At 43.3% G+C, this 144,179-nt stretch overlaps 1 pseudogene; it reads left to right on the top strand.

Moving 5' to 3' along the window:
• Nucleotides 1–37,825: 37,825 nt before the first annotated feature.
• On the top strand, nt 37,826–130,200 carry LOC131483071 (beta-galactosidase-1-like protein 3; annotated as a pseudogene).
• Nucleotides 130,201–144,179: the final 13,979 nt, after the last annotated feature.

Here is a 144,179-nt window from a genome sequence, read left to right as displayed (position 1 = left end):
TTCGGACTTTACCTGTAGGTTAAAGAAAAGCACAGCAGCATAAACACATCTCAGTTAGTGATGGGTGCTTCAAAAAGGAGACTAAGAAATTTAACACTGATTTAATTAGTCCTGAGAGTCAGAAAAAGTTTCTAAGTATTGGCTATCATTTTAAGTGTTTAGAAATTATTTAAATCAAAGTATTTTATGGGTCAGGCATTCTGTCTATCGAATAAGATGCCCTCATCTCACACTGACATGCCTGGTTCTAGCTTCCAATGCCTGTCTCCTGTTAATGCAGACTCTGGGGGAGGGAGCAGGTGATGGCCTTAGCCTTCCATGGGAGACCTAGATTAAGTTCTCAGCTTCCAGCTCCAGTGCAGCCCAATTTTGATGATTACAGGGATTTGGGGAAGGAGCTGGCAGATTACAGTTCTCTCTCTCTCTCTGAAACAATTTAAGTAATATGATGATGGAGGGAAAAGTAAGGGCATGATAATCGTATCTGTTCTTACACACCAATTTCATGACTTTTACATAAAGTATGAGTGAAGATACTTAAATGTAAAGAATAAATAGGGGCCAGCACTGTGTCACAGCAGGTAAAGCCTATGCTGCAGGCATCCCATATGGGCACCAGTTCAAAACTCAGCTGCCCACTTCTGATCCACCTACCTGCTAACACATCTGAACAAGCAGAAGATAGCTCAAGTACGTGGGTGTCTGCACTGACATGGGAGACCCGAGGAAGCTGCGGGATCGTGACTTCAGTGGCCATTTGTAGAATCAGCCAATGGAATGCAACATCTCACTCTGTCTCTAATTATGGCTTTCAAACAAAAACAGAACAAAAAGAACAATGACTTCACAAATGTTCAAGTCAAACACAACACTACTAAGGTCACTTTTGAGAAACAGATGGGAAAGACGACCAAGATACAAATGGCTCAAAGCTGGGACTAAAGCTTCAGCTCTGAAATAGCTCCTGACCCAAAGCACAAAATCTAAGTGGGGATTATACTTTCCCACGTATCAGCCAATTCAGACACTTTGAGAATACATTCTGAAAGAGCTTTTAATCATTTAAAAATTATGCCCCAAAACTCTGAAGCTGAATTTTTGGGAACATCCCATGCCTGAGTGAATCCTGTAGCGCAACGAGCACCACCTCCACTTCCTCAGTCAGGCAAGCTCTGTGTTAGACCCGGAGGGCAGTCGCTGTCCCTGCAATGCCACCCACTCAATCCCACGCCCTGTAATCCCAATACAACCCTGGACACCATCCTCAAGAGAACACCAAGTGTCAACAGAAAAATTCTGTAAAGAAACAAAGTTTCTCAATGCTCTTCCATGGTCAAACCACAAATCTGATTATGTGAGCAGCTATGGCAACAAAAACAAACAGGTACTTAAAATGTGGGCCCAAATGCCTGATTAAAAATTATGCTTTTATCTTCTGATATCAGCTGTTTATTCTGTGAATAAACTGCTTGACTTCTGATCTGGCCTCTCTACCTCCTGTTCTGATAATAGCGCCTATGCAAGGAAAGGGTTAAAAATGACAGAAGGGGTAGAATCCAAATGCCAACCACAGCAGGTTCTTAAGGACACAAATCAATTCTATATTATCTTAGCTCAGACTTCACCGGGAAGTTTAATTTATTCACACACACACACACACACACACACACACCAGAAAAGTTACAACAAACAGCTTAATTACTTTGGAAAGTTACCCAATGCAAATATGACACATGTCCTAAAGGTGAACCACACATGTTCTAAAGCTATCCAGCATTCACAACAAAAAAAGGAAAGTTAACTCTAAAATGATGTGTTAAAACATGCATATATGCGTATATTCAAAATTATATTATTTCAACATTATTAATGATTCTTTTATACTAAGTCATAAAGTACAATACATATTTGAAACTTATAGCAATTTTCAATTTCTAACACCCAAACAAGGGTATTGCAAGAAGTTTGTGGAAACAGAACTGAAAGGTAAGCCTTGGTGCACACAATCTTTGCTAGCTTGAGCAGCCTTAAAAGAACCCCACAGTCTCAGGGCCCATGGGCTGCTATGCTGAATGGCACAGTTCTTGGCCATCACGTATTATATAATACACATCAGAAACCTGAGGACTGCAGATTTTAAACAGGAAGCTATCTACTTACCGAATTCATGCAGCACCCACAACTGGGCCTGCCTGTATGCATTTTCCACAGGACTTAGCGTTGGCTTTTATACATCTATTTTCATCTGTCAAGAAAATGAACAGACCATTTTCCATGAAGTTGCAGAGAGAATACAATGAAATAGGATCATTGAAACAAGTGATGCTGTGTGAGTTAGCATGACAGTTATCAAACTGAAGGCACCGACTGATCCCAGAAGTGGTACTACAAGCCATGGAAGGACAGCTGTCTTCCTTGTTTTCCATATGAAAGCCAAGTACCTTCTGTACATTTATGTCCTTGTGTTCAAAGGCACAAATTTCAAAATTTGTCATTTGGGATGGTCACAAATGTCCTACACTTTCTTACAATCAGGTAAGGGGCCCACAGTTACCCAAAATGACCCCTGGGGTCCTTCCTTTAAGGATATGAAGCCACTGAGGTGCTCACTGATCCGATCCATAACCCAGGGCTGCTCTGGTCTGTTCAGTGTGTCCTTAAATGTCTCTGAACTTGCCTAGGGAGCAGCATGCCTCTCATACACTAAACACAAGAAGGACTGGCTGTCATCTCTTTCCCGATTATTAACTTCACATGTTCTCATCCACAGGAAATTTAAAAAATTCCTAAAACCATAAATACAAAAAAGTCATCTACACCACTACCAGATAACCACTTCACCCCTGCCACCTACTTCATTCCAGCTGTTGTCTTGAGCAGAGACAACAGGAAGCAAGCACACACAGACCATTTAAATGAAGCTGATGACACAATTTGCATAGCATTTAATATGTCACTTTTTAAATATTTTGTTGTGTGATTAAAAATTCTTCAAAAACATACCTTGTAATTATTATACAGCATCTCATTACTTGAATATATCCTATTTAATGTTGGGACAATTCCATGTATGTGTGCGATACACATGCTTGTTCACATGTGCAGACTCCATGCACAGCCACACAATTACTGTACATATACACATATGTCCAGCACACATATAAAACACACTACACTCATCTACACACATACCATTCTCATCCGTATACACATTCTCATCCGTATTTGCAGATGCACACACACACGCATATTGTGAACACGCACATTTATGCATGCACTCTGGAACTGTTTTTGTTTTGTTTTTAAGATTTATTTATTTACAGGAAAGCCCTAGAGAGAGAGAAAAAAATAGAGCTCTTTCATTCGCTGGTTCACTCCCCAAAGGCCAACAGCAGCCAGGACTAGGCCAAGCCTGAGGTCAGAAGCAAGGAATCCAGCAGGGGCCCAATTATGTGCGCCATCACTGGCTCTCTCCCAGATGTATTAGCAGGAAGCTGGACCAGATGTGTAATAGCTGGGACTGAAATAGGCTCTCCAACGTTGGATATGGGTTCTCAAACAACTGCTGAACCTGCTGCACCACAGCACCCATTTCAACCACTTATATCTAAAATACACACTGGACATTCCAAAAAGGGGACATACTAAACATTATATTAATGTTTTCGCACTTCTCAATACATTCTAATTTCTGCTCAAGTAATATACCTATTAATATTCTCACATGCCACGTATTAACACCATTTCACCAAACCTCCAATACCAAGTACTTAATGTCACAAATGTTACTCCTCGATGGACATTGAGTCCAGTGGTTAAAACACGCATGTCCCATACTGGTAGACAGTGGTGATGGTTCAACTACTTGAGTTGAACCCACACTGAGTACCTGGATTGTCCTCTGGGCATCAGCCACAGTCCAGCTCCTGCTGTTGTGGGAGTTTGGGTGGTAGAACAGCACATGTGAGCTCAATTATGCCTGTCTGACTCTATCTCTGCCTCTCAAACAAAATACAATGTAAAAATATATTATAATTTTACTACTAGGCATAAAGAAAGCATCAAACTGTCAAGTTATTTAAGGCTTCAATTATTCATGTTTACTGGTCACTTATTTTTTAAGTTCTGTGTTTGCTTGCAAATCTTTCAACTGTCACATTTATTGTTTTTATTGATTTCTGTTCACATTACTTAAGGTATAAGCCTGTTTAATTTCTAGTATGATTTATCACATTCTGAAACATACTGTTTTTCTTGCTGTCATTGGTAATTTTGTGTAATCCACGTAGACCAACATGTTTCCCTTATGGAGTCTCCCACTGCTTTTACATGTAGCAAGGCACTGCTCCTGGGCTGGACTCCAAACAGGAACAAACAGATCATGATCTACTTGTAGACACGTTACCTGCCAGGACTTCTCTGCACACTCAGCCATTCCTGTCTAATCCATGCTTGTAAGCTCAGCCTTTAGCCAGACAACAGGACTGGAGTGGGGGCAGCTTTGCCACGGAGGCCCCTTGCCCTTCAGTCTGAGGACATGGTGTCACTGTGGGACTTCCAGGGGAGTGGCAACATTGGACTTGAGTTTTCTCCAGTAGCCCTGGTCAAGAGTGAAAACAAGGGGCTGCTATCATGGAATGGCAGGTTGGCCACCATCTGCCACACACTGCCATTCCATGTGAGAAATAAGTCCCGCTGCTCCATTTCTGATCTAGTCTTTGCTAACACACCTGGGAAAGCAGCAGAGAATGGCCAGAGTACCTGAGCCTGTGTGACCTCACAGGAGATCCAGATGAAGCTCCAGGATTCAGCCTGGCACAGCCATGGCTCTGCAGCCACTTGGGGAGTTGAAGAACACCAGTGGATCGAAGAACATTCATTCTCCCACCCTTTTTCGCACTGTGGCTTTCAAATAAATATTTAAAAGCAAAACAAAACAAAACAAAACACCAGTACCAGAATGAAAAGTTGAGAAAACTTTCTTTTACCTGTTTGGCCAAACACACAGTAAATTGAACCGATCAGTCCAATGCAGAACATCAGTTGTAAATGCATCTGAAATTTTAAAAATGTGTATCATTATACCAAAAAAAGTAATAAATGAAAATGCATTTAGTACAAAATGTTCCAGTCCATCTCCTGACTTTATAAACCTTTATAGCCATTGTCAGCCCCTCCCCCACTAGCACAATAATTTCCATGCCACACTCAAGGAAGCATTCTGGCATTTCTCTCAGAGGCATCTTAACCTTTAACAGTGCCAAGTTTCCTCCAACAGCATCAAGGCTCTCCTAGCTCCAGGGGGAGGACCCAAAGGCCTAGTCAGAGCACTAGGCATGGTCACCTTGCTCACCCTCAAGGCTGAGTATCAGTGTGAGCAAATAAATAGTGATCCGGATGGCCCCTCTGCAACTATTCTAGAGTTTTCATCCCTTTGCAGGTCAAAATCAACAAACCTGCAGAAGGTCCCAAATAAATTTTTGTATCTGAGTTCCCATCAATTTTTTTAATTAGATGTGGGTAAAATAATTAAAATATTAATTCTCTACATTTTGCAGGTCTGAAAATTAGGCAAAACAATTCTTTTAAAAAGCCACAGTCTCTGGGCCCAGCACAAGATAGCCTAGCAGCTAAAGACCTCACTTTGCAGGGGCCAGGATCCAATATGGGTGCTAGTTCTAATCCCATCAGCCCTGCTTCCCATCCAGGACACTGACAAGAGGAGACAGGGAAGTACATTAGAGCAGTGGACACTCAGCTGGAAAAAGGACAGGATGCCACCACATTCACAGGACACAGTGGACACACAGACACAAGAGGAAAGCAGAAGTGACAGCATATGAACCACCAAGCAAGACACCTGGAGAAGAGACAACACCACAGAAGACAGCAGGGTGTGTGTGTGTGTGTGTGTGTGTGTGTGTAGACAGCACCATAGAAGACAACACATGCGTGCTCACATGTTCATTTGTCACATTGCTTTTTAATGAAAACAATTAATCTTGTTTCTTGGTAAGATTTGGCCAGTAACAAAGAGCTAACTGAACTCCAAGCCCAATGTTCTCCCTCCTGGGTGTATTCCCATGCCATGGTGCCATACGCATCAGCAAGACCTGTGCCACCCCAGCTCCAGGCTGGCTCCTCCAAGGGAAACACAAGGAAAACCTGCACAGGCATCAATGATGTAAGCCTTGCTTCTGTCATGTCTCGAGATTAGTTTTGCTCACACATTCCTTGTGACTACATCCAAGAAAACAGCAGAAGGGTAGGGTAGCAAGTGGAAAGCATACAGCAGTTCACCTTCTAAGGCCTGCCTGAAATGTGCAGTCCATCAGAACAGAGTAGAAATCTATACAACCCAACTAATGCTGACAATTCCAAGGGCATTAGTTCATGGAGCCATGCAGACACACAATGCCTGATGAAGATGTCTGAGTAGCTTCCACACACAGTGAACATGGAGACTAGCCACTATATAAATGGAGTCACATTTGGGATACTACCCAGGCTACTTTAATGGCCACAGAATTCCAAGAATTGCTACTAGAATAAGTGTACCAGGCAACAGAAAATATGTCCTAATATTATTCTAAGACTATCAGTTTTTTTTTTTTTTTTTTTTTTTTTTTAAGGAACACTGCCTTTTTCCTTCAATAAACCTTGACAATGAGGCCAACATGGGCACAGGAGAGCAGATGAGCCCATGAGAGGTCTGTAACAGTCCCAGCATTCAACACCTCTCTCCTGGGAATGCTGAGGTCCAGGCCAGAAATAGGTGTGCTCACTAGCTGATGACATCTGGAAAAGGCCAGGCTTTCCCTCCAGGCAATGGAAATGGAGGAAAGTAACAGAGATGACAGCAACACAGAATAAAAGAGATGTGGGCATCTAGCCTAGTGATTAAGACATCCACACCCACACTGGAGTATGTGTGTTGGCAACGCCCGCGTCGCCATGTACTCCGAGCCGAGCGGAGGGACTATGGTTACAAAAAAGACAACACGCAGTGGACCATTCTTGTCAGGAGAATGCCGAATGTGAATGATCTTTATTGAAACTCCAGGCTTTCTTTTATGCTCTGCCTAGCTCCTCCCAGTGTCTATCCAGTCCTCAAGTGGCCACCCTAAATCCCTCGAGTTCCTCTCAGTGTCTATCCAATCCTCTAGTGGCCACCCTAAATCCCTTGAGTTCCTCCCAGTGTCTATCCAATCCTCAAGTGGCCACCCTAAATCCCTCGAGTTCCTCCCAGTGTTTATCCAATCCCTTGGCAGATAACTTGACAAATAGGAAGCAGGAACTTGCGGTTAAGCCAGTGGCTAGATGTATCAGGCCAAAATTGCCCATCCTGTTACCCTGTGAGAAACAAGCTAAGCTGTGGAGTTAACCCTTGAGAGACCGGGGCCTGCATATGTGGGCTCTGGCTCCCCACTCAACTTCCTGCTAATGCACTCTGGGAGGCAGCAGTGAAAGCTCAAGTGGTTGGATTCCTGCCACCCACACAGCAAACCATTGTTTCTGGCTCCCAGCTTCAACCCAGCCCAGCCCTGCCCCGCCATGGCAGACACTAGTGAACCAAAGCATGAGGGTTCTTTTGCCTCTTAAAGCAATGAGGGTACAGCAGTCTGATCTGGAAGTTGACCTCAGGAGGAGAGGTACTAAACAGAGTGAATCAATAGAAAGAGGAAAAAGCCAACACATGGGTATTTATCTCAGAGTGGGCACCTGGAGGCTCAACCTTGACATCCAAAGCAATAATGTACCCTCAGAGGAGCATCAGTGCAAAGCATCTCTTCAACTCCAGGCTCCTGCAGGGAAACTGTGGCCTTGCTCAAGGAGCACTTGCTCCTCTACACTTCCAAGCAGTGCCCACCTGAGAAGGTCCCACTTGGTCACCTGGTAGAGACCATGTGACATCACTCAAAGCCACAGCTGGATTTCACAGAGGGCCCCTGCTGCCCACATTGGACATTGTGGGAAAGACCTGTTCCATGACAAGGCCAGACAGGCCATTCCCCAGGAACACAGGAGATGTGTTCTAGAGATTCAAGTACTTGAATGCATGAGTTACTTCACTTAAACTTTCAATACTAGGCTTTTATTCCAACATCTTCAAGTAACAGAAACAATGACAATAATAATAGCATCTATATCTTACAGTCACCCAGTGAGGTTCAGGAGTCATTATTTGGGAAACCAAGCCACAGACAAGGTAAAGAACTAGCACGGGTGGGACTGAAACCAGACCACCTGAGTCCAGATGCGGTCTGAATATGAACGTTATTAGCTCTGAGTTTTTGAAGGCTTGCTTAATCATTATTTTAAAGGAAGCAACATCCTGTTAGAACTGACTCAGGGTGCAGAAATGTAAAGAGCTTGTCATGCTCGATGAGTTGATCCTGTGGCCCCTCAGGCTGACTGGAAGCCAACAAGAGCTATTTTAACTTTGTTACTTCACAATTACAGACACAAGGTTTTTGTCCCATTCCCACCAGAATATTTCACTCTGAGGTCATTTTCTCTCATGTTCAATTTTATCTACGGGGTCACAATTCACCTTCTGAACAATAATCTTAGGCACCTCCCACACACTGATCTCATCTTAATGGTTAATAGCAGCAAATGGGTGCAATGCTGCTACTGTCAGGAAGATTGTGCCCAATTGTCTTAATCCTCACAGTACAAGCATCTTTATTCATGAAGGTTAAAGATGGTTTTATATTCTGCTGAAGCTTTTAAATACACACTCAGTTAACTCACCTGGCATTTTTTTTTTTTTACATTTGCAGACAACTTTAAAACTGCATGTACAGGTTGAAATCCCTTATTTGAAATGCCTAAGACCAGAAAGGTTTGGATTTCAGAGGTTTGGGGATTCTGAAGTGAAGTGTGTATGGGGAGGGGGGTAAAAGCTTGTAGAAAATGGAATTAAATGATAATTCAAATTTTTCATTAACTTTTTAAAACTCCTGCTTGCACAGCAAGATATATCAGATATGGGACTCAAGTCTAAATATAAAATTCATTACACACATCTTTCATATACAGCCGAAGGAGATGATCTGCAGTACTGTTAGCGTACCTTCAGCTTGCGAACCCTGCCCCAGGTCAGGTGCACAATCTTCCACTCAGGGTATCAGTTCACCTTTCAGATCCTCCAACAGTTTATAGTTTGGAATTTCAGATTAAGAGTGCTCATTCTATGCTGTTGTTCTAGAAATTAAACAATTACACTTCACAGAAAAGTCTAACTATTAAAAATCGTGGTAAGTGACATTTACATCAAAGTTTCAGGGTAAGATCTCCAAAAACTAACCCACACAAGAAGAAATCCACAAGATTTCTTCCTACACAACCCCTATGCTTAAAAAATATATTTATTTCTATTTTATTTGCTCACACTTTGAAATGTAGTTCCTACATTTTTATTATGTATTTTTATTTTCATTTGAAAGCTGAGCAAGCCAACTGACAGAGTGAAAAGACATCTTCCATCTAACTGTTTCACTCCTCAAAATGCCCACAAGAGGCAGGGCTAAGCCAGGCTGAAGTCAAGGGCAAGAATTCCACCCAGGTATCCCATCTGGGTGGCAGGGGCCCAAGTATCTGGCTGGTCATCTGTGGCCTCCCGGAGTGCACATTAGCAGGAAGCTGGAATCAGAAGCAGAGCTGAAACCTGAAACTCAAAGACTCAGATATGGGATACAGGCTTCTCAAACCAGATTTTAACTACCACAAATAGTCACCCCACTATTATAACTTCCTGTATTTGCTTTTTTGGGTAGGTAATTTTATGGTGCCCACCTGACCAGGTAAAGAATACTCTGAAACCTGGGCAGCATTATTGTGTCTGTGAGGGTACTTCCACGTAAGCTTAGCATGCAAACTGACTGTGCTGGGTGGGCAGACCTGGCTTCCATATGGGTGGGCATCCTCAATGGCCAGGTATCTGAAGAAAAAGAATGGGACTGCAATTTGGACTGTGAGCACAGAGGCAAGCTGACCCCTGCCTCACATGTCAGCTGTGGGTACAGGTATCTGGACTCCAAGACCAAACCCGGAGCCCCATGGCTGACATTCCAACCTCCCGCGCTCTCGGACACATCTTCAGCACCCCTGGTCCCGAGGCCCTGGACTGACATAGATGTGGAGTGAACATGCCAGGACCTTGTCAGCTGCCACACTCACAGGAGCAAACCCCCTAGTATATTCGCCTTCACGTACTTGATTTCCTACCAATTCTGTACCTCTAGAGATCCTAATCAGACACCTTTTCAAAAAAAAAAATAAAATTTATTTTTCTTGGGAAGGCTGATTTACAGAGAAAGATCTTGCACACACTGCTTTTACTTTCCAAGTGGCCATAACAGCTAAAGCTGAGCTGAGCTGAAGCCAGGAACCAGGAGCTTCTTCCAGGTCTCCTGTGTGGGTGCAGGGTCCCAAGGCTTTGGGCCATCCTCGGCTGCTTTCCCAGGCCACAAGCAGGGAGCTGGATGGGAAGTAGAAAAAACAGGATATGAACTGGTGCCCATAAGGTGAGTATTTTAACCACTGAGCCATTACACTGGGCCTGACTAATACACTTTAAAGCAGGAAAAAAAGAAAAAGGCGAATAATGGATTTTAATATTTAAAAATCAGTGTAGAAGGTAGAAAGATCCTAGTTCCATAGGAGTAATAAGCAATAACTAAAAACATCACAAGATACCAATTTCATTCCTATACTTCTTTGGTATCCTATGTTAACTGCCACATATCAAAGAAAACATATCACGCTTATCTTTTTCTGGCTTTTTTTTAATTTAACTTCATTAATTACATTGTATTATGTGACACAGTTACATAGATACTTGGGTTCTCCCACCCCTCCCCAAACCCTCCCACCATGGTGGATTCCTCCACCTTGTTGCATAACCACAGCTCAAGTTCAGTTGAGATTCCACCATTGCAAGCATATACCAAACATAGAGTCCAGCATCTTATTGCCCAGTCAAGTTCAATGGCTTCTTAGGTATACCCTCTCTGGTCTGAAGACAGAGCCAGCAGAGTATCATCCCAGTCAATTGAAAGCTCCAACATACCATCAGCAAAAATTTACATCATTGTGGAATTAATTGACATATTAATGAGTAACCAATATGTTAAAAGTAAATGCGAGTTCCCAGCCACCTTCTGTGACCACCTCACCTATACTTCAATTTTAGTTTATACACAACATATAACATTCAAAACATAACATGTTATACATAACATCATGTCATCTTAAATTAAGGCAAACATGTGGTATTTAACCTTTTGGGATTGGCTCATTTCCCTTAGCATTATGGTTTCCAGTTTGGCCCATTTGGCCACAAAGAACTGCATTTTGGTTTTTTTAATAGCTGAGTAGTATTCCATGGAGTAGATGAACCATAGCTTTCTTATCCAATCCTCTGTTGATGGGCATTTTGGTTGCTTCCATGTTTTTGCAATTACTGATTGTGCTGCTATGAGCATAGGAGTGCATGTTGGTTTCTCATAAAACAATTGTTCTGGATATATTCCTAGGAGTGCTATTGCTGGATCATACGGTATGTTGAATTTGAGTTGTTTGAATATTCTCCATACTGATTTCCATAGAGGCTGTACCAGCCTGCAGCCCCACCAGCAGTGGAGTAGGGATCCCTTTTCCCCACAACCTCGCCAACAAGTGTTGTTGGTGCTTTTATTCATGTGGGCCAGTCTTACTGGCGTTAGGTGGTACCTCATTGATGTTTTAATTTGGATTTCCCTTATTGCCAGGGAACTTGAGCATTTTTTCATATGTTTATTTGCCATTTGGGTTTGTTCCTTTGTGAAGTGTTTGCCCATTTCCCATGCCCATTTCTTGAGTGGCTTGTTTGTTTTGACATTTTGGTTGTTTTGTAGCTCTTTGTATATTCTGGAGATCAGCCCTCTATCACCTATGTCGTGCGCGAAGATCTTCTCCCATTCTGTGGGTTGCCTTTTTACTTTGTTGATTGTTTCTCTAGCTGTACAGAAGCTTCTTAGTTTGATGAGGTCCCAATTGTTTATTTTGGTCTCGATTTCTACTGCATTTGGAGTCTTGTTTAGGAAGTGAGGGCCTACCCCTAAGTGTTGCAGTGTGTTTCCAACATTTTCTTCCAAAAGTTTGAAGGTTTCTGGATGTAGGTTTAGATCTGTTATCCATTTAGATCTGATCTTAGTGTATGGTGAGAGATGTGGATCTATTTTTTTGTTTCTGCAGGCTATCAACCAGTTGTCCCAACAGCATTTATTGAACAGACCTTCCCATTTGCCTGGATTGTCGTTTGTCTTTTTGTCAAAGATTATTTGGCTGTATCTGTGTGGGTTTCCTTCTGGTGTTTCTATTCTGCTCCATTGATCTTCCTCTCTATCTTTGTGCCAGTACCACGCTGTTTTGATAACCACTGCCCTATAGTATGTCCAGAGGTCCGGAACTGTGATTCCCCCTGCTAACTTCCTGTTCTTCAGGATGGTTCTAGCTATCCGTGGTTTTTTGTGCTTCCAGATGAACCTTTGGATCATTGTTTCCAGTTCCATGAAGAATGTTTTGGGCAATTTGATTGGGATTGCGTTGAATGTATATATTGCTTTTGGCAATATAGACATTTTAATGATATTGATTTTACCTATCCAGGAGCATGGGATGTTACGCCATCTTTTGAGGTCTTCTTCAATTTCTTTTTTAAGTGGTTTGCAGTTTTCTTCGAATAAGTCTCCTACATTTTTGGTTAGATTTATTCCCAGATATTTCATACTTTTCTCTGTTATTTTGAATGGTATCTTGCTGGTTAAGTCTTTTTCCATCTTGGGGCTGTTCGCATACACTATGGCTGTTGATTTTTGTTCATTAATTTTGTACCCTGCCACTCTACCAAACTCTCGTACAAGTTCTAGCAGTCTCTGTATTGAGTCTCTTGGCTCTTCTACATAAAGAATCATATCATCTGCATATAGTGAGAGTTTAACTTCTTCGTTTCCCATTTGGATTCCTCTGATTTCTTTTTCTTGTCTTATGGCCTCAGCGAGTACCTCTAGGACTATGTTGAATAGTAGTGGAGAAAGTGGACATCCCTGTCTTGTTCCAGATCTCAGTGGGAAGGGTTCCAGCTTTTCTCCATTCAGTATGATGCTGGTGTTAGGTTTTTCATATATGGCTTGAATTATGTTGTGGATTTTTCCATCTATGCCTACCTTGGTTAGGGTTTTTAGTAGGAAGTGGTGTTGGATTTTGTCGAAAGCTTTTTCTGCATCTATTGATACTATCATGTGATTCTTGTTTTTCAGTTTTTGGATGTAGTGTATCACATTTATGGATTTGCGAATGTTGAACCATCCCTGCATTCCAGGGATGAATCCTACTTGATCTGGATGAATGATCTGTCTGATGTGTTTTTGAATTCTGTTGGCTAGGATTTTGTTGAGAATCTTAGCATCAATGTTCATCAATGAGATAGGTCTGTAGTTTTCCTTCTCTGTTAGTTCTCTGTCTGGTTTTGGGATTAAGGTAATGTTGGCTTCATAGAATGAGTTTGGAAGGGTTGCCTCTTTTTCTATTGTTTTGAAGAGTTTGTAGAGGATTGGGGTCAGTTCTGTTTTTAATGTTTTGTAGAAATCTGTAGTGAAGCCATCTGGGCCTGGGCTTTTCTTTGTTGGGAGGTCTTTAATCACTGATTCAATCTCTACTTCAGTTATGGGTTTGTTCAGGTCGTTTGTTGCCTCTGGGCTAAGTTTTGGCAGGTGGTAGAAGTCTAAGAACTTGAGTACAGTGCTTTGTAGTAATTTCTAATTATGGCCTTAATGGATGCGGTGTCTGTTGTTATGTTGCCTTTTTCATCTTTGATGCTGTTAATTCTTGCCTTCTCTTGTTTTTTCCTTGTCAGTCGGGCCAGTGGGGTGTGTATCTTGTTTATCTTCTCAAAAAACCAGCTTTTTGATTCATTGATTTTGTGTATGTTTTTTTTTTTATTTCTATCTGGTTGATTTCCTCCCTTGTTTTGATGATTTCTTGTTTCCTATTGTGTGGGGGGCACTTCTGCTCTTGTTTTTCCAATTCCTGGAGGTGTGTGCTTAGTTCTTGTATTTGTCGCCTCTCTTGGGCCTTGACATGAGCTCCAATTGCGATGAGTTTACCCTGTAGCACTGCTTTGGCAGTGTCCCACAAATTTTGGAATGTTGTGTCAGAGTTTTCATTGGTTTCCATAAATTTTTTGATCTCATCTTTAATTTCTTCTCTGATCCATTGTTCGTTTAATAGCATATTGTTCAGCCTCCAAGAGTTTCTGTATTTCCTGGGGCATTTGAATTGCTGATTTCCAGCTTCATTCCGTGGTGGTCTGAGAGGGTACATGGTATGATTCCTATCTTTTTGAAGTTATTTAGGTTTGCTTTGTGTCCTATCATGTGGTCGATCCTGGAGAAGGTGCCATGCACTGCTGAAAAAAATGTATAATCTGTGGCCTTAGGGTAAAAAATTCTATAAATGTCTACCAAGTCCAGTTGTTCTATTGTTTGTATGAGCTCTGTTGTTTCTTTGTTGAGTTTTTGTTTTGTTGATCTGTGTATAGTTGTTAGTGGGGTGTTAAGATCGCCCACTATTATTGTGTGCATATCTATGTCTCCCCTTAAGTCCGTGAGTAATTGCTTTACGTAGCTAGGTGCGTTTGAATTTGGTGCATATATGTTCACAATGGTAATTACTTCCTGATGGATCAGTCCCTTCACCAATATATAATGTCCTTCCCTGTCCTTTTTGATGTGTGTCAGATTGAAGTCCACATCATCTGAAATTAAGACAGCTACCCCGACCTTTTTTTCTCGTCCATTGGCATGAAATATCTGTTTCCAACCTTTCACTTTCAGCTTCTTCGAATCTCTTCTGGTTAGATGTGTCTCTTGTAGGCAACAGATAGTTGGGTGCTGTTTGATAATCCATTCTGTTAATCTATGTCTTTTAATTGGTGAGTTCAGGCCATTTGTGTTAAGAGTTAAAATTGAGAGGTTGTGATTTTGCCCTGCCATACTTGTTTTTGTGGGTGTTGATATCTGTGTAATTGCCCTTCCTTGTGTGGACTTTAGTGGGGAGGCCTTCCTGTTTGCCATCTTTGCTTATGATTCACCTCCTTTTTTTCTGGATTTAGTGCATTTCTAAGGAGATTTTGTAGAGCTAGTTTTGTGCTGGCATATTCTTCTAATTTGTCTTTGCTGTGAAAATATTTGATTTCGTTCTCAAATACGAATGAGATCTTTGCTGGGTACAATATTCTTGGTTGGCAGTTGTTCTGATTCAGGATTTGGAAGATCTTTGTCCATTCTCTTCTTGCTTGTAAAGTCTCTTCAGAGAAGTCAGCAGTGATCCTGATTGGTTTTCCCCGGTATGTGATCTTTTCTCTGCTTCGTACTTGTCTCAGGATTCTTTCTTTGTCTTCATTGGAGTGGAACTTGAGCACCATATGTCTGGGTGAAGATCGCTGGGAGTCCTCTGACCGTCCTGGATTTGGGCTGGGTTCATGTTCCAAGTGTTTTGAAAGTTTTCCTGTATAATTTCGTCGAGCACCATTTGCATTCCTGACTCTTTTTCCGCTCCTTCAGGAAGGCCAATAATCCTAATATTCGATTTTCTGAGGTTGTCTTTCATTTCTTGTATGGTCTTATTGGCTTTGTTCAGACTTGTCTCCAGCTGTTTAATGAACTGGGTATGTTCGTTTTGTGCATCTTCCGTTTCAGAGATCCTCTCTTCTGCTGTATTTGTTCTGTTGGTTAGGCTCTCAATTTTGTGCTCTAAGTCAAGGATTTTACTTTTCATTTGTTGTATTTCTGAGGTTATGTGGTTCTTGAATTCCGTGAAGGTCTCCCAGTTCTTATTGTCTCTGACATATTTTAACATTATTTTTTTGAATTCCTTGTCTGGTAGATCTTCTATGTCTTCATCTCGCATCTCCGAAATAGACATTGGCTTTTGATTCTTTATTGGTAGGGTGTTGGCACTCTCATCTGGATCATGACCTTTTCTGGTATTTCTTCCCATTGTGTTAGCGTTTCTTTTTTGAGAGACCTAGGCACCAGTGTGCTGAGGTGTCTCCAAGCACTATCCTGTAGAGATCGGAGTCTGCAGGCGTGGAGTAGCAGGGTGTGGGAATTTCCAAGGCACTTTTGGTGCGTCTCCAGAACACTGGACCTCAGGGCGCCACTTCCAGGGCCCAGCGGATTCAAAGCGCACTCTCAGCTCGTCCCCTACAGGTATGCTACCACAGGGCGTGGGGGAGTGAAGGCACTCTCTGTGTGCGCCCCCTGTGCGCGGGATCACAAGGCTCGGAGCACGGGACTATCGGACGTGGGGTGTCCCAGGTGCTCTCTTGAGGCGCCTCCTGCGCAGGCCCGCCCACCCCAGCGCTTGCAGAGGACTGACCGCCCCAGCGCTAGCACGGGACTGCCTAGCCCAGAGGCGTGCTTGGGTTCCTGTGGGATAGCACCGCCCAGCTGAGTGCCAGACCGCAAAGGCACAGGGGAGTATTCAGTGTGCCTTTTGCCTTTCTCCCAGACACAGCTTTGGCAGTTTCAAGGCACTCTCCCTGTGTCTCTAGACGCTGGAGTCTCGGGGGGGGAGGGGCGGGGAGACGAGCACCAATTGTGTTCAGGCTCTGTGCATGCCCCTGGGGGGCCAACTCCTGAAGCCTCCAACCCACCACTGTCCCCACCCAACTCACTCAAACCTCAGGTTCTTGCAGTTTGCCTCTTCCTCTGGTGGGAACCCTCGCCGCGGATGCGTCTCTCAGCTACTGCGTCCGTTGCTGGTCTCGGCGGGTGTAGGCGGGTGGAACCTGGAGGCTGCGGCGGTCCCAGCGGGGCTTGGCGACCAGGGTGGGCAGATGCCGGCGGGTCCCGGTGACTCAGGGTGCTGGTGTCCGCAGCGGGGGGAGTCCTGGCGGGTCCTGGTGACCAGGGTGAGCAGATGCCAGCAGGTCCCGATCACCGCCGGTCCTCACGGCCACAGCCTCTGCAGGTCGGTCGGCGGCTTTCAGCTTCTGCGGGTGAGTCGGTCGGCGGCTTTCAGCGTCTGCATTCAAAGGTGATTCAGCAGGTCAGGAGCGGAAAGTCGTCTTCCCTGCCCTTCGTTTTGTTTTACCCTGGTTGCTCTTCCGAGTTGTGTGGATTTTTTTGGTTCCACACTGTCCAGGGAACTTCACGTTCTTCTCCCTGTAGTTCTATGCTGCTCCACTTACGCTTTTGTCGCATTCTAGCCCTCTCTGTCTGTGAGCTCTCTCACAGTCTTCCTCCTATGTCAGCCATCTTGCAAGTCCCTGAGAGCACGCTTATCTTTTTGAGACTGGCATATTTCAGTGATTATAATGGTCTTACTTTTTACTTGAATATTATAGTTACTGGTGAGTTAAGTCTGTGATTATACAGTGAGCTGAAATTATGTCTTTGTAAAAATTAAAGGAAAAAAGGAAGGGGAGATTGAGGAAGGGAATGAAAGAGGAAAGAAAGTATGGTTATCTTCTTAGACCTGCTTCTTTATGTTAATAACGTTTTTAAAAATATCATGATATACTTCAGTAGCAGAATGATGGACTTATGACTGTTGCTGAAGGACTACACTCCTGTAATAACAGAAGGGAAAATGAATGGGGTGGGGGTGGAATGCAGAGGGCAGAAGGGATGAAAACCCTGGGCCTCTTGTACTGTATAATCAAAAATACAACATTTAAAAGAGAATTTTAAAAATCAGTGTAAATCTCAGAGCATACCCCACATCCAAGACCTGGGGTTGGTGGCAAACTGGATGGGGCTTCTCCCTCAGTATCCCCCTTTACCTCAGATACATGAAGGAAAAAATATGGAAATAGTAGTCTTACCCACTTTTCTATAGCCCTTGAACTTTTTACCCTAATTAACTATGTAAAGATTGTCAAAACATAATAAAAAATTTTAAAAAATTAAAAAAATAAAAATCAGTGTGCTCTGGAACAGACTTGATGAGTCTAGAACCACTATATGGTAGTTCCCGCTTATTCCACAAAGAGAGCCAAACGGGAACAGAAGTGAGAAACTGAGACATCTCACCGAGCTTTGTAGCGTTTGAAGGTGAGGCGTGGGGATGACATCACCCTTGGTCAGAGCACCCTTCTCCTTAAAGGAAGAGTAAGTAAAATTTCCCTTCTGTCTGGAGGAGGTATGGTGATGACTAGACATGTTTATGGCCCAAATAACATCAAAGGATTAATGATTAACAAAATGTAACAGGAAGGACAGAAAAGGAACTGCAACGAATGAGTGAGTGAATGAATGAGTAAGAGGAAGACAAGAGGCTATGTAACACAGAAGACAAAAAGCCTAGGTGAGCGACCATTTGAAGCCCATCGCCCACCACTCCACGAACAGCAGTCTGAACTGGAAACCTCCTACAGTTCAATATCCTCACCCTGTTGAAAAAACTCTCTAAGGAGTACCAACACCTCTCCACCCAGAGTTACTGTTGGCCTGAGTTAATGAGCTCCAACAGCCAAAGCCTGAAATCTGAGAGCAGCTTGTAACAGGGCTAGAGACTCAAAAGTCACACAGCAACAGACTGCAAACACCTTCCTCCCTGGTGCCTACCCTAACCACCTTCTCCAGGAAATGGCACACCAGGCAAGGTCAGCCACTACTAACCACTAACCAGTCCACATGCACGAGGAGCACAGTGGGACATGCTGCCAGGTCAGCGACCAAGAGGCCCAAGAGGTAAGCAGAGGCAAAGGCTGGGAACACTGGGGCGCAGTGGACACAGGATGACAACACACCATGTACTGCTTTTCCAGGACAAAAAGTGAGAGTGAGGGAGGAATCTTCTCCGGAAGAAGGAAATCTACATGAACTCATTTTGTTCTTTAAGGAATTGGGAAACTTCAAATACATCGCACCCCAGTGATCAAAACATTAAGACCACAAAAAAGAGGAAAAGTAAGGAAGGAAATGTACATCAGGATCCTCTACAGAACTCAAACATCAACCAGCACAAAAGGAAGATCAGATAAGGAAAATGTACAAAATTCAAGCCAATCAACGTGAACCAAAAAAAGGAACAACTGGTCAACCACCTAACCACCTTCTCCAGCCAACACAGCCTTAAGTACAAGGGGGGAAAATTAAGCATTAAATTCAAAGAAAGGGAATACAAAACACATTCAAAACAGCAGGAGGATAGCCAGCCTAAGGAAAGGCAAAACAAGCAGGCCAAACAAAGCTATCCAAGCCCCCAGGGCTGAGCCAGTGAGTCCCTCCAGCTCCAGGAAGATGAGCACCTAAGCCGAGGAGTGTTAAACTGCTCTTGCGGACATTTTATTTTTTTTATTTTTATTTTTTTTTAATTTTATTTTAAATTCATTAATTACATTGTATTATGTGACACAGTTTCATAGGTACTGGGATTCTCCCCACCCCTCCCCAAACCCTCCCACCATGGTGGATTCCTCCACCTTGTTGCATAATTGCGGACATTTTATAAGAATAGTGTTGGCCTTTCCCCAAGAGAAGAAACAAAGTTAGCAAGTGTTTGAGTTTTGAGTTCAGAAAGCTTACTCTGGAGCAAGCTTACAAAGATGTTAGAGAACGCAGGCAGAAGGGACTTCCTGATTAATGATAATCACAGGCACTTGTATTCCATAGAACTTGTCAGGAATTGTGAGTCATGTCCCCAAACGGCACCATCTCCCCCATGTCCAGGTAGGGCCATTCAAACACCCTATCTTGACCAAACTAATGCTGGTCATGATCTTCTGTCCTATCCAATCAGGAGCAAAAACAGTACTGGCTGTGTCTTCCATATGCAAAACTGAATGATGCACAGGGAAGAAGATGTCATTTAAGTTTGCATTTTGCTCATCAGGACAATAGCACAGGATTATGACTGTGAAAGCTTTGGGTCAAAAAACATCTTTATAGCGATCTTTACTCCTAATCTACTTGCTTGCTCCATCTTCTTCATCAACTCATTCACTTGCCAAGAGCCTCTACAATAAGAACCCGAGTAAACTTGATACATATTACTCAGTCTTTAACTCATACTTCTTTAATTAGCATCGATTTTATTTTCTATAAATTGTAATTTTATTATATTTGCCTAATATGAGGATACTTAGAATGTTGTGGGAAAATAGAATTAAAAGCTAAATTTATTCTGATGCATAAGAATTTTAAATCCTTGTACAGCTTTTATATAGTATGCATTTTCTACAAACTTCTTAAAGCACCCGGGCATAACACTATAATACTAAGTGTAAATGTGTTCACTCAAACTGTAACTTCTTCCCTAACGGTCAGATAGGACTGAACAACTACCTCTTTTACAAGCACTGACATTTTGACACAAAAAAGAACTGGAATATTGGTTTCAGGGGGGAATGACAGTAAATCGCTTTGCCCAATTTCACAAAATCTAAGCTTTCACTAAATGGAATCAATGCAAATGCACTAAAAGGACTTCCACATGTCAAATGGTACATGCCTGATCCTCAACAATAAGAAAGATAATCTCTCCTATACCTTTCTTTTTTTAGCTCTTACTGGTTCTTCATCTCTTTAACAATTAAACAGCAACAAAAACTACTTCTTTCTGAATCCAATGCACATTTCTAACAGTCCCTGGTGACAAACATTCAATGATGCCCAGTAACACAGTGTAGTGTTTTGTTTTGTTTTGCTTTTTAAAAGATTATCATTATGATTATTATTATTGGAAAGGCAGAAATACAAGGAGAAGGAGATACAAAGAGAAAGATCATCCATCAGCTGGTTTACTTCCCAAGTGGCCACAATGGCCGGAGTTCAGCCAACCTGAAGGAAAGACACAGGAGCCTCCTCTGGGTCTCCTATATGCGTGCAGTGTCCCAAGGCTTTGGGCAATCTTAAATTGCTCTCCCAGGCCACAGGCATGAAGCTGGATGGGAAGTGGAGCAGCTGGAACACAACTGATGCCCATATAGGATCCCAGTGAATGTAAGGTGAAGATTTAGCCTCTATGCTATCGCGCCAGGTCCACTGTCTAGGTATTAATCAAGCACTGGCTGTAAGTTATTCTATTCATGTCCATGGCTAAACAGAGCAGAGCTGAACGCTGGAATTTGGACCTTCATGGCATATACCTGCACACACATACAACTTCACAGCAACATGCAGCTGAGTGATCAACTAAACATGGAACATTTAAACTGGCTCCATTAGCTCAGCAGTGCAGCAAGCTTATTCTCCACCCTGTGGTGCCAGCATTGTAGGTGGGCCCCAGTTCATGTCCCGGCTGCTCCGCTTCTCATCTAGTTCTCAGATCACGGCATAGGAAGACAGCAGAGAATGGCTCAAGTCCTTGGGACCCTGTACCCACAGTGGAGACACAGAGGAAGTTCCTGGCTCTCAGCTTCCATCAGCTCAGCTCTAGCCATTGTGCCCATTTGGGGAGTGAAGCAGTGGATCAAAGACATCTCCATCTCTTTCCATCAAATCTGCCTTTCAAATATATATATCCAATTGGGGCTAGTGCTACCAGTATCCCACATGAAGACCAGTTCAAGTCCCAACCTGGCAGCACCACTTCCCATTCAGCTGCATGCTAGAGGCCTGGGAAAGCTGTCGAGGATGGTCCAAGTCCTTGGGCCCCTGCACCCATGTGAGAAAAGCAGAACAATCTCCAGGCCCCTGGCTTCAGACCACCCCAGCTCTGGCCAGTGTGGTGCTTTGAAGAAAGAACCAGTAGATAGAGGAACTATCTCTCCCACTCTCTTCCTAACTCTGCCTTTCAAATAAAAATAAAATAAACCCTTAAAAGAAAAATTCATCCCACAGACAGGTGCCCCCTTCTGTCTGCCCATCACTGTTCCAAGCTCAAATCCAATCTCCAGCAGTCTTCCCTTAGGCCAATGCCATTGGGACAGAGCTGGCTAAGCCACTGACTTAGGAACACTCTCATCCCTGGTCAGAATGCCTAGGTTCTAGTCTGGTTTATTGAATTCCTGCTACTGCTCACCTCAGGAGGCAGCAGGGGATGGCTCAAGTACTTGGGTCCTTGTCACCCACACAGGAGACCCAGATGGAAACAGTAGCTCCTTGGTTTGGCCTGCTCAGCTCTTGAGATTTTATGAGCGAAATAACAGATGGAAGCTCACTCACACTCTCTCTGTCTCTGCCCCTCAACTAATGCTGTAGCAGTTGTTGTTCAGTTTTTAAAGCAGACACAAACTGTTCCAGGTAGACAGACAATACTCAACATCAGGCACCAGGCCAACTTCCTGATGTACACCCACTCAGCAGAGGTTCTTGCAGGTGCCTCAAATGCCACAAATTGATAGACTAGCATGCGACATGCAAAGCAGCTGCATCCTGCAGAGGGCCTACCATGCAAGAGGGGCTGGACAGCTCTGGCATACATTCCTTAGGTGTAACACAGCAGGGCCCATCATGGTGGCCTAGCAGCTAAAGTTCTTACCTTGAACGTGCCTGGATCCCATAGGGATTCCAATTCTAATCCCATCCAGCTCCCTGCTTGTGGCCTGGGAAAGCAGTCGAGGATGGCCCAAAGCCTTGTGACCCTGCACCCACATGGGAGACCTGGAACAAAATTCCTGGCTCCTGACTTTGGATCGGTGCAGCACTGGCCATTGCAGTCACTTGGGGAGTGAATCATTGGGCAGAAGATCTTCCTATCTCTCCTCCTCTCTGTTATCTGACTTTGCAATACAAAAAAAAAGTGTAACACAGCACAGCACACTCCTGCCCTCTTGAGGGTCTATCAGGGGAAAATGATCTGCTGGCAGGAGAAGAAGAGTGGACCCTACACTGTCCTTCAAGACCTGGGATGGCAGACCCAAGAAGATCAAGAGACCATGGTGAAGTGCAAACACACTCACAGTAAAGCCATGGGGGGGGGTCACACTCTTGGACAAAAGTCACAGAGAAACCCAGCATCAGGGCCTGCGCTGACACCTGGTTACTTCCTCCCAAAGTGCTTTTCTCATAACACACCAACAATGCCACTGCAGAGGGACGTGAATGTCACATCTTTTGTTTCTCAAGTACACCGTCACTGGAAAATCCTACAAGAGCCTCACTCACTCAGTGAAATGTCATCCAAAGGAAGTAAAGTCCAGAAAAGAAATGAAGCAAAGAAAAACCTCTCCTACATTTCTCCTCTCCCACCCACCCCGGCCAAGCATTGTTAACGCTCTCTGGCTGCCGGCTCTCCACACACTCTCCTTCCTTCCTCTGCCTCCTGGGGCTGTCAGCATTTACAGCCTAAGAATTCCCAAAGCAGAACCTCCCAACCTGTGCACCTGAATACATCCTAGACTTTCTTGCACATGTCCACCGGCAAGAGAATCCCCCCTTCCCTTCAGCCAGACAGCTCCCTTTGCCAGCAGACTGCTTATCTGGGTGACTGAGCCATTTATTTCCCTGACCTCAGACACCACAAGTCTCGCTCCTTCGACACAGGTCGTGCGCGCCCAATCAAACCATCCACATTCAACAAGAGCTCTCCAAGGCTTTGTGCTCCCACACTTTTGCCCCCCAAACATTTGGGAAGGTATTTATGTACTCAAAATATATGCACAGTTGCAAGTGAAAACACATATGCTTCAATACCAATATAGCTTACAATATTATTCATCATAATAAAATGCTAAGCCTTGAAGTAATGAGATTCAAAGATACTCACAATAGTAGGCCTAAATGTGCCTTATGCACCCCAGTGGATAATCTGATACCTTATCTGAGGGGGTGCTTTGGGAGTATGCAAAATTACAACTCTCCTAATTTGTGTTTGCATACCTTGTGTGTGTCTGAAGCAGCTTCTCTTTTGCACTTACACACCTCATGATGAGGTCATGTGCACTCTCTGAAGTTACTTCTGGTACAATTCACCTTACCTTCTTTTTTTTTTTTTTTAAAGATTTATTCATTTTATTACAGCCAGATATACACAGAGGAGGAGGGACAGAGAGGAAGATCTTCCGTCCCATGTTTCACTCCCCAAGTGAGCCGCAATGGGCCGATGCACGCCAATCCGAAGCCGGGACCAGGAACCTCTTCCAGGTCTCCCACGCGGGTGCAGGGTCCCAAAGCTTTGGGCCGTCCTCAACTGCTTTCCCAGGCCACAAGCAGGGAGCTGGATGGGAAGTGGAGCCGCCGGGATTAGAACCGGTGGCCAAATGGGATCCCGGGGCTTTCAAGGCGAGGACTTTAGCCGCTAGGCCACACCGCCGGGCCCCACCTTACCTTCTAAATCCACAAACCAAAAATAAAGTTTAAAGCTGACCTCTAAAAGGTCACATGGTGCTATTTTATACATAAAAGTTCAGTTGGCGTAAGTCTTATAAATAGCCATTTCCAAAGCAGTGAAAAATACAAAACATTGTTGGGCTCTTTTCACACAAACTTTTTCCAAAAAACCACCTTTTTTCCCACCGATCTGCCAAACCATTCTTGACCGGCAAAGGTTCTGAATTTATATATTTAGTTCATTAGTTATCTTGTAGCATTCCACAGCAACATATCAACTCAGGAGCCCTGGGATCCCGTATCTATATCCTCTCAAGCACAGAGCCCTCAGAACACACTGCTGCCGGGACACAGGTCCCTCCAGGGGCTTAGCCAAGGCGCACTCAAATTCTCTCAGCTCAACACAGATCTAAACCAACTCAAAAGCTGTCACTGCAGCCCTGATGAGCTCAGAGCAAACCAGTCAACTGAGATGAACGGAGAGACATTTTCCTCAACACCACACCACTCTCCCTCTCGCAAGGCACCACTAACTCAGCAAGAAGCCAAATAAGCAAATCACAAATGGCAGGAATTCTTATGACAACTCCCACAACAGTAAACAAGCTGATTCATTTTCATGAGCACCAACTGCGTCTCCTGCAAGTGCGGATTCAGCAACACCAAGGTAGGACTAGCAGTTCCATTCAGTGACGACAGCCGTGATCTAAATCCCACTCCTTATAAAACCAGAGCGAAGCGGTCTGAAGGCTGAAACTGCTCCAGCTAATGATTGCGCATGCACAGAATTTGGAGATAAAAAAAAAAAAAACTTAAAATGGAATTTCACATTCCTAAAAGAAAAACCAACATCATGACTACTTAAAATTGCAGGTCTATGCAATTGACATAGATGAAGTTTGGTTGGGAGTTCATTAGCCGTCTGTTTACATGGCAAGGCATTAACCACATTCCCTATGTTTTAAACCAGCGCTGTATGAACATTTTTCACTTTATACCCAGTTTTCTGCCAAGCAAAATCGCTTTACCCCCAACCCCAAGTGCCCAGAGCAAAACATCAATCTGTTTTATGTGTTTCCTATTTATCACTTACACTCTTCAAGCATTCATTTAGTACTGATCAGTGAAGCAAGATCATCTAAAAATACGAGCATTGTATTTGGAGTCTTACAAAGGTAGGACAGGTAACCTCCTTCCTCAGTCATCTCCGAAGGTGGCCTAACAAACACACACAGCAGAGTCTAAGAAAACTGCCCAAACAATAAAGTAACTGACAACCAGAATTCTGCCCACCCAAGGACCTATGTGGAAGCTTTGCCCAAGGCAGGTCCAGAGAAATCGATGTCCCCAACTACCCCACAGATATAAACATCTGCTTTCAAGCCTTCACAGCAGGGTCCCGATCGCCACTCCCTCAGTCCCTGGGCCCATGGACCATGCATGGGGTATTCATCTGTGAAACCGGGGTGGGGGGGTGAAAACAAGACCCCCTCCCAGGTCACTGCCTGATCCCAAAACTGAGATAATTACAGTCTGTCACTGTCAATATCAGCATGGGCTTCCTTGTGCCTCGCTTACCCAGGAGGAACCAGGAGCTTGGGGGTTGGGAGTGGTCACTAACATTTTTTCCCTCGGGTAGGAAATCAAAAGTCAAAAACAGGCTGGTGTCTGAGTTAGAGTGCTCCCAAGCCCCCCTTGCATCACAAGCAATTACTTGCGAGGAAAATGTGGGATGTAAAGGAGTGCCCCCCCCACACACAGAGCCAGAGATCCCTGCGACCCCCGACACCCCCGCGGACTTGACCACCAGCACCGCCCGTGGCTCCTTCCCCTCTCCTGGGAATCCCAGGCCCGGCCACTCCCGCCGCCTCCTGAGGGCAACATGGGCCAGGTTCCAGCATCTCCTCCCAACTTCCCAGGGTCTAGGGCCTCATGTCACATATATCCTAGGAATGAATGCTACAGACAGACACAACCCACATCCTGGCACTACAATCACACACACACACACACACACACACACACAGACTCACACACTCCCTGGCACCACAACGAAAGTCCCAACCAAACACCCTGGCACCATAATGTCACATACACACAAACACAGCTTGGCACCACATTGCCTGACCCCTCCACACTCCCTAGGACTAAAATATCACACACACACACACATACACACACACACACACACACACACACATCACTGGCACCACAGTACCTGTCCCATCCACACACACCCTGGTACCACAATGCCTGTAACCTCCCCACACACCCTGGCACTGTAATGCCACACAAACACACACACCCTGGCACCATATTACCTGGCACACTCACACACACCCTGGGAACACAATGACTGCTACAGGCACACCCCACACCCTGGCACCACAATTACACATACACACACCTTGGTACCACAATTCCTGCCCCACCCACACACCCTGGCACCATGCCATACATACACACACAAACACACACCATGTAACCACAAGGCCACTCTCAACACACACCATGGCACCACAATGACACACACACACACAAAGTGATGCCACAATTAAACGCACAAACACACCCTAGTACTACAATGCCTGCCCCCCACACTGTCATCCCAATGACACACATAAAAACACACAACCTGGCACCAAAATGCCTCACACACACCCACCCTGGAATCACAAAACCTCACACACACAAACCACACTGGCAACACAAAGTCTGCTAAACACACACACACATACACACACACACTGGCTACACAATAACTTACTCTCATATACATCCTGGGAACACAATGACTGCTACAGACAGACACAACCCACACCCTGGCACCATAATGCCCCCCCTCATACATACACACACACCCTGGCACCACAATGAATGTCCCATGCAAACACTCTGACACCACAATGTAACACATACATACACACCTTGGCACCCCAATGACACACAAACAAACACACACCCTGGCACCAAGGTCACTCACACATACCCACCCTGGCATCAAAATGCCTCACAAACACATACATAAACACACACCCAGGCACCACAATGCCTGCTACACACACACACACACACACACACACACACACTCTAGCACCATAATGCCTCAACACACACACTAGCACCACAATGAATGCCCCCCACACACCCTGGCACCCCAATCTCCCACACCACACACACACACACACACACATACACACTGGCCAAAGATGCCTTGCACTCAAACACCAAAGCATCACAATACCTCACAAACACACACAAACACACACACACCCTGGGACCACAATTGCCTGCTACACACACAAAGAAACCTGGCACCACAATGAATGGCCCACCCACACACCCTGGCAATGCCATGCTCATACACATTCAGAAACACACACACACAGAGACACACAGCTACACACTGGCATGACAATGTAACTACACACAAACACACCTTGGCACCACAATACCTGTCTCCCCACACACACCATGGGAGCACAATGCCACTCACACACACACATATATACCCTGGTACAACAATGTCACACACACACACATACACATGGACCCTGGCACCACAACACCTACCTCCTCCCCACACACTCTGGCACCCACAATGCCTTCCCCATCCCCACACACTGTGGCACCATAATGCCACACACACTCTCTGGCACCACAATTCCTGCTGTACACACTGAGACAAAACCTGGCAACACAATACATGCTAAACACGCACACATACACACACACACACTCTGGTAGTATCTCCAAAGAAGTATGCATAAAGTGTTCTCATTGCATTTTCTTCCTCATTTTCTTCTTTCTCTTTCTTTCCTCCTCTTCACTTCCTCCTTTTCCCCTCATCCTCTCCTTTTCCTATTTACTGTTGGAGAATATTCCACTGTGAAGATACATACTTGTTCATTTAGCTAATCATCTATCTATAGGTCCCTGAATTGCTTCCCATCTTTGGGTCATAATAAAATATGCAATGTAAAACTATATGTGTGGATAATCCTACATGTGCTTGGATGTACCCATGGCATATATGTTTATATTTTATATTAAAAGCAAAACAATACCAATTGATTATCATTGTTTTAATACCTCCTGAAATAGATATCAAATTATGCCTTTCATAAAAAGGAAAGGATTAAATCACAACAAAAGCAGTATAAGTGAAGACTGTTAAGGCCAAGCTTGCAGTTTCCTAGGTTTACACACAGCCATATAAAGGTAAATAAGTCATTTTAAAAATGTGTAGGGAGACAGAGGATGTCAGAATATTCACAAAAACCGAGGGAGGCTATGTGAGAATCTGGGGCTGTGGATCTGGGCTAACACCCAGACCCTGCCCCCAGCCCACAGTCAGACTGGCATGCTGAAGCCAGCAGCCAGGACTGTCTGTGACCACAGCGTGGACTCAGGTTGTATCTGGCTGCCTTGGGGGAATCTGCTCCACAGGCCTCATGGGAAATCATGTAGCTTTCTTGGCCCCCATTCTGCCCAGGGAACATCCCAGGCCTCCCGGGCCAACTCAGAGGAGTTGCTGGCAAGCACTGATGGCAAGGGAAAAAGGTCAGGGATGACTCAGCCTGACCAAAGTGAGACAGACAGACAAACAGAAATACACACACTGCACCTTCACAGAACTGCATGGAGAAAATGCTTTTTATCTTTCTTTTACTGCTCTTTTGCTTGTAGTTTTCTACATCTCCATGCTTATGGCATTATTCATGTTTGCTGTTATTTTTTGTTTCGTCAACAGTGACATTAAAGGAGATAAACATCTGTGAACAGCCCAATTCCTAGAGCGGGCAGAGGATCCCAATGCAGCCAACAGCGGCAGTGGTTGTAGCAGAGCCCTGATCTGGTTCTAGTCCTGCTTTGAGGCAAGTCTGGGGGGGTGGTGTGACTCCAGTGGGTTGGGGTGCAAAACTGTGGTCCCTTCCTGACACTAACATCCTGGACACCACCACCAAAGAACCAGAAATGCGCCGGTCATTGTTGGCAGACAAGTGCGAGTTAGTGGCAAGGCAAAGCACAGGGCTCTAATACAGGGATGAAGCCCAGAGACGAGGTGTTGGTGGGGTGGACAAGCTCCTGTTCTGAGAGGCACCAGCATGGATCTCCAGGGTCACTTCGACTTCTAAACAGGAATCAAAAGGTAATCCTAAGTTGTGAAAATTGTATCAACCATTTATCAGGTAGAATTTTGTAGCATATTAGAAACTAAAGAATGGATAAGTGAACTTGAAGATAGGTTTATACTGTCCCAATGAAGCAAAAAAAAAAAAAAAAACATTGAAATAAAGAAACATAGTATGAGATACTTCTTACGAAACAAGAAGTATACTACATGAGGAGTTGAACTCCCATGAAAAGAGGAATGAGCAGTAGTAAAATATTTGAAGAAATCATTACTTGAAAAACATCAGAGAAAAAAATGACAAATTCAAATGCTGGACTCAAAGCAGAATATATGCAGAGAAAATTCACCTAGACATCTCTCAACTAGCCACTCAATACCAAAGACAAAAGTCTTAAAAATTGCCAGATAAAGCCAGGGAGAAATAATATAACACACCCAAAGCAGCAGGGTTCATTATGATTATACTGCTGTAAGTTTCACACATTAGAAATCAAATAATAATTCAAGATAAATTGTGATGTTAAAGATACACATTAAGTTTCCAGAGCAAACATAAAATGTTATTTTTAAAATAAAAAGGAAATGAACTAAAATTCTAACATGTGGGTTAAAATTAACCAAAAATGTGAAAAGCAACAAAGGGGCAAAGAATTTATATGTGCAATATAAAACAATCAGGAAGATGGTAAATTAACTAGCATATTAGTTAATTAGCATTCTACTTGAACTAAAGAACAAGGAGTTTAATTAAATAAGTAAGCCAAACACCAATCAAAACACAGATTGTTAGGCTAGATAAGCAAGCCAGATGAAAGTATATGCTATTCAAAGACAGACACAGTAAATATATGGTGACAAATACTTTGAAAGATATTAATGCTACAATGAGGAAATCCAGAACCTTTCTACCCAGATCAAGTACACTCTAGCAAAGGGAACTGCCTCAAAGACAACATAACTGATGTTGCACTGCTGGTATGTCAAAATGATGGACTACCCCATTCCTCTAATCATCCCTCCTATAGCTGAAATACCCAAGCCATAAGGTGATTTCCTTCGGTCATTGTGCAAAAAGAAACACAAAGAAAGGGTATTTTTCCCCAACACCCAGGGCTAAAGTTATTTTTAAGCACAGAGAAGAGTTAACTAACAAGTATGAAATGGAGAGAGGTTAATTTTAAACGTTTTGATGGCAAGTTTGGCCATAGTCCAGGATCTGAATATACCTGAAAAGACAGTGAATCAACCTGTAGTCCAAAACTTACAATAAACATAGACATAAAACTCCCTAGGAAAAGCCAAATGACAGTGAAAAGTCTTGCCAAGCATGTATATTGTAAGTGGATATTGAGAAATATGCAAAATCCATGAATAGGTTGAAAGACATGAACAATACAGTTGCCTTAACTATTGCGTTAGTTTACTATACACAGATATGTTATAATCTGATATGTTATAATCTGATCATTACACTTGTTCCTTTTTTTTAATCTATCAAGTGAGAAAAATGCCACAAAAAACATGAAATGGGTAACAGCCTAGCCTATGCCTACACTTGATACTGTTACTCCAAAGTAGGCAAAGATACAAATATTCATTAATACACTTGAAGGAATTTAAAGATAAAAAAGTATAAGCATACCACTTTCAAGTTTCTTAAGAGAATTATTTTCATGGATGGGGAATTTGTTCTCAGAACAGCTATGAGGTCTAAAGGAAAATATAGTTCTTTTCAGCATTGATACCTCTGCATTTCAGTTATGTGTCCTCACAGGTACAGTTACCTCTTCCTGTTCAGGTTCTACAGTTGATTTTCTCCTTCTTGGATGTTTAACACAAATGGTTCTTCCAAACTAGAACAAGCTGAAAAAAAATTAAACACTTTCCATAAATTAAAATTACTTCTATTATTCCTGGACTTTGTTAATATTAAGACATGCACATATTAAGAAATAGTAAGACTTGAGGTGGACCAGAACTTCATAGGGGTGCATATTGGTTTCTTCTGAAAAATGCCCGCTCGTTTCCTTCACCTCTTTCTTCACAGGATGTTTGTTTTGCTACATTTCTGAAGCTGTTTATAAATCCTGGATAACCGTTCCCTATTGGTTGTGTGATACACACATGTTCTCTTATGTTTCTAGATGAATTTTTGTAACACCTTTTCAAGATTTTAGAAGAATATTGTAATCTCACTGCTGTCACCAACCACCCCAAATAGCAGTTGCAAGCACTGAGACCTCACTAATAGACTTGAAACTACAAAACCATGAAGTATATAAACAATTTTTGAAAATAATTTTGTTTATTCATATAAAATGAATAATTTTAACATATTCCACGACACAAGTTTAAAACACTAACAACACCTCCTACCCAATCTCTCCTTCCTTATTTCCTCCCCCCCACCTTAATTTTATAACTCCACTGGCATCTTTTCATTTCACTTTGTGAAATAAGTTTAACATTCCAATAAAAATACCCACACAATGTAAGTAGATGAAAAAATACTAAAGAAAAAGAGAAAGAAAAAAAAAAAACCCTTGCTAATACTCAGGTGGCATTTTACTGGAGTGATGAAAATCTAACGTTTCAAGGTCCAGACCTGCCTATTTGACAGAGTCTATTGAGTCTATTTATCTGTGCTTGATAGAGTTGGAGAAACTTAAAAACAAGCAAAAATGGCAATAAGCAATCTATTGGTTTCCAAAGACAATAATCAGACAACAGCAAAGAGAAAAACAAGTGCCCGTTAATTCAATCTTTTGCTGAGAAGGAACAAATGTTTTTCAGGGAAACTTTTTACTCATTTTTGAAGATTTATTTATTTGAAAGAGAGAGATTTTATTTCCTGGTTATTTCCACCCAGATAGTTACCATGACCCAGGCTGGGCTACATCAAACTCGGAATCCCAGACCTTCACCGGATCTCTCACATGAGTGACAGGAATCCAAGTAGTAGGACCATCTGCTGTTGCTTTCCCATGTGCCTGAGGAGGAAACTGGATCAGAAATGAAGCAGCCAGGACTTGAACCTGTGAGCCTATGGGATGCAAGCTCTGCAAGATAGCTGCCCTAAGAAACTCAATATTGGTTCCACATATTTGTAAACTAACTTCAGATCTCTTATTTACCAATACAATACTGAAATTTATACCTTGGTATCTATTTTCATACAGTATAGAAAAAAACTAAGCATATTTGGATCTATTCAGGTAAAAATTGTGCCATGAAAAAATAAGTTTCTGAGATTTATGGAAAATGTTTATATGAATGTTCAAAAAATTTGTTTGGTATGTTTTCCATAGAAATTAAAATTACTGGCTAAAAATTACACTTACAGTCATTAAAACTGGAGATAATAAGGAAAAACCCAGGGAGGAAAGAAGGTCTCTTCAACAAATGCTTTTGGGATGATTGGATAGCAGCCTACAGAAGCAAGAAATAAGACCCCCACCTTTCACCATACGCAAAATCAAATCTAAATGGATAAAAGATCTAAACCTACACCCAGAAACCATCAAACTATTAGGAGAAAAGGTAGGACATAGTCTATAAGATATAGGCGCAAAGACTTCCTAGAAAAATCATCAAAAGCAGAGACAGTCAAGACCAAAATAAACAATGGGACTACGTCAAATGGAAAAGCTTCTGTGCAAGAAAGGAAATAAACAATAAAGTAAAAAAAAAAAAAAAAAAAACAGAGCAGGAGAAAATCTTTGCATATTATACAATAAACAAAGGGCTAATATCCAGAGCATACAAGGAACTCCAGAAAAACCATAACAGCCAAAGAAACACATAAGAAATAGGTAAAGTAAATGAGCATACGCTTTTCAAAGGAACAAATCCAATGGCTGACAAACATATGAAAAATGCTCAAGCTCCCTAGCAATCAAGGAAATTCAAATAGAAACAACACTGAGGTTCCATTTAACCTCAGCGAGAATGGCCCACATACCAACAACATCTGCTGGCGAGGATGTGGAGAAGAATGAACCCTACTCCATTGCTGGTGGGAATGCATACTGGTGCAGCCACTTTGGAAGTTGGAATGCAGATTACTCAGACAATTGAAAATTCACTTACCGTATGACCCAGCAATCCCACTCCTGGGAGTATATCCAAAGGATATGATACATGAGAAAGCAATATGCAACCCTGTATTCATCGCAGCACAATCAACAATTGCAAAAACATGGAAACAGCCTAGATGCCTATTGAAAGAGGACTGGATAAGGAAACTGTAGCAGGTCTACCCTGTGGAATACTACTCAGCCATTAAAAAGAATAAAATTCTATCATTTGCATCCAAATAGGCCCAACTGGAGAACTTTATGGTAAGTGAAATGAGCCAATCCCAAAGGGCAGATGTCATATGTTTGCTCTAATGTAAGACAACTTCCATCAGAAATCCAAAACAAAAAATAATAAAGGAGAATAAACATACATGTGTAACTCCAAAATGAAGGATGTAATAAAGACCAGAGTAACAGGAATCAAGGTGAATCAACAGAATACATCTCTACTAAGGACTCAAGGTAGACTCCCAATAAATCTTCTAAATGTACCTACACAGCAAAAATTTAGAATCCATACTGTTGCCTATGCCAACAGTGTCATGACCCACGTAAACAGCCATCACTCTTTCATCTCTAATTTTAAGTAGCTGTTCTCTAGAGATGTTCATTGCTAATATGGCTGAGGGTTGATGCTCATCCTCTTAGGGAATGGATAACTCTTGTTTCAAATTCAATTATTTTTTGCTGTGAATTTTACCTTTTTGCACTTCCTATTCATTTGTGTCTTGTCCCATCCTTGCAATTCATTAATAGATCATTCATATGAGCCATTTTGGTTGTTTGTAACACACAATGATGTAAACAATGTCCCTTTCAACACTGTTTTTGCTGCATCTCATGAACATATTCTTTTTTTTTCTGATTTATTTATTTTTTTATTAAACTTATTAATTACATTGTGTTGTAATTTCATAGGAAATGGGATTCTCCCCCCACTTCCCCACACTCTCCCCCCATGGTGGGTTCCACCACCCAGTTGTGTAACCATAGTTCAAGTTCAGTTGAGATTCCCTCCTAGCAAGCATATGCCAAGCATAGAGTCCAGCATCTTATAGTCCAGTCAAGTCCAACTACTTATTGGAGAGACCCTCTCTGGTCTGAGGGCAGAGCCAGCAGAGTATCATCCCGATCAAATAAAAACACTAACATATTATCAGCAACAATTAACATCGGTATGGAATTAATTGACATAGTATTGAGCAGCCAATATGTTAAAAATAAATACGATTTCTTAACCACATTCTGTGACCACCCCATTCATATTTCCATTTTAGTTTATATACTACATATGACATAACATCCATAACATAACAAGTCATGCATAACATCATATCTTCTTAAATTAAGGCGAACATGTGGTATCTAACCCTTTGGGATTGCCTCATTTCCCTTAGCATTATGGTTTCCAGTTTGGCCCATTTGGCCACAAAGAACTGCATTTTGTTTTTTTTTAATAGCTGAGTAGTATTCCATAGAGTAGATGAACCATAGCTTTCTTATCCAATCCTCTGCTGATGGGCATTTTGGTTGCTTCCATGTTTTTGCAATTACTGATTGTGCTGCTATGAACATAGGAGTGCATGTTGGTTTCTCATAAAACAGGTGTTTTGGATATATTCCTAGGAGTGCTATTGCTGGATCATACAGTATGTCAATTTTGAGTTGTTTGAATATTCTCCATACTGATTTTTGTTTTTATTGTAATTTCTTCAGTGCCATATGGATAATGCAGTGGCATCAATTTCTACAAGGCTTTTGATTTTCTTTTTTATCACTTTAGTGACACATTGGTCATTCTGTAGCATGTTGTTTTTATGTTGTTGTAAATTTCCTGTTTTTCTCCCAGGTATAGATTTTGTTTTCTGAATCTGTAATTAAGGAGATGTATAATAGAAGCGTAGCAGAGACTACCATGTCCAGATGTGGAGGCATAGCGCAGTTTGCATCTCTGCATCCAGACCAAAGATGGACTCCCAGTGAAACTGTTGAATATATCCTGATGGTAGGATGCTGGACTCTCTGACAATGTCCATGCCTACAATATCAGGAAACACTTCAACAGCGGAATGATGGACTTATGACTGTTCTTGAAAGATTACCCATTGTAATACTAGAGGAGAAATCAGTAGGGGGATGAAGAAACTTGGGGAGGGGGACAGGAATTTCCAGAGCCTGTGGAACTGTATCATAAAACAATAATAATAATATTGATAATAATAACAAATAATACAAAAATGCTACAAGCATCTGAAAGATAGAAATCAAATTTCCCATGTTTTCAGGACACAAGATTATCTATATAGAAAAAAAAGAAATCTGCCTCCTGAAAATAATAAGAGTTTACCATATTCACAGGGTTTAAGTCAGAACAAGAAATTCTTTACATATTTATAGACCAACAGTAAACATACTAACAAAAATATAATGTCATTTCAAAGGAAATATTTCAAAGGAAAATAAAACTTATGTTTAACAGTATTGTGTCAAATTCCAGTATTCTGCCAGAGACAGGAATTAATGTAAATTTTATATAACAAGGCAGAAGTCCTGGAATAGTTTAAAAAATATTGACAAAAGTTTGTGATGAGATTATAAAGCCAACTCAAAGAGAAAATTAGAATGGTCACAATAATGTGTTGCTTACACGGCAAATGAAGATGATATAAACCATCTACAAACTTCTTGGGGAATTTATGGCTCAGAGAGGAAAACGCGCACATTAAAATGGAAAACAAGAAAAAATGACAACACAAAATCTCTGAGAACTGCATTCTGGGCTTTGATGTTTGTTCTGATTTTGTGTGGTGGAGGAGAAGTAAAGGCATTCAAGGGAAAACATTAAAAGGTTACTTTCATGGGTTTAAATATCTTAAATCCAGCATTTCGAAAGTTGGGCCCATCATGTCTCCTTGATCTCAATCAATGCTGCTATGTAATGTGAAGCAGGGTGGTCTTTGGGCCACTAATCTAACACAGTTTTCAAGAGCTACCACTTTCACTGCACTAGTCTTCCCTGAACCTGTATGCTGCTCTTGTTTCTTATTTCAATCACAGATCATACCACTCCCTTCATTCTGGGGTCACCAGGTCTATGAGATGATTTGTTTCCCATTTAACCTCCATGTTGTATCAAGCAACCTGCAAAAAACAAAATGCCACTTGGTTTCTCTTTGGGATTATTTAATGGCCTCCCTCCATGACATCTGGAAAGATATGGAGCAACACGGTACTGCATCCACAGTCACGGCTATCCTGAATTTCTCTTCTGCCTAGCCCCTGCTACCTTATATACTTCAAGAATTCCGAAGCAGTCCTGACACGTACTGTGCTTTGTAGCCACTTTTAAACTATTCCCAAGGCCATTCTAATTCCTGTCATGACTCAGTTTGGAAACGTGGCACCCTTCAGGGCAGCCTGCAGCCTCCTGCACTTTGTCTATACTTTCTGGAGCTTTAAGGAAGCATTTACTCCGCCCATTGAGAAAGACTCATCCTTTTCTGATCAGAAGCTCTGTTTCTGAACATAATGGGAGCCAGAGCTATCAGGACTTCTTGTTCTGTCAATTACAGGAAAGCAGAGTTCTCTCCCCCGTTTCCTCCCACTCTTCGATGCGTTCCCTGCCTGCTGGCCGTGCATTTCCACAGTGCATGACTGGAACTGATAACACAAGGTTCCCAGGGCTGAAGGGCACCTCCATCCTGACGAGAGCACACACAGTCTGGAGCTCTGTGCTGGGTAGGTCCACAGCTGGAAAGCTCCCACTTGGGACTGCAGGAGGTTCCCTGACCTCAGGCTCTGCACAATGGAGGGTGCTGACAGGCTGCAGCGCTGCTGCCAGCTGGTTTCAAAAACCCGCCCTCAGCTTTTGCTCAAGCATTTCTCTCTACAGAGCACACTGGTGAGCCTGCCCTGCCCCGTGGAATCCCTATCCCACTGCTGAGTTTGAGATTGCTGAACAGGAGTTGGAGCAGCGTGCTGAGTAGGCTTCTTGGTCTCAGCGCCATGAGCACTTGGTCCTGCTTCAGGTAACAGACTCCTCCAGGGGCCCTAGCATGTGCTGCCCTACCTCCTGTCCCACCTGGGTCCTTTTGGTCCCTGTGTGCTCTCCAGGGTGCTTCTTAACTATCCTCTGGTTCTGCGGGTGGGAGTTCATCTTCATTGTGTGAGACATTGGGCACGTTCTGGGGACCCTCAGTCCTGCTGGAGACGGTTCCTCATCTCTGTGAGCCAGCTCTTCTGTAGACTTTGGTCCCCACTGTGCTGAGAGTTCCCCCAGTGCATGGTGGAAGAAATCCAGGCTCCTCCTCAGGACAAAGTGCCCTACTGACCCCGAGGGGATGCACAGGCCCTCTTCTCCTCCTCTGTCAGTTCTGGATCTTCTGCAGGTGTCAAGCTCCATCATGTTCCAGGATATTCGGAAGCACATCCTGGGAATGGGATGCCTTATGGAGTAGGTGGAGTCCAGCCTCCTTTGTTAATGTCTCCTAAGACAGTACTTTTCATCAGAGGGTCAATGTATGACTCCCTTCTCTGCAGAGCAGGATAAGAATTCTATGGAGGAGGCTGATAAGCTCCTTGTTCCTGTGTCTCTATCTGCTGACAGTCTGTGGTTCTCCTGGAGAAGAATCTGGGCCATCATTTTCCTGCCACTTACCTCATCAGGACTTGCTGCCCACCTGAAACTGAGAGGGGATCTTCTGTCCCAAACAACACCGTCATCTCATGTCAGGTTTGCATGAGGAGGGTGGCGAGAGGCAGTATGCTGTCTCTTCCTGGAGAAAATGATGTGCACAGGCAGTGCAAATTGTGCCCTGTTCAGCAGAACCGCATTTCCCTGGGGGTCAGTAGTCTCCGCTCTTTCCCATTCTCAGTCCCTTTCTGATCTCTCCCTTAATCCCCTCTGCAGATATAACTGGCCTCATTTGACCCCCGTGGACCTGAAGAACCTATCTGTGGGCCTTGGCACTGAAATCCCAGGAACAGGTCACGCACACTTCACCCTGAACGGTCACAAGTTCCATATCTTTGGTGGCTCCATCCACTACTTCCGGGTTCCCAGAGTACTGGAGGGATCGCTTGCTGAAGCTGAAGGCCTGTGGCTTCAACACTGTCACCACGTGAGTACAGCCCCAACCCCCTTACCTCGGGACCCTTGGGGAGCTAGCACCTGGAGCTGCAGACTGACTCTGAGCCTTGACTCTGCTTGGGACCCAGCGTGAGGACCTTCCTTCTGCCTAGGCTTCCTGCCTGTGTCTGGCATGCTCAGGCACTCAATGGTCACCTATGTTTCCTCTATGATTAAAGACTTTGGGGAGAGAGAATAGGAGAAAAATAGGGGTAATACAATAGGATTGTGTAAAACTGAAAAAAGATCTATAGTTTTGATGCAAAAAAGATTGGAGTCCATGCACAGTTTTCTTCCATTGTGTGCACTGTCTGATCTTTTGCAGAGTGTAAGTGATTTCCTTAGGAATGTTTCCCTGTAAAATGAGTTCTCAGTTCTCTTAGGTGCATTTAGTTGAATGACATCAGGTGTGTGGAAAATAAAAATCTATTTTGAAAGCAGGATTTACTTTTTTTGTTGGAAAGTCAAGATTTACAGAGAGAAGGAGAGACAGAAAGAAAGATCTTCCTTCCACTAGTTCACTCTCTAGAGCTGAAGTAATCCAAAGCCTAAAGGCAGGAGCTTCTTCCTGGTCTCCCATGAGGGTACAGTGTCCCAAGGCTTTGGGCCATCCTCCACTGCTTTTCCAGGCCTTGAGTAGGGAGCTGGATGGAAAGTGGAGCAGCCAGGACACAACCAGCACCCATATGAGATCCCGGGTTGTTCAAGGTGAGGATTTACCCACTGAGTCATTAAGCTGGGCCCCAAAGTTAACTTTACATTGAAAGAAAAACTTCAAGAAAGCCCTGAATAGGTTTTCAGAATAGCTGTCTTCCATGAACTTTTTGAGTCCCTCTCCCATGTGCATGGGTTTCAACATTCTTTGCACTAAAACAAACTCCTACTTTAACTTTGCTTTCCTCAAGCTTTGTGAAATCGCCTTGTCTTCTCAAGGTTTACCTACAGATGAACACACTGTTACAGATGAGTAAGTTTTGCTGAAACAGTTCTTATTTGTTCAAAGGGCCATATAAGCTATTGACAGCAGTATCAGAAAGAGAACTTTAGAAAGCAGAGGGCAGTGTAGCTTCAGTGGAGCAGCAGGGCCTATAGGGAGTGAGCAGTATGGTAACTGAATGCATGAAGGGTTTGGCAGGCCTGGCCATCTGCCCAGCCTCTGCCTTTCTTACCATCACATCATGTCCCCAGTGTCCCTGACTGTAACAGTTGCTTCATAAGGATTGTCATGGTGGCTAGAGGGGAGTGAAACTTTCTATGATCTCTGTAAAGTTTCTGTCACCACGCCAGGCATTTAAACTAGTATGTCCCTGGCACGCACATGAATGTGTGGCCAAAACAAGGGGGAACCAGAGCCTGTCACCAGGATGGATGTGTTAGTTGACATGGTTTGTGAGACAGAGCTGATGTGCTTTGAAGGAGGGGAAGGCTGGTTTTCAGGCATGTTATAAGCTTATTCACACATCACATTGCTTGCCTAACTGTTCTGTGATATGAGTAGTGCAATTCCCACTTGCAGAAGAAACGGAGTACTTGGGGGTTCATGAGCTCACCTAAGAGAGTGCCAGATATCTGCTTCACAGTGCAGCACAGCTGTGTGGAGTTAGAAACAAAAACCCACATCTGTACAGTGTGGCCCAACTGTGTGAGACTGAAATTAGGAGGGACATGGGTTGCTGCTTGTGCATGGATGAGGAAGCAGATACACACCAGACACAACATAAAAATGTTATGAGCAGTGAAGCTCTGTTACTAACATACTAGCCACCAGAAAAAGTCTTTTTTAAAAAGATTTATTTACTTTTATTAGAAAGGCAGATATACAGAGAGAAAGAAAGAGAAGATCTTCTGTCCGATGGTTCACTCCCCAAGTGACCACAATGACTGAGCTGAACCAATCTGGAGCCAGGAGCCAGGAGCCAGGAGCCTCTTCCAGGTCTTCCATGCAGGTGCAGGGTGCCAAGGCTTTTGGAGTGTCCTTGACTGCTTTCCCAGGCCACAAGCAGGGAGCTGATGGGAATTGGGATGCTGGGATTAGAACTGGCACCCATGTGGGATCCTGGGGCTTTCAAGGCCAAGACTTAAGCCATTAGGCTATTGTGCTGAGCCAGGGGGAAAAAAACATCTCAAGACTAGAATTATTAAACATGGGTTGAAGGCTGAAGCTGCTAAGTCTTGGGAAAGACACCTGTACCATGATGTGTGATTTCCTTCATGGCAATAGTTGTCCGTAAGGGCACAAGATGGCAGGGAAGTCCCCTTCAGTAGATGGGTCCTGCCATTGCCAGAACTCAGATGCTCTTTCCGATGTATTCACCACTGCAAAGTAATAGAAACAATTTTAGTTGTTCAGTGATCACTTACCTACTACTTACACAGAGCCAGGCATGCTCTAGAACTTGGAAAATATTAATTCATGGTCTCCTTTTTGCAAACCCTTGTTGAGGAAGAAACAGTATTTTTCTTTTTTTTTTTTTTTCACAATGAGAAAACTCTGGCCCAGAGAGGACAAGGTGCTCTTCTCAGGTCACAGTGACAAATGCCCAGAGTTAGCAAGAGCGGAAAATTTGCTGTCAGCCAGGGGGGCTCTGGAACAGCTTCCTCATGGCACCACAGCCTCTTTAGGTGGAGACTGAAGATTACTCTCAACACCATGAGACATTTACTTGGGGACATGATCGTTTAGCCCTCATTTTCACTACTGTGGAACTGGAGTCTTTGTACTTGTTCAAAATTAATATTTGTGGCAAATTAAGCCTGTAAATATAGAATGGATTAGAATTGCATTTTAGCAAAACTGGGGAAAGGGTGGGGGGAGGGGAATTGGGCGAGGCCAGGAGAGTAAGGGAAGTGATGTTGTCTTCTTGGGACTATACCTATGGAATACCTAAAATCATTTTTTTTTAATATTATAAACATTTTCTTGAAGCCTTGCTGGCAAGGTTAAGCTTCCATTTTATAATGCAGGATATATGTTTCTGAAGATTTTTGCCACCTACAATTAGAAAAAGCTTCATGTTCAAACCATGGGATTTATTAACAGCAGAAACTCTCAAACTTGTCCCTGGTCCCTATTCAATTTTAAATTGGATTATTTATTCCTTTACTACTTTACTGATATCCTTAGATAGTTTGGATATTAACTCCTTGTTAGATATATAGTTCTTTTTTTTTAAATCTATTTTATTGTATTGTTGTTGACAATCTTTACATAGTTAATTACAGTTAAAGAAAGAAAAAGAAAAAAAAAGGTTCAGGGGGATAGGGACGTGGGTAAAACTATTATGTCCATATTGTTTCCATCATGTATCTGAGGTAAAGGGGGATATTGAGGGAGAAGCCCCACCCGGTCTCCCGCCCACTCCGAGTCCCGGATGTGGGGCATGCTCTGAGATATGTGCTCAAGTGGTGTTAATAGTTCTCCGGTTATGAATCACTGCCAGTTTCGCTCGATGAGGTCGTCCACTGATTGATATTGTCCATCATAAAGTCTCTGTTTGCCCCATATTTCGCTGCCAACATATAGCTGAGATGAATGATTAATCTGCTCTGTCTTCTGTCTTTTCTTGATTAGAGTTCTGAGTCCAGCAGTTCGATTGGGGAGATCTCCAAAGAAACTTTGAGGTATTCCCAGACTAGTTTCTTGTATGTTCTAGCAAGCACAGGGCCCGGCACAGTCCATCACCCCGATCAGCTGGTGGTTTCAATTGCTGTGTTGGTTCTGTTTTCGGTCCCGAGTTGCACTGGAACCAATGGGTGTTGCAATCCAGTCTGGTTCGGCCCTTACATCAACCAGTGGGAGCTGCAGCCTAGTTGGGGTGACCCACAATAACCCCCACCAGGCCCGCCCCCTACCCTGGTTTGCCAGTATGTGTAGCAGAAGACCAGTCTGTCCCCCATCCCACTTGGCTCTTGTACTTGTCAATGGGTACTAAAGCTTAGTTCTAGCTAACCAACTCAACCATCCAGCCATCACGGGTGTTGTTGAGTGCCTCTCTATCTAGCCATCCCAGCTCCCGTCCTAGTTTTCATGCCCTCCCATGGGAATAGTGACCCAGGAAGGGGGAACCCACTTTTTCCCTCTCAGGTCTCTCAGTCCCGGTTTATGCACTCTTCATGTGGTTCTGTGATTTGACTTGACAGAATTAGTCCCCAGTGCCAGCTTCTGCTGCTATGCCCATACATCCCTCACCCACTCTAATTTATGCTTGCACCAGCAGGAATAATCAGCCCAGCCTGGCTTTTCCCTGGTCTAATCCACATGCAGCGCACAGGTGATGTAGCCTTGCTTAGTCTGGTCTGTCTCTATCCCAGCCCATGCTCTCCAGTGGGAGTAGCTGTCCAGCGAGGGGACCAGCCCCTTAATCCCCCTGCCGGTTCTGCCCCTCCCTTCCTGGATCTCACGTGTGCTGGTTGGATGCTGCACTCATATCCAGTACAGGCAACCACGTCCTGGAATTCCATAATGTGTACTTGTTTTGTCGCTACCAAACCCGCCTCATCCCACACTCTGTTCTGGTAATCGGATTTGCCAATGGGTGAAATGAACAGATTCAGCCTGGTCTGCTCCTGACCCATGCTGAATGTGTGCCAATGGGAAACTTTCCATGGCCTATTCTGGGCTGTTTCCTATCATGCTTCTTGCGCTAACCTGCAGGGACTGTGTCCTGCCAGAGGAGTTGCCCAGGCTCCTCCATCAGAACCCCTCCCAATGGCAGGTTTTGCGCATGCCAAGGGGTCCTTGAGCCAACCCTACCCAGTTCACCTCCTGTCCTAGCAGGAACAGTGGCTTTTCCTGGCTGGCTTTCACCCCATTCTGGTTCTTGTTGTTGAATGTTTCAGCCCGGCCATGGCTCAACCATACCCACATACAGCTCACGCATGGCTCAAGAGGGGATTGAGACCCACCTAATCAGTCCCACGCCTACCCTCTGGTTCTGCATGACACCAGATGGTGTTAGGATCTGAACTGGCCTGGTGCATCCAATCCCAGCCCACGCTAGTGCCTCGGGTGACTACAACTGTTTCCTAGATAGAATGCAGCCCCCATTCCAGCACACGCACCCCTTAGTGGGAACCTCAACCCAGTTAAGGTGTCCCCCTGCCTCCCCAACTGGGCCTGTTCCTAGCCGTAGATCATGCGCCTGCCAGTGGTTGCTCTCACTCAGCTTATCTCAGTCCCTCACTTGTCCTGGCCTCTGCTTTAGACACTGTGACTTAGCGTCCTTGACTCAACTAGCTACCTAAGCAGCGATTCAAACAACCAATACCCCAGAGCTCCCTGGCCGGGAGGCCAGCAGGCAGAGCCTGGCACCACATGGTGCACTGGCCGCCCTGGGGGAGGCCGAGGACTCGTTCACTGCCTTGCGGCAATGTCTTTGGTGTGAGCCCCCAGCATTGGGTCTGACCCTGCAGAGGCACCCCCCACAGCCGTCACACTGTGAGGAGCGGCACTTGCCCCCGAATTCCAAGGCCCGAACCTAAAAGCTTTCTACCCACTCTGCAATTCCTCTCTCTTGCTCTTGCTCTCCCCCTCCCCTTTTTTCCCCTGTACAACGGCTTTTATTCTAGGAAATCCTGCTTGTCGATTTTCACTTTTGTTCCCTGTGCTTTTGAAATCTTATCATGGACTCCTTTTCCATTCCAATTTAATGCGTTCTCTACCTTGTAAAGATTTCAAATAACTGCAGTGGTTGAATCTGAGCTGTTCTGGAGCCAGGAGCCAGAAGCCAGGATCCAGTAGCCAGGAACCAGGAGCCAGGATCCAGGAGCCAGGAACCAGGAGCTTCTTCCCAGTCTCCCATGTGGGTACAGGGTACCAAGGCTTCGTGCCAATCTCAACTACTTTCCCAGGCCACAAGCAGGGATCTGAATGGGAATTTGAGCAGCCAGAGCATGAATGGGTGCTCATATGGGATCCTGCACATGTACTGCTAGGATTTAGCCACTGGGCCACTGGGCCAGGCCTGGTAGCATAGACTGTGCTGAAAAAATAAGTTATGGTTTAGTTGAAGTATACTTGGTTTGTTGCTTCTGCTGGGTTTTCAGTGAACCTGGGAATGTAGTTTCTGAATGATTTTTTTTTTTATTCTCATCCTTGTCAACTGTGTCTTTAAGATGCACAATTGTCTACTCTGTTGCAGTTTGGAGGGATGGAAGTATAGCTTTGAGAAGAATAAGTATTTTCTTGCAGGTCTATATTTGGCCCAAATTGTATGTATATTGATCCAAAGAAAGTTTGATGTCAGTCCCTGGCAAATGTGATAGCCTGAGCCTTACTATTGGTGCTGAAGAAAGAAATGTGACTGCTACCTTGTCCTCCTGGGAAGCCTGAGTGATGCTGGCAAGTGTGGCACCAATTACATTAGCTGCAGGACTGTGTGATACAGGTGGATATTTCCCCAGATCCTGTTAATTTCAATGGATGCTGTGGCTTTTAATATCAATAGCTATAATATGAGGGCTAGAGGAGTCTAACAGGGTGATTACAAGGTATACAAGTTGGTTTGCTCTGGACACTTTGAGTCCAGACAGGTAGAATACAGGTAGATTCCATCCTGTGACCACTGAATGGTTTCCAGTGGCACCAAGAAATTTAGAATGAGTTGTTACAGGTCTGGTGCTTCAGGTCATTCCTTGTGGTTGGAATGATGATGTGGATCTTTTAATCGACTGTTTTTTTTTTAAAGATTTATTCATTTTATTACAGCCAGATATACACAGAGGAGAGACAGAGAGGAAGATCTTCCGTCCGATGATTCACTCCCCAAGTGAGCCGCAACGGGCCGATGCGCGCCAATCCAAAGCCGGGAATCTGGAACCTCTTCTGGGTCTCCCACGCGGGTGCAGTGTCCCAATGCATTGGGCTGTCCTCAACTGCTTTCCCAGGCCACAAGCAAGGAGCTGGATGGGAAGTGGAGCTGCCGGGATTAGAACCGGTGCCCATATGGGATCCCAGGGCTTTCAAGGCGAGGACTCTAGCCGCTAGGCCACGCCGCCAGGCCCTAATCAACTGTTTTTAGTGTTTGCTTCCAGAAAATTAAGGTTATTCCCTCTTTTTCATGTTGTGAGTGAAAGTAGCTGTTGGGCTAGTGCCCCAAGCTCTCATAGTTACCTCAGACTTTGCCCTGCTGGTAAGAGTGGAACAGAGCAAGCTTGGAAGGCTTCCATGGCCAAGCTTGGTGCCATATGTGGTTAGAATGAAGGCAGCCCTCTAGCTGCTCAGACTGCTACCAGGTTGAGTCACATCTGGGTCCTATCAGTCATTGATATTCATGGCAGGCCAATTTGCTGCTTGTAGTGGTATGTGCAAAAATGAGCCCGTACCACCAAGCACAAGTCTCTGCTTAACACCATGGCAAGTCTGGAGAGTCATTTTGTAGGCATTGGTCTGGGTTTTGAGGTCTTTGAGCTTGATCCAGTGTGGGAGCTCAGAGCAGCAGTTGGCCAGGCTCTTGATTCCAAGGTAAGGTCCCAGATTCTCTTTTGTCCTCTCTACAGCAGCAGAAGCCTTGTTCTGCTTTCTGGTTGATGGAGGGGTAGTGGAAAAAACTTGGCAATGTGGGCCCAGCAGCGTGGCCTAGCGGCTAAAGTCCTCGCCTTGAACGCCCCGAGGTCCCATCTGGGCACCGGTTCTAATCCCAGCAGTTCCGTTTCCCATCCAGCGCCCTGTTTGTGGCTTGGGAAAGCAGTCGAGGACGGCGCAAAGCTTTGGGACACTGCACCCGCGTGGGAGACCCAGAAGAGGTTCCTGGTTCCCGGCTTTGGATCGGCCCGTTGCAGCCCGTTGCGGCTCACTTGGGGAGTGAAACATCGGATGGAAGCTCTTCCTCTCTGTCTCTCCTCCTCTCTGTATATCTGACTTTGTAATAAAATGAATAAATCTTTAGACGCTATGGCCGTGAGGACCGGCGGTGATTGGGACCCGCTGGCACCTGCTCAACCTGGTCGCCAGGACCTGCCAGGACCTGCGCACACTGCGGACATCAGGACCTGGAGTCATCGGGACCCGCTGGCATCTGCTCACCATGGTCGCCAAGCCCCGCCAGGACCTGCACCCGCCTCAGCCTCCAGGTTCCATTGGAACCCGCCGGGACCTGCACTGGACGGAGTAGCTGGGAGACGCACCCGCGGCGAGGGTTCCCACCAGAGGAAGAGGCAGACTGCAAGAACCTGAGGTTTGAGTCAGTTGGGTGGGGACAGTGGTGGGTTGGAGGCTCCGGGAGTTGGCCCCCGAGGGGCATGCACAGAGCCTGAACACCCTTGGTGCTCATCTCCCCATCCCTCCCCCCCCCCCCGAGACTCCAGCGTCTAGGGACACAGGGCGAGTGCCTTGAAACTGCCAAAACTGTATCTGGGAGGTGATGCACAGTGGTCCTGTGCACTGAAGAGAAAGGCAAAAGGCACACTGAATACTCCCCTGTGCCTTTGCGGTCTGGCACTCAGCTGGGTGGTGCTATCCCACAGAAACCTGAGCACGCCTCTGGGCTGGGCAGTCCCGTGCTAGCGCTGGGGCGGTTGGTCCCCTGCAAGCACTGGGGTGGGCGGGCCTGCGCAGGAGGCGCTTCCAGAGAGCACCTGGAACACAGCATGCCCTATAGTCCCGTGCTTGGGAGACGCACCAGGAGAGCACTGCTGAAACGCGTGCAGGAGGCGTTCCCAGAGAGCACCTGGAACCTCCATGCCCTGCAGTCCCTGGCACTGGGGACACACCGAGAAAGCACCTAGAATCCTCCGTGCCCTTTGATCCTGCGCACAGGGGGTGCGCACAGAGAGTGTCTTCACTCCCCCACACCCTGTGGTAGCATACCTGTAGGGGACGAGCTGAGAGTGCACTTTGAATCCGCTGGGCCCTGGAAGTGGTGCCCTGAGGTCCAGTGTTCTGGAGACGCACCAAAAGTGCCTTGGAAATTCCCACACCCTGCTACTCCACGCCTGCAGACTCCGATCTCAACAGGATAGTGCTTGGAGACACCTCAGCACACTGGTGCCTAGGTCTCTCAAAAAAGAAACACTAACACAATGGGAAGAAATACCAGAAAAGGTAATGATCCAGATGAGAGAGCCAACACCCTACCAATAAAGGATCAAAAGCCAATGTCTATTTCGGAGATGCGAGATGAAGACATAGAAGATCTACCAGACAAGGAATTCAAAAAAATAATGTTAAAATATGTCAGAGACAATGAGAAGAATTGGGAGGACTTCAAGGAATTCAAGAACCACATAGCCTCAGAAATACAACAAATGAAAAGTAAAATCCTTGACTTAGAGCACAAAATTGAGAGCCTAACCAACAGAACAAATACAGCAGAAGAGAGGATCTCTGAAACGGAAGATACACAAAACGAACATACCCAGTTCATTAAAAGCTGGAGACAAGTCTGAACAAAGCCAATAAGACCATACAAGAAATGAAAGACAACCTCAGAAAATCGAATATTAGGATTATTGGCCTTCCTGAAGGAGCGGAAAAAGAGTCAGGAATGCAAAGGGTGCTCGACGAAATTATACAGGAAAACTTTCAAACATTCCAAAATTTGTGGGACACTGCCAAAGCAGAGCTACAGGGTAAACTCATCGCAATTAGAGCTCATGTCAAGGCCCAAGAGAGGCATCAAATACAGGAACTAAACACAAACCTCCAGGAATTGGAAAAACAACAGCAGAAGAGCCCCAAACACAATAGGAAACAAGAAATCATCAAAACAAGGGAGGAAATTAATCAGATAGAAATAAAAAAAAGATACACAAAATCAATGAATCAAAAAGCTGGTTCTTTGAGAAGATAAACAAGATAGACACCCCACTGGCCCGACTGACAAAGAAAAAACATGAGAAGGCAAGAATTAACAGCATCAAAGATGAAAAAGGCAACATAACAACAGACACTGCAACCATTAAGAACATAATTAGAAATTACTACAAAGCACTGTACTTCAACAAATCAGAGGATCACCAAGAAATGGAAAAGTTCTTAGACTTCTACCACCTGCCAAAACTTAGCCCAGAGGCAACAAACGACCTGAACAAACCCATAACTGAAGAAGAGATTGAATCAGTGATTAAAGACCTCCCAACAAAGAAAAGCCCAGGTCCAGACGGCTTCACTACAGAATTCTACAAAACATTCCAAACAGAACTGACCCCAATCCTCTACAAACTCTTCAAAACAATAGAAAAAGAGGCAACCCTTCCAAACTCATTCTATGAAGCCAACATTACCTTAATCCCAAAACCAGACAGAGAACTAACAGAGAAGGAAAACTACAGACCTATCTCTTTGATGAACATCGATGCTAAGATTCTCAACAAAATCCTAGCCAACAGAATTCAAAAACACATCAGACAGATCATTCATCCGGATCAAGTAGGATTCATCCCTGGAATGCAGGGATGGTTCAACATTCGGAAATCCATAAATGTGATACACCACATCCAAAAACTGAAAAACAAGAATGACATGATAGTATCAATAGATGCAGAAAAAGCTTTTGACAAAATCCAACACCACTTCCTACTAAAAACCCTAATCAAGGTAGGCATAGATGGAAAAATCCACAACATAATCAAAGCCATATATGAAAAACCTAACACCAGCATCATACTGAATGGAGAAAAACTGGAACCCTTCCCACTAAGATCTGGAACAAGACAGGGATGTCCACTTTCTCCACTACTATTCAACATAGTCCTAGAGGTACTCGCTGAGGCCATAAGACAAGAAAAAGAAATCAGAGGAATCCAAATGGGAAACGAAGAAGTCAAACTGTCACTATATGCAGATGATATGATTCTTTATGTAGAAGAGCCAAGAGACTCAATACAGAGAGTGCTAGAACTTGTACGAGAGTTTGGTAGAGTGGCAGGGTACAAAATTAATGAACAAAAATCAACAGCCATAGTGTATGCGAACAGCCCCAAGATGGAAAAAGACTTAACCAGCAAGATACCATTCAAAATAACAGAGAAAAGTATGAAATATCTGGGAATAAATCTAACCAAAAGTGTAGGAGACTTATTTGAAGAAAACTACAAACTACTTAAAAAAGAAATTGAAGAAGACCTCAAAAGATGGCGTAACATCCCATGCTCCTGGATAGGTAAAATCAATATCATTAACATCTCAATTTTAGTTTATATACAGGACCGGACCGGCTGCTATATACCCCGAAAAGGCCCCTGGGTACCATTCAGCTGTCTCATGTCTATTTCATTTTAGTATTTAGCCATTTGTTGTGTTGAAGTATAATTTTGTTGATCTTGGCAGATTTTGGGATAATCCAGACTGGCTTTTAACTATAACAAGATATTTGTCGACATTTAAGGTGCAGAACATTTTTTTTTTTTTTTTAGGTTGTGGTTAGGACTTGTTTTTTTGTTATTTTGTTCTTTGTTTTTTTTTTTTTTTTTCTTTAACATACTGGTTACTCAAAACCATGTCAATTCCATAATATTGCAAATTGCTGTTGATGTTATATTGGGACTCTTAATTGACTGTGATGATATTATACCAGCTCTGACTTTGGACCAGAAATGGTCTCCCCAAGAAACTGTTCAACCCATCTGGACAACAAGTAGCTGGACTCCATGCTTAATATATGTTTGCAAGGAAAGAATCTTGATTGAATTTGAACTGTAATGCTGCATCAAGGTGGAGGAATCCACCAGGGGGGAGGGGAGGGGGAGGGGGTGGGGGATTCCCAAAGCCTATGAAACTGTCATATAATGCTAAATATTAATTAAAAAAAATCAATATCATTAAAATGTCTATACTGCCAAAAGCAATATATACATTCAATGCAATTCCAATCAAATTGCCCAAAACATTCTTCATGGAACTGGAAACAATGATCTAAAGGTTCATCTGGAAGCACAAAAAACCACGGATAGCTAGAACCATTCTCAAGAACAGGAAGTTAGCAGGGGGAATCACAGTTCCGGACCTCTGGACATACTATACGGCAGTGGTTATCAAAACAGCCTGGTACTGGCACAAAGATAGAGAGGAAAATCAATGGAGCAGAATAGAAACACCAGATGGGAACCCAAACAGGTATAGCCAAATAATCTTTGCCAAAAAGACAAACAACAATCCAGGCAAATGGGAAGGTCTGTTCAATAAATGCTGTTGGGACAACTGGTTAATAGCCTGCAGAAACAAAAAGATAGATCCACATCTCTCACCATACACTAAGATCAGATCTAAATGGATAACAGATCTAAACCTACATCCAGAAACCTTCAAACTTTTGGAAGAAAATATTGGAAACACACTGCAACACTTAGGGGTAGGTCCTCACTTCCTAAAAAAGACTCCAAATGCAGTAGAAATCAAGACCAAAATAAACAATTGGGACCTCATCAAACTAAGAAGCTTCTGTACAGCTAGAGAAACAATCAACAAAGTAAAAAGGCAACCCACAAAATGGGAGAAGATCTTCGCGCACGACATAGGTGATAGAGGGCTGATCTCCAGAATATACAAAGAGCTACAAAACAGCCAAAATGTCAAAACAAACAAGCCACTCAAGAAATGGGCTCTGGAAATGGGCAAACACTTCTCAAAGGAACAAACCCAAATGGCAAATAAACATATGAAAAAATGCTCAAGTTCCCTGGCAATAAGGGAAATCCAAATTAAAACATCAATGAGGTACCACCTAACGCCAGTAAGACTGGCCCACATGAATAAAAGCACCACCAACACTTGTTGGCGAGGTTGCGGGGAAAAGGGATCCCTACTCCACTGCTGGTGGGGCTGCAGGCTGGTACAGCCTCTATGGAAATCAGTATGGAGAATATTCAAACAACTCAAATTCAACATACCGTATGATCCAGCAATAGCACTCCTAGGAATATATCCAGAACAATTGTTTTATGAGAAACCAACATGCACTCCTATGCTCATAGCAGCACAATCAGTAATTGCAAAAACATGGAAGCAACCAAAATGCCCATCAACAGAGGATTGGATAAGAAAGCTATGGTTCATCTACTCTATGGAATACTACTCAGCTATTAAAAAAAGCAAAATGCAGTTCTTTGTGGCCAAATGGGCCAAACTGGAAACCATAATGCTAAGGGAAATGAGCCAATCCCAAAAGGTTAAATACCACATGTTCGCCTTAATTTAAGATGATATGATGTTATGTATAACATGTTATGTTATGAATGTTATATGTTGTGTATAAACTAAAATTGAAGTGTAGGTGAGGTGGTCACAGAAGGTGGCTGGGAAATCGAATTTACTTTTTTTATTATTCTTTTTTTTATTATTAATTATTTTACATTATGTTACAGTTTCATAGGCTCTGGGAATCCCCCCCCTCGCACCTCCCCCCTGGTGGCTTCCTCCACCTTGATGCAGTATTACAGTTCAAATTCAGTCAAGATTCTTTCCTTGTAAACATATACCAAGTATATTTATACCAGCTATTTATTGTCCAGGTGGGTTGAACAGTCTCTTGGGGAGACCATTTCTGGTCCGTTGTTAGAGCTGGCAGAATATCATGCCATTCAACCAAGAGTCCCGACATAACAACAGCAATTTTCAACATTATGGAATTGACATGGTTGTGAGTAACCAGCGTGTTACAAAGCAAAACAAAACAAAACAAAACAAAACAAAAGAAAACAAAAAACAAGTTCTTAACCACAACCTATGATTAGCCCATTGACATTTCAATTTTAGTTTTATATACAGAACCGACTGCTATATGCCTTAAAATGGTTATAAGGTACCATTCAGCTGTCTCGTGTCTATTTCATTTTAGTATTTAGCCATTTGTTGTGTTGAAGTATAATTTTGCTGATCTTGGCAGATTTTAGGGTAATCTAGATTGACTTTAACTCTAACAAGACATTTGTCGACAATTAAGGTGCTGACCATTTTTTTTTTGTTTGTTTGTTTGTTTTGGGGGGGGTGTGCAGGGAAATCCCCAACACCATGGTGAAGACTGACTAATCTTTGTGTCCCACCCAGCGAGGCATGAGCCAATCCACGCCAGCTCTTTTTTGTCAGATTCCAGGCTCTACTTTTTGTTGTTTGTCTATTTATTTTAGGTTTTTTTAGTTTGTATGATTGTTTGTTTGCTATGAGGGGTTTTTGGAGCGATCCTGAAGATCATCGCGAGAGAGGGTGGGGGTCCAGAGGTGGAGCCAGGTTCAGACCAGAGAAAGCTCTCCTCCCTGGTCCCGAAGGATGTTTATCATTCTTCTGTTTCTGCGGACTGCTCAGGGCTTCTGGTTGTCTTTCCGATGACGTTGGCTTCTGCACGGTAGTTTTTGGACTTCTTCCATTCCCTGTGGAAGCTCCGGTTGAGGGTGGGTGACCTCAGAGTACTCGGCCTCCGAGGGCATCCAATTCCCTGTGGTCTCCTAGGCAGTTGGGATGTAGTCCTTGTTGCTCGTATTAATAGTTTGTGGTGAAGGTCTGGGAGTCTTCAGGGTTGGGATCCAAGCTTCCTCCTTACCACCTGCTCCACCCTGGAGTGCCTTCCTGCTCCACGCACATGACCTCCTGTTAAGAGGTTGTCAGGATCACACCCGATTCCCCCCTCATGCATTGGTATAGTAGTTTTGCTATTGTTTAGTGCCACTTTGAGTCTGTTGTCTATGAATTACCAGATTTGATCTTGATAGGCTATATTGTACTTTTTTCTCACTCTTTTTATGGTCCTGAAAGACTTCCCTGCATTCCCCCCATCACGGATTAACATAGCGTATTGAGGGTAAAGTAGGTGTTACAGTTTTTCAATGTAGATCTTGAGTATTTTGACATTAATTGTTGGTTTATCGTTTACATTGCATTATCTTATTACATTGGATACAGGTGGTTATAGATTGCACTATTATTACAATATACAGGTACTATCTTCCAAGTTGTCATCTTATCATCTCAGATTAAGGCAAACATGTGGTATTTAACCTTTTGGGATTGGTTCATTTCTCTTAGCATGATGGATTCCAGTCGGGCCCATTTGTCCACAAAGAACTGCATTTCGTTTTTTTTAATAGCTGAGTAGTATTCCGTAGAGTAGATGAACCATAGCTTTCTTATCCAGTCTTCTATTGATGGGCATTTTGGTTGCTTCCATGTTTTTGCGATTGTAGATTGTGCTGCTATGAACATAGGTGTGCATGTTGGTCTCTTGTGTAGGAGATACTTTGGATATATCCCTAGGAGTGCTATTGCTGGATCATATGCAATGTTGAGTTTCACTTGTTTTAGTATTCGCCATGTTGGTTACTCATTACTATGTCAATTAATTCCATAGTGATGTAAATTTGTGCTGATGGTATGTTGGAGCTTTCAATTGACTGGGATGATACTCTGCTGGCTCTGTCTTCAGACCAGAGAGGGTATACCTAAGAAGCCGTTGAACTTGACTGGACAATAAGATGCTGGACTCTATGTTTGGTATACGCTTGCAGTGGGGGAATCTCAACTGAACTTGAGCTGGGGTTATGCAACAAGGTGGAGGAATCCACCATGGTGGGAGGGTTTGGGGAGGGGTGGGGAGAACCCAAGTACCTATGTAACTGTGTCAAATAATACAATGTAATTAATGAAGTAAAAATAACAAATAATTTAAAAAAAAAACGAAGAAAAAATAAAATAAAATATATAAATCTTAAAAAAAAAACTTGGCAATGTGAGGTTCAAATGCTCTGCAATGATGGGCCTAGAAGCCAGGTTATGACTCTAAGTGCAGTGATGGTGGTCCTGGCATTGAGCTTCAGTTCCTTCTCTCCTCAGTAGGAAGTGACACTGGAAAGTTGTACAATTTAGATCTGGGTGAAGAGGGGCATAGGTGACTTTCACACCTGCTTCATTCAATGTGATTTGGGAAAGTTATGCTAACGTGAGACACTTTTCTCTCATCTTAATTCTGTTCTGAACATTAATAGGTACACAAATAGCTGTCCAAATTTGGTGTCTCTGAGTGGAGGCAGTCCCTTATGCTTCCTCCTCAGGTGTTTGTGGGTTCCCACATTCTTGTAATGACTTAACAGTTTGGAGAAGAGAACAAAGAATCTTATGCTGCTTCTCTGTTATGTCTTCCAGGTACATTCCTTGGAATCTCCACGAGCCAGAAGAAGGCAAATTTGACTTTTCTGGGAATCTGGACCTAGAGTATGCGATGCTGCTGCTGCTGCTGTGAGCTTGTCTGGGGGTGCAGGGAAGAGGCAGAGAGGTACATGCACAGGGAAAACGAGGGACGTGTGCTATGTCTCCTGTAAAAACCATGAGGTATAGGGCTCGAGCCTCTCCTCAGCACCATGTAAGAGTTTCTACTCCACAGATATGACCCATCTGGGTTGTGTCGGTAGCTGGAAGGCTACTGTCTGCACCACAGTCTGGGGAGAGTAACCTACCACTGCAATGAGACTCAGCAACATGGGATTGCACAAATACTGTTTGTTAGATTCAGGTTCACTGTTGTAAATCTCTTTTAACTGTCTGCCATCCTTCAGGCTCCCAGAGGGTCATAAGATTGGCAGTTGGAGAGATAAGTTCCAGAGTAAGCTGGATAGCTTACAAGTCCTCTGCTCTGTGACTTGGTGTAGGGACACCCTGATCTGCTAGGGGTATAGCTGAGACTTCCCTCATTTTATTGTCTCTGGTGGTGAGAGAGTGGGAAAGAGACAGACCTCTCCTGTAACCCCTCATACTCCCATCCACCCAGCCTTTGCTCTGGACTCAGGCCCAGGGCTGAAGGGTTTTATCTTTCCAGAGCCTTTGTGATGACAGCAGGGGAGATTGGACTGTGGGTGATCCTGCGTCCAGGCCCCTACATCTGTGCTGAGGTTGACCTTGGAGGCTTGCCCAGGTAAGTTGAGTTCTGCCACCAGAGCTGTGGTTTAGTAAACTACTTTAATTTGTCAAAAGTAAAATTTAAACCTAGTTATCATGAGAACAACTCCACTGCCTGAGTGTGTGTGTCTGGCATTGGATCCTGGACTTTACTTGTATTCCTTTTTTCTGCTACCTGAGAGCTGTAGTCATGGGATGGTTCTATAGTTACTCCTATTGTACAGAACAGTAGTGGAAATGGCCTGGTCTTGTTCCTACTGCTGTGGCTTTGTCAGGGAGTAAGGAGAACTGTGAAGAGTAGGAGGGATACTGTCCCCATCCCTTCCCACAGAAAGGAGCCATGACCTTTCTCTCTTCTCAGGTATTAAAAAAAAAAAAGGAAATGGAAAGTTTGGGCCTGCAAAGAAGGTCTCATTTTACTAGTCATTCTCTTATGTTGTTGCCATTTCCTGACACCATGAAACTTGACAAATCCCTTTCATTCTTACTTCCTGCATCTAATTTATTCATTTTAGATGTTGGCTGTCTACACAGAGGTGAGTTTTGGGAGAGAATCAAGAATCTTATTCTCTCATCTCTGCCATCTGACAAGATTCCTGGTTTCTTTCCTGGTGTGTTTCCTGATGAGCACTTGTCTCATATGCATATGGAGGACATTTTTTCCCCATGATCAACTCCTTCTCTGCTTCAGCTTAAGAAAATGAAAAACCTGGGCCTTCAAGAGGTAGGATTTTGGAGAACTGACCATTCCCTTTGCTGATCAGCCGGGGACCTGGCAATACCTTAGTGGCCAGCAGGGGAAGAGTCCGTGGACTTTTAGCTCCCATTTTGCATGTAGGTCTTAGGGGAAATGCGATCCTATCCACAAGGAACAGATACTGTCTTCAGGAAACTGCTCTTAAGGACTCAAAAGAGTGGAGATGAGTTGTCACTTCATTGAAAACAAAAAATTCATAAAACCAAGCAGGCTCAGTCGCTTAGACTGGCCATTTAGATCTGAAAATTCTTCTAGCTTGTAAGGTGCTTTGGGGATGCAGGTGATGTTTGCTTGTAAATCCCATAAGATTCGGAGTGGTCCAAGAACTGGAGCAGATCTTTGCAGAATTCCCCAGCACATCAGGGCTCTGAGTAGGAGTTGGATGTGTAGATGTGAAAGCTGATGAAGGCGGCTTTTAGGAGGGCATAGAAGTTGTGCTCAGTGGCCCCATACTTTATCCTACCTTCCTATCTCTTCACTGAATCTGTGCTTCCTCCCCCCAGCCATTTACTGCGAGATCCCAAGCTCCAATTGAGGACGACTGAAAGAGGCTTTATTGACACAGTTGACAGGTATTTTGATCATCTGGTTCCCCGAATGATTCCTCTTCAGGTAAGATTTTGTGTTTTCCATCTTCCACTCCACGCAACGAACATTTTTTGTTCTGCCTGACATTTCTGGGCCTTCAGAATCCATACCATCAGCTGAGGACTTCTTTCACCTCCATTTCACTGGGGCTGATGGAACTTTACCAGGGATTATCCTGGATCTTGGTGGACACTTAGTATTTAATAATGTGTTGGTGTACATCTAACCTGTCTCTGCTATTATGTTAGCTCTGCTGTGATACAGTTAATGCAGATTTTGCAAATATTCTTGCAAGACAGCAAAGAGTGGCTGGTAAAAGTCAAGGCTCCCTTCTTATCTGAACCAAAGGCATGTAGCTGTCTGGAGGAGACAGCCAACTTGCTTAGGAAATTGTAGAGGAAATTACTTGTAAACAGAGAGTCAAGTTACAGACCTGTGGCAGTGGACACTGCATTAAGGACATAGTGGTTTGAATGGATCAGACTAGGGCTTCTACTGGTAGGCAGGGCATGGAACAGAGTTTTGGGCTGGTAGGGAATTCCATGATATGTTCTCCATGGAGACCTGGAGGCTGAGCAGGCCATTAGCTAAGCAAATGCGTTGGTCCTGAGTATCAGTAACAGAGAAGTAATAGATGGGAAGAAATGAAACAAGGGGCATAGGGACAGGAAGCCCGGCATGCCTGGGCAGTGAAGAAGAAAAAGAAGTCAAATGTGACTTGTAAAAGAGAATTCCAAAACATTCTCATTTTCTTCTACACTCCTTCAGAGCTCTATCCTCTTGCCTGAAATAGCACAGCCCCTCTGTGGTTAGCATCTTTGTTATGGACAATGAGATTCTCTGGGTTGTAGCGAATAAAGAGATCAGGTTTTTGTTCTTGACAGTATACTTTACCGTCAGTGTCTTTAGACTCCAAAAAGGAGGAGATATGCTCACAGCACAAGGACTCTAAATGGATAAATCCAATGAACTGGAATTGTGCTTTAGCACAAGCCTTCAATGTTAATGAGACTGGATGGAGGTTTTACTAACACAGCTTGCGGAGCAACCAGAATGTGAGAAAGCATAACATGAATGTAGTGATCTTGTGGCTTTCTTAGGAAGACAGAGTGAGAAAACCATGGGACACATCCTAGACAGCTTGACCCTATTGCTATGTGATGTGAAGATCCTGGATGAATGTCCTTTATGGTGGAGGTCACTGAAACTGAAGGAGAGGTCAAAGGTGCATGAGGGAGAGAAACTGTGCCAAGAACCTAAGCAGGTGGAAGCAGTGGGACCAGGCATAAAATCGTAACATCATCCAAAGAGAAAGCAGGAATTTAGGAAGTCTCTTTTGGTTTCCATATATTGTCCGCTTCCAGCTTCTTTGGTTACATTACAATCCAGGAAGCTGAAACAGAGACTGAATTTGGATTGAGTTTTGATTGCCTTTGCTTTTACTCTTCTGCATAGAGTCTTTCAAAGCATGAAACCACTGTTTCACTCTTGAACCTTTTTTTAAAAGCTTTATTTGTTTTTCTTGGAGGGACAGATTTACAGAAAGGGGGAAAGACAGAGAGCAAGTTCTTCCATCTGCTGGTTCATTCCCCCAATGACCACAATGGCCAGAGCTGAGCCTGTTTGAACGTAGGAGCTTCTTCTGGGTTTCCCACATGGATGCAAAGCCCCAAGGTTTTGGGCCTTCTTCTACTGCTCTCCCAGGCCAGAAACAGAGCTGAATGGGAGTAGTCACAACACAAACTGGCACTAATATGTGATCTTGTTGCTTACAAGGGGAGAATGAGCCAGTTGAGTCGTTGCTTCAGGCCCTCCCTATTTTATCTTAAATAAAAGAATAAACAGTTTGAGATAGTTGATAGACAATGGTAGTTTATTTGGTTCTCAGTTATGAAGAAATCCCAAAGTATGGTTCTATCTTCTGCTCAGATCATTAGGGATGATTGCCTCCTTAACTTCAAGTAATCTTAGTTCATTCCTAAACCTCCATCTTTAAATTGCACTACCAGAGGACTGGTAGACTGTTTGCAACACAGGAAAATCTGGTTTCTAATGAGATTGCTACAGGTGGGAGTGTGGGCAGAATGGGTAAGAAGCAGGTGACTGTGGGTCTGAGATTTCATAGTCAAGTGTCATAGTCAAGTTAGAAACAGGGAGCCTGTGCTAACTCTTATATTGAGCACTTTAGGGACAGCAGGCCTCCTACGTTTATCTTATTATCTGGATGGAAAGAGATACCAGACTCTAAAGGACTTGAGCTCCAACCCTCCAGACAAGCTGTGCTATTTTCTCCAATGACTCTCGACACTTGAGCATCTGTTCCTGGTAGCCTCATTCTTCAACCCTCATGTGCTTGTCTTTCAGTATCTCTCTGGAGGCCCTGTCATTGCATTTCAAGTAGAGAATGAATATGGCTCATTCGATAAGGATAAGCGTTATATGCCTTACCTTTACCAGGTAAGAACACTTGCTGTTTATCCACACTTACAGGCAGACTCCCTCAATCTGTCTTTGTCCAGCACTGTTTTCTGATTTCCTACATAGAGATCACCATGTGAGGCATTGTGCATTACCAAGATATTTAAGATCAAATTGAATTTCTTAATGAATTGATAACTAAGGACCTTCTCTGTATATTCCTACCTTTTGTTTGCTGTCTATATCCACATCTCTGTGACCCATAATTTTAAAATTAAATTTAGATATTAGTGAATGTACATTGATAGTTAATAGTGTTTTAATGGCATGATGGTGATGTCTAGGATAGTAGTTTGAGGTTTCACGGTATTATGACTATTTCATCTTCAGGTATGTTTGTTCCTCCTTTGAAGGACTTCTCAGCTCAAGAATTAACTGCAGTACTCCTTGTTGTCTTATCTGATGGTGCAGGTCCCTCCCTGTCCCTGAATGACCACATCAGGGGCTGATTAGGTTCTATTCTACACTTGGGGTATTGATCAGGATGAGGGGACTCCACAATCTGGCCTGACATACTAGACTGCTGTTCTGATTAGCTCTTTGCATAAGGTGAAAGATCTGGGGGAATCATCAAATGGGCACAAAGAGGTGGGCAAGCACACTGTGGGACTCCATAGATTTGGTTCCTGACCAACAGTTGTGGAACTGGATAAGGTCTGTGAAGAATTTCTCTCTCACACTTGTCCCAGGGGCTGCTAAATATCTTAGTCAAATCAATTTGACTATTATTATTTTTTGCTATTTTAAAATTTCCACACGACTACATTCCCAGGCACAATTAGGCACAGCTAGAAGAACAGATGAGATACATTAAGAAGACAAGTTGGACCCCTCACCATCTATATCCCATACTCTCAGTAAAGCTGATTTGTAACTCCTCCTTGCACAGTTGTAATATTCATTTCACAGGGTTCAGTCAGGAGCCAATGTTTGTAACACTGATCAGTATTTCTTCTTAAAACCCATAGCTTCAGTCTATGTCTTCAAGCACAAAATAGCTCCCATATTTTATTCCTTTATTTCTTTCAGTTATATCCCCCTTTTGTTTTCTGACAAATTCTTTTTTCCCCTTGAGGGTTTGATTGTGCGGTGTCAGAGCCCATGCTCAGGTGCTAGGTTGGACAGATGTGGTAATTCCTCCAGTGTCTTAGCTTGCAGGTAGTTATTATATCAGTCAGGTTCAGTACTGTAATGAAACATCCAAGGCAACCTACTTCTGGTGTAAGGAGGTTTATGTTAACCCATGGTTTTGGAGGGCACAGTCCAAGATCAGGCATGTCCATTTGTTTAGTTGCCTAAGGAGACCAGTAAATTGCAATAGTGGAACATGAGCAGAGGAAGAGCTCATGAGAACCATGAAGTGAAAAGTGACCCAGTACGTCTCAGGAGATTATAATCTACCTTCTCACAACTGCTTTCTCCAGTCACCTACACACCTCCTACTAGTCCCATTTACCGGACATCAAACTTGGATTAAGTGTCTAAGCTTTTAGCACCATGAATTTATGAATTGATTTAATGGTACGAGCACAAGATACATAATTTACCTAAGTCTTATTGTTTTACCTCTAGCTCCCCCAAACTCTGTGTTCTTACACACAGCATACAATCATTTCCTCCCTAGTAATTTCATAATCTCAAACTCATCCCAGCATTGATTTAGACTGAAACTCAAGTCCAAAAGTCGAAATTACAAGATACAGTGATGGGGTGGGCACAAGGCATACATTCTATTCCAAATGTTGATAGCAGGGAAATAGAGAGGGTTAACTGGATCAAAACAAGACTAAAACCCCTGAGGACAAGCATTAAATGTTAAAGTTCCATATGCGTCCAGGGGACATTGTGGTAGAAGAGGGCTCAATGGCTTTGAAAACTGCCCTTAATACCTTTCTTGGTTAAACCCTGTACTTTAGTTATTACCCTTTGAAGTCTTGTGATTGAAAGTCCACAATCTGCTTTGCTAGTAGAAATCTCATTTATGGTTGGCAATGTCCTGGTGGGGTTTCTTGGTAGTGGTTCTGTCATTGTGACAAGTCTCTGTCCGACCTCTTGAGTGGTCTGAGACATTTCTTAAAACAATAGTGGAGGATTCTATGCCTCTGTCGCTTTGTTGCTCTTTGGCATGGTCACCTTCTGAAGATGAAAGCTGATGCATACAACTTTTCTGAGTGGGCATATGCTGCTAGTTGGCTTACCTTCCTGAGGTGCTCACATTAGGCTCACTACCAAAGTTTCATTAGATATTTCTCCATCAGAGACTCCTTGCAGAAGCTCCAATCCAGTAGCATGATTCTGCCTGGTTTTCCAGTATTTCCTTTTGGATCTCGGCAGAAGTATCATGACCTTGTTCCCTTGCATTCTGCATGCCTGCAAAAGCAGGATTGTGCAAGTGATGTGAAAGTCTTCCTGCCCAAGCTATGTCTGTATCCACTGGAAGCAGGACTGCCACAGACACAGAGCACTTTGCTGGCAAAGGAGAATCTGGAGCTTGCCCTGGGAGAGCAGAATGCATTAGGACTCTTTCCTGAAAGGATCTCTCCAAGAAAGATCTTGGAAACAAATTTGTACTTCTTGGCTTCTAGTGACACCGTGACGGGAAGGGCTGGTTCCAGGATCTCCTAAATGCCTTTGTACCCTTTTTCTCAATTATTTATTAGGATATTGTTCCCTGTTAATTTCTCTATCAAATCATTTCCTATGATCCTTCTCTACTTGCACAGTAAAATTTAAGTATATCCATTCCATTCATTATTGCTTCTAATTCTCAGTTCAGATTTTACTGAGAGCAAAACATAAAGCGAATGGTGCAGTCCTAGTACAATGCTACTTGAATTCTCTTTCTCCCAGTACACTAGTACGTCATTTGTAAGTTCAGCCTCCCACAAGGTATCAGAAGTGAGAGCAGATAGCTTCTGTGCTAGAGTAGGGGACATTTTGTTTTATTGTTGCTGGGGTTTTTTTGTTTGTTTGTTTGTTTTTTGTTTGTCTTTTTTTTTTTTTAGTTCAGTTCCTAATGTAACTCTGATCACCATCTGAAACCTCACGAGGGCTTTCTTTCAGCATTCTGGTCATGACAGCTTAGCCAATCTTTGAGAAAGGCAGACTCCATTCCAGTTTCCTTGTCCTTGAAGCCTTCACCAGCATCCCTCAAAATATTCTGACAATAATATTCCAGAGTTTTCCTAGTTTTAGGGTTCAATAATTTCCTGATGTCTGCCAGTTCACTTACTCCAAAGCTGTCTTTTTAGTTCAAGTTTTAGTTATATTAATGATCCTTTAATATCCTTGAATATCAATTTTCTTTCTGTATTAGTCAGTTTTTTAGTACTGCAATGAAATACCTGAGATAAGCTACTTATGAAATAGGGAGTTTTCTTTTGTCACATGGTGTTAGAATCTCATAGCTCAAGATTGGGAGGCCTTTTTGGTGCAATCATTTGGAGAAAACTCAAAGTGGCAATAGCAGAGAACATGTAGAGGAAGGATCACATGGCATGCTGAGAAGCAGCATGGCTGGTGTAACTCCTGCCACTACATGAAACAGCTCCAGAGAACTATCTTCCAAGAGCATACCACCAATTGTCTTAGGGTCTATCACTAGGCCCGCCACATGGACACCATCATTGTTTTAAAGTTTCATCCTCTTAGTACCACAAAATTGTGTCTTGGGTTTTAACTAACTGCATGAGTTCAGCAAGTCACAGTAGCCGCACCCTGAATTCTCTAGTTCGCATCGGCCCACCTGAATACAGATGTGTCATTTCTCAATTGATTTGTATTTTTCTCCTGTGGAAACAAGGGACAGGAGCTAATTTTGTTCAATTTTCTCAACAGGCTCTAGTGAAAAGAGGGATTGTGGAGCTGCTCTTGACCTCTGACAATGAGAATGAAGTGCTGAAAGGCACCACTGAAGAAGGTACATGTTATAGTGTTATGTGAAGGGAGAAATGAGGCTCTTATCCAGCTGACATGAGACTTGAACAATCCATGTGGCTCTCCAATGCCTCTCTTTCACATGCCAATTGAAATGGGTGCCAGAGGTTATGATACCTGAAGATCCAGGATGTAGTTGAGAGCTCATTGCTGCCCCGGTGCTATGGCTTTTCACTGCTGTCATCATTTTTAACAGAGCACAACAGAATTCTTTATGATTAGTCTGGTTTTTTCCATGTTACATTTTTTTTTCTGATAAGCTCTGGGCATGCTTATCATCCTGACCATCCCCACTAAGACCGTAGAGAGACAAAAATAGGTGTATAAGGAACACTGCCTGGCAGAGCCCATGCCTTGGGGTCCTATAGCTTGAGAATGAGTAAAATGGTATTGAGTACATCCTAGAAAATGAAGTAAGAGGACAATTCAGCACATTATTGGAAGGTGACAAAAGTGACAAAAGTGATCAATCTAAGTAGACAGGTGAGTCAGGAGCATCTATCAGGGAACCTTTATCAAAGACCAGCTGTTGCAACCAGCGGCTGTTTGCCTTTTAGTGGTTCCTCCCCTCAATGACATAGCACATTAGAATGTGTGCTGAATCTGACAAAAAGAGACCTGCATATAATTCTGAGATATATTCAAGTCAATGGCATTATCCTGGCCTGTTTCTCTGTACTTAGTGTGCTTGTATTTGACTGTCCTTTTCAGCAAGACGAATGACCCCTGCTGGTGGTCAAGGGAAAAAAAATGTTTACAAAGGCTTTAAAGTGAATTGAAAGTAGTATCTCATATTTCTTACTCAGCATGCCTCCAAATTCTCCTGTGTGTAGGCTGTCCGCCACCCATTCCTGGATGACACTTTCAACAATGACTCAACAGATCTTTTTATTCTTTCTACAGCATTAGCCACTGTCAATCTGAGAGAAATTCATGACAAGTCCTTTGATCAGCTTCAACTTGTGCAGGTAAAATATTTCAAAGCAGAGTTGTATACTTTTGCTGTCATAAGCCATGACCCCTGCCCTGCTTAGCATGTGCAGTGAAAACAAGATGTTTGGCAGGACTATTGCAGCTCTCCACCCTGTGTGTCTAATGTTCTCTACCATGTTGGGAGTGTGTTTTCCTCTTGGGTAATGAAGAAATTCCACTTCTGGATTGATCAGTTTACAAAGGATGGTAGGAAGGAAATGGGCTTATTTGTGGTAAAGCCTAATTGTGGAATGATATAGATGCAATATGTAAGTACTGGTTATACTTGCTTCTGTATTTTTTCCTCATTCTAGCACACAACATTCCCACTTTGTTTGACCATGCCCACACACATAAGCTACTATTTACCCAGTCTAACTTGCTACTTACAAGTCCTATGACAAGAGAATTAATCCATTAAGTTAAGGAAGTAGCATTGGTGATGGACCATCTTGCCTCTTGTCTTCATGCCTGCATATGAGGTTGGGTTTTTTTTGACTTTTTTTATTAATTATTATGCATTATGTGACAGTTTCATAGGCTCTGGGAATCCCCCCGCCCCTCCCCATGCCCCTCCCCCCTGGTGGATTCTTCCACCTTGGTGCAGTATTACAGTTCAAGTTCAATCAAGATTCTTTCCTTGCAAACATATACCAAACATAGAGTCCAGCTACTTATTGTCCAGATGGGTTGAACAGTCTCTTGGGGAGACCATTTCTGGTCTGAAGTTAGAGCTGGTAGAATATCATCCCAGTCAATTAAGAGTCCCAATATAACATTAACAGCAATTTGTAACATTATGGAATTGACATGGTTTTGCGTAACCAGTATGTTAAAAAAAAACAAAAAAAAAGCAAGTTCTTAACCACAACCTATGATTTGCTCATTGACATTTCAATTTTAGTTTGTATACAGGACCGGCTGCTATCTACCTTAAAATGGCTATAAGGTACCATTCAGCTGTCTCGTGTCTATTTCATTTTAGTATTTAGCCATTTGTTGTGTTGAAGTATAATTTTGCTGATCTTGGCAGATTTTAGGATAATCTAGACTGCCTTGTATCTCTAACAAGACATTTGTCAACAATTAAGGTGCAGAACATTCTTTTTTGGGGGGGTGTGCAGGAAAGTCCCCAACACCACAGTGAAGACTGACTAATCTTCGTGTCCCACCCAGCGAGGCATGAGCAAATCCATGCCAGCTCATTCCTGTCAGATTCCAAGCTCTACTTTTTGTTGTTTGTCTATTTATTTTAGGTTTTTTTAGTTTGTATGATTGTTTGTTTGCTATGAGGGGTTTTTGGAGCGATCCCGATGGTCATTGCGAGAGAGGGTGGGGGTCCAGAGGTGGAGCCAGGCTAGGACCAGAGAAAGCTCTCCTCCGTGGTCCAGAAGGACGTTTATTGTTCTTCTGTTTCTGCGGACCGCTCAGGGCTTCTGGTTGCCTTTCCGATGACGTTGGCTTCTCCACGGTAGTTTTTGAACTTCTTCCATCCCCTGTGGAAGCTCCGGTTGAGGGTGGGTGACCTCAGAGTACTCGGCCTCCAAGGGCATCCAATTCCCTGTGGTCTCCTAGGCAGTTGGGATATAGTCCTTGTTGCTCCTATTAATAGTTTGTGGTGAAGGTCTGGGAGTTTTCATGGTAGGGATCCAGGCTTTCTCCTTGCCACCTGCTCCACCCTGGAGTGCCCCCATGCTCCACGCACATGACCTCCTGCTAAGAGGTTGTCAGGATCACACCCGATTCCCCCCTCATGCATTGGTAAAGTTGTTTTACTATTGATTAGTGCCGCTTTGAATCTGTTGTCTATGAATTACCAGATTTGATCTGGATAGGCTATATTGTACTTTTTTCTCACTCTTTTTGTGGTCCTGAAAGGCTTCCCTGCATTCCCCCCCATTACGGATTAACATAGCGTATTGAGGGTATAGCAGTTTTTACAGTTTTTCGATGTAGATCTTAAGTATTTTGACATTAATTGTTGGTTTATAGATTATATCGCATTATCTTATTGTATTGGATACAGGTTGTTAGAGATTGCTATAATATTACAAAATACAGTTAGTATCTTTCAGGTTGTCATCTTTTCATCTCAAATTAAGGCAAACATGTGGTATTTAACCTTTTGGGATTGGTTCATTTCTCTTAGCATGATGGATTCCAGTCGGGCCCATTAGTCCACAAAGAACTGCATTTCATTTTTTTTTAATAGCCGAGTAGTATTCCATAGAGTAGATGAACCATAGCTTCCTTATCCAGTCTTCTATTGATGGGCATTTTGGTTGCTTCCAGGTTTTTGCGATTGTAGATTGTGCTGCTATGAACATAGGCGTGCATGTTGGTTTCTTGAGTAGGAGATGTTTTGGATATATCCCTAGGAGTGCTATTGCTGGATCATATGGAATGTTGATTTTCAGTTGTTTGAGTATTCGCCAAACTGATTCCCATAGAGGCTGTACAAGTGTGCAGTCCCACCAGCAGTGGAGAAGGGTTCCCTTTTCCCCACATCCTCGCCAACAAGTGTTGGTGGTATTATGTATGTGTGCCATCCTTACTGGAGTTAGGTGGTACCTCAAGGTTGTCTTCATTTGGATTTCCCTTATTGCCAGGGAACTTGAGCATTTTTTCATATACTTGTTTGCCATTTGGGTTTGTTCCTTTGTGAAATGTCTGCCCATTTCCCGTGCCCATTTCTTGAGTGGCTTGTTTGTTTTGACATTTTGGTTGTTTTGTAGTTCTTTGTATATTCTGGAAATTAGCCCTCTATCACCTATGTCGTGCGCGAAGATCTTCTCCCATTCTGTGGGTTGCTTTTTTACTTTGTTGATTGTTTCTCTAGCTGTACAGAAGCTTCTTAGTTTGATGAGGTCCCAATTGTTTATTTTGGTCTTGATTTCTACTGCTTTTGGAGTCTTTTTTAGGAAGTGAGGGCCTACCCCTAAGTGTTGCAGTGTGTTTCCAACGTTTTCTTTCAAAAGTTTGAAGGTTTCTGGATGTAGGTTTAGGTCTTTTATCCATTTAGATCTGATCTTGGTGTATGGTGAGAGATGTGGGTCTATCTTTTTGTTTCTGCAGGCTATCAACCAGTTGTCCCAGCAGCATTTATTGAACAGACCTTCCCATATGCTTGGATTGTTGTCTGTCTTTTTGTCAAAGATTAATTGACTGTATCTATGTGGGTTCCTGTCTGGTGTTTCTATTCTGCTCCATTGATCTTCCTCTCTATCTTTGTGCCAGTACCACGCTGTTTTGATAACCACTGCCCTATAGTATGTCCAGAGGTCCGGAACTGTGATTCCCCCTGCTAACTTCCTGTTCTTCAGGATGGTTCTGGATATTCATGATTTTTTCTGTTTCCAGATGAACCTTTGGATCATTGTTTCCAGTTCCATGAAGAATGTTTTTGGCAATTTGATTGGAATTGCGTTGAATGTATATATTGCATTTGGCAATATAGACATTTTAATGATATTGATTTTACCTATCCAGGAGCATGGGATGTTACTCCATCTTTTGAGGTCTTCTTCAATTTCTTTTTTAAGTAGTTTGCAGTTTTCCTCAAATAGGTCTCCTACAGTTTTGGTTAGGTTAATTCCCAGATACTTCATACTTTTCTCTGTTATTTTGAATGGTATCTTGCTGGTTAAGTCTTTTTCCATCTTGGGGCTATTTGCATACACTATGGCTGTTGATTTTTGTTCATTAATTTTGTACCTTGCCACTCTACCGAACTCTCGTATAAGTTCTAGGAGTCTCTGTGTTGAGCCTCTTGGCTCTTCTATACAAAGAATCATGTCATCTGCGTATAGTGAAAGTTTGAATTCTTCATTTCCAATTTGGATTCCTCTGATTTCTTTTTCTTGTCTTATGGCCTCAGCAAGTACCTCTAGGACTATGTTGAATAGCAGTGGAGAAAGTGGACATCCCTGTCTTGTTCCAGATCTTAGTGGGAAGGGTTTCAGTTTTTCTCCATTCAGTATGATGCTGGCGTTGGGTTTTTCATATATTGCTTTGATTATGTTGTGGATTTTTCCATCTATGCCTACCTTGGTTAGGGGTTTTAGTAGGAAGTGGTGTTGGATTTTGTCAAAAGCTTTTTCTGCGTCTATTGATAATATCATGTGATTCTTGTTTTTCAGTTTTTGGATGTTGTGTATCACATTTATGGATTTCCGAATGTTGAACCACCCCTGCATTCCAGGGATGAATCCTACTTGATCCGGATGAATGATCTGTCGGATGATTTTTTTGAATTCTGTTGGCTAGGATTTTGTTGAGTATCTTAGCATCAATGTTCATCAGAGAGATAGGTCTGTAGTTTTCTTTCTCTGTAGGATCTCTGTCCGGTTTTGGGATTAAGGTAATGTTGGCTTCATAGAATGAGTTTGGAAGGGTCGCTTCCTTTTCTATTGTTTTGAAGAGTTTGTAGAGGATTGGAGTTAGTTCTGTTTGGAATGTTTTGTAGAATTCTGTAGTGAAGCCGTCTGGACCTGGGCTTTTCTTTGTTGGGAGGTCTTTAATCACTGATTCAATCTCTTCTTCAGTTATGGGCTTGTTCAGGTCGTTTGTTGCCTCTGGGCTAAGTTTTGGCAGGTTGTGTGAGTCTAAGAACTTTTCCATTTCTTGGTGATCCTCTGATTTGTTGGAGTATAGTGCTTTGTAGTAATTTCTAATTATGTTCTTAATGGTTGCAGTGTCTGTTGTTATGTTGCCTTTTTCATCTTTGATGCTGTCAATTCTTGCTTTCCCTTGTTTTTTCTTTGTCATTCGGGCCAGTGGGGTGTCTATTTTGTTTATTTTTTCAAAAAACCAACTTTTTGATTCATTGATTTTGTGTATAGTTTTTTTTTGTTTCTATCTGATTAATTTCCTCCCTTGTTTTGATGATTTCTTGCTTCCTGTTGTATGTGGGGCTCTTCTGCTGCCGGTTTTCCAATTCCTGGAGGTTTGTGCTTAGTTCCTGTATTTGACGCCTCTCTTGGGCCTTGACATGAGCTCTAATTGCGATGAGTTTACCCCGTAGCACTGCTTTGGCAGTGTCCCATAAGATTTGGAATGTTGTGTCAGAGTTTTCATTGGTTTCCAAAAATTTTTTGATCTCATCTTTAATTTCTTCCCTGACCCATTGTTCGTTTAATAGCATATTGTTTAGCCTCCAAGAATTTCTGTATTTCCTGGGGCATTTTGAATTGCTGATTTCCAATTTCATTCCATGGTGGTCTGAGAGGGTACATGGTATGATTCCTATCTTTTTGAAGTTACTTAGGTTTGCTTTGTGTCTTAACATGTGGTCGATCCTGGAGAAGGTGCCATGTACTGCTGAAAAAAATGTATAATCTGTGGCCTTAGGGTAAAATGTTCTATAAATGTCTACCAAGTCCAGTTGTTCTAATGTTTGTATGAGTTCTGTTGTTTCTTTGTTGAGTTTTTGTTTTGTTGATCTGTCTGTTGTTGTTAGTGGGGTGTTAAGATCACCCACTATTATTGTGTGTGCACATCAATGTCTCCTCTTAAGTCTATAAGTAATTGCTTGACGTAGCTAGGCGCGTTGGAATTTGGTGCATATATATTCACAATGGTAATTTCTTCCTGATGTATCAGTCCCCTCACCAATAAATAGCGACCTTCCCTGTCTTTTTTGATGTCTGTCAGCTTGAAGTCTATATCATCTGAAATTAGAATAGCTACCCGAGCCTTTTTTTCTCGTCCATTGGCATGAAATATCTGTTTCCATCCCTTTACTTTCAGTTTCTTAGAGGCTTTTCTGATTAGATGTGTCTCTTGTAGGCAACAGATTGATGGGTTCTGTTTCAGGATACAGTCTGTTAATCGGTGTCTTTTGATTGGTGAGTTTAGGCCATGTGTGTTTAGAGATAATATTGAGAGAAATTGATTTTGAGCTGCCATGAGTGTGTGTAAGTGTGCAAGTGTGTATTTGCGACTTTTAGAGTCTCTGCCTGGTTGACTGTCCTCTTATGAATATTAGTGGGTAGGTCTTCCCATTTGCCATCTTTGATTTTGGTTTTCATTTTTTTCTCTCTGGGTTTAGCACCTTCCTGAGGAGGTTGTCTAGGGCCAGTTTCGTGCTAGTGTATTCTTCTAGTTTCTCTTTGCTGTTGAAATATTTAATTTCATTCTCAAATACAAAGGAGAGTTTTGCCGGGTACATTATTCTCGGTTGGCAGTTGTTTTGTTTCAGGATTTGAAAGGTTTTACCCCACTCTCTTCTTGCCTGGAGTGTTTCTTCTGAGAGATCTGCTGTGATTCTGATATGCCTTCCTCTGAAAGTAATCTTGTCCTTTTTTCTTACTTGTCTTAGAAATGTTTCTTTGTATTCGCTTGAAGGCAGTTTGAGGACCACAGGTCTGGGTGAGGATCGCTTTGGGTCGACTCTATTGGGGGTTCTCTGACCTTCCTGGATTTGTGCTGGATTTATATTTCCGGTGTTCTGGAAGTTCTCCTGTATTATCTCATTGAACACCCGTTACAAGCCTATCTCCTTTTCCACTCCCTCTGGAAGGCCTCTTATTCTAATATTTGATTTTTTGAGGTTGTCTTTCATTTCCTGTATGGACCTATTGGCTTTCTCCAGATTTGTCCCCAACTGTTTGATGAACTGCTGCCTTTCATTCTGAATATCTTCCAATTCTGATATTCTGTCCTCTGCTGTGTTCATTCTGTTAGTTAGGCTTTCAATTTTGTGTTCTATATCGAGGATTCCCTTTTTGACTTGATTTATTTCTGCAATGATATGGTTTTTGAATACCTTGGACTCTTCCCAGCGCTTCTCGCTGTCTCTGATGAATCTCATCACTAGTTTCTTAAATTCCTTCTCTGGTAATTCCTCTATGTCATCATCTTGCATCTCATGTATTAAGATTAGTTTTTGGTTGTTTTGGGGGGAAATGCTTGATCTTTCTTCTGGGTCATTACCTTTTCTGATATTTCTCCTCATTGTGTTGTTGTTTCTTGCCATTTTGGGATTTTAGCCTCTGACTTGCTTGTCCGGAGCCGTTGCCCCGGTGCTGTAGCTTATAGGAAGTGTGACCCAGCAACTGCTATATGGAGTGTTGGCCTAAGTATAGCTAAGCACAGCAGGGGGTTCCAGCTGCTTGTTGTTCGGAGTTTGCGGACCACAGCCACGAGCTGGGTCAGGAGACTCTATGTCCCAGCCCTAGTGCCAGGCCTTCCCCCTGCAGCTCCCACTCAAAGTCGTTGCCTCACTGGAAGCCACACTGCTCCACGCCTCCGTCTGAGTTCGTTGACTCTGCTGAGCTGTGTTTTGCCTCTTGGGCTCAGAGCCTCTGGGCCACCTCAGGACACAGGTCTACAGAGTCGGTCCCACCTCTTGGGCTTGAGGCGAGAGCCGTGTGTAGCTGGGGCCTCTGCGCCCCCTCAGGCCACAGGTCCACAGAGTCTCTTCTTGCCTCTTGGGCTCAAGGTGGATGCTGGGGCCTTGGCCACGTGTAGTAGGGGCCTCTGCGCCACCTCAGGCCACAGGTCTAGAGAGCCGGTCCCGCCTCTTGGGCTCGGGGTGGGAGCCGTGTGTGGCTAGGGCCTCTGCTCCACCTCAGGCTACAGGTCCGCTGGGAGAACTTGCCCAGCAGTCCTGCAGAACCGGCTTTGCTTCGGGGTCTCCTGCTGAGCTGAGCACAGCAGGGGATCTATTCAAGTTCACAGTCCTGACCTGCCCCCTTTACAAGGCTGTTCTTTCTCTCTCTCTCTTTTTTTTTTTTTTTTTTGCACTTTCTCAAAGGTGTTCTGCCTTTGGGAGCAGAGCCGTGGGAGTCATGCAGCTGTGCTCCCACCAGCCTGCACCTCTGTCCAGGGAGGCTATGCCGAGTGTTGCCCCGCTCCTAATGCTCAGGCTGAGCTCAGCAGCAGTTTCCACTGGAGACTTTTGCAGTTAGTCAACCTTTCGGAGCCGAGTTGGGGATTACTGTAACCCAGACCCAGAGCGCAGCTCCAGTCTCCTCTGCACTCTCTCAAAGTTGCTGACCTACTGGGAGGCAGGTTTCTGGGCAACCCCCCCTGCTTATCTTCGTGGGATGATTCCCCCTTTGTTCAATCCAGTAGCCTCCTTTAGGGTCTCCTGCACTCCAGTGGTCTGTGCCCCTGTGGGTGTGGACGCCTGTCCTTCCAACCGCCTTTGTCCTCCCAGGAACGGCTGAGATTCCGCTGCCTTCCCCCTGGCTGGAATTGCTACTCACCAAAATTCTCACGGCGTGCTGTTCCCTCTTTTTCCTTTTTATCGTTGTCTCTCCATGCTGTGTAGAGCTTCTTACTTCAGCGAACTCCAGTGACCTTCCTACACCTATCCCCTCATTTCTTTATCTCCTGGTTTGTTTCTCTGCTGGATCAGTTCCCCTCTGTCCCCACACTGCCCTACACCAGCTCCCTATGGTCGGCCATCTTCCTCACTCTGCATATGAGGTTGTAGTTGAGTATTCTTATTCTGTGTCCTATTTGACAGAGATTATGGAAAAAATTGTCTTGCATGGTCCAGATGTCTGGTATACCACCCAAAGGGATTGGCTGGAAGCCTTGTCTCATTACCTGTAGCTGAATGCCCTGTTCTCTGTTACAGACAAGCATGTGTATTCAAAATACATATTCCAAAGGGAAAATAAGAATGTGAAAGATATGGTATTAATGAGAAATGACAAACACGATTTCCATGACCCAATATTTTAGACCAGACAGTCCTACTCTGTTCAGTCTGGTCCTGGATTTGCCTGGTCTCATCTAAGAAGCAGTGAATTTTTTTTTATGCCTAGACAGTTTAACTCTAAACCAACATTCTGCATGAGGTCTGCTGTTTCCCTTCCCTCCCCCACCTTTTGGACAGTAGTTAGCATGCCTACAGTATGCTTTTTTGAAAGACCAGGTTTAGAAATCCCATTGTGCTTGTGCTATTGATGATAGCCTTCCACTTGGTGAAAGTTGTGCTTTGCTTTGTTTTTCCAATTGAAGAGTCCCTGTTTGTTAAAGAAATGCATGAAAACTCACGAGGTTGTTGGTTCAGGTATTTTCTGTAGCTAATCTCTGTTCCCCCAAAGTGAAGATGATTCCTAAATAGTTAACTTTCTGCTACCTCATTGAACCTTTTCCTTATATATCATGAGGCCACATTCTGTTAGAAAGTTGAGGGCGCTTGTCAAAAGACCAAAATTCACTCTTAGTGGGTTATCAGGCTAGATCTTCACTTTGCTCCTCTCCTCCTAAGACTTTATGTCTTTGGCTAGGTCCTGTCCAAATGGGGGGGGGGAGTGGGGTGGTATATAGAAATCTTAGCAGCAGCCTTGTCCAGGTTAGCTGTTGCTTGGGACAGTTCCATATCCAGTGACCTAGTTTTTAGCACAGTTGATAGAGTCTTTCAGAAACAGCTACAATCATGGCTGCTGTGTTGTCACTGCCTGGGCCTTCCACATCTGAGTCAGAATGGCCTCGTAGGACACTTCTGAGAGCAGATCACCATGGAATGCAGCTACCAACTGCTCCTGCTACCTATCCTTATGATGTTCCTTTTGACTTGTTCACTTTGGTTTTTTTTCCCCCCATTTATCTATTAAACTGGGCCAAGGTGACTAACAGCCCAGCAAGGAGGGGGCTTGTGGCTTGTACCTGGGACTAGAACTGTGCTGTGTGGGCTGGCTGGGTTCCCTCAAAGGGGCCCAAGGTTGGAAACACACAGACCAAGATAATTGCCTGGCCTGGTGTGGCAGGGTTCTGTGGTTGGACCTGTGTCATGTGGGACTAGGCACAAATTAGATGGATCCATTAGCTGAGATTTCCAAATCTACTACTTGCAAGACCTATACCTATAATCACCTGAAGAAGAGATGAAACCACAGTCTTTCACAGTTATAAAGAATGATTACATACGTTCTCTTTGATATAAGGCAATCTTCATGTGAAATACAAGATCAATAAATATATAGGTAAACATGTATGTACATATAGTCATCTAGAGGAACTATATAATATAAACTATCACACCTAAATGTGAAGATACAATGCAGTGTGCATCTCTACTCCCAATTCAAAAATGAACTCACAGTGAAACTGTTCAATATATCTTGACAACAGCATGCTGGACCCTATTGCATTGTCCATACGTATTATGCCAGTATTCATTTAAATACCAGAATGATGGACTTCTGACTATTTATCAAGGACTTATACTACTGTAATAATACAAGGGAACTCAGTGAGGGGCAGAGATCTGAAGAAGAGAGGAGAAATCCCAGAGCCTAAGGAAGTATACCAAAAAATAAATAAATTATAAAAAAAGAGAAAACCCAATTTTGTATAACACATAAAAAAGAATAATGCTCCGAAATCTCTGAGGGGGAGTTAAATAGGTCAGTCAAGTAGCAAGATCAGTCAGGAAACAGCAGCCCTTCTTCTGGCCTATGTAACAGCCCTTTACCCTGCTGCATCCCCTTCAACTGTGTGTGGTATGTAACCACTGCCCTTCCCAGATTACAAGAAGTCAGGCAACCAAGAGGGACACCCTCTGTCTCCCCATGGACACAATGTGTCTCCCAACTTTCCCCTCACTGCCTACTCTAGCCCTGAATGTGTGTCCCTGACGTCCTTTTAAATAGACTTTATGGAACAGGAGAGTATTGTGACCTGCTTTGTGATGCATACAAATTAATAGACAAGTAGAAAATTAGGTAGCCTTTCTCATTTGGTCTTCCCATTTAGTATGTTACTACAGCTATGTGGTAAGTCTTATTTTCAGTGTTACACCAGTATTATATTCTCCAGATGAATCTTATTCAATCATCATATATTCTATTTGAACACATTCTTGAAATCGGTTTTTATTTTTGGTGATTTTGGCTTCCACGTACATGGTGAGTATTGGTCTTTGCTTTTCTCTTAAAAAGAGAAAAATATTTAAACTTGGAATTAAGAAAATCCTGACCTCATAAAATCAGTGTGAAACTATTCTTTAAATTTTCTGATGGAGATTTATAGAATTGTTAATATTTTACTAATATGTAGCATAGTAATACTTTACATAATGACAAATATAATGATATTAAAAATTGTTAGTATTAGGAGAATCATATGGAATTGTCACTTTTAATTTTTTTCATTTATTTATTTTCATTTTTAAGTTTCATAGGCTCTGGGATTCCCCCAACCCCTCCCTGTATCACCCCATGGTGGATTCCTCTACCTTGTTGCAGTATTACAGTTCAAATCTAGTCATAATTCCTTCATTTCAAGCATGTACCATGCATAGAGTCCAGCATCTTATTGTTCAGATCAATTCAACAGTTTCTTGGGGAGACCATATCTGGTCTGAAAGTAGAGCTGGCAGAATATCATCCCGACCAATTAAAAGCCACAACATAACGTCAACAGCAGTTCACAACAGTATGAAGTTAACTGACATGGTATTGAGTGACCAATATGTTAGAAAATGCAAGCTCTTAGCCACATCCTATGTCTACTCATTGACACTTCAATTTTAGTTTATACACAGAACCGGCTGCTGTACACCTTAAAATGGCTATAGGGTACTATTCAGCTGTCTCGTGTGTATTTTCAATTTTATATTTAACAGTTTCTAGTGTTGAAGCATAATTTTTACTGAACTTGGCAAATATTGGGATAGTCAAAACCGGCATATAACTCTAACAAGGTATATGTCAACAGTTGAGGTACAGAACAGTTTTAGGAGGGGTGTGCAGAGAAATCTTCAATACCTTAGTGAAGAGTAACTAATCTTTGTGTCCCACCTAGTAAGGTATATGTGAGTCCAAATTGATCATTTCTTGTCTAGTTCTAAGCTTTCCTTATTGGTCTCTATCTATCTACTCTTGAGGGTTTTTTTTGGGGGGGTAAGGGGGTGGCTCCAGAGTGACCCTGATGGTCATTGCAAGAGAGGGTGGGGATCCAAAGTTAGAACTAAGTAAGGACCAGAGAAAGCTACCCTCAGACATTTCACAATGGGTACAATCTTTTTTTTTTTTTTTTGATTCTGTGTTGACTTCTATCATGGCTTAGTCTCTCATTTCAATAAATAGACTAATTATGTATTTGATAAGCAAAATGACAAAAAGGAAGAGAGAGATTTCCGTCCTCTGGTTTACTCCCTAAATGCTCAGCCATTACAATGGCTGAGGCTGGATCACCTAAGACAGCTAAGACCACAAAAATATTATTCAGGGCTCCAAGCTGGATTACAGAAAATTAAGCCTCCTATGTGCAAAGCAGGGAGCTGGTTCTACACAGAACAGTACGTGAGACTGAATCCAAGTCAGCCAACATGTGATGAGGGTGACCCAAGTAGCAGATAGCCCTTTCTGCCACAATGCCTGATTCTCAATACTTGCTTCAAGTATCAATAGTCCTATTAATTAAAATAATTTTTTTCAAATTGAGAACTTAGAAATGCAATATGTAAAACACATACTATCAAAAAAACACATCCTAAATACAGATAACTTATACAGGTGAGTAAAGATGGATGTACTATTAATATACCCAGTAAACAAAACCTGGAGTTATCATCTATACATTATAATACCAATGGTTTAGACAGAAGTATATGTATATCTGAAAAAATGTATACTTTACTGAAAGTGGCTTAGAATAAATGCAAAATGGTGGAAAGAAAAAGATCGTGCCCAACCCCTAGTATTGGCTAAAATAAGTCCTGCACTCCCAACTCTCCAAGCTTGGAATATGATCATTTGGATCACAGCCAGATATGATTGAGGCTAAATTCTCTGAATGCCTGTGGATGCCTCAAGAGAAATTTAACTAAAATATTCCTTGTTAACGCTCTCCACACAATAAGTGTTATTCCTGTTTTGGGGGTGGGAGAAACACTTACCCATAAAAAGAGCATATGGCTTAAGCAGTGTTTAGAGTGTTTTGGTAGCTAAGGTATGGATGACTGGCTGAGAAAATGTGTTATATATATAATGCAAAATAACTCTTGGCTACAAAACTAATTAAATCTTGTCTTTTTCAATGAAATAGATGCATTTCTAGAAACCAATATGCTTAATGAAATAATCCAGTCCCTGAAAGATAAACAAATGCTTGTCCTGACTTCTTGTAATTAACACACAGAGCATAAAAATGCAATCTATCTGAGAGATTTTATTCTTATTTTCAGCCTTTGTTTATACTCTTGAGGAATTGTAGGTTTTCCTCTACTTGCTATGTGGTGAAATCTTTATCTACTAGAGTAATAAATCTGTGATTGTGAAGTGATATGAAAATATTTCATGGTGAAAATTTTTAAAAAGGAAGAGTCGGGAAGGTGGAGAGTTGGCAGGGAAAGTGGGCAGGAGGAAAGACTGAGAAGGAAGTACCACTTTGCTCCCAGAACTGTATAGTAAAATACAGGAAATTTGTTTATTAAATAAAATAATTTCTAAAATATTTAGAAATGGAATGCAGGTATCATCATGAAAGCCTGTGGCCACTGACAGTTTAGGAAATCAAAGATGGATTTTTAAAGAAATGCCTAAAGTTTAACTAAGAATTATCCCAGGAGTGTTGAGAAATGTACTGCTTTCACACACACTGCCTGGATCATAAGATGCATACAAGTAAGAGGCAGCATGGTGTCAGAATTAGGAGTATACATTCTAAAAATAGGCAAGTAAGTTCAAATCCTACTTCCTAACTGAGGTGCAGACAGATTACTTCAACTCAACTTCTTCCTTGGTAAAATGTGCAAGATAGTATCTCTGTCTGGCATTGTTACAGCAACAAAGTCCAATATTCTAGTGCAACCAGTCCTAGCACACAGCTAAAGCTGAACAATGAGGATTCACCTTTAGGGCTTTAGATTTTTTAAATACATAGAATTTGCATTTCTTAAATCCCTGAGACATTTCACAAATTTTAATATGCCAGTTTTTCTTTTAAAATAAATGTTAAATAAGCAAGAGTAAATAGATAGAATATGGTCTTAAAAATTTAACACAGATGATGAGGTTGAATACAATCGGATAAAGATATAAATAAAGTTAACAATGTGATGAACAAACATATATCTGCAATTTAACAGGCTGAAACTGGGGATTGGGTGCTAACTTTGTTCTGAGACACATGAGACCTTTGATCCTCAGGCTCCACAGAAGAATCCTAATCAGGTTCCTGTGTATTCAGATTCTTTCAATGCTGGAATCACTGCTCTCCATATACAGAATGGAGGCACATGACGCTGGAAGGAATTAGGAGACATGGCGGAAAGGAGGACCCAAAGCAATGACTGTTGATGAAGACATGACAGGGGAAGGATGGATCAAAAGGGAAAGCTGGAAAGGGGGAGAAGCTCATGAAGCATGACCTCATGAATGTCTGATCTTTTACACTGGGGCTCATGGTGTTTCTCATCCATTTCCTCAGGCCTTAGTGTTTGATTTTACTTGTTTCTAGAAAAATAAACCCATTCTGATTATGGAATACTGGGTCGGCTGGTACAAGAAATGGGGAGATAAGCAGTCTCTTCCAAGGAAGAAAGGTAAGAGTTTGCTGATGCTCTACTCCATGTAGAGATGCCTCCGAGTCACAGATTATGCACACACACAAGTCTCCACTAAATAATTCACTCATTCAATCAGAAATCATTATTGATCTCCTGTTAATTGCAAGCACCCAGTCCCTAAAGATATGCCTGGTGAATATACAGTATATCACACCTGTCCTGCACTTAGCTTATAACTTAGTGGGGCTAGCAGATCATTAAAATGCAAAACAATCAATAATATATGGTTTCACATTATGCAGCTTTTTGAATTACTAATCCAGTGTAGTTATGGCAAAGTTAAAAAAGAAATCTGCACAAAGCAAAATGGAAGTTTGTCTTAGACAGTCACATCTCCAAAGAAGATGATGGAATAGCACGCACTTAAACCAAAGACAAATGTGAGGAATATCCCAGTAAAATAACAACAGATGACTAAATCAATAAACAACCCATTGCTAAAAATGACAGAACAAAATCACCACCTGTTTGTTTTAACCCTAAATGTATATGGCTTAAATTCATCAATCAAACAGAAAGAGTAGTAGACTGAACTAAAAAAGCAAAATCCATCTATTTTTTTTTACCTATAGGAGACACATTTCAACAACAAAAATCCGCAGAAACTATCTCATGAATTTGTTTGTTTTGTTTGTTTCATATCTTCAAAACACTTTCTTCTGATTAAATTCTTCACTGACTCATAGATCATACAGCAGCATCATTTTCTTCAAGAGGGTTCTTAATTTTCATTTCTTCAGCGACACATTAGTCATTCAGTAGCATGTTATTTAACTTCGTGGTGTTGTTAATTTCTTTTCTTTTTCTTTCTGATTTTGTTTTGTGTTTTTCATTTAGGGGATATATATAGTAATTGTGTAATGGAGACGGTCATATCCAAATGTGAGGATAAAATGCACGATGTGTATCTAATTCCAGATAAAAAAAATGGACTCCCAATGAAACCGTTTACTATATCTAGACAATAGGATGCTGGACTCTGCCATTGTCTATGCCTACAAAGATGGGCATATGACAATGTATGAAGAATTATACTTTAGTAATAATATAGGGGAATATAGATCCCCAAGGGATCTTGGGAAGGGGATAAGGGAAATCCTAGTGTCTATGGAATGGTATCATAAAATGATAATAATAATAATAATAGAATTAGATGGGAAAAAAAGACAGGACTCTTCCTTCATGATTTAGATTGGGATAACCAGAGAAATCAGTCTGAAATAGTGATTATTCCTGAGTTGTTAAACATTTGTACCATATTTGCTTCTTATAGCTATTTAAAAATGAATTTATTTCCAGGAAATACTTTTTCTCTCATAGTAATCATGTGCTAACATACACAAGCATGTATGTATGTGTGTGTAATTTTTACTGATATAAAATATATGTATCATACAACTTAAACAATACTAAAATATAAAAATATTCTTTATTAAAGAAAGACACCTTCCACTAATTTCCAGTTTGCTCTGTATTCTTGCCTTCTGCCTCCACAGAGGTTGAGAGAACTGTCAGAATTCCTCAAGCTTGAGTTGTCCTTCAATGCATACATGTTCCATGGTGGGACCAACTTTGGCTTCATGAATGGAGCTGCATATGTTGATGATAAGCACAGGGGTGTCATTACTAGCTATGGCAAGTGTTTGCTGGTGTTGTTGCCTCCACACACTGATGGGGTGGAATTTCTTAAAGAATGTCCTACTAATGTTCTAGGGTCTTGTAGCTTTAGCCTATGATCTATTGAGAATTTTCAAGTCTGCCTTCCTGGTTTTTGTGATGGTTAACTATGTCCCCCCAGTCTGTCATTGTAGTGCAAAAGGCTGCTCTGGATTTATAGCTCTGCCTTACTCATCTTACTCACAACTTACCTTTGTTCTCTTAAAAAGTTATGAAAGATGAGAGAGGATGGGAAAATGGGTTGGAGGGATGGTATGATGGGAGTATCGTTGTGCTCCCTAATCTGTAATTTTGATATACATGAACTTGCTTTTCTAATGTAAATAGAATAACTTAAAAAAGAAAAGAGAAGGCACAAATAATGGTGGTTATTAGGTGTAGATATCAGAGTCAGGAATTTCAGATTCAAGGATCAAAAGAATAAGAAGGTAAATTGGAGGGGCGGTCCCAATGTCATGACATGGTCAGTTCCCCAGGAAGGTGGGAGTGTTTGTAGGCTGTCATTAGGTGCCTAGCTTCAGCCTGTTATGGAACATTCTGCAGATAGGAGTATATGCCTCTCCTTTTGTCCCTTCTCGTGGTTTGAGACATGTTGTGTAGAGGTTACATGGCATATGACAGAACCCTGGGTGTCTTACAGACTATGATGCTGTGCTGACAGAGGCTGGAGACTTCACAGAGAAATATTTCATCCTTCAAGAACTCCTTGGATCTGTCTCAGGTACCTCAGCAACCACCACTTGGAGGTTGATTTTCCTCATGTGGCATTTTGTGGAACGGAGAAAGGGAAGAGTTTAATGATGCTCTAGAGAACTAGGCAACCTAGTTAAGTTGACCATGGTTTCCCACATCATAACTGCAGTTTTTGCAGGAGCAAGTCCTAGTCCTCGCATCTTATTTGTTTCAATGAAACATGGAAATAAAAACTTGTCTTGTGGGTGAAGATTACACAAGCTTTCCTTTGTAAAGCTCTCAGTGCCATGTGTGACAGGGTAAACCCTTTACAGTACAAAACACACTCTACTTAATTTTAATTATTTAAATATATTTAACCATGTAGTAGCAGCTAGAAACTAAGTAAGGTAAGTATGACATTGATTAAAAAAAAAAACAAAAACACGTGAGCCAGACTTCTTCCTCCCAGAGATCACTCACTCTAACAGGTTAATGTTTTGTCACAGAGGACTTTATAATCTGCCTGATGTGTGTAGGTTATAAACAGCTGGACAGTTGTCAGTTATTGTCTGTAGACCATCATTGTTGGAGGACCGCATACACATTTCAGGATATTGTTCATGTCATTTGTTGTCTTTGGGATATAACAGGTCACAGATGGGTGGGAAGTCTTGGAGAAGATGTGTTTGTTTCAGACACCTCTCATCCTGCGACCCATTTTCATTGCAGAAACTCCACTGGCCCCACTACCTAAGAATAAGCCTAAGACTGTGTATCCTTCTGTGACAGTATTGTACTGCTTACCCCTGTGGGAAACCCTCCCATTCTTAAATGCTGTGAGTAAATGTTTCACCATTGGAGAGAAGGGAAAGAAGGATTTACTACATTGATTGGGGATTCAATCAGGAAACTTTGTTTTAAAAACATGAAAACTGATCCTCTGCAGTTTGTCCAAGATTGGAAATGTGCACAGGAGCCACCAGCTCCTTCCATGTGGATGGTGAAGCGGTTTGAGCTTGAAGCACAAATGTGTGGGAAGAGGGATATCTGGGGAGTGGAAAATCTTGTTTTTTATCTCAGGTGAATCTGTTTAGTGCATTCTGTTTTTTGCACTGCATAATCCATGTAAGAAAAGCCCTGTGTTTCCCATTTCTGAATCCATGATACTGAGCCGTTGTCTTCACTGACAGCCTCTCAGGCCAAGTCAGTGAACTGTGGATTTCTGCTCTCCTTTTCAAATTAGACTACATGTTTCCCCTGAAAAAATGAGAGCTTTTTGAAAAAAAAAAATCTCTTGTGTTTAGATGGTGTTCAGCTCCACCGACACTATCTTGCTGAAAATGTGCTGATTGTTATAGTTAAGATGCTAAATGAGTATTTGTTTTTTGATAGTAATTACTTTAGAATGCAATTATCTTACTATTTTGATCAATTCTGATAATTATTTGTGATTGTTCCCTGTTCACTGAGCACCCACCATCTGCTGACTCACCTTATCAGAGAGAATATGAAACACAAGTGCATTATCACATAGCATCAGTTCTATTATTTTTTATTCAGAGCACCCTTGGGGACAAGTATATGGTAAAACAAGACAAAACAAAATGACAGAAGTCTTTGGATGAAGACTTCAGGCTTCTCATCATTCTGGCTCTTGCCGTGTCTCCTGCACAGCCGGTCAAATCAAAGATCCCAGTCAGTATGGAGAATCTTCCTATAAACAATGGAAGCAGACAGTCCTATGGATTCATCCTCTACGAGACTCCCGTCTGCACTGTAGGCCATCTGTATGTTCATGTTGAAGATACAGCACAGGTGGGTATTTCTGAGTTGCTCTGGTTGGTCAGGCTAAGGTTTGGCACACCTCTATCAGTGCAGGAAGGTATTTAGTTACTGGTCCACTTTACCACCATCTGATGATATTGACAGCATCTGACATGCAGGGGACATTGGGAATACACAGAGAAATCCTTTTTTTTCCTGAACAAACTAAATTCTGTTGCAACCCAATAACATTCAGGCATCTGTGATCTCCCTCATAAAAACCTCCTTTTGTCTAAATAATAACCATTCTCCTCCCTTTCTGCACGTGAACCTGTAAGTATGACACTGACATTTGTTTTTCAGGTGTTTCTGAATTATACATTAATAGGATTTCTAGATAAGAATAACCAGCAGGTGAACATTTCTCAGTCCACGGTATGTAATTACAGAGCCAGGAAATGCTCTCCTCAAATGCCAATGTGCCTGGGTACTCACACAGATTTTCACATCTGTTTTGACTACCCTTGGTGTCTCTCCTGCCTTGGGACCTTAACTGGAAGAGTGAAGGGCTACAAGCCTAAGGCATCTACCAGGCCCTGGTTCATGAGGACCTATGTAGGTGTTTAAACACAAATCACATTTCTCTGTTATGCCCTGAGTCAGTCATCAATCCCTGTTTGGATCTCTGATCAAAGGCAAGTCTTAGCCTGTCTTTCCTAATGTGAGCAGCAGAGCAGAAAGGAAAGACTGAGCAGCGAGGAACACAATGGTGGCCTTATGAGAAAGGGTATACTTTGGGGTTCTGTGAACTTTTCTTTCATTTGCTTATCCTTTTATCTATGACTTGGGGAAAAGTATGATTCATAAAGCTTTGCTTGGTGGTGTAGTCTCAATAAACTTTTTTTTCTGAGCAGGACTGTCAGATTTTGAGGATTCTGGTGGAGAATGAAGATCGAATCAATTTCTCATGGAAAATGCAGGAAGAAAATAAAGGTGGGCTCTGGTCTTGAGAAGCAGGCTTTAGCTTCTCTTCAATTGCTTCAACGCAGTATTGGGCTACATTAAATTTGAGAAGAAGAATTTGACTCCACAGAAAGGAGATACCGACACCTTAGAATGCAGGTGTCTTCTCGTTGCCCTGGATTGCGTACTTCTTCAGGGCAGGCGAGTGAAGCTGCTATTAAGTGCTGGCTTGTCCTAAGTCCCAATCTCTTTTTGGGATTCATAGGCAATGTCTCATACTAAATTGTGAGCTTTAACTCCTTTAGCCATAGAATTTCAGACGAATGTTTTCCTTCTCGGATGCTTCCTGATCCTGATGGCATCTACATGCTTACATTTCTTTGCTCCACTCTAGAAAATGTCCATGCTTCTCTCACATTCCCTCTCCTGCCTTCAGGAATAGTTGGATATGTTCGCCTCAACGATATTTTCCTGAATGATTTCACTATTTATTCTCTTGAGATGTGCCGGAGTCCAGCTCTGGCCTGGGGTTCAGAACTCGTGAAGTGTGCATGGAGTCGGCGCAGAGAAAGAAAGAGACGGACCACTAGGATTCCATAATGATAGTGGACGACGCAGTAAAACTGTCAGCTTTATTTATACAGAACCAGTCAAACTCTGGGTCAGACTTTCCACTTCATGGTCAAGTGGGTGTTTCTAAGGACAACCCTGCCATCTGCTTTATTCAAAACAATAGAAATTCCTGCCACAATTCTTATCCTACAACCTAATCTTGTATCACAAAGAAAAGGAGAACCTAAAGATTAAGGAAAGAATGAAACCCTAAATACAGGTCCCTTGATTAGCATAAGGTCAATGGGGACAGCCAAAACAGTAGGAATAATAGAAGGCCCTTTTGTAAGACATTATCATTGACATTAACCTCCAAGTTCACATTGTGTAAAAAGCCAATCTCACAATAGCAAAAATGCCTGGGAAGATTAGAATTCTTTCGCAGGGTGGTCTGGTATCCATGCAAAGGAAGGTGGAGCTGCATCCAGGTGGCTGTAGATATCCGCAGGGCCCTGTCTCAGCGGGAGGTTCCTTGCGGCCCTGCCAGCAATGGAACAATGTCTTCACACCCTCGTGTCCCCCACATCCACTGCATGGACCCCAACAGAGATGAAAATGGACTTCTTCAATAGGTATGCTCCTTCTTATTTCCAATGGGTACTTTTAATGTTGGTTGTCTTACTTCATGTTATTTTATTATAATGAAATTTTGGAAGCTAGGCTGTTTGTAAAGAAAATAATCCTGAAGATTATGGGTCTAGCCTAGGACTGACTATAGTGAGGTACTCACGGTGCACAGCAGCATGTGTAGAAGAGACACATAGAGAGCTGAATACCCAAGCTCACTGAAATAATCCACCTTGTAGAACAAACATCAATTTCTTTTGAAGATAATGATACCGTCGTGTAATAATCTCTCACCAGGACCCAGCTTTTAAAGATTGTACCACTTTAAAGTTACACATTAGAGAATAAGATTCTAACACATGGAAATTGGGAAAGAATGGCATTCTTTTTCTGACCTTCAAAGTTCATTATCCTTGCCAAAATGTGAAGAAATTCATACCCTTTTAATAGTTCCACAAATCTTAACTTGTTCCAGTATCAGTCAAAAGGGCAAAATGAAAGATCCATCTGTGACTCATCTGAAGGCAAACGCTTTCCATCTGTGAATTAAAAAGTACTTCTTGGGCATAATCATGAGATGGTATGAAGATCAGGGCTCTTACTCCCAAGGAGAGAAATCAGAAGTAGAAAGGAGTTCCAGGCTCCTAGCAAGACCAAAGTGCAACAACGCATTCACTGAAAATTAAGTCAAGTGTTCTATGCACACTGTGCTGGAAGGTGTGGCCTCAAGACGTGCTGCTGTCAGCCCAAGTGGCTGAAATCTCCTGCTGGCTTGTGTGCCAGTGCTTGTAGCTTTCCCAGAGCTGTGTTGCATGCTGCTGTTGGCTTTGATGTTCTAGGATCTCAATGCTGGCTTTCGTCTACTTGACTCCATTAAACATTCTGACAGAAATTTTCATGCAGTGGCTCCCCTTTGTGTTTTGAACCCAACACTTCTCAGGCTTTTCTTGGGAAGCTTAGTGAAAGTATGTTCTCTAATACCCTTGCTTTGTGCAACTTCAGAATTAACATCACATGAATGCTGTCACAATTTTATGCTTCCTTCCTGCAGAGTGGCACCAGGAGCCATGTATGGCCATAGAGTGCTTTGATGGACAGCTGGGAACCGATTCTTAAGACGGCCCTAGGCTGAGCATGAGTAGTGGCCTAGGCCTACTTCCTGGAACTGTGCGTCCCTTGCAGGCCTTTAGGCCTGAGATGGACATATGTCGGGATATTTCTGACATGCCACCTGGGCTTTTGTTCCATTGTTTTGAAGTGAAGTACCAGACTTCTTTGTATCTCCTTTCCTTAGCAAAAAGCCTCTGGGTGCTATTTATACATTTTTCCTCCACTTTTGTTAGCCAACCTGAAAATGTTCTAATTTTGACTGTTTTGTATTTGATTACGAAGTTTGTCTTTAGTTTGCATTTTTCTTCCAATATGTAGACTTCATTGGTTAATGGAAACCAAACAGCAGCTTGCACACTTTGTTGTACTCAAATGTTCTCACCCAGTATTTCATTAAGTTCAGACTTCCAGAAAATCCGTGGGCACAGGTCAACCAAATTCCTGCTGCTTTGAGACAAGGGTGCTCTTGTATTCTGACTTACATTGATATTGCTAATTTCTACCGGGGGCTTGTCAGCATAATCTTTACTAGTTTTTTCTGTTCTTATCACTACCCGCACCATGGTGAAAATCAGCTAACCAACCTTGAAGGTGTGATCCTTCTTCCCTGATCTTTTTGTCTTCTGGGTCCATGTCAGCTCTCTCTGTGACTCCTTTAACAACACCTACCCTTTCTAGCCTATTTCAACAAAGTGTTCCAAGACTACACATAGACAATTTCAATGCCACTTCTGCATGTTCTGATCTCTTTATAGTAACAACCCTACGGCTGTGTACTGATTTCCTAGCTTAATCTGTTTTACTCTGCTGGGACAAAATACCCAAAGCTGATTTTAAAGAAAGAACTATTTGGGTTTCAGATATGGATACCCAGGAACATATGATCAGGTCTGGTGAGGTATGAGACACTCATCATGGGAGGTGTTAGGGCTCATATCCCCAAAGCTCCACTGCCTGGTGGGGGCAAACTCACAGTGTGGCTGCACAGCACTTCCTTTGCAAGTGAGGAGCCCGAGATCCAAAGGGAAGACATAGACTCCAGTGATGATGTTTCAGAATGTGGAATTATACAATAAGCACCCTGGTTGCACTCGGAATACTCCCCATCTCATTGAGAAAGAATCCTAGCCCTGTATGGCAATCTAAGGGCAATATTGAGATGAGAGCCAGAATGCGTTTTCCTTCCTCTCCTGTCTTGGACGTTCCCAGGCTCCGCTCTGCAACTTGGAAACCTGCTGCAAGTAATCCTCTGGGGCCTGCTTTCTACAAGGGGATCTTGAAGGCTGGTTCTTCTCCCAAGGACACATCCCTGAGCCTCCCGGTAAGCAGGTCCACCACTTCTCTTCAAGCACTGGAACACATTGTGTGTGTGTATGTGTGTGTGTGTGTGTGTGTGTGTGCTTTAAATTAACTCAAAGCAAAACCATAGGGTGGGTGCCGGAGTCCAGCTCCAGCTGAGTTCAGAGCTTGAGAAGGGTGCGTGGAGTTGGTGATAAAGAAAGACACAGACACTGACACTTGGTGCACTCTTGCTACAGCTCAAGAAGAAGGTGTCCTTTTTATTTACTCAGACACAACACAAGCCTCTGCACAGTCATTTGATTGTTCTATTTTAACCTCATGACTAAGTGGGTATGCACAGATGTTTGATTATTTTATTTTTTATTTCATGGTCAACCAGGTGCTCTTAAAGATAATGCTGTAAGTTACTATAATCAGTTTCTTTAAAGCAAGCCGTTATTCATTCTTCAGAAGTAGCCATTAGATGACAGTCAGAACTCCAAGGCCGAGGCACAGATGGTTGCCTACTAATCAGTAAAACATTCCTACTACAATTTATTTTCACAATTTATCTATCACTTAGTCGGAGAAATACAACAAAAGGGGAAAAAAAACCATAAGGATCCAAGACAAAAAGTTTCAAACATTAAATCCCCCAACAACTCTAGGCTCTACAACCTCATAAACAAACAATAAACCAAAGTATATCTCTATGATGTTAATAAATTTGCCCTATATTTCCTCTAGTTAAACAATTATGAAACCAGCTAAAACAACTACATTTTCTATGCTCTAAATAGTTGCAAGGCTAACCTTTAAGGTCACAGCAACAATATTTTTTTGCCACAGCAGTTTCTGCTCATACTCCCATCATTTCCATTAGTTTGTAAAATTCTTATCAAGCCACTTCCCAGAAGGCATGCTATATGTCTGGGCCAGATTTCAGGGCAATGGGTAGGCACACAATAAGGTGTCCAGAAACGGCATGGGTTTAATTGTACTGCTGTGCGCTGTTAAAGGCTCACTCACCAAGACATTATCAATAACATTAACTGTCAAGCTCACGTTGTTTGCAAAAGCCATCTCACAGGGGCAAATAATGCCTCAATAGATTTCAGAATTCTTAGTGGAGTGGTTGAGTGTCCATGCAAACAATGGGATGAGATTGCATCAAGGTGGTCTGTTGTGGGCTGAGGAGTTGATTTACATTCCTTAAGCTGAGCATTCAGGAACCGGGCCTACGGCAGTAGCACCTGGCCTTTGCAGACTCATTGGCGTCCTATTGTCCTGTTGATGGGCTTGGGGGAAGAGGATATAATATGGTAATAAAGAGGCTTGGAGAGAGACGGCTGGGGAGACGGCTCCCAGCACTTCTAACACCATCATGGTCTCCGTGTGTCAGTGCTTTTCACTCGGACATTCGCTGTGCCTAATATGCCGGCTCAGCTAGCCACGACAAATGGTGCCCCACGTGGGGCACAGCGCAAAGGACGTCTGAGGGACCCCTGGAACTATGAAGGTAAGGAATTAAGGAATTAGGAATTAAGGAATTTTGAATTAAGAATTTGGAATTTGGAAATTTTGCAGGGGCATAACTGATTTAATCCCCAGGCCCTCTCCCTGTGCTAGGGCACGAGGGACAATCTGAGGGACCCCTGGAACTCTGGAGGGGCAAATTAATCTCATCCCCAGACCTTCTCCCCATTCAGGGGCATGAGGGACAATCTGAGGGACCCTGGAAATCCAGAGGCAGGTTTAGGATTTAACTCTAGAGGGGAATAATTAATTTCATCCCCAGACCTTCTCCCGGTCTTGGGGCACAAGGGACAATCTGAGGGACCCTGGAAATCTAGAGGCAGGTTTTAAAATTTTTGCAGGGGCATAAGTAAAATTTATCATGGGGCAAGAACTCTCTAAAATGCAGGTAATTAAGGGAATCCGAGATCTGCTCCGGTCACTAGGCACCGACACTACGCTTAAGGCCTCGCAGAGTTTTTTTGAAACTGTCTGCGACATATTCCCATGGTTTGCTTTCAATGTAGTCATCCTTTTTCTCTGGCGCTTGCTAAATATTGCTTGGTCATCCCGTCAAGCAGTGGTGGAAGCCCGCCGTAAGAAATTGTCCGTTAAAAGTAGGAGAGAGCTGCAAACCAGGGTAAATAAGGAGAAGGAACTCCAGACAAGACAAAGTCTGGAGAAAGTGCGCGAAGGAGATTCGTGGTCCTCTTCTGAGGAGGCTGAGGAGGAAAAGGATGGAAGTGAGTTTGCTGAGGATCCTCCACCTGTAGAGCGTGTGCCAAACAAACGTCCCTCCTGGACAGGCATGGAGCTCTCTGCGCCGCCTGAGCCATTGGCACCATCATATCTGAGCACAGTTGTAAAAGGTTTACAAGAGCAACTTCAGCGCCTCTCCCTTCAGTTGAGGCAGGAACAGAGTGGATGCACTTTTGGGGCTTGTGCTGGACCCCCACTTTCAACTTCTTTCTCAGCTGTGGAATGTGCAGTAAAGCAATCACAGGAGCAGGGAGACCCTGAGGCAGCTACCCTTGCTAGGTGCTTTACCTTCCCGGTAGTTGAGATAGAGAATCAACAGGGGCAGAGAATTAGACAGCACCTGGCACTGTCCTGTAAGGACATAAAGAGTCTGAAGGACGCTGTTGCCACATATGGCCCATCAGCCCCCTTTACTGTTTCCATGATTGAAGACTTAGCACCTAACAATTTGACTCCGGCATATTGGAAACAGCTCTGTAAGGCTACTCTGGATGGGGGCGATTTTCTAATGTGGAAATCTGAGTTTTTGAGCTTTGCCTTGACACAGCACGGCAAAATACTCAGGCAGGCTTTCCTGAGAGAAATCATGATATGTTGACAGGAGAGGGGAATTTTGCTAATGTACAGGATCAGATTAATTATGACCCAGGAGTTTATGCACAGACCGCTGCTGCTGCAGTAAGGGCCTGGAAGTCTTTATCATCTAAGGGCTCACGACATTTACATCTCTCTAAAATTGTCCAAGGCCCGGACGAGCCTTACCAGGCATTTGTAGATCGCCTACTGGTAACTGCAGATAGGGTATCTGGTGATGCAGATCAAGCCATGCCTTTTGTAAAGCAACTAGCATATGATAATGACAACAAATGGTGCCAGGAAGCAATTAGACCTTGGAAGCATGAGCCCCTTAACACATATCTTAAACTTTGTAAGGACATCAGGAAAGGACAGATAATGGGTGCAGCCATTGCAGAGGCATTGCGTGGTGGCACAACCGTGGGCTCGGGAGCTCACCCAAAACAAGAATGTTTTAAATGTGGCCAGCTAGGGCATATCCTCTGGAACTGCCCACTCCAAGGTTGTGCACAGGCTGCTAATATGGACAGGCAGTCCCCAGGAGTTTGCCCTCGATGCCAATGTGGGAAACATTGGGCAAATGAATGCAGGTCCAAGATAGACTTCTCCAGGCAGCCATCTGTGCCGGGAAATGGGAGCAGGGGCCAGCTCTGGGCCCCGCAAGCACCAATGTACGGGGCAGCGATTCAGTTTGTTCCTCAGGGACAAAGGCCATTCATGACCTTGCCCGAGGGAGCCCAGGCAGTGGAGGATGGGACCTCTATACTACCTCCTACATCGTATTGACACCCCAAATGGGGGTACAGGCTATTCCTACAGGAGTTTATGGGCCACTACCCCCTGACACTGTATGGCTTCTGCTGGGATGTAGCAGCACGGCCTTGAAAGGAGTTCATATTACCCCAGGAGTGATTGATGCAGACTATACAGGAGAAATTAAAGTTTTAGCCAGTATTCATGCTGGAGTTGCAGTTTTGCCCCAAGGGGCACAAATAGCACAGTTAGTGCTGCTCCCCGCAGTGAAGTCAGATAATGCTTGCAGGCCTGGACAGAAGAAAGCAGGGTTTGGTTCCAGTGGCGAAGCCTCTGTTTATTGGGTTGCTGATATGGCAGGCCGCCCTACTTGGAGTTGAGTATAGAAGGAAAGAAATTTACTGAGCTTCTAGACACTGGTGCTGACACCACTCTTATTTCACAGAAATATTGGCCCCCAGGTTGGCCTGTTACACCCACCATGACCACTCTGCAAGGATTGGGGATTACCCAAAGCCCCCTTGCTAGCTCCAGGCCTCTAGCCTGGAGGGATAAGGAAGGAAATGGTGGCCATGTTACCCCCTATGTAGTACGTCTGCCAGTTAATTTGTGGGGGAGAGATGTTTTGCAACAAATGGGGGCAGTATTAGTATCTGGTCAGGAATTAGCTATGCAGCAGATGGAGAGGTACGGCTACATTCCTGGAAAAGGTATAGGAAGAAAGCTGCAAGGAATTACTCAACCAATCTCCGTGGAACATAAGAAGGATAAGAAAGGGCTAGGGCATTTTTCCTAGGGGCCATTGTGATGGCAGCTGAGGTTACTCCACAGAAGATTACATGGAAAAGTTCCCTACCCGTTTAGATTGACCAATGGCCCCTTTCTACAGAAAAACTAGCTGCCGTTAAGGAAATAGTTCAAGAACAGCTGGCTGCTGAACATATTGTCCCTTCCACTTCGCCATGGAATACACCTATTTTTGTGATTAAAAAGAAATCAGGGAAGTGGAGACTCTTACAGGATCTCAGAGCAGTGAATGCTACCATGGAGATAATGGGATCACAGCAGCCAGGATTACCGCTGCCTTCTGCCATTCCAAAAGATTTTAATATTGTTGTGATCGATTTAAAGGATTGTTTTTTTCCATTCCTCTTCATACAGACGATTCACCTCATTTTGCTTTCAGTGTGCCTTCTGTTAATTTGCAGGAACCATTTGAACGGTACCAATGGAAATTTTTACCCCAAGAAATGGCTAATAGTCCTACTATGTGTCAGATTTATGTGGCTGCCACCTTAAAACCAGTGCACGCCAGCTTTCCCTCTGTTATGATTGTTCATTATATGGATGATATTTTGCTGGCAGCTCTATCTACTCAAGTGTTGCAATCCTGTTTGTGTAAGTTACAGCAAGAGTTAGAAAAAGCAGGATTAGCTATAGCCCCAGATAAAATACAACTTGTTTCTCCATTTAATTATTTGGGATTTCAACTTTTTCAGAATTGTGTTAAACCCCAAAAAATTTCCATAGCCACAGAAAAGTTGCGAACTCTTAATGATTTTCAGAAATTGTTAGGGGATATAAATTGGATGAGACCCAGTTTGAAACTTACTAATGCAGATTTGAAACCTTTGTTTGATATCTTAAAAGGTGACTCCTCTCCAACATCCCGTAGGGTGCTGACTATGGAGGGATGTCAGGCCCTACGCAAGGTTGAGATAGCTATTGAACAATCCCATTTGACCAGGATTGATTACAGTACCCCACTTTTATTTATTGTTATAGCATCCTCATATACTCCTACAGGGGTATTTTATCAGCAGGGACCTATTTTGTGGGAACATTTGCATGTCTCTCCTGCTAAGACAATTGTGCCTTACTATTTGGCCATAGCAGAATTGATACAAAAGGCCACTAAGAGCAGCCTAAGACATTTTGGGAAGGTCCCAGATACCATTATCGGTCCATACACTCAGAAGCAGCTTTTGTGGTTGCAGAATATGGAAGAGACCTGGTCTATACTTTTGAGCACTTTAAATGTTAATTTTGACAACCACTATCCCAAGGACCCCATTGTACAGTTTTTTATTTTGCATCCTGTTGTTTTTCCACTTGTAACCTCTCTTCAACCATTGCCAGAAGCTTTAACTGTTTTCACTGATGGGTCGTCAAATGGTCAGGCAGCTTTTGTAGTAGATGGCCAGGTTACCACCATCCCCACATCTTTTGTCTCTGCACAGGTTGTAGAATTGGTGGCCGTTCTTGCCGTCTTTCAAACATTTTCCATGCAGCCCTTTAATTTGTATTCTGATAGTGGATATGTTGCCCATTCCCTTCCTGTGCTGGAGACTGTTGGCCAAATTTCTTCCCACTCTACAGCAGCATCTCTATTTGCTAAAATTCAGGCCTGTATTTGGGTCCGCAAAGATAAATTCTTTGTGACTCATATTCGAGCCCATACAGGTTTACCTGGGCCCTTGTCATCAGGAAACGCGGCTGCAGATTCAGCCACCAAATTGGTGGCCTCAGCTTTTGAAGAAGCTCAAAAGGCACATGCTAGATTTCACTTGAATTCTAACACGCTTTGTTTGTGCTTTAGTCTGACTAAGGAACAAGCCAGAACCATCGTGAAGCAATGCTCAGTGTGTTAAGACCGAGGCCAAATTCCTCGTCCTGGACTCCTGACCTTCTGAACGGGACATGAGGTTGCTCAGTGAAGCAGCACACACCAGCCGAAGGATGCAACAGCAAAAGGTTTATTTCATTCGCGAATGGGCAGCAACGCCCCAGTACTCCTGGTAGCTGCTGCTGCCCCGAACAACATTTCTCCAGGGTTTTTATTGTCCCAAAACCACATACCATAAACTTACACAAACAACTTGACCTTTTTCTGCTATTGGCTAGTTTTACTCTAACGGCCTATTTCAAAACTACAACTAATAGTTTCCTTATTCTTATACTACTCACTTCATTTCGGGGAAACAGAAACTTATATCTAACATGGCGGCTATTCTTAAAATGGTTGCACTTATGTTAAGCCTTATTCTATTAGCAAGCAGAGTACAGAAGCAAACCAGCATCATTAAAATCATAAACACTTATAAAATGACTTTAAGACTCTTCATTTTGTTGTGGTAGATGTTTAGCAAACTGACTTCATCTGTATATCCATTGCAACTTTTCGGAGCTTGGAATTCAAAGAAGATACTAGGCTTTTGTAAATCTTGAGGGTTTTTGGGGGGGACATTTAATAAAAATGTGAAATTTTATCGTAAATAATTTGGTATAAAATTGAACTCGAACACTATTTGATTATTTCAAGGTATAAGTTAATGTGATATTCATTGTCTACAAAGTGTTTGCATGTATTAATTGCATGTATTAATGTAATTCTTGTGTTTTGGCTGGTTATCAAATCTCTCACTGCCTTTAATGTGTCAAGGTTTTGTATTTGAAAGATATTTGAGTGATGATCTCGCATCAATAACCAATTGTAATCTATCATGTGTTATGCTAATGTCAACAACAAATCTTGTGTCAGATATTTTTAGCTATCCTTAAAAAGGCATTTAAGAATTCAAAGATTTCAAACCCTAGGGATTCCCTTGGTATTCTTACGAGGCCTCAAGAATTCCAACGGATCTATCTCCCGTTTTGTGGAGACAGTTGACCAGGCTATTGGATTATACTAAAATTATTGCCAAATAGCAAATGGAGTAAAATTTTATTTTGTCAAAACGTTGTATACATCCATGGAGTTGTGAAGGTTTAATTTTAGTTTGCGTTGCTAATTATGTATTCTTAGCATGGCTGTATTGCTGGGAAGACTGAAATTTGCAATTTTAGATTGATGGAGGGATTTCGTAGCATGATCAATATTTTTGTCTGAGTTTCTCAGTTCAAAACTATTGATTTAATGGCGTTTCACTTACTGGTTTTTGGTGAACACTACTACTAAGCTTGGTTGAGAATAATATTTTCAAGTCTCCAAAAGTGTGTGTATGTGTCTGTGTGTGTGCGCGCATACATGTGTGTCTTAACATTTTGTCCTTTGTAAAAAGTTGTTTCAAATTGTTATCATGTGTTGCTGTTTGTTTATCAAGAGCAGGTTGCCTTGGGGCTGTGGCAAACTGCAGCCATGCCCAGAGCTTTCTGATAGGATTGTAAAATCACAAAGATGTTAAAGTTATGCTTTAAAAGCAGAGGGGGGAATATGCTACCCCTGTAAATGCATTAATTTGGACTTACTCACCTTAAATGTTGTTCAGATTTTGTCTCCTGGTGAGCACCAGCTCTGTGTCACTAGAGGCTGCTTGCAGACCCAACACAGATGCCTTTGGTTTGATGGAGGGACCCAGCCACTCACAAGTGGAGAGGTCCTGACCCCTTGCTAACTGTGGGAAGAGGGTTTGTTTGTGTTTTTCCAGAAACTGAGCTGCAGCCTGTGTGGGTGCCAGCTGGTAATGTAAAGCCCTGGACTCCATTCACTGGAGGAACCGCCTGCAGTAAGACAACTTCGCGACTTCATTCTGAAAGATCCATCGCCATCAAGGAGACATTGGAAGAGGAGGAGGAGGCCAGACCCCTCCCAACACCGGGTGACATGAGGGATGCTAAGAGATTGGTGCATCAAGCGCAACTGTCCTTGACATTATGATGCATTTGATAAACACTAATAAACTGTGGGAAAGGTTATGCTCTTGTCCCTAGAATTTGCTGATGGATCCTCAAAACTGGCTCATCTGACCTCGAAAGTGCTGCAACTCCCTTGAACTCGACACTGCCCCTGGAGAAGATGGAACCCCCAGTGGAGCTGCCTCTAAGAACTGAAAAGCTAAATCTGTTTAATATTCCTCTGGTTCCACTACAGGTCAGGAGTGCAGAGAAATTCTCCACCTTCCTAGTATGTCTGAGGAAGACTTCAAGTGTAACTTGTTATTTATAGATTTTTTTTTTTTTTTACAGTTTTGAGATTGGCTTTATTTTTTTATTTTTTTTATTTTTTTTATTTTTTATTATTTAACTTCATTAATTACATTGTATTACGTGACACAGTTACATAGATACTTGGGTTCTCCCCACCCCTCCCCAAACCCTCCCACCATGGTGGATTCCTTCACCTTGTTGCATAACCACAGCTCAAGTTCAGTTGAGATTCCCCCATTGCAAGCATATACCAAACATAGAGTCCAGCATCTTATTGTCCAGTCAAGTTCAACGGCTTCTTAGGTATACCCTCTCTGGTCTGAAGACCGAGCTAGCAGAGTATTATCCCAGTCAATTGAAAGCTCCATCATACCATCAGCAAAAATTTACATCATTATGGAATTAATTGACATAGTAATGAGTAACCAATATGTTAAAAGTAAATGCGAGTTCCCAGCCACCTTCTGTGACCACCTCACCTATACTTCAATTTAGTTTATACACAACATATAACATTCAAAACATAACATGTTATACATAACATCATATCATCTTAAATTAAGGCAAACATGTGGTATTTAGCCTTTTGTGATTGGCTCATTTCCCTTAGCATTATGGTTTCCAGTTTGGCCCATTTGGCCACAAAGAACTGCATTTTGTTTTTTTTAATAGCTGAGTAGTATTCCATGGAGTAGATGAACCATAGCTTTCTTATCCAATCCTCTGTTGATGGGCATTTTGGCTGCTTCCATGTTTTTGCAATTACTGATTGTGCTGCTATGAGCATAGGAGTGCATGTTGGTTTCTCATAAAACAATTGTTCTGGATATATTCCTAGGAGTGCTATTGCTGGATCATACCGTATGTTGAATTTGAGTTGTTTGAATATTCTCCATACTTAATCCAAATTAAAACATCAATGAGGTACCACCTAACGCCAGTAAGACTGGCCCACATGAATAAAAGCACCAACAACACTTGTTGGCGAGGTTGCAGGGAAAAGGGATCCCTACTCCACTGCTGGTGGGGCTGCAGGCTGGTACAGCCTCTATGGAAATCAGTATGGAGAATATTTATAGATTTTAATGACCTTAGACATTAGAAAAGCCATAGAAATTTGTGGTGGTATCCAAGGATAATTCTGACACCCTCTTAAAGGAGGTTGTGTGTATAGAGCAAGGGGGATCTCAGGGTGGAGCAGGAGGATAAGAGGAGCCCTCTATCCTAGTCCCGGAGACCCCCGGAGGCCTCCCATGTGCTTTCGCTGCAGAAGCAGTGGATACCTGCCTCATCAAGGACATCGAGAACCGTAGCCTGACTGCCAAGGAGATCACAAGGAAGATGAGTGCCCTTGGAGGCTGAGAACTCTGAGGTCAGGCCTTTCCTATTGGATTTCTCACAAGGGATTGAAGCAGCCCAGTACCCTGCTCATAGGGTCTGGTGACCTGGGAACTTAAGCCAGGAGCCCCGGGAGGTACTCAGAGACAAAAGGATTGTAGGAGGAGCTTCCTCTAGTTCTTAACTAGTTCCAGCCTTGGCCCCCAGCCCTCTCTTACACCAACCATCAGGGTTGCTTGTGAGCCCCATGTAGAGTTAAATTCTTCCTCACTCACTAAGTTGTTGGGGATTTCCCTGCTCACCTGCCTAAGACTTTTCTATTCTTCAATTGTTAAATGCAAAGTTCTGTAAAAGCAGTGCTTAATCACTATAAACTGCAAAGTTTAAATTGGGTTAAGAATCTCCCTGAAAAGCTTTTATCAATTTAAAACTGTTAATGCTAAACAAGATCTGGCTGTAAAGAACTTTGATGTTATGTTTGAACTCAGCTGCTGCGTATGTCAATGTTGGTCTTTCCACTGTTCCTGTGCCACTCTGATTTCGGTTAAATAATATTGTTTCTTCCCATTTTTTCTGCTCTCCCAAGAGCATGTTCCCCCTACATATATCATTCAGGCCTAATTTTACAAAACACAGAAGCGGGATTTGTAGGAGGACATTGTGACCCTAAAAGGTCAGTGAGAACAGGATTACAGTTGGTTGGATAATATTTGGAGGAGAATAACCAAATGGCTACCTTTTGTATACCTTATTGGATATCATCTGCATATGTATATGAGAACACCTGGTGTAATATACAAGACAAAAGGAGTTCCAAACAAGCATTAATGGTTTTGTTGATAAGCTCAGCACTTCCTCCCTTATCCTGTGTGGCCCTCAGTGTATAAAGTCTGATGCTACTAATAAACTACGGCTTTTGACCATCAGTCAGGGTCCACGTGTGTGATTATCGGCTCCGTGCACCAAGTCCATCGCTGCGGGACAGCGACAGCTTCCCACATAGAAGTAGTTCATATCCTGAGTTTTCTACATTCAACCCAGTTTCTTGCTTTGGCCCTGAGAAGCATGAAAGGATGGCTCAAGTCCCTGCACACCTGTACACATGTGAGATGCAAAACAGGCTCCTAACTTTGGATTGGCATAACTCTTGCCATTGCACCCAAGTGGGGAGTTAGGATACAAATGGAATATCTCTTTCTCACTGTCCCAACTTTTCTCTGCAATTTCACATTTCAAACAAAAACCAAACACAATGCAACATGGGTTCAGCCCTGTGCCTTAGCAAATAAAGACACTGGTATCACATATGGACATTGGTTCATAGCCTTCATGCTCCACTTTGAATCCAACTCCCTGATAACAGGCCATGAATGGAAGTGGAGGATGGCTCAAAAACTTGGGTACCTGTAATCAAGTTGGAGACCTGGACAAGACATCTGGCTCATGGCTTCAAACTTGCTCACCTCTGGTCATTCTGGTTATTTGAGGGACAAACCATCAGATGGGAGATGTCTCTCCACCTCTCTCTTTCTTAGTAGCTCTGCTTTTCAAATTAATAAATCTTAGGACAAAAAAGAAAGAAAAGAAAAGAAAAAACCCTGCAATAGGAAATGGCATTGTGGCAGAGCAGGCTAAGCTACCATCTGTCTCACTTCCAATCCAGCTCTAAGTCAATGTGAGTTGCAAACAGTGAAAGATGGTTCAAGCACTTGAGTGGGAGGCTGATGGACCTCCTGGATCTTCTCTGACATGACCCAGCACTGACTGTTGTGACCACTGGGAGAATCAATTAGTGGATAGCAGACATGTCTGTCTTGGTCTCTTGCCTTCTATTTCTGAAACTCAAACTTTCAAATAAATAAATAGTGTTAGTTTAAACCTTTAATAAAAATCATGCAGCATAGTTTGTTCTGCACACATTCCTGTAGTGGCTCAGAAATGTAGTACCCTCCAAATGCTATTAGGCATCACACAATTTCAGCAATTGCAGTAATGCAAAACTGGAAAGTGAATACATTTTTTTCCTATATTTGGAAACTTGTACAACTCCACAATGTTGAGTGTTTATTTTTATTTCTGTATTAAATAATTTTCATTTTGTCATGTACAACATCAATAAACACCATTTCAAACTTGATACCCTACAATCATTAACAAAGTCTTCAATTCAATTTGAATCATGTGAAAGTTACTCTGGCTTGTTATGGCATCATAAAACCTGGAAGGAAAGTTTTCAACCAGGTTTAACAGCTCCAATATCTGAGTTATGACAATTTTACATTCTTTCTCTCATACTTGTTTTTTTCACTACGGTTTAGAAACCATCATAAAGCTTCTCAAATACAATGTAAAGCAAGCTGAGAAGTAAACAAACAACTTACTGAAGGTGTGTTGGTGTTCTCCAGCCTAGGAAGCATGTAGCAGGCTGCAGGGCTACACTTGCAAGAGAAGGCGGAGACAGGGAGCTATGCATTGGTCTTGATTGTCCTTAGGCACCTTTGTGGTTCCTATTGTGCTAAGCAATGTCAACTTAGAGCAGACACAATGGATGGAGACACAATAGCCATCAGCTTCTCTGGACAAGAACAGTGCTTTACAAGTGCCAGGAGAGCTTCTGTTGAACAGTATCAACAATGTCATTAATTGGCAGTGGCTAAATTCAAGTTATCATTTGGTTAATGCAAACAACTACTACTGATTTTAAAATAGTGTTACTGGGAATGGCAATTGTAGCCTAGTGTCTAAATTTCTCACCTTGTATTGCTGGGACCCCATATAGTCACAGATTCATGTTCTGGCTTATAGGTCTGTTCCAGTACCCTGTTTAGGCCTGGGAAAGCAGTCCAGATAGGGCTTTGCCTTAGATCCCTGCATCCACATGGCACTTGCAAGAAACTTCTGGATGCTGGCATCAGATTGGCTACACAGCTTTCTAGTAATTGCTCCAAAGGGAAGATCTTTTTTTTTTTTTTTTTTTCTGGGTCCTTCATGTATATTTTTATTGTCTTTGGAGCATTCATCACATTTAGATTCTCCCTTCCTCCCTCCATTCCTGTCTCTAAACTCTTAGGGTTGTAGACTCCACAAAGGTAGGGAGCACCTTGACCAGCGTTCTCACATGCTTATTCAGCACCTATACAGAGTTGGCACTCAGTGACATCTGTGCATCCAGTGAAAGTGTACCATGAGCAAACGCTCATCTGGAAGCACTGGGTGGGGCTTTCCTAGGACACAAGTTATTTCCTCAAAGGGAAGACACATTTTCATGCCCAAACTAGGACTCCTTGGGTTGTTTCACTTGGCTCTGGCTTCCAGGGCTGGAACATGTTAGCCATCCTCTGTACCTGTCTTGAGGAGTGTCTTAGTGGAAGGAAGAACTCTCAGGAAGCTTTAGTAAACACAAAGGGAAGTTCTTAAGACTTCAATGATACTTCCAAGCTCCTAAACCCTCAATGACACTTGAATTTGCCATATTGCTTGCCTTAGCACAGAGGACATTCAAACATATGACAGTAACATAGTTTGAAAAGTGTTTTCATTTCACCTTATGAAATAGCTTCATTATGGCAACAGCCAGAGAAAACCATCAGACTTGGAGGAATGAATTTCATGATACAGGAGGTTATGCTGCTGCTTGGGATAGATCACATCTGATCCCCAAATGCCTTGTTTATGCCTACTGGCTATGTAACACTTCCAATGCAGTATCCTGCTATTGTGCTTGAAGCAGAGTGGGTGGGCACAAGAACCCCCTGAGAAGCCTAGATGGGCTTCTGTTGCTGAGCTAAACATGGTAGAGCCCTGACATCTTGGGAGTGAATCAACCAGCTGATGGAACATTTCCCTCCTTTCTGCTATCTACCTTTCAAACAAATATTGTATTTATAAAAATGATTACAAAAATACACTGTATCTAAAACTACATATTTTAACTTGATTTGTGTGTATTCTTGGTGAGCAATACAGAATTACATTTCAAATTCAATTAAGAATATTTTATGAAAACACTTCTACAACTCATATTTTTATAGGTATGTAGGCACCTTACTTTTTCCTTCCCCTTCAAGTTTATTTGTAATTTTATGATAAAATTCCAGGGCTCTAGAATTTCCCTTACCGCCTGGCACTGATATGCAGTATGCCAACAGAAGTCTTGCACACTATACCACAATGCAAGCCCCAAAGGTTAGTTTTCTTGACTCATTACTACTAAAAATATTCTTGTATACCTTTGGTCAGTCTGATCATAAATTAGTAAAAACTGAATTCATATTATAATCCCATTCTTTTCTTTTTAAAGATTTATTCATTTTATTACAGCCAGATATACACAGAGGAGGAGAGACAGAGAGGAAGATCTTCCGTCCAATGATTCACTCCCCAAGTGAGATGCAATGGGCCGATGCGCGCCAATCCAAAGCCAGAAACCAGGAACCTCTTCCGGGTCTCCCACGTGGGTGCAGTGTCCCAATGCATTGGGCCGTCCTCAACTGCTTTCCCAGGCCACAAGCAGGGAGCTGGATGGGAAGTGGAGCTGCCGGGATTAGAACTGGCGCCCATATGGGATCCCGGGGCTTTCAAGGTGAGGACTTTAGCCGCTAGGCCACGCTGCCGGGCCCAATCCCATTCTTAAAAAAGAAAAGCACATTATACCACCTTCCCCTAAAATCTCTTATACCTGAAACAATCATTGTAATTCATGTAATTTATGTGTGGCCATCATTTATTGTTACATTTATACTCATGCCAATATATAAATACATATCATAGCATATACAACAAAGTCAAATTTGGTGTGGAGTGGAGCTTGACATATTAAATACACTTGAAATTTTTGAAATAATTCATTGTATCATTTTACAATGCCAAAATATCATGTAAGAACTCACCAGAAAATGTATAAATTAAGCTCATTGTTTTTCCATTATGATCATCACCACCATCAATTTTCAATTATTTTTATCTTCTTTTCTAAATATATTTTTATTTTGAATTTTGAATTGCAATACAATTCAGAGATGCAGTCCCTGCTGTTGAGTGCAATAACTGAGACTAGGAACAGTACAGACCAGGCCAGGTTACAGTATACAGTACAATTTTGCATGGGCTGAGATTTCCCCCCAAACTCCCACCTCCCGTCAGATTTTTCCCACTTTTGTTACAATAGTGTAGTCCTTCATAAGCAATCATAATTCCTCAGTCTCTTATTTAAGTGTACCCCGAGATTGTTGGTTCAGACAATGTCAGACAGTCCAACATCCCATTATCTACACACATCCAACAGTTTCACTGGGAATCCATCTTTCATCTGGATGCTTACCCCCATGTCTGTATATGATAGACCCCAGTACTCCATCACCATACATTACCGTAAGTGAGAAGCCATGTAACAAGGACAACAACTGGTATGAGTTAGGACAGCCACAAAATCAACAACAAAAACAACATCATCAACAACAATTTACAACAGCATGGGGAAAAAAAACTCGCCACTGAATAACCAATACATGAGTGACAATAAAGAAACACAGAAGTCTCTTGGGAAAAATGATGCCAACATATAGTTCATGAGCCCATGATGAATTCCACTAGATAAAAGAAATTATTTGGAATGAATCAAACTGAAATTAAAAAAAAAAAACATCAAAACACATGGGATACAGCCACAAAAGCAAACAATAAAAAAACAGTATGGATTGGACTGTTGGAGTTTCATGTATTTTTAACATTTATTTCATTTTTATGATATTTACATAATTGAGGGGAATGCATGTTCATGGGAACCATCAGTTTAGGATGGGAAGGGTCAAGGTATAGGGAAAGTGTGTGAGATAACTGCTTCCAATCTCCCTTTAGTTCTTCCTGTTTCTGGGGGAAAGGAGAGAGAGGAAAAGGCCATCTCCAGCAGCATAAGCACACTTATACCTGAGAATCTGGGACAATCACTCAATGTCATCCAAGGGCCCCCATTGTCAAGCATGTTCTGAGGGCTCTCCTTAAGTGGTTTGATAGTGCTGAAATGCTGTTGATTTCATTGCTCCAAGGATGAGGAAATCCTTGCAAATTCTACTGGCTGCATAGTCCACCTCAGAGTCTCAGCTTTCCCTGATATATATTATCAAAGCTCAGCTAGCAGTTTTGCCCATTTTATTTGCCCTCCATGGTACCAGACATCCTCTGCAGGCCTCAATGAGCTAGCACGTCCCCTGTGTGCTTCTTGGCATCTGCGTGCACAAGCATCTGCAACTGGGCAGGCCCAATTCTGACACATACACTCAAGGATCAGACCAGAAAGTCTGATTTTCCCATTTGGGGCACTGAGTTCAGCAGTTCAGTTTGGGAGTCCCCTAAGAAACCTGATCTGAGATGAACCCAGACCTGACTCCTGTGTGTTCCAGCCAGTGTGGGATCTGGTTCAGTCCATCTCCTACATCAGCCTACACTCACACAGGGCTAGGCTGTTGCAACCAACAGTAAGAGCCAGAGAGGTGTAGGCTAGTTAGTAAGGCAACTGTACATGCCAGGCCAGGAGTTGGGCCAAGAACCCATCCATATGCATGAGATCTGCGATCTTGATAGAGGCTCTGGGGAACTCCTCCCTTGGGATGCAGTCCCTGCTGTTGAGTTCAATAACTGAGACTAGCAACAGTCCAGATCAGGCCAGGTTAGAATATATGCCAGTGTGCATGCATATGGGTCATGTCTGGGTGAAGAACAGGATGGGACAGTTCATAGTACCCACTGGCAGATCTGAGAACAAAGGACAGGGTTTAGGTCAGGCTGAGTTGGACGTTAACACTAGCCTATTCACATTAGGGCTGGGACTGTGTACTGCCTGGGCTGGACTAGGTTGCAGCACTGACTATGCTGCAGCTCCCACTGCATCATGAGTTGTAACTGGGGGCAGATGGGTCCCAGCAAGACTGCAGCACCTGCAGGCAAATGCTGAGGTGAGGAGGGGCATGCCAGATTGGCTTGAATCACTTGTCAGCATGAGTAAGACCCTGGAGTGGGGATAATTCCAGTAATGAGGCTTTCAGGGCTTTCAGGGCTCCCCTGCTGGGCTATTATCCTGCTGGTGGATATTACAGCTGGGACTTGGGGTGAAGTGGGTGGGAGTGCTACAAAACCCCTTGGCCTGCCTGTGAATTGGGTTAGGGAAAGAACGGTGCTGGGCTAAGCAACCATATTCACTGATGTATACATGAGCCAGAGTTAAGTGCAAGCTAATCGAGTTCTGCTATAGATCAGCTGGCAAGGGCCAGATTCTGGAGAAGTCCTGTGGGCACTCCATGGATGGGCTATAGCTCCCACTGGTGAGTGTAAGAACCACATTTTTGTTTGTTCCTGGCTGTATATGTCGTAGCACCCACTGGCATAAGTGTGGGCTGGATAGTGAGGTGGGTCAGGCTGAGCCAGACTGCAGCACCCATTGGTGTGTACAGAAGCTGAATGACATGTGGAATGAAATGAGCCAGTAAGCTGCAGATACCAGCATGTGTAGGAACTGGGGCTGGCAGCGGGCCTGATGGGGTCATTGGGTTTCACTGACTAGGTTGCAGCTCCCACTGGTGTGTATGAGGGCCAAATGTATGTTGGGCAGGGTTGGAGTGGACCACAGCATCCATTGGTTTGTGTAATAGATGGAGCTGGGGACAGAACTGACTGGATGACTATTCTTGTCTTCTAAAAATTGTTGTAGTTGACCATAGTGGTAAAGCTTCTGCTTGGGATCAACACAACCCAGAGTGCCTGGTTTGAATGCAAGTACTATGCCTGATTCCATTACAGCTGCCTGAATCCTGAACTGTCATTCTTTTGTTTTTAAGATTTATTTATTTTGTTGGAAAGTTAGATATACAGAGAGGAGGAACGACAGAGAGGAAGATCTTCCATCCATTGGTTCACTCCCCAAGTGGCATCAATGGCCAGAGCAGCACCGATCCTGTTGTGGGGGTCTCACACTGGATTCAAGTGTAGGATGTTAGAAAGAGTCTCTAGTTTCCAAGCTTGGTGACAGAAGCTCCCGCTACACTCCAGCAGCTACTGCACTGAGTGGCGAATGTCAGGAAAGTTCTCATCCACCAATCAGACTGAGAGCCACATGGTACAAAGTTTCAAGCAGGAAGGGAGTTACCAAGCCAGTTAGTAAACTTACATAGCACGACAGAAGGCAGGAGGGGTAGGTATGAGGAATGTCGGGGGATTTCCGAGCTGTCAGTTGTTATGAATGATGTGGAAGGAGAGGCGGGTTACATTTTTTTTTTGCACCTTCAATTAATTTGAATGGGGCTGTCCATGGTCAATTAACCTGACAAACAGGTGCCAGCCTCAATGGTGGCAGCACATTACAATCTGAAGCCAGGAGACAAGAGCTTCTTCTGGGTCTGCCATGCAGGTTCAGGATCCTAAGGCTTTGAGCTGTCCTCCACTGTCTTCCAGACCAGAAGCAGGGAACTAGATTGGAAGCAGGGACATCGGGATCAGAACCAGCAACCATAGGGGATCCAGACGAGTGCAAGATGAGGACATTAGCCCTCTTGAAAGATAATACAGGTATACAAATCACTTGCTAAATGGGTTCTGCTGCCCTATCTGCCTCATTTGATCCCAGTTATAACACAATCTAATGTGCATCAATAATTTGGGTAGTGAACCAGCTTCTGAGATTACTCTCTTGATGCTCTGTCCTTGCCTCTAAACCAAGAACATATAAAGAGATGGCACCAGCATCCTGTGGCTAAGTATCCACCTTCAGTGCTGGCATCCCATATGGGTGCTGCTTCAAATTCAGCTGTTCCGCTTACAACCCAGCTCCCTGCTAATGGCTAGGAAATCAGCGGAGGATGGTCTAAGTACTTGGGCACCTGCACTCATGTCAGAGACTAAGAGAAACTCCAAGTTCCTAACCAAGACCAGCCCACCTTCAGCTAATGAGGACATTAGAGAGTGAACCACCACATCACTCTCTGTCTCTGCTTCTTTCTCTGTAATGCTGCCTTTCAAATAAAAATGCATTTTAAAATATATATTAAAAAAAAAAGAAAAGAAGCCCAGTCCTGTATGGACTTCTCCCTAATACCTTTAATAGTTACAATCCAAAGTCACTCCAAATGTGCTGCTTCTGTAGAAATTCATCCACGGGGACACTGCATATGGTGAAGATGGAATCTAGGTGTTCTCAGGATCAATCAAGAGCCTCATCACCCTTGCAGGCTCTGGGCCCATACCTCTCAGCACCACTCAGCCTTAGCATGTTTCTGGCAACAGGCAGCAGAGCACAGAAAAAGCAGAAATGTCTTCTGCTGGCTATCATCAGGAGGTGGAGGTCTGTGTTCTCAGTTGCAATTGCCTGGAGTGCGGTTTGCACTTCTCTTGGTTATGACGGGGGAGGGAAAAGCAAGTTCTAGGTTCAAATAACACTGAGTCTCCCTATCTTGATCAAATCTTGAATTTTCTTCAAATATGTCTCCATTTGCTGCCTCTTTGACACCACTTCAAGAAGCTTCATAAGAATTTTCCTTTAAAACATTTTTTTCAGGGGGCCTGGTGGCGTGGCCTAGTGGCTAAAGTCCTCGCCTTGAGTGCCCTGGGATCCCATACGGGCGCCAGTTCTAATCCCAGTGGCTCCACTTCCCATCCAGCTCCCTGCTTGTGGCCTGGGAAAGCAGTCGAGGACGGCCAGATGCATTGGGACCCTGCACCCGCGTGGAGACCCAGAAGAGGTTCCTGGTTCCCGGCTTCGGATCGGTGTGCACGGGCCGTTGCAGCTCACTTGGGGAGTGAATCATTGGACAGAAGATATTCCTCTCTGTCTCTCCTCCTCTCTGTATATCTGACTTTGTGATAAAATAAATAAATCTTTAAAAAAATAAAAAATAAATAAATACATTTTTTTCAGGGTTGTCATGGAGACATAACAGGTTAACCCCCCAAGTTGTGATTCTGGGATCCTGTTTCAGAACCAGTTTCCGTACCAGCCATTCTACTTCTCATTAACTTTCCAATCATACACCAGAAATGGCAGGAAATGATGTCAGGGATCAGGCCCCTGATACTACATGGCAGACCCAAATGAGATTCTTTGCTCCTGGATCAGACCTGGCCAAGCCTGGGATTGGAGACCATGGCATCCTGGTGGGAGTGAACTGAGGAATGGAGGGTCTTTTTGTTCTTTCCACTCTCTCATGAGTGCTTGCACACTGAGAATTGACATGTCTCTAATTGGCACACAAGTAGGGCACACACGCTAGAAGATTAAATTCAAAGATATGTCTTCCATAAATGATCCACATTATTTGTGTTTTGGAGGCTCTGAATATATTAAAAACATAATCTCTGCAAACCTCATAAATAGAATATAAAATCTTTTTAATCTTATCAATGTCACCCCTAGTTCACTAAGCTGGTAATGTCAATATACATGTTAACAAATAAACCTATGACAAATTTGAAATTTTGACTAGTACAGCTGCTTACAAAACATCATAAAACCAGCTTTGATTTATTATTGGGTTAGTTTAGTAGATAATGTAAGAAAACAGGCATATTAGCAAAAATTGTGCTACAGTGGTTTCACGTTCATGCTTTTGGAAATGCATCAGTCCATGTTTCATTTAGTCCCAAGTATTGCTTTCCAATATCAGTGATTTAAAGTGTCAACAAACCTAGCAAAACATTTGTCATGCTGACTGCTCATTAGGACAGTAATGTATGGGTTTTGCAATCCTTACGTTCTCAAATTTCAAGAACGTTTACCTTAGAAACTCTAAACATTGGATGGCACACATGTTCATTTAGATCATTCTTTCCACTTCATGTTTTGTGGATGACCATATAATTACCTGCATACAATCATCAATTATTTCAAAATGGTGTTCTGTTCTTGCGTGTATGGGTATGCAGAGATAATATTTAAAATGAAACTAACAGGTCCTGGTATGGTAGCCTAGTGGCTAAAGACCTCATTTTGCATGTGCTAAGATACCAGTGGGCACTGGTTCATGTCCTGGCTGCTCTACTTCCCTGCCAGCTCCTTGCTTGTGGCTGGCGAAAGCAGTAGAGAACAGCTTAAAGCCTTGGGAACCACATGAGAGGCCTGGAAGAATTTCCAGACTCCTGGATCCTGGATTTGGACTAGCTGAGCTCCAGCCATTGTTGCCACTTGGGGAGTGAACCAGGAGATGAAATATGTTTCTCTTTGTCTCTCATTCTCTCTGTAAGTGTGCCTTTATAATAAAAAAATACATCTTAAAAATGAACAAATATGCAAAAATAAAGAAATGAAACCAAGGGCAATCATAACATTAATTTAAAACCAGATCCCCCTCAGAGATGGTGGTTGTCTTCAGAACATCCAACTGCAATGGACAGAAATTTGTCTCCCAATATTTTGTATCATGAGGGGTAGACCACCAGTGTGACTCTACTGTAAGGAAACACTTTTAAGAAGTGAATTAGCTGGGTCTGGTGTGGTAGCCTAGTCACTAAAGTCCTTGTCTTTTGGGGCTGAGATCCCATGTGGGTGCCAGACATTGTTGCGGTTTTTCTACTTCCCCTCCAGCTCCCATCTGGTGGCCTGGGAAAGCAGTAGAGGATGGCCCAATGTCTTGGGACCCTGCACCTGTAAGGGAGACCTGGAAGCAGCTCTGGGTTCATGACTTTGGATTGGCTCAAGTCTGGCCATTGCGACCCCTTGGGGAGTGAAGCAGCAGCTAAAAGATCTTTCACTCTGCTCTCCTCTCTGAAAATCTGTCTTGCCAATAAAAACAATTTCTATAAAAAAAAGAAGTCAATTAGCAGCAAATAATACTCTAACTGTGAAATCCTGTTGCAAACTGACTTGGTTTCCTTTAGAAAAGAATGCACAGGAACAAAGACAACACAATGTGAGGGCATAGAAAGATGGAGGCTATGAGTTGGCCAGGGAGAGACACCTCAGAAGAAACCAAGTCTATCATCACATTGATCTTAAATCTTCAATCATCAAACTATAAGATGGGTACCTGGCATCCTCCACCTTTGAATTGACATCAAGGCAGTGGGTTTGTGGGGACTGAGCAAGCAGGCTTGTAGAGTGACAGGGGATGGCAATGGTGGGGGCATTCAAGGCTACAGGGGATTATGCCCATGCAGGCAAAACAATCCTGGGGATTTTCTCATGTGCTTGGCCCCAGGAGCTGTGGAGGAGGGGAGGAGAGAGCCCTAGCTTAGCATGCTGGTATGGTCTGCTGGTAGACTGGGTATGAACAACTTTGAGTGGGCTTGGATCTTGGTTTGGTGGAGGGGCAAGGTCTCATAACAGCACACAGGACAAGATCTTGGAAGCCAACTGGGTGAGCAGTGCTCCAGGCCAGCACACCACCCCACCTTTAGACTGGACTTCAGAAGATTAGACTGTGGAACCCATGTACACCCAGGTGTAGGGACTGTGGATTGTTCAGGGAAGGGAGTAACAGGATATGTGGGAGACAGGATGGCTGAAGAAGTATATTGCAGGTGGGGAATGACTTCTGAGGGACTTCAACTGACAAAACAACTATACTTGCAGGAAAATGGGGGGGTTAACATCTAGTGGTTTGGAGGGGGCCAATGGAGGATCTTTCTGGGTCAGAATAATGCACCCACCAATATGGGAGACCTGAGCTCGGCTGGTTAACATAGACTACCACCATCCACCATCCATTGGTGCACAGTAAGGGTAGGGCTTGGGGTCTGTCGGGCATGGAAAGATTACACTACTGCCAATGAGTTTTATAAAAAGGGCAGATAATATTAGGCTGGGCCATGATACCCAGCAAGCATGCAAAAGAACCAAGTCTGGGGACAGATCCTGTGGGGAATATGTGGTAGCAACTGCAACTTCCACTACTTTGCTCAAGAGCTGTGAGTTGTAAAGGGCTGAGCTACACATGACCATGGAACCCTCTAACACTCATGGATACTGGGAATGGGACACATTTGTCCATGCTGCAGAACAGAGCAGTCTACTGCACACCACACACACAGGAACCATTGTGGGGGGCAGGCCTAGTATGGGTTATAGGGTGTCACTTTGATTGGGATGCAGTTTCCAACAGGTGTATGTTTGGGCCGAGTGTGGGGTGAGCATGGTTGGGCTCCGCAACAGCACTGACTGGTTTGCATAAGAGAATGGAATGGAGACAAAACTAATCCAGCAACTGCAACCACGTGTGTGTGCGTAGGTTGATGTGGGTGACAGATTGAGCTGGAACCTGGACTGGCAAGTACACATAACAGTCAAGTCTGGGATCACCTCAGATAAAATTACATTAGCTCTCATTCATCTGATTCTATATTCTACTTTCCATGTAGATGCCACCTTAAGTCCCGCTGCTGTATTTCTTCCTTTTCTTAAATAAAGATGTGTTTACTTTTAATGGATGTCGGATATACAGAAAGCAGGATACACAGACATGAGCTTCCATCTGCTGATTTACTCCCCAAGTGGACACAATGGATGGAGCTGAGCAGATTTGAGCCCAGAGCTTCTCTCAGGTCTCCCGCACAGGTGCAGAGTACCATGGCTTTGGGCCATCCTCCATTGCTTCCCCATGCCACAAGCTGTGAGCTAGATGGGATGTGGGGCTGCTTGGGTTAGAACTGGCATCCATATGAAATCCTGGCATATGCATAGCTAGGACTTTACCCACTAGGCTGCTGCACCAACCTGACTGGTTTCTATCTGATCCAGCTCCCAATTGGTGCACATGGGAAGGCAGAGGATGTCACAAGTGCTTGAGTCCCTGTACTGATGTGGGAGAACTGAAGAAGCTACTGACCATGGCTTCAACCTGGTCCTGCTTTAGACATTGTGCTCACTTGGACAGAGATAAAGCAGATGGAGATCTCACTTTATAACTCTCCCTCTTGCTCTATAACTTTGCCTTCCATACTGATAAAATTGATCTTTACTGAAAAAAATAAAGAAATACAATGGATCACAAGGGATTATCAAGAGTAATTATAAACAAGCAAGTTGTTCATAACTCCAGATACTTCATATTAACCTACCAAAATGAGTCAGAAACACACTAAAAAACCCGACAAAGCCAAAAGTAAATAGCAATGAATCAGGGACAAAATCGCTACATACCAACTGTCAACACTAGGTGTCTTCACTACTAAGTTATACCAAATTAACACCAAATTTTCTAGAATTATTGTAAAAATTGAAAGGGGAAAAAACAGTTACAAACTGGGACATCTTCTGCTATCTCTGAAGCACATTAGTAGGGAAGTAGATCAGATGGTGAACATCAGGGACTTAACTAGTCTTTATATGGAATGCTGATATTGCATGCAGCAGTGAAACATGTTATATCAGAACATGTCACAAGGATTGTTTAAATATTCCTATCCAGTAATCAAAAGTCAGAGATTGGGCACAAAGTGGTGGCCGAGTGGCTATAGTCCTTACCTTGAACATGGCAGGATTTGATATGGGCACTGGTTCTACTCCCAGCAACCCAGCTCCCATCCAACTCTCTGCTTGTGGACTGGGAAAACAGTGGAGAATGGGCCAAAGTCTTGAGACCGTGCACCCGCATGGGAGACCTGGAGGAAGTCCCTGACTCCTGGATTCAGATCTGCACAGCACCGGCCATTTTGGATACTTAGGGAGTGAATCATTGGACGGAGGAACTTCCTTTCTGTCTCTCTTCTCTGTGTATCTGACTTTGCAATAAAAATAAATAAATCTTCTAAAAAAATCAAGTATAATTTTTTCACTGAACCTCCTCATCATCCCCTATATGATTTACAATGATGTACCTTGCATCTTGCATGAAGTTATCTGGTGTCTTGTAAATACCACTGCTGAAAAACTAATCTTGAACCTAGACAGATAGTTACACTGCCTTAGTAACAATGTCTCTTTTCACTTGGAAGGATGAAAGGCAAAAATACAGATGTTTCATTCTCTGGTTTATTTCTGAATGCTTTCACCAGCTGTGGCTGGACAGACTGACTTCAGGTCCCTCTCTTGCATCTCACGTGTAGGTGGGAGATATGCAAGTACTTATGCCACCACCAGATACTTCTCAGATGCTTCTCAGATGCATTAGTAGGAGGCTGGATTGAAAGGGCAGAGTAGCCAGGACTCGAATTAGGTGCACTAATATGAGATACATTTATTCCAGCATACCCATAATCCCTGACACTGCTTGATTCACTTTTATACTGCTGTCAAGTTATAGGCAAGTTATTCATAATTGGATCAATGTATCTCAGTTAACAATGGTGACCAAAAAAAAAAAAAAAAACACCCATGATGAGTGCTTAGCCTAGCACTTAAGAAACGTCTAGCTTCCACTGAGAACCTGAGTTCCACTCCTAGTTCTTTTTTTTTTTTTTAACATATATTTATATTGCATTTCCTTTTTCTTAACACTAATTATATTGCATTATGTGATACATTTTTTTATGCAGTGGGATTCCCCCCGCCCCTCCCAAAACCCTCCCCCCACGGTGGATTGCTCCACCTTGTTGCATTTCCATAGTTCAAATTCAGTTGACATTCTTTCATTGGAGGTATTTACCAAGCATAAAGTCCAGCATCTTATTGTCCTGGTAAGTTCAATGGTTTCTTGGTGAGACCATCTCTGGTCTAAAGGTAGAGCCGGCAAAATATCATTCCAATCAATTAAAAGTCCCAACATAATATTTCCAACCATTTACAACATTATGGCATTAATTGACATGGTATTGGTTAACCAATGTTAATAGGAAAATGCAGGTTTTCTCAACCATAACCTGTGATTTCTTCATAGACATTTCAATTTTGGTCTACATTCAACTGTATTCTATACACCTTAAAATGGCTTAGATTGCTATTTAGCTGTCTCATGCCTGTTTTAATTTTAGTCTTTAGCAGTTTATAGCATTGAAGCATGATTTCCCTGAACCTGGCTGTTTTTCGGGTGGTCTAACTCTATAATTCTAACAGGATATATGTCAACAGTTTAGGTGAGCATGTTTAGGAGGGGTATGCAGAGAAATCTTCCATACCCCAGTTAGGAGTAACTAATCTTTGTGTCCCACCCAGTGAGGTATAAGTGCATCCCCGCTGACCATTTCCTGTCTGGTTCTAAGCTTTCCTTGTTGATTTCTATCTATTCTACTTTTGTTTGTTTGTTTGTTTGTTTTGAGGGGTTTCTGGAGCGCTCCTGATGGTTATTATGAGAGGGGGGTGGGGACCCAAAGTTGGAAGCAGGCAAGGACCAGAGAAAGCTCCTCTCCCTAGTCCCAAAGGAAGTTTACTGTTCTTCTGTTTCTGCGGACCGCTCAGGGATCCTGGTTGTTGTTCCGATGACCTTGGAACCTGCTAGGCAGGATTTGGGCTTCTTCCATCCCATGTGGTAGATCCAAATGGGGGTGGTTGACCTCAGAGTTCTTGGTCTCCGAAGGCACTCCATTTCCCTGTGGTCTTCTTGGCAGTATGGATGTAGTCCTTGGTGCTCCTTGGTGAGGATCTGGGAGTCTTCAGGATTGGAATAAAAGCCTCCTCCTGTCTGCCTGCTCCACTCTGGGGTCTCCCCCTGCTCTATGCGTATGACCTCCTGCTAAGAGGTTATTACACTCCTAGTTCTTACCTTGATTCCAGCTTCCTGTTAATGCACACCTTGGGATGCAGTGGTGATGGCTTAAGGCACTGGGGTTCTGCTACAAACAGGGAAACCTGCACTGAGTTCTCAGCTCCCAGCCTATGCCCTGAGACACTTGCAAGTTGTGGACATTTGGGAGGTGAACCAGTGCATTGGGATTCTGATTTTCTCTCACATTCTCTTAAACAAAATAAGAAAGAAATCAATGGACAGAAAGTACAATGTGATTTTGGATGTCAGATCATTGAAAGACAAGTGTGTGACATGGGCCCATGTTATAGTATAGTTGTTAAGGTCCTCGCCTTGTATCCGCCCTGGGATCCCATATGGGTGCTGGTTCTAATCCCGGTGGCCCTGCTTCCCATCCAGCTCCCTGCTTGTGGCCTGGGAATGCAGTCAAGGATGGCCCAAAGCCTTGGGACCCAGCACCTGTGTGGGAGACCCAGAAGAGCTTCTGGCTCCTTGCTTTGGATTGTCTCGGCTCCAGCCATCACGCTTACTTTATCAGTGAACCACTGGATGGAGAATCTTCCTCTCTGTCTCTCCTCCTCTCTGTACATATTTCCAATAAAAATAATAAATTAATCTTCAAAAAAAGTATGTGAAAGCACATGAGAGTACAAACCTTCACTTTTTTGTTCTAATATAATTTAATACATAAGTGACTTTCAAAATGATACTAACATCAATGAACAAAACTGATACAAGTTACCATGAATAAAAGGAATGACAGATACCTGAACTTCTTAAGAATACTGGAGTATTGTTTAAAATTGAGTTTAGGGACAGGAGCAGTAGCCTAATGGCTGAGGTCCTCACCTTGCACACTCTGGGATCACACTATAGCTACCAGTTCATATCTCAGCTGCTCCACTTCCCAGTCACCTAGCTGCTTCCAGCCTGGGAAAAGTAATAGAGGATGGCCCCAAACCTTGGGACTTTGTACCCATGTGGTAGAACTAGCACAAGCTCCTAGCTCCTGGCTCCAGATGGCTTCATCTCCGGACATTGAGCTAATTTGGCGAGTGAATCAGTGAAAGGAAGATCTTTCTGCCTATACTTCTCACTGTAAATCTGATTTTCCTACAAAAATTAATACATCATTAAAATTTGTTTTGAATTATTTGCAAATGTGCATTGAAGAATGAGGGAAACTACTGAAACAAAAGCTTAGGAGACACATTCTTGGTATCTTAATAAAGGAGAGAAAATTGAGCCCAGCGGCATGGCCTAGCAGCTTAAGTCCTCACCTTGAATGTGCCAGGATCACATATGGGCACTGATTCTAATCCTGCCAGTCCCACTTCCCATCCAGCTCCCAGCTAGTTGCCTGGGAAAGCCTTGGGACCCTGTTCCTGTGTGGGAGACCTGGTGGAAATTCCTGGGTCCTGGTTTTGGATCAACACAACACCGGCCATTGTGGTCACTTGGGGAGTGAATCATTGGGCAGAAGATCTTCCCTTCTGTCTCTCCTCCTCTCTGTATATCTGACTTTGCAAAAAAAATAATAAATCTTTTTTAAAAATTAATAAGTGAAGGTCAGAAAATGCAATCCTATAAGATATTCTGTTAAAATGAGTAGTGGAGCATTTAGAGTATGGATAAGAAACTGCTTAGGAGATGCTCAGCACACACTGGACTTTCTGTGTTTGTGTTACCACTCCACAACGAATTCCTTCTTGCTGCTAACACACTCCCTGGAAGCAGGCTGTGAATTTCTCACATACGTGAGTCATTGCACCTGCTAAAATGGACACAGATTTAGTTTCTTGCTCCTGTTCTTGGCTTGACCTTATCACAATCTTGCAGGACTTTAAGGAGATAAGCAGCAGAAATTACATCAGTCTGTTTCTGCGACTTGCATAAATGAAATAATAAAAAGTATATTTAAAAATGATAAGGGAAAAAGAAAAAAATAAAAACAAGAATCAGCATGGATGTTTGGTGCAGATATTCACACACAATTTTGAGGATCACATGCTTCTTCCCAGTGATTCTAAATAGAGCAGCACATTATTTCACGGAAAATCTCATAGAACAGCAAGGGAAGGTACACACCCACTGGCAGTAATCAGGACAAGTTAATGCTTCAGTATCAGTGCCCAGCCAGTGGGAACTGCTACTTAGCAATGTGATCAGAGATCTCAGTTAACACTAGATGAAGAAAATAAAGTCAAACTAAGTACGAGAGAAACAAAATATGTGTACACTGAGGAAATGTTAGACTGCACTCTAACATACAAATACTGTCATGATATCAAAGCCAATGATGTTTGTCTCTTACTTTTTAACTCATTTGAAAATAAATAAAACAAGGAAAAAAGTATTTTTTTAAAAGAGATAAAAACATTTTTAAGGTTTATTTATTCATTAGAAGGCAGGAAGAAAAAGACCCACATTCTAATTCACTCCATATATGGCAGCACTTTCTGGGCCAAACTAAAGCAAGGAAATCAGAGCTTCTTCTGAGTATCTCACAGGGGGACAGGAGCCCAAGCATTTGGGACATGTTAGGCTGCTTTCCCAGATTTTGTAGGGAGAGGCAGAACTGCAAAGGAAGCAGCCACATCTTGAAGCCATATGCAGATAGCAGCTTGGTTTACTATGATACCACATTAGTGAAAAATACAGTTTAAGCCATCACAAACATCAATCATCAGATAGTACTAAGATTTAGTCACCTCTGGGGATGGAAGATCAAAGAGATCAAGGCCTAAACTGACAAAAGCTTTTATCTTAATAGGTATGAAATGTATATTGCTTACAATCTCACTGAAAATCACAGAAATAAAGTTGTTAACAATTTACTTTTCTTTCTCTGGACTATTGTATGAATTCAGATTCCACGCAAGAGAGTAAAGATGTATCACCCAATCAAGACACAGCATTCCTGCTTAAGTGAGCAAACTGGAAATCAAAGCACCAGGACATGACAGAGAATGAGCTCTGGGAAGCAGCCTGCTTACACTTCACAGGGAGACCCACACTCAGCAGCTTCCCCACATTCCCAGGCCTTGGGGATCACTCTCATTGAGGACACAGTGCCCAGGGGGGGTCACTGCACTGATGGAGGGAATCCTAAGCAGCCAGAAATGTTCCAGTGTGGACCTGGGAACTCTTCACAGCCTGCAGTGTCTCCTCCAGCATCTTAGCTCTCTGCTGCAACCACACATTTAAGACCAAGTGAAGGCTGTGGCTTCTCTGATTTTCATTTTTTATCACCAGATGCATTATGTTTGCTTAATACCAATTTACTAGCAACAACTAATCACAGCACAATTCAATTATTTCATAACCAGCAGTTAGTGTAGGCCTCAGGATCAAGGTTCAATCTCCATATACAGGTGGAGGTTAATGTTAGTGGATAGCAGGTGTCAGCACTTCCTGGTCTTTTGTCCCCTTTAAGAAGTTACCTAGGGGGCCCCAGCCCAGTATCCTAGTGGTTGAGCTCCTTTCTTTGCATGAGCCAGGATCCCAAGTAAGCTCCAGCTCTAGTCCCAGTGACCGCACTTCCCATTCAACTCCCTGCCTGTGGCGTGGGAAGGCAGTTGAGAACAGCTCAAAACCTTGGGACCCTGCACCCACGTGGAAGACCTAGAAGAGACTCGGATCCTTGCATCACATTGTACAGCTCAGGCCTTTGGGGACTGAATCAATGAACACAAGATCTGCCTCTTTGTATATCTGCTTTCCAATCAAAATTAAATGAAATTTAAAAAATCCTTGTCCCCGATATTGAGAACAAATGATAATTTTTATTAAACCAGTCAAATACACTCACAACTTTTATTGCCCTTTTTACCCATAGATTTGGAACACTGCAAATATTTCCTGAAATAATTCATGAAACTAATCACAAATACACTCACAAATTGAGATGTGCTCTAAGCCACCAAAATTTCACCTTCACAGATTGTACAAATTATCCTCTGACTAAATCAACATCTGGACACAAAATGAAACTGCTGTGTATCCCAATCACAACCTAGCATTTACCTGGGCCTTTGCCAAGCTTTACTCCCTAGGTAGCCAAGGCTGAGAGAAGCCAGAGTGCATCGATCATTTCTTTAGATGATATTAATATGTCACCAAGGAATGGAGCTCTGGATGGGTAGGGAAAATATTAATGCTTAGGGGTTAGATAGATAAATGATACAAAACACAAAAGATGCCCTCCAGTTTTAGGGCCTCAGAGGCCACTCTGAATGGCAACTTCGAATCAACTGTTATCCTTCATGCGGAATGAGTGAGCCAGAGGATAATAGTCATATTTGTTAGTTACAAAGTGTTTTGAAACCCAGAAAAGCAAAAAGTTTTCTGAGGACCATGTAAATGTTTTCATGGGGCATCACAAGTTGTTGATGTTCTAGTAAAATTCATGCACTTAAGTTAGTTAAAAGTAGATGTTCTAAGACTTTTGAAGCTTCATTTAGTTTTTTAGAACTGTACAAACTTTTTCATCCGCGCTCTCACTTCCCACATGCCTGCAACAGCCACAAGGCAAAAAATTAGTCAGGACTTTCACACTGGTACCCAAGCCACTGTCTGCTGCCTCCCAGCCTGGGCAGCGGCTGCACACTGCATTTGCGCAGAACTGAAACCCAGGCATTCTGATGCAGACACAGGAGAACCAATGTCATCTTAACCACTGTCACACACACCACACAGGGCAGTGATGCCTTCCTGTGCTGTGTCACAAGGGCATTCACTGCTTTTCTCCCATGCTTATTGTTCACATCCAACAGTTCATTTAAAGAGCTAATAATTCATTTGTGGGGGAAAAATAAGGAGGTTACTAAAGTTGAATGAATTGTACCTTGGAAGGAAATAGCGCATAGTGTCGTAGTTTTTCAGGCCACAAGCAGGCCTGCATTTAGGGTGGAGATCTGGACATTTAGAGGCTTATTCCCTGCCTTAATGCATTCTGCCTCACCCTACTCTAAAATTCAGGGGGACATGTATCCCCAATTATTGGAACATAAGAAGAGCGAACAGGTGGCACCATATCAGAGGCCATCAGGTTAAATCAATTCAGGGAACTGGCACCTTAATCATGTATTGCTTGGGCATATTCTAGAGAAGCCCCTTTGTGTGCCAGGCCTCTGCCAAGCACAACGCCAGCACCACATGCTGCCCCTTAACCTTGCAGCAAAACTCGGAGGAAAACATGGCTGTTTGTTCTAACTGCTGGAGTCTGTGCTGCTCTGGTGTCAGCAACAAGAAAACTGCCCCCAGACCCTTAGGAGGAGCTTCACTGAGGACTGAGCTGGGGGCTGGAAACACTGTTGCACAACTCAGGAAAATCAGACCAATTGAAAGAGAAACTGCGATAAAGTAAAAAAATAAAAAGAAGAAAAGAAAAAGAAATAAATCGTGCCAAACATGAAGGTTGAACTGTCCCTGGCCACTTCCCCCGCCTCACTGCATCATGGGTTCAACTGGGAGTCCTAGTGTTCAAGGTCAGTGCTGCAGAGTGAGGACCCCAAGGTTCCCGTCCTGGCCCCCGCCCGGGGGCCCTGGGGCCTCAGGAGATGCTCTCACACACTCACCCTTCCCAGCTGCTGACGAGTCGGAGGTCCTGCAGAGGCTCCTGTGGGGAGGGAGCTCATAGGGCAGCACTGGTTCAGCCACCTGTGCCTCTCCACCAGCACAACCAGCAACGCGGCTATGGCGGGGCCCCACAACAACCTCCCGCCTGCTGCCACAGGGCTTCCTGGGTGCATGTGATTTCTCAGCTCCCACAGACCTTGACTACGCATGACGTCATAGAATGCGCAGCCAATCAGCATCACAATGGTCTGAAGGGCAGTCAGGTAGGATTCTGGAGGGAGGGGGGTTAGGGGCGGGGCTTCGCCTCAGGCTGGAAGTGGCCTCCTCTCTTGCAGCTTGAGCCTTCCAACAGCAGGGGCCACTGTCGCCTCTCACAGCAGTCCACCTTCTGGCCTCTCGTTCTCTCTGCTTCATGTTAAAGTCTGAAAACCCAGAAATGCAGGACAAGAGTCTGTAGATACACCTCACTGAATGTTCAATACGTTCTGAAACTTTTCTCCTTCATATTGCAGGGACTTTTTTTTCCATTATTTCATTTCACTTTTAAGATGCAGATTACACATCTTTTTTAAAACATCTTTTTAAGGGATAGTTTAAATTTTTTTTGTGGGAAAGTCAGACATACAGAGAGGAGGAGAGACATAGAAGAAGTTCTTTCATATGCTGATTCACTCCCCAATTAGCTGCAATGGGCAGTGCTGTGTCAATCTGCAGCCAGAAGCCCAGAGCCTCTTTCAGTTCTCCCACGTGGATACAGGGTTTCAAGGGTGGGGGCTGTCCTAAACTGTTTTTCCTGGCCAAAACAGGAGCACCTGATGGGAAATAGTGCTGCTGGGATTAGAACTGGTGCCCAAACGCAATCCTGGCACATACAAGGCAAGGACTTAGGCCACTAGGCTTCTGTGCTGGGCCCTGTTTTAAAATAACTTTCAAGTGCTTCAGAAAATCTTTTCATAGTATTGTGATCTGTTACAAGTTTTATGAAGGATGATATTTATATGCCAGAAATGAATTATTTGCAAGGCATTTCTTTCTTAATGATTTTTACTATTTTCATGTTAATTAATTAATATTAATTGAAAGACACATTTACATAGAGAAGGAGAGACAGATAAATCTTGCCTCTGCTGGCTCCCTTCACAAGTGGACAAAACAGCCAGAATTGTGTTGATCTGAAGTCAAGAGTTTCATTCAGGCATTTAATGTGTGTGCAAGGTCCCAAGGCTTTGGGCCGTCCTCGACTGCTTTCCCAGGCCACAAGCAGGGAGCTCGATGGGAAGTGGAGAAGCTATATGTGAATGGTGCACATATGGGATCCCAGCACTTGCAAGCTAATGCTTTAGTCACTGAGCCATTGTACCAGACTCCTAATTTTTGCTAATTTTGTTAATAGATTGTCACAATAGCTAGTTTTCAGTTTATACAAAATTTGAGGCTGTAAATGTATCCTCACCTAATGTGAGTAGCCTAGGAAATTTTACTGGTGCTAGAAACCGAGAAGAAGTTCCTGGCTCCTGGGTTAGGATCAGCTCATCTCTGGCTGTTGCAGCCATCTGGATATTCCTTGTGCCTACAGCATAAGCCAGCTGCCTGTAAAGCATTATTATACAATCTGATCAATAATCAATATTTCCCTCCACCCTCTCCCATCTCTAACTCACACTGTGCTCCACCTACTTCTCACATCTCACTCCTTCCTTCACCCTCCTCTGTCTGAAGTTCCCCAGCTAGCATTCCTCACTGAGAATTTGACCAGCCGCAACCACTTCTCCCCCCTCCTACTCCCTCTTTCTCTGCTTGAAACTGCAGTTTTTTCAAGTTTCAAGCTTTTCTTTCTCTTTTGTATACTTCATGAACCCCTACTTTTAATCCAGACAGATGGGGTACAGGATAAGATAAATAATATTTACTTAGAAAACAAAACAAAACAAAATGTTACTTGCCAACTTTGTTCAGTAACTTACTAGAACAGAGCCCTCCAAAAGTAATAAGCATTCAACAAGATTTCTACACCTTAAAGTTTGATTTAGGGCCCAGCATGGAGGCCTAGCAGCTAAAGTCCTCAACTTGAAAATGCCAGGATCCCATATGGGTACCAGTTTTAATCCCAGGAGTCCTGCTTCCTATACTGCTGCCTGCTTGTGGCCTGAGAAAACAGTGGAGGATGATGACCCAAAGCCTTGGGTCCCTGCACCCACATGGGAAACCTGGAGGAAGTTCCTGGATCCTGGCTTTGGCTTGGCGCAGCACTGGTCATTGTGGTCAGTTGGAGAGTGAACCATCGGATGAAAGATTTGCTCTCTGTCTCTCCTCTTCTCTGTATAACTGATTTATTAGTTGATTAGGATACAAAGGGTCAAGGACTACAGGGTGAAAGTGGGTAATACCATTGTTTCCACATTAATATTATCATTTTTCACTGTATCTGGGGTCAGGGGAGAAACCAAGGGAAAAGCTCTCCCCAAACTCCTACCCATCCCAGATCCCCATCCGGAGGCATGCTCTGAGGGTCCTGTTCAAACAGTTTTGATAGTTCATCAGTTCTGGGTTGCTGCCAATCTCGCTGTTCCAACTGCAATGAAACATGTTCAGAGTCCACTGGCTGACAGTCTCTTCATGGTTGGGGTTCTAAGATCATCAGTTCAGTTGGAGGGATCTCCAAAGAGACTTCATCTGAGATGATCCCAGGCCGGATTCTGCGCGAGTTTGCTAGTATACAGTCCAACACCATCTATCACACCAATCAGCTCATGCACATGATGGTCGTTGTGATTGCTGGGTCTGTTCTGTTTCCAGCCCTGTTTTCCTCGTGAACCAATGGGTGTTGTAGTCCAGCTCGATCCTACCCACTTCATTCTCGGTCCTCATGCAAACCGGTTGGAACTGCAGCCTGGTTGGGGCGACTCCCCCAACCCCCACCAGTTCTGTCCCCTACCCTGGTTCCCATGCTTGCCAGTATGCACCACAGGCTTGTCCAGTCTGTCCCACATCCCATTTAGCTCTCGTATGGGTCAATGGGCAGTGAAGCCCAGCTTAACCTAACCAACCCTACGATTCAGCCCACACATCTACTGGCAGGTGCCCTTCTGTCCAGCTCCTGTCCTGGTGTTGGTGCAGTCCAGTCAGAGTGTAGCCCCAAGGGAGGTGCCCACTATTTCCCTTCTAAGCCACACCCACTCCCAGATTGCGGACTCCCCAGGAAGTTCTGGCATTTGACTTGACAGAATTAGCGCCCAGTGCCAGCCTCTGCCAACTAGTGCTGCGGCAAGCCCAGCCAACCCTCACCCACTCTAGTTTTTGCTTGCACCAGTCAGAACAGTCAGCCCACCGTGGCCCTTCCCTTATCTAGCTCACATGAGGCCCACAGGTGTTATAGCCCTGCCTAGTCCAATCTGCCCCCATCCCGACTAACGCTATCCAATGGAAGTAGTTGTCCAGCAGGGGAGCCCACATTCCCCTGTCAGCTTTTCCTCCTCCCTCTGATTGTTACATGTGCTGTTTGGGCTTTGCAACCACATCTGGTACGTCTCATCTCCCTTTGACATTCCTTAATGTGTACTGGTATGTGTCAAGACCAAACCTGGCTTGACCCACACTTTGTTTTGGCACTCGGACTCACCAGTGGTTGATATGAACAGGTTCAGCCTGGCCTGCCCCCAATCCATGCCATGTGTGTGCCAATGGGATGATTTTCATATCCTGTTCTGGGCTGTTTCCTATTGTGCTTCTTGCACTTTCCTGCAGGGACTGAGTCCTGCCAGAGGAGTTGTCCAGGCTCCTCCATCAGAAACTCTTCCAGTATCAGATTTCGCGCATAACAGTGGGTCCATGAGCCAGCCCTGCTCAGTTCCTGACTGGCCTTCAACCCAATCTGGTTCTTGCTGTTGGGTGTTTCAACCCAGCCATGGCTCTTCCATACCCACATACAGCTCACACATGGTTCAGTAAGGGTTGAGACCTAGCCTAGCCTGTCACACATTTCCCCTGGTCCTCCAGGACACCAGACAGTGTTGAAGTCTAGCCTGGCTTGGTGTGTCCAGTCCCAGTCCACACTTGCGCCAAGTGAGATTATGATCATATCCTGATCAGAATGCAGCCCCAATTCCAGCCCATGTGCTCATTGGTGGGAAATCCAACCCAGCTAGAGTATCCCCTTAGCTGCCCAACTGGGCCTATTCCCAGCCTTAGATAACATGAAGACCAGTGGTTGCTCTGATTCAACTTGGCAGAGCCCCTCACTTGTCCTGACCCCTTAGATGCTGTGGCTTAGCGTCCATGTCTCATGTAGATCAGTAGGTATAAGGACCTATTTGGCATGGCCTGTGCTCTAACCTGATTTCTGTTGTTTCTTGTGAGTTAAGGTTTGTTCAGCCCTACCCATTCTGTCCCCTTCCAGTGGCAGCCCGGCCCACCCCACATCCTGTTTTAGGATGCACATTCAGGTGCTGCTGCCTTGACCTGCCCTGACTGTTATGGGTTCCTACATCCATGAGTGATGGCAGGTGGCATGGTCACACCTAGCTTAGTCCATCCCATTCCCAGCTTGCGAGCTAATCAGGGGGATTTGTATTTCCACAGGGTTGGGCCCACACAACCCCACAAAGTCTACCCCCTGACCAAGTTCTCTTGTGTGCTGGATAGAGTTGTGACCCTGCCAAATGTGTCCACTCCACCACTCTGCCACACCGTTGGGTAATGGTACCCAACAGTGCCAAAGAGGCCCCCATCCATAGCTTTGTGTGGGCTGGTGTGTGGTGATCAGTGATGTTCTATGCTAACAGCCCATCTCTGTTTTCCTCAATGGGCTGGTGAATCTGTCTAACCCAAACTGTCTTCTCGGTAGTTCCCTCCAAACCACCAGGTATCAGTCCCAACACATGCCTAAAACTTCCATGACAGTGGCACTGGGGATCACCCAAAATTCAATTCTCACCTACACTAAAAATGGTCATAGTATTGGGTGTCTCCAGGCAGCAAATATATCTTAAAAAACCCCAGAGTTTGCCGCCAAGCAGCCAGCAGGCAAACCCTGGCACCACATGGTACACTGGCCGCCCTGGGGGGCTGGGGGGCTGAGGACTCGTTCACTGCCTTGCGGCAGTGTCTTTGGTGTGAGCCCCCAGCATTGGGTCTGACCCGGCAGGGGCACCCCCCACAGTCGCCACACTACAGGAAGCGTCACTTGCCCTGGTCTCCAAGGCCCGCACCCCTCCCAAACTCGCCCAGCTGCACAAGCTTAGTGGCACGGTGGAGCTAGGAGATTCCACCCAGTTCCCAAGTTCCCTCCTGGCAGGCTTACCCAGAGGGAAGAGCTCTCTTGGGTCCTGGGGGGGGGGGCGAGGACTCATTCACTGCCCTGAGGCAGTGTCTTTGGCATGAGCCCGCAGCATTGGGTCCGACTCGGCAGGGGCACCCCCCGACAGTCACCACACTGCAGGAAGCATCACTTGCCCCGTCTCCAAGTGAGATAAATCTTTTCTTTTGGGCCCAGCAGCATGGTCTAGTGGCTAAAGTCCTGGTCCTGAACAACCCAGGATCCCATATGGGCGCTGGTTCTAATCCCGGCAGCTCCATTTCCCATTCAGCTCCCTGCTTCTGGCCTGGGAAAGAAGTGGAGGACGGCCCAAAGCTTTGGGATCCTGCACCCGTGTGGGAGACCTGGAAGAGGTTCCTGGTTCCCGGCTTTGGATTCGTGCAGCACTGGCCATTGCGGCTCACATGGGGAGTGAAACATCAGATGGAAGATCTTCCTCTCTGTCTCTTCTCCTCTGTGTATATCTGACTTTGTAATAAAAATAAATAAATCTTTGAATAAAAATAAAATAAATCTTTTTAAAAATATTTTCTTGTTAATTATTGTTTCATTTTATGACACAGTTTCATAGGCTCTAGGATTGCCCCAAGCCCTTCCCCCCAATTGAATTCCTCCATATTGTTACAGTAGTACAGTTCATCTCCAGTCATGATTCCATCATTGTGCACAAGGTCTATGCAGAGAGTCCAACTTTCCGTTGTCCAGATAAATTCAACTGTTTCATTGGATGACTCTCCTTGGTCCAAAAGTGGGGCTGACAGAGTATCATACCCTCCATTGAGAAGCCACTACACAACTTCAACAACAGGAAGAAACATGGAAATTCACAACATCATAAAGTTAATTAACATGGTATTGAGTTACCAATATGGTAGAAGGTGCAAGTTCTTAACCTCATCCTGCAACTACTTCATTGACATCTCAATTTTAATATACACACAATCAGTTGCCATAAGCTTTAAAATGGCTATAGGGTATGATTCAGCTGTCTCATGTCTATTTTCATTTTTACATTTAGCATTTTCTATTTAGCAGCTTATAGTATTCGAGTGTGATTTTTACTGATTTTACTGAATTTCACAAATTTTAGGATAGTCCAAACAGGCTTATAACTCTCATAAGCCATATGTTAACTATTGAGAAGCAGTATAATTTTAGGTGAGTTGTGCAGAGAAATCTTCAGTACCTTAGTGGGGGGTAACTGATCTTTGTGTTCTACCTAATAAGGTATATAGAAGTTCAAGTTGGCTTTTTCCTAACTGTTTTAAGCTTTCCTTATTGGGCTCTTTCTGTCTACCTGATCTTATTTTTGGGGGGATTGGGGGGATTGGGGAGCGACCCTGATGGTCATTGCAAGAGAAGGTGGGAACCCAAAGTTGGAACTAAGTAAGAACCTCTCCCGAGTCCCAATGGAAGTTTACTGTTATTCTGTTTCTGAGGACTGCTCAGGGGTCCTGGCTACTGTTCTGAAGAGGTTAAATCCTGTGAGAAAGTATCTGGGCTTCTTCCATCCAGGAAATCCAACAGAGAATAGTTGACCTCAAAGTTCTTGGCCTATGAGGGCACCCCAATTCTCTGTGATCTCCTTGGCAGTTGAGATATAGTCCATGCTGCCCACACTGATATATCTTGGTGATGTACTGGGAGTCTCTGTGGTTAGGATGCAAGCCTCATCCTGTCCTCATGTTTCACTCTGAGGTCCCCTCCTGCTCTTTGTATAGGCTGTCAGTATCGTTCTTGGATCCCACTGTATGTCTTTATACTTTTTGCTAATGTCAAATGCAGATTTGAGTCTGGAGTCTGTAAATTACCTGTTACAATCTTGATAGATTATACTTAACTTCTTCCTCACACATTCAAAAAGGTGGAAGATTTCTCTGCTCTCCTGAGCCATTGCAGATTAACATAGGGTATTAAAAGCATATCAAGTGTTTCAGTTCTTTATTTTCTAATATACATATTATATATATATTATATGATATATAAATAATATATATAAATAAATAATAAATATATATAAATACATATATAAATAAATATATATAATATATATAATTTTGAATATTTGAATCATGCGTTACAATTTCATACAGACTGGGATTTTCCCCCAAAGTCCCACCCCCGACAGATTTCCCCCATTTTACTACAGTGGTATAATCCTTCATGAGAAATTATAATTCTATCAGTCTCTTATTTAAGTGTGCCCAAACATTGCTGGAACAGGAAAAGTCAAACAGTACAGCATTCCATTGTCTACACTTGTCCAACAGTTTCATTGGGAATCCATCTTTCATCTGGATTCAGGGATACATATTGCATTATATCCCCACATCTGGATATGGTAGACCCCGGTACCCTGTCACTATACATTTCCATAATTGAGAAACCATGAAACAAGGTCAAAAACTGGTATGAGCTAGAACAACAGCCTCAACAACAACAAAATACAGCTCCATGAAAAAACACACCACTGAGTAACCAACACATGGGTGACAAGAAGGAGATACAAAAGTCTATTGCGAAAAATGATGCCACCATATAGTCCATGAGCCAGCAATGAATTCAACAAGAGAAAAGAGTGTATTTTTTCCGGGATCCCATATGGGCACCAGTTCTAATCCCAGCAGCTCCAATTCCCATCCAGCTCCCTGCTTGTGGCCTGGGAAAGTAGTCAGGACAGCCCAAAGCCTTGGGACCCTGCACCTATGGGGTATACCAGGAAGAAGTTCCTGGCTCCTGGCTCCAGATTTGCACAGCACTGGCCATTGTGCTCACTTGGGGAGTGAATTGTCAGAAGGAAGATCTTCCTGTCTCTCCTACTCTCTGTATATCTCACTTTGCAATAAAGATAAATACATCTTAAAAGAGAGAGAGAGAGAGAGAGAGAGAGAGAATTTGGAATAAGTGAAATTGAAATTAAAAACTTCAAAATACATGGGATGCAGCCAAAATAAAACAAAATGAAAACAGTATAGATTTGGATTATTGAAGTTACACATTCCACACTGGTTTCTTTATATAAGAGAGAACATATGATATTTGTTCTTTTGTGACTGACTCATTTCACTGAGCATAATGGTCTCTAGTTGGGACCATCTAGTTGTTAATAGTATAATTTCATTGTTCTTAATAGCTGAATAATATTCCATGGATTAGATGTACCACAGTTTCTTTAACCACTCTTCTTTGAATGTGCATCTAGATTGTTTTCATGTCTTCGCTATTGTAGCTTGTGCTACTGTAAATAGGATTACAGATCCCCTTCTCACATGCAGATTTCATTTCCATTGGGTATATTCCTAGCAGCAGGACAGCTGGGTCATTAGGCATATTTATTTGCAATTCTCCAAACACTCTCCATAAGGATTTCCACAGTGGTTGCGTTAGCCTACACTCCCACCAGCAGTGAAGGAGGGTGCCTTTCTCCCCACATCCAAAGTATTTGACACGATTGGCCAGTCCCAGGGTGTCTTCTCCTCCCGAGCTCCCCATGTTAACCCAAGCTCACACCTGGCTGCTGCAAGGGCTGATCTGTGGCTGCCTCTGGATCCCAGTTGTCCTTTGAGTCCAGATCACAGCTCACCAGTGGCTGCTGGGTTTTCTGTTCCCTAAACACTGCTCAGCCATCGTCGCCTCTTCCCTGTGTCCAGGGGTTCTGCAAGTATCTCCCTGTTGACTTCCTGGCCCCTAACTTTTTCTGTAATCTGCTCTCTGTTCTTTACCCTATCTAATAATTTTCTGTCATCTCAAACATGTCTACACCCTTTGCCCACAAGTGAAATTTTCTAAATGTAAACTTAAGAATTCCTATCCTCTTGTGCCCTAAGAACAATGTTTGTGCCTGATTAAATACAACTCTTTTTAAGAATTTATTTCATTTTTATTGCAAAGTAAGGTATACAGAAAGGAGGAGAGACAGAGAGGAAGCTCTTCCATCCGATGATTCATTCCCCAAGTGAGCGCAAAGGCTAGTGCTTGCCAATCCAGAGCCAGGAGCCAGGAACTTCTTCCAGGTCTCCCACAGGGCTGCAGGGTCCCAAGGCTTTCCCAGGCCACAAGCAGTGAGATGGATGGGAAGCAGGGCTCCAAGGATTAGAACCAGCGCTCCGATGCTTGCCTATTAACTTGTTCAAAAAGGTATCGGGAGTTGTAAAGGCAAAGAGAGTGTTTGCAAAAGGGGGAAAGTAGTTTGCTGCCTCTTTAAGGACTGGGTAAGCAAGAAGCGGAGCGAAAGAAAGACAGAGAGAAGTTTGAATCCGGGGCTTAAGCCTTTCCAAAAAGAAAAAAATCACAACAACAACAACAATAATAATAATCGCAGTTGGCAGCGTCGGCATCAACACGAGGTGGAGGGAAGCACTGAATTTGATCCCGATTCCAGTTCGCTTCTCTCTCTCTCTGCCACCTCTGTACCCTTCCTTCTCCCCTCCCCAAATTGATCTCCTCCAGCTTGTCTCCTCTTGGAACCTCATGATCCCCAATCACCCCCGCCCACCTCCCCTCAACCTCCTCCTGCGCCCCTCCCTGCTGCCCCCACCACCAGAATTCCCGTGAGCGCCAAGGGTCTCCGGCCTCCAGCGGGCCGGGACAACGCTCACAGCACACGCGTGTACAACATGATGGAGACAGAACTCAAGCCGCTGGGCCCACAGCCGAATTCGGAAGGGGAGAGGGGGCGAACGCCTTCATGGTGTGGTCCTGTGGGCAAAGTTGCAAGATGGTTCAGGTGAACCCCAAGATACACAACTCTGATATCAGCAAGCGCCTGGGCCCCCAGTGGAAACTTAGTCGGAGATGGCGAAGCAGCCATTCATCTCCGAGGCCAACCGGTTGTGGGCACTGCACAGGAAGGGGCACCCAGGTTATAAATTTCAGCCGTGGTGGAAAACCAAGACCCTCATGAAGAAGGATAGGTACACGCAGCCCAGAGAGCTGCTGGTCCCCAGCGGCAACAGCATGGTCAGCAGGGTCGGGGTGGGCGCAGGCCTGGGTGCGGGCACGAACCAGCGTCTGGACAGCTACGCGTAGGTGAAGGGCTGGAGCAAAGGAGCTACAGCATGATGCAGGACCAGCTGGGCTGCCCACAGCACCTGGGCCTCAAGGCACATGGCTCAGCTCAGATGCAGCCCATGCACCTCTACGACGTGAGCACGCTGCAGTACAACTCCATGACCAGCTCGCAGACCTGCATGAATGGCTCTCCCACCTACAGCATGTCCTACTCGCAGCAGGGCACCCCCATCATGGCATTCAGTTCCATCGGCTTGGTGGTCAAGTTCAAGACCAGCTCCAGCCCTCTCCGCCCCCACTCCTGGTTACCTCTTTCTCCTACTCCAGGGCACCTGCCAGGCCGGGGACCTCCAGAACAAGATCATTGTGTACCTCCCTGGCGCAAAGGTGCCAGAGCCTGCCAGCCCTAACAGACTGCACATGTTGCAGCATTACCAGAGTGGCCTGGTGCCCGGCAAGGCCATTAATGGCACACTGCCCCTCTCGCACATGTGAGGGGGCCCTCTGGACAGTGGACTGGAGAAGGACGGGGGCAGGAGGGGAGGTTGAGGGGTGATAGTGGAGTGAAGAGTAGGGGGAAAGACATTTTCAGAGGAAAAGCAAACAAACAAAAACCCGGAAAATGGGAGGGGTGCAAAAGTAGAGGGAGAAGGAAGCGTGACGAAAAAAACAAGCGCATGCAACAAAAATCCTGGTATGCTGACCAAGAAGAACATTTCATTACTCACAGCATATGACGGCTTCAGAGACTACCAATCCCTTCTACACTCAACGCAAAACTTGAGCCTCCGATGAGAGAACTTATAAAAGATATAGAGATGCTGGACTTCTTTTTGGCGGGGATTATTTTTGTACATAAAAAAAAAGCGGGACATGGGTGGGCTGGGGAGGGCCAGGGGAATGGACCTGTATAGACCCAACGGAAAAGAAAACTACACACAACTTTTTTTTTTTTAATTGAAAGGAGGATATATGGAAAGGAGGAGAGACAGAGAGGAAGATCTTCCATTAGATGATTCACTCCCCAAGTGAATACAATGGCTGGAGCTGAGCCAATCCGAAGCCGGAAGCCAGGAGCTCCTCTGGGTATCCCAGGAGGTTGCAGGATCCCCAGGCTGGGCTGATGACCCCTGCACCTCTAGGCTTCTCGCTGCTCCAGTCCCAGGCCCACTCTGTCCAAGAAACCAACACACCAAGCACACTGCTCCACTTGCTGCTGTAGAACAACGTGGGCACTATCAACCACTCGCCACCCCCAACAGGCTGCTCATAGACCAAACAGCATGCAGGCCTTGCCCTGCCAAGAAGCTCATAGACCACTGCTACAAAGGCTGGCCAGTTTAGCTGGCAACCCTTGTGCCTCCAGGCCCCCCTAGATGTCCACTCTGCCAACAATCCTGCCCCCCTTGGCTCTGCCCCATGTTCCCAGCTTGTCTATAAGCCACTCAAGGGTCATGTAGGCTCAACTGTTGCTCCCCGTGCCTCTAACCCAACTTCACTATTGCCCCCTACCACTGATCTAAGGCCATGCCTATTCAGACAGCATTCATGGCCATGAGCATGCACTCCATCTGCTCCAGGGCCACATCATTTCAGCTGCCTAGACCAGGGCACCCCTCAGCCCTAGCTTGAAGGCCGTCCAGCCCCACATGCTGCTTGGTCAGTATCCCCATGTGCCCCCAGTACCCACACCATGTGCTTCAGAGCCAATGGGTCATGGCAGTAATATCTGGGCCTAAGGAACCCACTGGCCACTATTCCAGGGTCAAGCCTGACAAGCCAGTGCACTGTTTGCCCCCTTTCTGCCTGCCATCTACTTCACAGCTAAGTTATTCTGGCCAGTGTCCCTGCTCCTATAGCCTGTAGTCCTCCATTTCAGGGCAAGGCTGAATTGCATGGGAGGGAGGGAGGTAGCTAGGGGCTTATTTAACATAACACCTTCCGTTGCCCCACTTGCTCATCCAGGGCCAGGCTCGGTTAGACAGCCTGGGCTCTATCCTAGTAGCACTGCCACACTGTCTACTGTCCACTGCACGAGAGCGAGTCAGGCTTAGCCAACGAGCTCACTGCCTCAGCAGGCAGTGTGCTTGCCAGCCTCTCCAGGGCTTGGCCCCTTCTACCAGGGACCCTGCAGCCCCAGCCTGCACACCTTGGGTCCCCTGCTACACAACATGCCCATTCTGCCTCCTTACCTGACCCTCCAGTGTCATCTCTCACACCCCTCCCTGTTGGAAGCTCCTCCAGGGCCAGGAGGGCTCGGCCCCACAGTACTCATTTCTACCTGCCCACACCCATAGCCATTCCACTGCTGCATGGCAAAGTGGGTTCTTGTGGTAGGAAAATCAACAGAAACACTGCAACAACCTATTTCCTGTTTCATGAAAAAATGTTCATGTAGACAAGTCTAGTTTGCAAAGCAGGGTTTAGTTAAAAAGTGGAAGAAAGGTGGCATGCCATAGCAGCAGGAGGGACTCCAAGGGAGGCTAGAAGGGAGGCAAGACCCATGAAAAAGGAGTCCATTAGGCATCATCTCAGGGAGGGGTTGACATGAGTCACCCTAAGGGCAGAAAGAAACTTTTTCGCAATGGGCAGTGATGTCTGCTGCATCGACCAGAAATAAAAAGGCTGAAACTTGTGTCTTCCTTCTCCCAATGTTGTGGGCTAGGCAGACAGTTCAGGGTCACCAGTTTGGAAGCCACACCCCATCCCACCAAACCTGGATGTTTCCTCCTGCCCACCTGAGGTCCTCACCTATCTGGAACTTGAGAGGGGCCAGTATTGCATTGTTATGTAACCACTCCCCTCACAAGCCCATACAGTGGCCTCTGATAGCGGGATGGGGACTTGCTCTCTTGGCCACGTGCTTCCATTGCTCTGGTACTCCGACTCTTGGTCTCCCCGGTACATGGTTGGTCTTGGGTCTCCAGGTAGTCCCTGAACAAGGGCCCTGCATGTGTGTTTTCCTCACACAATGTTCATAGTTTGGGTGGGACAGGAAATATGTTAATTCTAAGATGTTTTGTATTTCTAATCTATGTGCTTTCCAGAGTTCCAGGAGAGGTAAGGCCTAGCAGTAATGGAATGGGGACAGAGAAGCCAAGGAAAGGTGGATGTCTGCAGTCTGAGCCTCTCTGTTTTTGTGTTTGTTTTTAATAATCTTACTTAGTTGATTTAGGTACAAAGGGTCAAGTGGTATAGGAAAGTGGGTAATACCATTGTTTCCACACTAATATAATTTTTTCCCCTGTATCTGGGGTTTGGAAGAAACAAAGGGAAAGCCCCACCCACCCTCCCACCCCTCCCAGGTCCCCGATGTGAGGCACGCTCTGAACATCCTTCTCATACAGTTTTGATAGTTGAACAGTTCTGAATTGCTGCCAATCTCGCATTCCAAGCGCAATGAAATCTCTTCAGAATGTACTGGCTGACGTATGTCTTCAAGGTTGGGCTTCTGAAATCAGCAGTTCAATTGGAGGGATCTCCAAAGAAACTTCATCTGAGGTGATCCCAGACCTGATTCTTGTTTGAATTTGCCAGTACAGGGTCTGGCACAGTCTGTTGCCCCAATCAGCTTATGCACATGCTGGTGGTGATAATTGCTGGGTCAGTTCTGTTTCCATCCCTGTCTTCCACGTGAACCAATGGATGTTGTAGTCCAGCTCAATCATCGCCAGTTCATACTTGGCCCTCATGCAAACAAGTGGGAGCTGCAGCCTAGCTGGGTTAACTCCCCTACCCTGGTTCCCATGCATGCCAATATGTACCGCAGACTTGCTCAGTCTGTCCCACATCCCATTTAGCTTTTGTACATGTCAATTGCTTTCCCAGGTCACATGCAGGGAGCTGGATGGAGTGCGGGGCTGCCAGGATTAGAACCAGTGCTCATATGGGATCCTGGCATGTTTGAGGCAAGGACATTAGCTGCTAGGCCACCTCACTGGGCCCCAGGACTCTTTTGAAGAAGTGCAGCCCAGGGACCCTTCTACCCACAATCCTGGGACCCCAGCCTGTTTGCTAAACAGCAAAGTTTATGAAGGAGGCAGATAAAGAGACCATCCAGCCTGAGTCTGCTCTCCTTTCCTTCAGAGAATGACCTTGACATGAGAGTTAGATGGGTTTTTATGGGAAGAGTGAGTTACATAGCTGTAGGAACCAGGTGAGTTGGACAGTCACAGGAGGCTTCCATGTTTACAGTGGGTGGACAATGGGTGAGCTCTAGCACTGCAGGAGTCGGTCAGCTCTAGGCTGGTTCTGCCAGGGACCTTGCCACCCCTGTCCTTCATCTTGCTCATAACGGCTAGCCTCACTCTCCCTGAACTGACAGCACATCTAGCATACCCTCCTTGGCTGCAGCACCAAACACAGGATTTCAGAACTGGCAAAGCCTGTGCTTCTAGCCTGCCTGTCACACTTCCCTCAGGCTTCTCTAGGCTCTCTGCTTGCAGCTCACTCTAGGAACAGACCAGATTTCCCAGAGTACCATGCCAAACAACACGCCCACCCCACCAACCAGCCTTGGCTCTGCCAGGTCTGATGGGCCCAGGAGGCGTTTCCTGTGCCCCTACCCTGCTTGTCAGATGCTCCAGGGTTCAGAATGCTTGGCCACCAATCCATCAAACCCACACATGCTTGTCCTGCTGACCCATCTGAAACTTGAGGGCCAGGCTGGCTTAGCAAGCAACCAGGTCACTCTGAGAGCCACTGACCCACAAGCTACTTTCAAACCTGGAAGGCTTTACTACTGCACTCTTCGCAACCTGTGATTCTAGGTATCATCCCTGCCACCAGGCCCACCGCTCCAGCACCAGGATAGGTTGGTTCATCCAGCATGCAAGCACTCCATCCCACAGGTAACATGCTCTGCCTGCAGCTCTAGGGCGAGTCCTGATTACCCTGTCTCCACCCTGTCTTTATTACTCCTGTCAGTGCCTCTATGAAACCTGAATGAGGCCACTCCAGGGCCAGCCCATCTCCCCAGCACCGCCCTCCTGGCTGACATCCGCCACCTGCCCCAGAGCCATGCTGGCTCTTCCAGAATCCCCACATACCTAGCACAACTAGCCACTGAATGGAAAGCAGAACTCTCCAGAAATATTTGATTTTCAAAAAATAATTTCTTTTGCTTTTAATCATGAGTTACAGAGAGAGAGAAAGAGAGGGAGAGAGTCTTCCATCTAATGGTTCACTCCCCATTTAAATTAACACAATGGCTAGAGTTGGGCTGGTCCTAAGCCAGGAGCACATAGCTTCTTCCAGGTCCCCTGCATGGGTGCAGGGACCCAAGTCCTTGGGCCATGGAGTGCTGCTTTCCCAAGTACCTTAGCAGGGAGCTGAATCATAAGTGGAGCATCCTATAGAACGCTGGTGCTGCAAATGGTGCCTTACACATTATGTCATGGTGCTGGCCACTCTGTATTCTTACTGAAATGATATGTTGGAGGATGAATAATGTATATAGATATTTGTTCAGAGTTTAGGGGCAGAAAATACCAACAGTATGGTGCCAGCTTTTCCCAGAGTTCCTTTGGCTGCATAACCTCAATGCAATGACAGCATAGTGGTAATGTGTGTATGTGTGTGTGTGTGTGTGTGTGTGTGTTTACTGTCCAAATAAAGAAACTAAGACACAAACCAGCTGACATTTTGGGTCACACACCATGATGGTAAATGATAACATTTCTTGTATCTGGACTTTGTGCAAACTCATTTCAAGGTGCATTTAAAGATTTGCATTTCTCATAAAAGTGTAAGTGCTTTGTAGTGAGCATTTTTTTCAGGTTTTTAAATTTTTTCTTGGAAAGTCAGATTAAATGAAAGGAAGAGAGACGGAGATAAAAGTCTTCCATCTGTTAGTTCACTCTCCAAGTAGCTGCAAGGGCCAGAGTTGAGCTGGTCCATAGCCAGATGCCTTTTTTGGGTCCCCCATACAAGTGCAGGATCCCAAGGCTTAGGGCCTTCCACAAATGCTTTCCCAGGTCATAAGCATGGAGCTAGGTGGGAAGTGGGGCAGCCAGGACATGAACCATCACCCATGTGGAAAACTGGTACATGCAGGACAAATGCTTAAGCCACTAGGCTACCATGCTGGACCCAGTAGTGAGAATTTTAATAAATTAGTCTTCCAACATTTGCATGTTTATGAAGTACTGATGTATGCCCAACATTCTGAAATTCAGATATAGGGTGGCTAGATAAAAGCTGGCTATACCTGAGGTTTTCATTTTGTGCATTTGGTAACACTTAGTTTTTGGCATGTAGAGGTGATGCCATTTCTGTATGTGGAATGGAGAAATAAACTCTTTTCATTCTAGAGTCAGTTAATTGGAAACAAGCAAATAAAAAGAAAACAGGAAATGAAGGAAGAATATTGGGATTTCAAAAGCCTGTCTTCCTAAGTGGCCGCAGGCCACATGCTAGAGCCCAGTTGGGTAAGTTCTTAAATAGTAGAAGTAATCCCTAAGACTTTGGACCTTGGAATATATCTACTTTCCTTGGCTTGTGGGCAACAAAATAATATAGATTAATATTTCAACAATGTTTATGAAGAAGATAATGATGAGTTCATTTTGCATTTTAAATGCATGCATATGAGGCAGTGTTTGGAAACTTATGCAAAGGGATATTAAAATGCATAAATTTGCATTTTAAAAGAGGCCTTTGTTTAAAGTTTGAGTTTTTAAAAAAGATTTATTCATATTTATTGCAAAGTCAGATACACAGAGAGGAGAGACAGAGGGGAAATCTTCAATTCAATGATTCATTCCCCATGAGACTACAACTGCCAGCGCTGAGCCAATCTGAACCAATAGGCAGAGCTTTTTCTGTGTCTCCTATATGGGTGCAAGATCCCAAGGCTTTGAACCACTGCCACCAAGATTAGAACCAGCACTCATATGGGTTTCCGGCATGTTCAAGGTGACGACTTCAGCTTCTAGCCACTGTGTTTGTTTGTGTGTCTTACAGACATTTGGATGTTGAATGGTTGTATTATGAATGAAAAAGCAGATGAAATGGCATTGCCCATCTCTAATATTCTCACCAACCTGGCAAATTGCAACACTGTAACAGCGTAGCTAGCAGGGTCTGTGGACTGATTGTGGAGTGCATGTGTCAGAACTTGACCTCCTTGGCAGCTAATATGGAGCACTGGGCAGCATACCCAGATGCACATGGAGGACACGGCAGTCCATTGTAACCTGCAGAAGACATCTGGTACCACAGCAGAGGATGGAGGAAAAAACAAATTTACCAACTACCCCAGCCAAGAATTGACAGCAAATATCCAAGATGGAAGATGGATCATGTCAGCCAATGGAACTTGAAGGGAGTTTCTCCTCCATACAGTGGCAAGCTCAACAACATTTCAGAACTATTAAAACCTCTGGAGCAGCAATGTCAGAGCCTGCTCCACATCAGGTAGTCTGGAATGACATTGGGCAGCCAATTCCCATTCCTGGGTACTGATGCTGTGATGTTTGGTGCGGTTTTCTGCCTTCTCTCCACCCTTCCCACAGATAAAGGAGTAAGAAAAAGAAAATTTGGAAATAGTGGTCTTATCTACTGTCCCCTAATCCTTGACCCTTCCCACCCTAAAGGCTGGTCCACATGAACATTCATTCTTTTCAACTGCGTATACATCATCAAAAGTAAAATTTTATTTAAAAATCCCTATGTGTAATTTTCTGTGTGTCTCCCCTCTACCTATATTCCAACTAAAGCATCTCTTTACATCTCTTCTCATGCATCATGTTTTTGCAAAAAAATGCACTGATCTTTAAAAATTACTTAATTAAGATGTAACATAAAGCCATAAAATTAATCCACTTGTATATTACAATTCTTTCTCTTTTTTTTAGATTTTGTTTATGATATTTACACAGTTGATTAGGGTGAGAATGGTAGAGGACTAGTCAATGCAGCTGAGACCATTATTTTCACACCCTCTTTAGCTTCTTCTACTTCTGGGTGGAAGGAATCAAGGGGAGAAGTCACAACCAGCCTCCCAACCACCCCAGAACCCAGGAATGGGAAATGGCTACCCAACGTCACCCCAGGGTCCCCGATTTGGAGCATGTTGTGAGGGTTCTGCTCTAATGGTGTTGATAGTTCTGACATGTGGCTGATCTGACCAATCCAAGGATGAAGAACTCCTTCCAAGGTCCATTGGTAGACACAGTCCATCCTAAACTTTCCATTTGCCTGGCCATTTGCTGTCATGCTTTTCTACATAGTTGACCAATTTATTCTTCCATCCTCCCTCTGTTATGGCACCTGATGTCTTCCACAGGCTGAAATGAACTGTCTAATCCTCTATGTGCATTTGGGTATGCTGTCCACTCCACCATCTTCAGTAACTGTAGTGGCCCCATTCAGAAACATGCAGTCTAGTGTCAGATCACAGATCCTGCCACTCTCCCAGTGTTTGGCGCTCTAAGTCCAGTGGTTTAGTTCAGGGACCCTCAAAACAATGGTTTTAATGAGATGTACAATTAAAACCATCAACTGGCTTTGAAACATGTTATTATTCTTCAGATCTATTTTACCCATTTGTAGTTGTTCTTCATTCATTACAGACCTCAGTGAACCACCCATCTGTTTTCTATCTCTATACATTCATCTATTCTGGGTATTTCACATGAACAGACTTATACAATATATAGTCTTTTATATCTCACTTATTTTACTTAGCATTACATGAAAATTCATGCTACAGTTTGCATCAGTGATCTATTTTTTATTACCAAATACTATTGTTTTATAGATACATCAAGTATTTGATTTATTCAGCAGCATATGAACATTTGACTCATTTCTTTTTTTTTACTATCTTGAATATCACTTTTTTGCATTTTTATCAATGATTTGATGCAGCAGTTGAGTTACTTTACTTTGATTTTTTTAAAATTTTTATTTTTAATGATGATTACATGGTTGACCATGGTGGGAAAGACTGAGGGTTAGGGAAAAGTGGGTGAAATTATTTTTTCCAAATTCTTTATTTCTTTTTGTCTCTGGGGAAGGGAAGAGTTAAAGGAGGAAGCTACACCAAGCCCCCAAATGTCCCAATACCCATGGGTGGGGAACCACACCCCAATATCACCCCAGGGTCCTGATATAGAGCATGTTCTGAGGGTTCTGCTCAAGTGGCTTAGGAAGTTCTAGGATGCTGCACATTTTTCTGATGCAGGGGAGAGGCAACCCTCCCAATATCCATCGACTGAAGTAGTCAACCTCAAGTCTCCCTTCATCCAGATTTATGCTATCCTTGTTTGCTGGGATAGTTGTCCATTTTGCTCTGTTCCCCCTTTTCTGCTACAGAGTCAAATGAGCTACCATGTTCTACATGTGCATCAGGGTCTCTGTCTACTGCTCCACCTTTTTTTGCTTGCAGGCAGGTGCAAGGACCAGGGCTGGGAAACTCAACCCCTGCAAGATTCCCCACCTGGGGTTCTGAAAGGAAAAGAAAGAATTTTTTAAAGATTTATATATTTTTATTGGAAAGTCAGATTTACAGAAAGAAAGAGAGAGGGAAAGATCTTCCATCTGTTGGTTCATTCCCCAAATGGCTGAAACAGCTATAGCTGAAATGATCCAAAGCCAGGATCCAGGAGCTTCATCTAGGTCTCCAAAGTTGTTGCAGGTTCCCAAGGCTGTGAATCCTCCTCTGATGATGAGAAAGAAATGTTCTACCTATCACTTCACTCCACAAATGGGAGCAATGACTAGGCCAAAGTCAGGAACATAGAACTCCATTCTAGTCTAGCACATGGGTGGCAAGTACTTAAACCATCTTCTACTTTTCCTGGGTGCATTACCAGGCTGCTGTATAGAAAGTGGAGCATGACACAAAGTAGCACTCCAATACGCGATGTTGGAGTTGAATGCAGCAAGTGCACCTGTGTCTTTACAAATAATGTTGGTATGGATCTTCTGTGCCAGTTTTTGTATGGATATGTATTTCCATTTCTCTTGCTGATATACCTAGCATTGAAATGGTAGAACTGTCAAATTGTCTTCCAAAGTGGCTGAAGTATTGGACATTTCTACCAGCAATATGTAAGGATTTCCGTGTATCCACACCCCCGCTGACACTGGTTGTCTGTCTTTACATTGCCATCACAGCAGGTGGGGAAAGTGTCTTTTGTGGTTTTAATTTGCATAAAAATATATTCTTCAAGTTCTCAAATGTTGGCTGAGCACAAGTGCTGTACAAGGTAGCCATGGAACCAGACTTTGCAGCTGGACTGTCATTTCAGGGGAGTGAGAGGAATGAGGTCTGCGTAGGACAGGATGATGGATTGCACTGAGAATACAACAATCAGCATGTACTAGTAGTGATTTGTTACAATTATTAAGGAATCTTACAGTTTCCAGGGCTCCTGGCTTAGCCCGCTGTTCACTGCAATTACTTATTTTACTGGAAGTTGTAACCGCCTTGGCACAGACTGTTTCCTATATGCATATTGGCTACACATTTTTCCATTTACTGTTCCAATAACACTAAATGAACATCTTGTCTTTTTGCAAGATGGAAAGCTGCATTTCTGAAGTGTGTTTCCATTTGCAACTAATACTTCCATTTCTACTGTTCTTGGAGGCTTGGTGTTTGCCTGTATTACTTAGTCTTTGGGAGTTTGGGGAGTTTGCTTGCAAAGCCCTTAGTTGGCTGATCATGATTAGGTAGAGTCTCCATCTTCCCTTGTCTATCTTTGTGGTTTTGAGTCTTTTATTGCTGAGTGTCTATTCATTGTTCTCACCAGCATCTTGTAAAATACAAATGCCGAGTAGTTCAATGTTAAGGGAATAGCAAAGTGGCCACAATGGGTGAGCTGTGTTACTGGTGCCAATAAAGTATGATGAAGAGGTAGGTGTACGCAGATACAGTCCATGCGTGGTATCTCAAGGAGCATTCAGTGGAAGAAGGGGATGGTTCCAAATTACAAATTTGCCATAGCTGTTGAGATTGGTAGCATCAATAGCTTTAAGAGACACTAATACTTTTCAGAATGCATCAACACATTTAAACAAGTAAAGCATGCACTACATGGAAAAAAAAATGGCTGGGGTTCTTTTTCATTTTCTTTGAGTTTTATGACAAGTTCAAGTACTGAGAAATATGAACAACAGATCATTGTATGTGTGGCTACTTCAATATCAAACAGATGTTAGGATTTCTTTTACTAAAGGCTTTGGTGTTCTCTCTTTCTTACAAAATAGTTCTGATATAAGCAACTTTCTTTTTCCATCTGCCCTCAGCTCAGGTAAATTCTATCTCAAAGTTGATGTGCATTATTACCATAAGTTTTTACATTTATAGCAGATATGAAATTCATAAGCAATATGCAAATTTGTTTATATGGTATTATATTTGACACACAGAGTATTTGCTAAGTATTTTTTCCCTTTTTTTAATTAAATTTATTCATTAATTACATTGTGTTGTAATTACATAGAATCTGGGATTCTCCCCCCCACTCTCCCCCCATTGGTGGGTTCCTCGACCCCGCTGCATAACCATAGTTCAAGTTTAGCTGAAGTTCCCTCCCTGAAAGAATTTGCCAAGCATAGAGTCCAACATCCCATAGTCCAGACAAGTCCATCTACTTATTGGGAAGACCCTCTCTGGTCTGAGGGCAGAGTCAGCAGAGCATCTTCCCGGTCAAATAAAAGCACTAATATACCATCTGCAACAATTAACATCATTATGGATTGAATTGACATGATATTGAGCAGTCAACATGCTAAAAATAAATGCGATTTCTTAACCACTTTCTGTGACCCCCCCATTCACAGTTCAATTTTAGTTTATATATTACAAATGACATAATATCCATAACATAACATGATATGTTTAACATCATATCATATTAAATTAAGGCAAACATGTGGTACCTAACCTTTTGGGATTGGTTCATTTCCCTTAGCATTATGGTTTCCAGTTTGGCCCATTTGGCCACAAAGAACTGCATTTTGGTTTTTTTAATAGCTGAGTAGTATTCCATGGAGTAGATGAACCATAGCTTTCTTATCCAATCCTCTGTTGATGGGCATTTTGGCTGTTTCCATGTTTTTGCAATTACTGATTGTGCTGCTATGAACATAGGAGTGCATGTTGGTTTCTCATAAAACAAGTGTTCTGAATATATTCCTAGGGTCATATGGTATGTCGAGTTTGAGTTGTTTGAATGTTCTCCATACTGATTTCCATAGAGGCTGTACCAATCTGCAGCTCCACCAGCAGTGGAGTAGGGTTCCTTTTTCCCCGCAACCTCGCCAGCAAGTGTTGTTGGTGCTTTTATTCATGTGGGCCACATTTACTGATGTTAGGTGGTATCTCATTGATGTTTTAATTTGGATTTCCCTTATTGCCAGGGAGCTTGAGCATTTTTTCATATGTTTATTTGCCATTTGGGTTTGTTCCTTTGTGAAATGTCTGCCCATTTCCGTGCCCATTTCTTGAGTGGCTTGTTTATTTTGGTGTTTTGGCTGTTTTGTAATTCTTTGTATACTCTGGAGATTAGTCCTCTATCACCTATGTCGTGCGCGAAGATCTTCTCCCATTCTTTGGGTTGCTTTTTTACGTTATTGATTGTTTCCTTTGCTGTACAGAAGCTTTTTAGTTTGATGAGGTCCCATTTGTTTATTTTGGTCTCAATTTCTACTGCATTTGGAGTCTTTTTTAGGAAGTGAGGGCCTACCCCTAAGTGATGCAGTGTGTTTCCAACATTTTCTTTCAAAAGTTTGAAGGTTTCTGGATGTAGGTTTAGATCTGTTATCCATTTAGATTTTATCTTAGTATATGGTGAGAGATGTGGGTCTATCTTTTTGTTTCTACAGGCTATCAACCAGTTGTCCCAACAGCATTTATTGAAAAGACCTTCCCATTTGCCTGGATTGTCGTTTGTCCTTTTATCAAAGATTATTTGGCTGTATCTGTGTGGGTTCCCTTCTGGTGTTTCTATTCTGCTCCATTGATCTTCCTCTCTATCTTTGTGCCAGTACCACGCTGTTTTGATAACCACTGCCCTGTAGTATGTCCAGAGGTCCGGGACTGTGATTCCCCCTGCTAACTTCCTGTTCTTCAGTTTGGTTCTAGCTATCCGTGGTTTTTTGTGTTTCCAGATGAACCTTTGGATCATTGTTTCCAGTTCCATGAAGAATGTTTTTGGCAATTTGATTGGAATTGCGTTGAATGTATATATTGCTTTTGGCAATATAGACATTTTAATGATATTGATTTTACCTATCCAGGAGCATGGGATGTTACTCCATCTTTCTAGATCTTGTTCAATTTCTTTTTTCAGTAGTTTGTAGTTTTCCTCAAATAGGTCTCCTACATTTTTGGTTAGGTTTATTCCCAGATACTTGATGCTTTTCCCTGTTATTTTGAATGGTATCTTGCTGGTTAGATCTTTTTCCAATTTGGGGCTATTAGCATACACTATGGCTGTTGATTTTTGTTCATTAATTTTGTACCCTGCCACTCCACCGAACTCTCGTATAAGTTCTAGTAGTCTCTGTGTTGAGCCTTTTGGCTCTTCCATATAAAGAATCATGTCATCTGCGTATAGTGAAAGTTTGAATTCTTCATTTCCAATTTGGATTCCTCTGATTTCTTTTTCTTGTCTTATGGCCTCAGCGAGTACCTCTAGAACTATGTTGAATAGCAGTGGAGAAAGTGGACATCCCTGTCTTGTTCCTGATTTCAGTGGGAAGGGTTCTAGTTTTTCTCCATTCAGTATGATGCTGGCGTTGGGTTTTTCATATATTGCTTTGATTATATTGTGAATTTTTCCATCTATGCCTACCTTGGTTAGGGTCTTTAGCAGGAAGCTGTGCTGGATTTTGTCGAAAGCGTTTTCTGCATCTATTGATACTATCATGTGATTCTTGTTTTTCAGTTTTTGGATGTGGTGTATCACATTTATGGATTTCCGAATGTTGAACCACCCCTGCATTCCAGGGATGAATCCTACTTGATCCGGATGAACGATCTGTCGGATGATTTTTTGAATTCTATTGGCTAGGATTTTGTTGAGTATCTTAGCATCAATGTTCATCAGAGAGATAGGTCTGTAGTTTTCTTTCTCTGTAGGATCTCTGTCCGGTTTTGGGATTAAGGTAATGTTGGCTTCATAGAATGAGTTTGGAAGGGTTGCTTCCTTTTCTATTGTTTTGAAGAGTTTGTAGAGGATTGGAGTTAGTTCTGTTTGGAATGTTTTGTAGAATTCTGTAGTGAAGCCGTCTGGACCTGGGCTTTTCTTTGTTGGGAGGTCTTTAATCACTGATTCAATCTCTACTTTAGTTTTGGGTTTGTTCAGGTCGTTTGTTGCCTCTGGGCTAAGTTTTGGCAGGTTGTGTGAGTCTAAGAACTTTTCCATTTCTTGGTGGTCTTCTGATTTGTTGGAGTACAGTGCTTTGTAGTAATTTCTAATTATGTTCTTAATGGCGGTAATGTCTGTTGTTATGTTCCC

Source organism: Ochotona princeps, chromosome 23 (assembly GCF_030435755.1).
Source record: "Ochotona princeps isolate mOchPri1 chromosome 23, mOchPri1.hap1, whole genome shotgun sequence".
Lineage (NCBI taxonomy): Eukaryota > Metazoa > Chordata > Mammalia > Lagomorpha > Ochotonidae > Ochotona > Ochotona princeps.
The sequence above is the reverse complement of the archived record's forward strand: the minus strand, read 5'-3'. Positions and strand labels throughout refer to the sequence as shown.